Genomic DNA, 127,213 nt, shown 5'->3' with positions numbered 1-127,213 from the left:
CCTCATAAGCCACCAGCGTGCCTGTAGCAAATGTGGATAGAGCCTTCCCAAATCTTCGTTCGCGAAGCCTAGCCATGATGATGATGAATAAGTTTGGAGCTTCTAGTCACTTGTGAAAATAAAAGCCTGAAGAGCACCGAGTATGCTGCTTAAATTTACGTATGTGCCTGTTCTAAAATGTGAGGAATGGAAAGAGTAAGGACTGCTTTTCAGGCATATTCAGCATGAATTAGTGTGAAAAGTGATATATCACTATTCAGGTGTATCCAGTTTATTTGTAGTGCTGGAGCAATCTTAATAAGGTTGAGTGTTTTTAATGTATTAATTTAAATAGATGTCTATTAAATATGGCTTCTTGGGAAAGACAGCAACAGGACAGACCTTCAGTCACTGCTGTAATGAGAGAATAGTCTCAAACTGAGCAAGAAAAGAAAACCTAAGCAATCACTGTTTTGATGTATTGCTAAAATCTTTCTTGCTTGCTCTGGAGATGATTGAGGAGGCTCTACAGCCTTTCTAAAAAGTAAGTCATAAAGCAGCTGGCTCTACTATCCCATGAAATGCTTTCTCAGCTGATTCTTCTAACCCCAGTTTGCTCAGGCTTTGCAAGAGCAAGGTTTTTCAAGTTTTCCTTGGTGGTCACAGAGTCAGGTGCAACAGTTGACTTCTTTTGGCTCAGACATTTTAGAGAGAGGCTGAGTTGTAAGCTTTGATGTTGAATTTACAGTATTGGGTTGTGAGTGACTGGGTTTCTGCCCCTCACCTTTACCTTTCTACATTGTACTGCTGCTTGTTTGCACTGGTATTTGTGCTGTAACATGCTTGTGGGTAGTGCAGCTGTGGAGGTAGCATGAGGTGATCCTGTTGTGGTTTGCTGTGAAGCAGGAGGGAGCATGTGCATCTCACCACAAAGGTCGGTGGGTTTGTGTTTTGTTGTCTGTTGGGTTTGACCAGTGAATAGTGAAGAGAATATGTATAAATGGTTGCTAAAGAGTGTTTTCCCCAAAAATTACTAAATGTAACTGTTAGAAATGTATCTTTAATACTTGGTCAAAATCATTTTATACGGAACTAAAGAGACAAAATTGCGTAAGTATGTAGTATGTACATACACAGTTTACAATTAAATGCAAATGCTGTGAAGATATTTTTGATACCTTTCAACTTTTATTTGACAAGGTCTACCAGGGAATAGCTCTTTAGGGTATTTGTTAATGTCCTGTATCATCATCAAATCCTTTCTACTCAGAAACTGTTCTCCTGGACAGAGCCATCTTTTTTCACTCACTTCATCAAAATGAAGAATATTACTTCCTCTAATATTTTCTCCCTTAAATGTGATTTTTTGTTTTAATTCCCTCTCAGAAACATCCACTCTTACAGTTTTATTTAGGTAGTTTCTTTAACCTCCCTCTGTCAGTATTCATCAAGAAATATTTATGTTCATTTTCCTTTCACTATGTTGTTTACAACCAGAACAGTAAGGGCTCTTGAAAAGTTGGTTTGACCCTTTTCTTTCAGCCCTCTAAGCTGAGCATAATTGCCTGCAGTTCTGTCCCCCCTCTGTCCCCTGTCGCATCTGTGTGTCCCCATCCCAACCTCTTTCCTTGTTTTCAACACCTGTAGAATGTGCAGAAAAGGATAAAGAAAACATTTTAACTCACACAACCTATATACAAGTGAAATAAGGAACCAGGAAGCCATTGCATCTGTATAAAAAGAAAGATATCCTGTACAAATAATTACTTGTGACAGAGAATTTTCTGGATTTACTGATGTATGATAATATACATGGACTTTTCCCTCTGTGGGTTGTGCAATATGACACATTTTGTACGTTATTAGATGCCTACACGTGATGATGGAATCACCATATTTTTTGTAGACACACATTGCTAGCAAAATATAATTTTATCAATGTTAAATGCATGGTTCAGTGATTATGACTCTTATATACACCCCCCCCACGTATACAGTTTCTATATCATGTCCCATTTTGCTAACATAAGATTTTATTATGCTTACAAGAGACATCTTGTGTTACTTTTCCATACTTTAAAAAGCATGACTACATCTTATATCGTTATTTTAATCTATGTAGTTCACTAGTACTGGAGTATCTTCCTCCACATACCTTTACTTCTTGACAAGGTTTTGATACACGTTCATTTACAGCTGTCAAAGCTGTAGTCTCTATATGTTGTTATACCCATACCTTCCTCATTCTTTGAAGGTTATTGTGCAGTTGCTGTGTGTGTTATGTCGAGATATTCAGGTGCTCTGTGTGATGAGTCTGTGGAGCACAGACTGATGGTAAGGCTGTAAGAGAGAAAAAGCAGTATTTTCCCCAGCACCTCATGTAAGTAAATCAGTGGTCTGGCCTAAGTGTATACAGGGATTTTCTCCAAATTCTCTTATTTGCTTTGGACAGTGACAGCTTGAGTGATAGGTTGTCACTTCTCTGGTGCTTGACTCAAGCTTGTAGAAGAGCAGCCCAGAGTATCAGGGAATGAGCTGACTGGATTTTGAAAACACGTACATAGTAATGTTGTAAAAATATTTTTTCTGGGCTATATGATAGTTTTGGCACCTACTGGTACCTGCTTTTCATAACCATTTGCACAGTCTCAGCATTTAGACCTTTCTCTCCTCCAATGTGACCTGATTTTACAGCTCTGTAATCCCACATATAATACAGTTTCACAGACAAATTTAGCCTCTATTTTGTTTATTATGCTTGTATTGATGACATCTAATGCATTGTAAACCTCACAATGATTTGCCAGCAGCAAAGGAAAACTACTGAATTGTGTTCTTAATAACATCAAGAAATGCAGTGACTAAAAATAGCATGTATTTTTAATAAAATTTTGAGTAAATTGTTGTAACAGATCAGCATTTACAAATATATTTACCTGCTTTATATCCTTCCTGCTGTCATGCTTCATAATATATGCTAATAATTAGTTTAGCATAGGAACAGAAAACCAGAAGGATATAGGAAGCCTTATGGGAAGGAAAGACATTGAAGCTTTCTAGTAAAGTTCTTCAGTATGATGTGGTCGTGTGATTTGTCACTTAAATACTGAATTACCAGCTTGATTAATAGTTTTGTGATACTATGTTGAGTCTGACTTTTCACATAGACAGAAATTAACCTTCATTTCTTAAAACTGAATCCTCTCTGCAGCAGTAAACACAGGAAAGAGGAGTAAAGCTCATAATAAAACTAGTTCAATTAGATGGAATTGTCCTATCTCTTTGAATAGTAAAAAAATGCGTCAAAACTTAGGATGGACTTTTCTAATAAGTAGGTGTGCATCATAAAATAATGGCATGAGACTTGCATCTGTCTTTTAAAGAGTCAGTGACTCTGAAGGCTGTTTTCTCAAAAATGTCTAGCTACAGTGTATTTTTTTAATAAAGATAGATCAACATATGTTCATAGCTAAGTAAACATGCAATGCTACACTGGGACAGGGTTTCTAGGGGCTATTGCAACTTTGAATTGATTTAGTAATATCGAACTTTCTGCAAGATGAAACAAGGGAAGCAAATCTTGAGATAACCTGGAAAAAGCATTGCTGGTGGCTTGGAGAAATAAATTTCTATGAAGCTGAAGAAAACCCCTTCATTGTAGCTAAAGGTAGAGCCATGAAATGCACACTGCAAAATAAAAAAAATATGCAAATATTTTGTGATACTCCAGGGAGCTGCCAAATTATTAGGTGAAGTCAATAAGAAATGGAAAGAATGCTTTTGTGTAAACTCTGTCAAGAGTGGTTTTGGGTTAAAAAAACTTCTGCTGGATAATGCTAAGTTTTCTGCTATGAATTAATTACCCATTTATGTTACTTCTGCTGTAATTAGTTCTGCATTAGTGGAACTGTGAACCTCAATAAATCAAAAAGGTGAGAATTCTCCTTCATTCCACTCTGCTTTTCAGCTTCCTTCAGTTCAAATTTCTAGGAAAAAAAAGGCTTCTAATTGATTTTTCCTTCACCTGCAAAATTCTCAACACATCACTTGGATGAACATCTGTTTTGTTTTTTCTCTGTAGATAACACAAAGAAATGTCTAATCCTCATCGGCAATTCCTTCAGCTTCTCTGATGCTGGCTCTGACTTTTTTCTGCAGCTTACTTCAGTGGAGTGGGCAGGAAGAGCTCTGTCAGGACTCAGCGTGCTGTTAGTTGTTACCTGTTGATTTTGCTCAAACTCTCTTACCTTGGTGTGATTTGCAAAAATTTTTGAGAAGGCAACATATCGCATAATATTATTCATAAGTTTTTCTTCCCTCTGCAACAACACTATCTATGGTACTTACTCTTATTTACTTCTTTTATATTACCTGGTCTAATTATCTCCTCAGCTTGATGATGTGGGAACTGCAAGCTAAAGAAGCTTTCCTTACCACTTAAAATTGAATGTATAGTCAAAAGCTTTTTGTGAATCATGGCAGTAGCCTTATTGTGAATGACAGCAATAGCCTTTTCCCAGTTTCCAATATTTTGGTTTAATTACATCTACCTTTATTAAATGCATCATTTACTATCTCTAAATGTAGAAGTCATAAATCTCACGCATTCTTCTGTTTGTATATTCTGTGGTGTAAATAGGTCTAGAAATGCTGCAGTGTTACTGCAAGGTGCATCAATTCTACTGCCTAGTAACTATCATAACTAATTAAAAAAGACACAAACAATTTAGATGTGTCCTACTAGAGGAGCAGGGGAGGACATAAGGCTTCTTTATAAGATAATGAAAGATAATAATTTTTATTATAACTGTATTAATTTCTAGTATTATATGGTTATATAAGAAGTTTCTGAAATGCTCACAGAAACTTTACTGGGTCATTGTTGAGGTAAATAATCTTTACAGCTGCCTGAATATGGACCATGCAACCCCATTTGTGTAGCTTCTCTCTGGAAGGTTGTTTGGTATTTCTTAATTCATGGAAATGTCTTTAATACTAGCAATGAGATAAATGTGACTGTCTAAATAAATGGTGCTCAATATTGAGACAGATTTATCTTTGTAAACTATGTTTGGGAGAGATGCATAACTGTCAAATGACCTGCTAGACCATGTATATTGATGGGATTATGCAGATATGTCTCTGCTTGTTGCTGAAAGGTTCATGGGGCTCTCATGAGACTACAGTATAAAGAAAACCATTGATGTACCAGCACAAAAAAAAAATCAAAGAATATTCCAATAACAATGACAACAAGGAGCAGCAGTTACCATAAGCAGAGTAACTAAAGAGCAATTGTAAACCTTGTTACTGAACAGAGAGACTGAAGGAAGAGTGAAAATAATAGTTTCTAGGGAATATAGGCATATTGATGTGAGGAAGTAGCTCCTGCCAGGATTTGTTACCAATTAGTTTTCCCCATGCTGTATGAGAGAACCCTTTTGCTCTACTTGATTATTCAGCACTGTGATATTGCTCTTCCCAAGTTTCCTCAGAAAGAGCTTAGAAGAACAAACTCTTTCTAGAATATCTGTGTATACAGTAAATTAAACAACCTGTCAGCTCTTGGTCTGATTTGAGAGATGTTGCTAAATAAATTCTTTTTATTCAGGTTTTCATCTCCAATTAGGAACTAAAAAAACGGAAAAGATAATAAGCAGCTATTCTGACCATATACATGAGAAATATTGTACATCGATGACAGCAAATAAAAAGTTTTGTGTCCTCTCTAAGTCTGCTGTATCTTACATGCCAGATAGCATCATAAAGCCAAGTAAGCACATTCAAAGCATATTATCATTTAATCAACTTTTCAAAATTCTTGGTCATCTGGCCATCTTATGGATTTTATCATCTTTGATGTGAATAATTCAAGCACGCATACCTCAGAGTTGTCCCCTGAAAATGTTCTAGTAGTTCAAAGAATATAAATACTACAGAATCAATTAGATTGGAAAAGACCTCAGAGCTTGAGCCCAGTCTTTGACTGAACACCACCTGGTCAACTAGTCCGTGGTACTAAGTGTCATGTCCAGTCTTTTTTGAACACCTCCAGGGACAGCGACTCCAGCACCTCCCTGGGCAGTCCTTTCCAATGTTTAATCACCCTTTCTGAGATGAAATTCTTCCTAATGTCCAAAATTAACCTCCCCTACCACAGCTTGAAACTATAAAAGGAGATGTGAGAGAATTAATTTTTTTAATCAGGAAAAACATTTCCCATAGGATTTTTAGGCATTGAGAGATTGTTAGGACAGGTATAAACAGCAAAGGGAATGCTTAGCATCCAAGAAATCCAGAATTTAAACAAAAATAAAGTCATGGAAATATATGGACAAAAACAAATGTCAGAAGGATAAAAAAATTTCCATGAAATTGTTAATTGGAAAGTGCTAAAATAGTACATTTTTAAAATAAAAAGGCAAAGAAAGAGTAATCATTGTGAAACAATACTGTGTGAGAGGCTGTTATTTATGTGAAATAAAAAAGTATTCCAGCAATCACTTCTCTGATTTTTATTGGTGGTACCTGAGAGATGCTTTCTCTGAAGGTTAGCAGACTGCAGCTGTGTATTAAAAGCACCTTTCACCATTCCTCACATGAAAGCTACGTGAAATTGTCAAGTAACATTTTATAAAATATTTACAATGCAGTTCACTTGAAAGCAGGGCACTAAAAGACTGTCTGACAGTAATCAAGAAGGTGCAGTGAAAGCATATGTGAATGCTGAAATTCAGACGATCTGAACTGTGCTTTCCAGAAATTGTGTGTTCCTGCACTTTTCTTCCCAAAGAACCCCCTTTGAAGCTGGATCAGTACTCTGGCTTCAGGCTGAGGTACAAGACACTGTTTGAGGATGCTTGGGGATGCTGTTGTTGGCATCAACATCACAAGCGATGAAAGATGTCTACTTAAATGGCCATCAATATTTGTGTACATCTCATTCTTAATCTTTGCCTTTGATAGTGTGCAAAACTGATCTGCAGCAAGAACATGAAACTGTTCTGTATTCCTCTTGAGGGATGTGAAATACTCTGAACTCCAGGAGATTGTAATGAGATGGAAACATTTCTGCAAGTTTCTGTGGTTTTAGGCCACTAATCATATGTGGTGTCATGACTCAGACAAGAGGATACTTTTCCTTTGTCATAAATAAGAGAGATGCTTTTTCTCTGCTGTATTTGCTCTCTCCCTGATGCATATTCTGCTTTCTTTGGTATGTCAAAAATATTATAATGTAATGCAGGAGAGTAGGATATTCACTCACCTGGGATGTGGAAATCCTGTTAATTTTAGAAGGTACACTTAATAAAATTGCATCATTGGCAGAGACTTTTCCAGGATATTATACTGTGTTTATTAGAGAAAATCTCTTTGCAGTAGGTTCAAAGCCAGAAATTGATTTCCAAAGGAGCCGAGTGCCTAGGTTGCTTAGATATTTTGAAAATCCCACTAAGTCTCTGTTTGCAGCTTTTTGGCACCTAAATACTCTTGAAAATCTGATTTAAGACTTATAACAGTAATACAGAGGAATAATAACTTGTTATTCATGCCAGAAGGATTTTACTGGCACTGAGCATATTGATGTTACACGGGGGAAAATTATATTTACATGTTTTAGAGCACTGAATTAATTATAACATAAAATAAAACTTTGTTTAACATATGTAAAGAATCTGCTCCCAAATGCATTATTCCTTGTAGGGCTTGAGATAAAGTGTTTCACCGAGACTAGGAAAGCTCTAAACAGGGAAGTGACCAGTATTCAGTAGTCGATAAGAAGTCTGGAAAAAAGACGTGGAACAACCAAAACAGATTGCTCAGCCTTAATGCTAGATCCATCACTATTAATTTTTTTCTTCCTTGCTGCTATTTCTTTGCTTAAGCCTCTTAAAGTCTGCTTGTCCATTTTCCAGTTCCTATGAAAATATCTCATATAATTTCAAAATAACCTTGAAATGATTTATTTTGACAATTTTAATGTTATGAATTCGAAAGAGGAATAGATATATTGGCTTCTGGGTTATCCTTAGGCAAGGGAAGAAATGAATGGAGTCTAATCTATATACTGCACTGTGTATATATTTTCTTCATGCCCTCAGGAAGACCCCAGAACTGAAAGCTCTATATTAATTTTTGATGGTTAGTTTCTATTTTGATGAAACGTGTTTCTTTATATCTGCAATAATACAGTTGAAGCAGTAAGAGCTATAGGGTTTGGAAAATGTCGGTAATACTTTTATAATTTAATTTTAAACTCATGGCCATAATTGCAGGAAACAGGTTTTGACTCATTTTCCTGAAACTCAGGTTCTATATCCATCTGTGATAAAATGACTGAAAATAAAATTGATAGATCTGACTTAGGCAGGGATTTTTCCACCTTGCTTCCTGGACATGAGCAATGAGAATTGTAAGATATAACATTTCTGACGTGTTCTGAAGGACTGATAAAATCCAAATTCTCTGCTGCACTAAAAATAAAAATCAATCTTGACATGGGAAGGGGGATATTTACCACTGAAGTAGATTTGTGCTGAAATAGATGCACATGCTGTAAACCTGGTTGTTTTTGCTCACCTTGCTCTAACAGAAATTCGGGGACATACCTAACTGGATCCAACACAACGTTGGCAACAAACTTTAGTGTAGTTCTGTGGTGAGCAATACCCCATAACCTAGGCCAGGATGGTACATAGCCTCCATCATCTCCTCTGTAGCTGTTTTTAGGTCACTGGGTGCTTAAAAGCAAAAAGGTAGTTATGTTTCACTTTTGTAACTGCCACAGATAGCAATGCATTGCAGGGTAAAAGTAGAGAGCAATATTGGCAATGTGTGGTAAAGGTACATTTAAGCACATCTCTAATGATTTTTCTTTTGTTGCTTTAATAACAAAACAGAAGAGGGCTTGGTTTATTGTAAATTTAATTTCAAAAGCTATTTTTCCTTTGCTGTCATAAAATAAGATTCCTTTTTAATCCAGTTAATTACACAGAAGTAGCTAGTGTGTGGGCTATTCTACAACATATTTGTATACTGTTATTTGGTTGTATTCTAAAATATAGTTCCTGGCTAAAAATAGGCAGATTTTTTTTCCTAGTAAATGGAATGTAATTTAGTGAATTAATGTGCTCTGTGATATGGAAAAGGGAGATTTGGGAAAGATTTGAAAGTAGAAATTGATGGAACTGGACCATTAAAACAGCTGAAGACCTGGTTGATGTTTTGAGATAATTTTACTGTTATCAATAGTATTTGGATAAAGTCTTTATAGGCAATGACTGTTTAAAGGAATGAAAGCATTTTTTGCACCTGTCTGGAGTATTTCTATGCAAGTCCCAGCTGGTAGAGATCAAGTGATGTTTCTGCTTGTGTAGCACCTGTTTTTGATTTCAGAAGGAAAACAAGAAAATTACTTCAATGGGTGGTGACATTAAATACAGCTGCTGCCTGGCAGAAAGCATGTTATCTCCATTTAACCCAAGTGAAAGCACCTTTGCATCATGGATAAAATCAAAGCTTCGGGTGTAATCTCCCACAGGAAGAGACAGAAGGGGTTACATTCCCCAAAACTTTCTTGCAGTTATGAAATAAAATTTACTAAGTTTGTAATTTTTATTATGCAGAGAAAGATGGGGATAACCAGAAGGATGTTTTTGACAGAGCTGGCAAGAAGAAAAGGTTTCAGAGTAGAAAATGAGCTAAGGTAGGAAAATGTTTGTGTGTTTTGAAATAACGATGCTGTTTGGAGCATTCTAATTTAATAAATGCAGTCATACACGTCACTGTAATTGAAGTATTTGCCTATGTATTTGGTGGATATACTTTGCTCTTCCCACTATAAAGATGTTTTAGGATTTCAATGGCTGTTCCTAGTGTGTGGTTCATTTCTGTTGTCTTCTGAGCAGAGAGCAGGGAGAGCACAAACCTTAGCAAAATTTCTGAATTTTTGCTTTTAAAATCTGTGGTTCTAATTTCTCTTAAGTCTGTCAATTTTGATGCTTCTGCATATGAACCACATCTTAAGCTCATGTAAATCAGCCATTGTTTATGTCCCCCTTGATGTCAGGTTAAAATTAATCTAAACTTCGTGGTCAATTTCTAAAACAAAAAAAACCGCTAAATATACAGGAATGGAAAATGTGATGGGTTGAGGTGGGTATTTCTTTACGTCATTGACTGATATTATAGTATTTAATCTTTTTGTAGTACCCTGATGTGAGTCTCAATGTTACTGGCTTACGCTGTGGTACAATTTGGAAGAGCACGGGAGAAAAAAAGCTTAGGAGTAAAATATGACAGATGGAGCATTTTAGAGTGAAAATCTACTCCACCTGCAGATTTGTCTGGTGGTGTTTCAATAATCCAACTCATTCTGAAGGAAGCCTTCATCCAAACAGGGCTTTACATGAGTGCTAGTTATATCATTATACGGTTTTCCAAAAGCTACATTACTGTGTAGCTGAAGGAAAACCAAATATTGATCATGTATCTGTATCAAGATAGTATACAACTGGATCCTCCCTATAAAAGCTCATTTCCACTGATTTTTTCAATCTCATCAACTTTGAAAGCCTGAGAAAGAAGGGAGGATAAAATAATTTGTAAAGCAAGATTCAAGTAGGTATTGAACAGAAGCAGGCAATTAGCATCTGATACAAAACTAATTGGATTCTTGGGGAAAAAAATAAAGTGTGCTGTTCTGAATCCCACATTAACAATCTGCTGAGGACTGAACAGAGGCTTTATCTGGGCTGCTTTGACACAGAAGTATTTATTGTCAATATTTCAGACTTCTGTAAGTTGCATGAGCAGGTGTTATATTTAATTTCATCTTAGCTGCTACTGGATAAAACAGAACTATTTAACTGTTGATTTTTGGTTTTGAAAATGCCAGAGGAAATGTTAAATTTGTGATGTTCTGTGCCAAGAAAAAAGCACAGCTGTACAGGTACCAGAGGAAACTGGTGCACAGAAACTAAACTGCTGCTGTGAGGATAGTGATGGCAAAGTTCCCAGATCTGCAGCTTGCTACAAATACATTACATATGAATATTTTATATGAAGTGAAATAAACCACAGGAAGCAGAAGTTCTATGTCTCTAACTGTTTTTTTGTGTTTTTTTTTTTTTACTCAAGTAAAGATGTGACAGTTTAATTAAAGTAGGACTTAGCAGGGTTAAATAATAATAAACCAAGCAGTATTTAATGGAGATTCACTTTATTTACATTTGGAATCTTTTAGAATAAAATAAATTGGGATTTATTCTTTTCCAATGAACTCTGCTCTTCACGTTCCACTATGTGGAGAGAAAAAACCTGTGCTATATCATGACAATTTTCATGTTTCTGAAGTATAGTACATTCAGTACCTTTCTTATATTTCCAAAAAATAGTATGTTTATTGCATCAAAGAGTTATTTGATAACAGTTTTCTGTGGAGTGTTTCCAGTACTTTTCATTTTGCTTTCATGACTTGATGAATTCAGTGATTATTTGCTTGAACAAGGGTCTCAGGTGTTTTTTTTTTTTTATTATTGGTCTTCTGGAAAGTACTTTGCTTTGAAAGGTTGTGCAGTCTGCCTTTAACAGCACACATAATTTTTGAAGTCTTGCTAACCAGCTGTCTCTACCAGTGGTGCCCTGTCTGCTTGGACGGGTTGATGGCTTAACTTCTCCAGGTGTTACAGAGGGGTTGCAAAGCAATCTGTCAGCTCTGTTTACTGTATATGCACAAGGCTGTCACCAACATGGGCTAGCAGGAGGTCACAGAGGCTTGCAAATGGAGGTGGCTGCCATCAAAATAATTTATGTTACAATTATAACTTTACTTCTATAAAAATAGTGTCAAATAGTGACACTATCTGTCTGTGCCTTTCCCCCAAGAAGTTTAGGAATCTGTTGAATGATAGAAGTTAATATTGACATATACTTCAGAGATACTGAGGTCCTACAAATTCCTTGAAAATAAAGAATTTTCTACATTATCTCTGCTGGCTTTCTGTGTGACAGCACCCTCATGGGATGTGTGGGGAGAGGGAACATTCAGAATCATTTAAAATTTCCTGTCAAGTTAGCAGTTTTCTAAAATTGCTGAGAAATATCAGTAGGCCAGATAAAAGATTACAGATCGTGCCAAGTATGTATGTAATCTTTTTCTGAAACATAACTTTGTCCCTGTCCATTATTTTCCTGTGACAGGTACAGAAGTGTGTCTTTTAATCATGTGATCCTTTCCAGTGTTATTCTAGTACACCAACCCATATTTACTTCAATAACCTTTGTGCTACCATACTTTTAGGCAATGTACACCATATAGTCTATTGAACAACAACTGAAGTTGCAAATTTTATATTTACTAAACTATCAGTTTTGTAAGAGGCTTGGCAGCGAGGAAGTGGTGTTTAGATGGAGCATGTTATTCATAAGATTTAATTAATGAACATTTGACAGTGCCATATGTAAAGAGCTTTATGTAAGTACAGAAAACTTAAATATTCAAAAATATATTACTAGCTTTAAAGCTTTAAATAATTATCATTAACAAACTTAATATTGCAAAGCTTTCACTCATTAATGAGAAATATTGGGAAGGGGCTGTCAGGTATCATCAAGCAGCTTTTTCATTATGGTACTGCTTGTGCAAGCTAAATATTTTCAGAGTTGCAAAGAATGTGTATTAGGATAGTGCCTTATGGAAGGTAAATGATGCTGAAAGAAAGAAAATGTTGCACTTACAGAAGCTGTCAGACTATAGTCTTTCCTCAAAACAGAGTCAGTGACTGGAATAGATTTATGGTGATATGAAAACATAACTGCTTCCCACATCCTAACATACAATATATACTACAATTTTCAGGAAGTAGATGGTAAGTAAATATGGAAATAACAGCTCTGTATCTGTGTACCGTTGGATTCAGGAAAAAAAAGAAATATTTTTGTGTGCTTCCTGACAGTGACTCTGTCACTCATATTGTGGCTGAGAACAACTCTTACTTGGAGGTGCTGGACTGGCTGAAAGGACAGGCTGTGGGTGACAGCTCCAGGTTTGAACTACTGGATATCTCCTGGTTTACAGCCTGCATGGAAGCAGGAAGACCAGTTGATTCAGAAATGAAGTATCGTCTCATGGTAAGAGAGATCCTGCAGTGTGAATACAGTAACATTCAAAATGAGCTGCTGCAATTTTCTTTTTTAATTTAACCTAAACCATATATACTTGTGATATAATTTCTGAATTTTTTTGAATTTGAACTTTTTTCCCCTGAAGTTTACATGAGCAATTCACACAGTTTTAAGAGATTGAAAACACCTTCCATACCTTCTCTATCAGTGTCTGGTAATGTGAAGTTACTATGTCAGCATGTGTTACAAACTGCTAATACACAGTCACAGAGTGGTTTGGGCTGAAAGATCATCTAACTCCCACTATCTTGCCATGGGCAGGATCATCTTCCACTAGACCAGGTCACTTAAAGTCCCACCCAACCTGGCCTTGAACACTTCCAGGGATGGAGCATCCACAACTTCTCTGGAGAACTGTCTCGCCACTGTCGCATAAAGAATTCCTTCTTCATATCTAATTCAAATCTCTCCTCTGTCAGTTTAAAGCCATTACCCCTTGTCCTGTCACTACATGCCCTTGTCAAAATTCTCTGTCCAGCTCTCTTGTAACACCTTTTAGGTACTGGAAGGCTGCTGTTCAGTCTTTCCAGAGCCTGAAGAGGCTGAACAATCCCAACTTTCTCAACCTGTGAAAGTTATCATAAAACATGCACCATTCTTGTATTAAAAAAAAAAAAAACAACAAAAGAGTGCTATTAAAGGCAAAATATCCATCAATGAGTCTCTTGTTGCGGTTCTGGTACTTGTGGTATTTGTTCAAATACTCCAATATCATGGTACATATCCCACTGAGAGAAGTGTATTTTAATGGGCTTTTGATGGAATACTTTGCCTCCTCAAAACAATGCAAAAGTACTAAAACTTTTGCTGTTGTGAGGTGATCAGCTAACAGCTGGGTCCTTGAAGGACCTGTGAAATGAAGGCTGCTGTAGTCTGTGGACATGCATTTACAAACTTGGCACCATCAAATAAAATTGTGCTAAGAGAAAGGAAGTTTTATTATATTGATGATTTGATGAATGGTGTTTGACCTTGAAGCAATGGATGATTAAGTTTTCCTCTGATCTATATCTGACAAAATCATCTCTAATTTCTTGGATTGGTGCATGGTGAGAAACAGTGGTATTCAATACCCCCAGTACAAACAGTAAATGATGAGGGTTTGGTAGGGATGCCTGGGCATGCTGTGCCCAGCATGGTGACAGCACGTGCCACTGGGCCATGAAATAGGCTGTGTGTGGCAGCAGGATGAACCTGTGCCCTTGTTCTGCAAGCACTTGAGCCTCACAGTGATGGACTTGCAGTGGTGAAGAAATTAATTCACGTGGCGAGAGAGCTACAAGTCTGGTCTAAAACTCTGTGAGGTAAAATGAGGGATTCCCGCTGATTTCTGAGGGTCTGGATTAGGCTCTTTGTGAACGGTGACCCCACTGCTAAATGGTAACTGCAAATGCTGGAACTGTGGCAGGATCTGCAGCGTGTTCTTCCTGTGAGGCAGAGAATGCCTGAATATTCAACAGCAATATTGCACTGTTGACTGCTTCTTCATCCTGATGTTTAGATTAGGAAGGATGATTCCTAAATGCCACCCTTCCCCAAGAAAAACTGTAGCTCCTGATTATCTTTTTCAGTCATCTTTCATTTTTATTGCCAGAAATTTATTTTCCAGGTTTTTACATAAAAGAATTACTGTTTAATAATGCTGTGGGTTGGAGTGTGTGTGTGAGGGAGTGAATACACCAGATGCAGCTGTCGCTCTCAGACTCAGCATGATTCCATGACAGAATATGTGTTTATATTTGAAATCCTTCCAATGAAATATTTTTGCAGTATATTTATAATATTTTCAGTGAATGTGCTATAGGGAGAATAGACCAAAGAAATTAATATAAAAAGAAAAAAAAAAGGAATCCTTGTAACTACTGCATTATGTTATCTCACAGGCCATAAAAATATAAATTCAGGGAATGCAAAGAAGTTCTCTAAACAAGAAATAAATCAGAAACATGAGCGAAATCCTGTGAACTTTGCTGAGAGTTTCACATCAGCATTAAAAATAAGTTGAATTAATTTTTATGTACATTCTTAATTTCAGCGCTGCATGAAGATCTCTAAATTCAGATATCTCAGGAAATGTGTTTTCATAATTTTTTTTCTTTTCAAAGCAAGAAATGTCTTTGTCTTTCTCCAAAATTCCTCCATATGTTTTTTTTTTTGTTTGTTTTAGTCAATGAGAAGTTTGCTGCCTTAGTTTTCTTTTTTTTATATAAAAGTCCTTTTGGAGTACTCCTGAAGCATAAACTTCTGCAAAAGGTACCAGAACTGTCAGGAGATGATTATTAGACTTTGAGACTGGCTCTGCAAGTAAGAGCTTCTGTTTTTATTGCAACATAAAAATTTCATGCTAATAAATGTAGAGTACAATACAGAAGCCAGTGACAGCTATACCATTAACTTTAAAGCTTATAGTTAAGACCAGTCTTAATTATATATTTGCTTTAAAGTAACAAACATTTTTGTAAAGCAAACAAGGAAAAAAACCAGAAAGATTCTGGAAGTGCACCAAATTTAAAAATAATTTTATTGTTGCAGTGTCACCATGCTAATTTTTTTTTTCTTCCTTGAGAAACAAGGAAGGTGTGAACTAAAGGTTAATTTTCTTTTTAAGTACTAGACTGAACTCATACATAATGCAATTTAATTGGAGTTTCACTGAAGACAAATTTGGTCCATTATGTCAGACTTGTAAAATGTGAAATGAAAGTGAATTAACAAACCTTGAACTTGGGCTACATCATGAAGGTTTTGAGGTAAAAGAAATGGATTGCAGTGGGGGGATGTTTTGGGTGAAATCTCATCCATATGTAGTTAGCAGTAAAATTCCCATTAATATCAATAGCAGTAAGATTTCATCTTTCAGATCTTAAAGAAGCCTATTTGGAAGGTCATTCTTCATTCAGGACATTTGTTTTAATGCATTACTGGAAAGAAATGCCCTTCTCCATGCAAAACAAGGGGAATAAAGTCAGAGTTACAGACCATTAGCTAACATACTAATTACAATTGTCATTAAAGTACATCTTTCTGTGGTTGTGAATGATCCGAGAGATGCTCTGATGTTAATGATTTATAGAGTATAAAAGACTGGTTGACCAGATCTAAGATGGTCTGAATTATTATTGATTCATTTGGTAACAGTTGACTTTTATATTTAATAGCCATCATTTAATTTAATAGTTTTTGGAAATGCAGTAGCTGAACATCTTTAAAGGGAATTCAAAATATTTCTCTGGCAAATGTATGTCTTTGTCCAGAAGCACCTTTGCCACCACAAGCAGATGGGTCTTCTTGACAATAGCAGGACATGGACATTAAGATGTATGCAAGGGCATCCCCACGTGCTAGAAAGTACAGCTGTTTCCTGGGTAATGGAAAAGAAAGAGGCAAAGGGGAAGCTTTCAGAGGGACAAAAAGAAAGGAGGGGAACCATAATGGGCTTGGCATATTCAGCAGCCCTAAGAACTGTGCTGTGACTCCATCTTTTCTCTCTTTTCCTTAGTTAGAACCCAAAAGTTCATAGTTATTTAGTTTGTTTGTGTTTTTAGTTGTTTTTTTGTTTGTTGTTTTTCTTTTGTTGTTGTTTTGGTTGGGTTTGTTTTTTTTGTTTGGTTTGGTTTTTTTGTTTTGGTTTTTTTCTACTAATTTCTAAAGAAATTTCTACTTATTTCTAAAGAAATAAGAGACTTATTTCTTTGAACAAAGGATTTTCCTCCACATTAGGAAAAGGAAGTGCCATCTTTTGATCCCTTGCCTTATCGTGTGTCAGGCAACCCATATTTAACATTTTCTGAGGCCTTTCACTGTGTTTTCTTCTGAAAGAGAGAGGCTGCAACTAATGGAAGAGATTCTTCGTACTGTCAGTCAGAATTTCCCAGAAAATAAAACGAAACTTATAAACTGGCTGCCACCTCTTCGTAAAATGCTGGGTATCAGTGGACTTTATTATTTGATTAATGCTGTCTGGACTTTACAAAGCTGCTGGCTGGTTGTATCTGTGCACCTTATTCACTGCTGCTTCATTTTCTCTCTGTTATTTCCCTGTGTCATTATACTTCTTTGTGTGTTAAAAAAATAATTTGACAAAGGGCAAAGTAGTCCTCCACAAGATTAATTCTTAAATGAAGCCTCTCTTCTGTACAAACTGATGTTAGTGGTACAGACTGATTTTTCTGCTTATGCCATGTGTAAAATGTCACTGTGAAGGAGTAGCAAGTGACATTCACCGTTACTGCAGCCTGGATATGGGGTACAAACTTGGACTAGCTCTAGTGATTAAGTAGCCCACATTTGGAAATTTTTCAGTGGTTGCCCCTGTGCAGTGTACCATAATTTCATTTTCATGTAGTAATCTGAAAAAAAAAAAAAGAAGGAATTTTAATGCTTATATTTTTCTCATTGCTGTAGTTGTTTCTTCTCAGTACTAGAAATTGTTTTTGATGTAGTGAGTTTCCAGGATTCCCCACACTGTTCTACACTGTAACTGCTATTGATGGAACTTTAGGTTTGTCCCATAATCTGTACAAACAATTTTTTCCCATCTGGTTTTCTCACCAATAAGCAATATCAATCCTGCTCATGTTCTACTGCTGATAGATCATCTCTATAGTTCTCATGCAGGCATCATAATATTCCCTAAAATCAGACTATAGTACTTACTGTTTGATAGATGTTTTTGCTGTTTTCTCTCCAAAGTTTCTTCTGTTGTTATATATAATTGAGTCCCTCTAGTTAAACACAAAACTCTTACTGATTAAAAAAATGCTCAAATAACTTTGCCAAGGCAGGAGGATGTTTATGCTCAGTCTATCACCCTCTTAAATGCATAAATTTTCTGCATGAATTTTGCTTTCATCCACAATGTCAGGTAATGCTGTGTGTAGGGCTCTGTGCTTTTTGTGTCTGTGTCCTAATGAAGACAACAGCTTGTTATATATTCTATTCAGTAACATTCTGTTTGTTCACTGTCTTTGCAGCTGACACTATATTTTCAAGCAGTATATTAGCACTCATCAATCATAGTTTATGTGATTTAAAATCAATTGAAAAATATAATTCATGAATGCGTGCAAAAGTGGATGAGTTGTGTTGTTGATCCTGACTGAAACCCATTTTGGTTATTCCCAAGAGTGGTCTTTACACCTAAAATGGCTTTCTTTCTTTCATTGCATATTACGAAAACTACCATGGAATTCACTGCTCCTTCAGTTGTGCAATGCATTTTGTGTGTGTGTGAATGCTGATATTTAACTACTCTGTATCAAATACAAAGGCAATTTAGCATGAAATTATGTGGGGGGTTGTGTGGTTGTGAAGGCACATGTTTATAGGTTTGCTAGCCTTTTGTCTGTGTCTTTGAATACAGGGGAGAAATGGCTTATCATGCCATTATTGGGGCAAAAATTTTTTCTATGTGTCTTTGTGATTTCTTTCATTGTTGTTGTTGAACCCTTTCCCTGTGGCTTTGGATAATGCACTGCAATACATTTTTGACAGATCTGCCCAAAGTTTTCAGACAAAATGACAAATAGCAAAAAATATACAGAAATGCTGAGGGCATCGTGTGTTTCTGAAGTATTTCAGATTTGGCACATTTAATGAAAGCAAAGGAATTGGGTATATAAAGCAGCAGAAAAATCAGTGCAAAATTGTCTTTTTCCTGGTCCTCACTGGTCAGGACACTCACATATCGAGGACTCATGCTCAGGACTCTTTTGCCAGTGGGAATGTGTCTCTGTATCCTGTCTTTCAGGAGAATTCCCTTTCCATCCTTCAAAGGTGGGTTGCCTGGTGATTTAGGTAATGCCCATTAGAGATTTGGCATCTGGCTCCTTTTCCTTGATTCAGTGAACATCTGAAAATGATGTCTGAATTGGATCAGCATGTATGGGAATTGACTGAGTGAAAAACCACATTGCGAAGTGAACACTGTCTGTGGAATGAGAAAAGGATAGGCATTACTCTTCTGTAGCTGTTTGTAAATGTTTCCTTCGCTCTAAAATGACCCCAAAATAGAAAATTTATCTTAGTGAATTAAATCCAAATAAAAAAGTTTTCTATCGTTTTACCTGCAAGAGGGGAGAAAACCCTATTTTCAAGTCATACAAACATTTTTCCTCCACCACTGAATTTAGCTACAGATTGAAAAAGTCACTTATTTGAGAATTTATCTTTTTTAAATTTTTTTTCTCTTTGATCTAATATTCCTAATCTTATATTGAATAACCTAATGTTTTCTAGGAGAATTTTCTGTTCTTTTGAGCTTATCTGTTCCTAAAGCTTTGTAGTTTTTCAATCCTACTGCAATAGTAGGAGTAGTAGAGACATGCACCATTTAGATGGACTTTTTTTTTTTAAATGGCAGCGTGATTGAAAACTCTCTGTAAGAACTTACTGCAGAAAATCAAAAATCCTAATAACCACCAGATAAACTGGTACTGTCAGTGCAGGCAATGTGAAATCAAAGGTTTTTCCTAGGAGGATAGTAGGACCATTACTATTCTCTTGCATTCTCTTTAAAAGTACATATTTTGGGCCCATGAAATGTATTTTTTGTATTTTTAAGCTATTTGACAGGTGTGTCACCAATCCTTTTTTTTTTTTTTTTTTTTTTAGGAGCAATGTCAATCTCCTTTGAATACGCCGGAATCAGAAGTGCCATCATGTATTGCAAGAAAAGTATCTCAGTATTCATGCCAGAGGAAGACAACTTTAAATAACTACAACAAGAAATTCACGGTAATACTAATTCCATCCATGAAATAAAAACTAGTATAAGTAAAATAATTAATATAGTACTTGCATCAGTATTTTCTATGATGCCCTCAGCAAATTTGTTAGTAAACAGGCAGCACAATAACAATTAAAAAAAGTTATAAATCTGCCATTCTTAAATTAAAATTGAGTGCAAGCTTAATTGCATCCTCTAAGTATTGCTGAAAGCTTAACACAGTGGATCTTTAAATACACTAATAGCTTGTAAACACATGAATTTTTAAAATAAATGATAGAACAATAATCTGAAAATCTCTTTTAGCCTTTCATCACAGTCTTATTTGACAAGTTAAAAGTGATGATAAGCAAAAGCTTGGTTTAGGTCAGTCCAGTGTACTTCACAATTGTTATGCTGTCTTCCAGTTTACTCAGGTGTTTACTTCAAAGTATGATTCTAAATTTTAGATTTTCAGTTCTGTAGTTATGAAAACAGATTGCATATTAATTACTTTAACATGACAAACCTCCCCCCTTGAATTGTCTCGTTAAATAAAAATCTTAAAATTTGCCTTGTAGCGATGCTTTGAAATAATCATCAATTATATCAATTATATAGTACTGTTTATGGTACTCAAATATGTTAAACTGTTTAATTATTTAATAAAAGTCCCTTTTTGAGCAACATGATCGAGTTTTTGAGCCTGAGGTTGGACTAGAGACCTCTTGAGGTCCCTTCCAACCCCAGTGATTCTAGCATTCCCCAAACTGCTTCTTTTGAACAGCGGTTGTGCCCCACCCCCTGTTAGAAAAACAAGGTTGTGAATGTTACCATTTAACCTCTTCAAAGCAGTCATTCTTTTTCACTGTTTACAAAGATCAAATACAAGCTTCTCTAGGGGAAAATGTCAGACCAAACATTGTATGACTGAAAGATGATGTAAAATACTAGCCTTCTTGGAGAAAAAGGAATTAAGTGTCTTAGTCTACACTTCCTGAAAATGGTGGAATGTGGGAGTCTGGCTCTTTACTGAATTTTCTATATTATAACATTTTGTCAGACATTCTGAAGGTAAAAAAGTTAAAAGTAATTAGGATGGATAATGGCAAAGTAAAATGATTGCCCTAGAACGCACAAAGTTGTTGTTGATTTTTAATTATCATTAACATTTTGAGCACATGCATTATGAGTGGTTTCTGTTATACGTGTGTTTCACAGAGGCAATCCCTAAATTACTTCTAGGTTTATCATTGCAGCAGTCTTAATGTCAGAGTACAACTTGGATTTGATAAATTAATTTAGGTGAACACATTAGAAGCAGGGCTGTTTGATGATTGGAGCACTGAGACTCCCTTCTGTTGTCCTATATATCAAACATTTCTGGGTAGAAATTAGGTTTTGTAGCAATAAAGGTGTCAGTTTTTCATCTTTGTACTTTGACAGCATGCTGAGTTCGTGCTGTATTTTATTTCTAGAGGTGCAACTTGATAATGCCTGTGAGTCTGCCTAACATCTGCATCTTGAGAGTTGTAATGGAAATCCTTAGGGCTGTTGCTCTTGTCCCTCACAATCAAAGCTTGCAATGACAGCTAAAGGACTTGGGTGTTTATGGACTACCAGTGCTGGCCCATTCCCTGCAGGCCTGCCAGTTAGTCTGCCTAATGTCACAGGAGCCTGATTTTTAGATTTGCTGTTGTTTTTGTTGGTCTTATATTAAACTTGTAATTCACGTTCTCAAATAAAAGTGTTCCAACAGATTTTCAGTGCAAGCACTTAGCAAATGCACTGAAGCATTGGCATAATTCACTTGTGCATGCTGTGGGCAGCCAACCATTAAATGACAGATTTTCCCTGGCTCAATACCATACATCCTGAAAATTAGGTCCAAACTATCTTGAGTTATGCGTTGATGGTAGTATTTTATTATAACAACTTTATTTCATGAGCCAGGGTTGTTCCCTTTTCTTACGGATTTTCTGTTTTCTTTTGTTAGCTTGACAAAATTGCTTTCTGATCTTGACTGTAATAGAGGTACAAAGCTATTATTTGCTTATGCATTCTTGGATGAGCTCTTAGACTCTTCCTTTTGCTAGACTTTGCCCTGATATGCTGTATCAAATTCCTCTCTCTAATAAGTAGTAGTTGTGTTTGAGAAAGTTACATTGAGTTTGAGTTGTTACATTGGAACAGTCACTAATAGGCAATGACATGCATACAAGGATTTGGATAGGCTTATTTCTTGGAAGAGGCACTTCTGGGGACTTGATTTCTGTAGAAATTGATAATTAGTGATAATTTTAGTCTGGAGTCTTGCATATATTTCCCCATGAAAGACCACTTATTAAAACAAAATAGCAGAGATTTGGTGAGAGCTCGTGAGGAAAATGTGGTGGATTAATAGTCTCGATGCAATGTCTGTGTTCAACTGTCTCATGTTTCCTTTCTGTTGTAATAGCCAGAAAATAACTTGCAGAAAGTTGCAACAAACTGGTTTTATACCATGGAAGAAGTTACAGAAGGGGTGGCAAAACTGTGGAGATGTCAAGATTTTGTTATTATGTTCAGTATGGGGCAAATCCTAGCCAGATTATTTTTTATGAGCTGTTGAGTGGTAAGGCTTGTTGTGTGAGGAACAGAGTAAGTATGTCAAATTGTGTGCCAAGGAGGAGACAGCGGCATTGTGTGTCATTTCACAGAGTAGAAACCCAACTGCTTCAGACTCGGGCTTCGTGGTGTCTTTGGGTCACTGTGCATCAGGTACTGTGGCCTCGTGGTGTGTAGGATGAGAACCACTGCCACAGGCTTTATTGATTTGGGTGTTCCAGGAATGCACCTGAATGCATAAACCTGACTCCATAGGTGAATGTAGCTGTTCAGATGGGTAAAGCTGCAAAACAAAAGAGCAAATCCTTTCAGTGGAGTCTGTACCTTAGCATGTTTCCTTTATGTTTGTCTCAAACATTAATGTTATTATGGAATATAATATTACAATATTATTCTCTGGCTCGTTTGAAGCTAGCCTCTCTCTCCCACTGAAAATTTACACTTGGGGGCTGCATTGTGTTTTCTTGTGCTAAAATGAAAGGAGTCATTCTACTGTGCCTGAGAGGGGTTGCTGGATTTGAATATTAATACCAGACTGCAATAAAATTCAGAAAGACATTCTTTGTGAGGAAAATACAATTTAATTCTTACAGAAGAAACTAATTAAGTCAGAGGCAAATGGTTCTGTGATTCTGAGGCTTATTGCTAATGCTACTGAATGTTACTTTGCTTTGGCTGTTACTCACGGTAATGAGAATGTGGATGTTTAGCATGGGAAAGACGCCTGGCTTCTTTTCTACTCTGTCAGACAAAAAATATTCCTTTAAAATTTTTTTCTTTTCTATCTACAGAAACATGTATCAGTTATGCCAGTGGCTCAAGCAATTATTATTATTCCATTTTAAAATAGACCTCAGAAGAACCTCAACTTTAGTTTTATAATGAACTTGGGAGCTGTACAGTAGAAAACCACTAACTGACTGGATACTTTTAATAACATATAGTGTCCTACTGACGTAGCTTACTTCAGTAAAAATTCTCCAGACTGCACCTCAAAACTGCAAATTTTGTAAATGTATACAAAGTATATACCTATTCAAAATTAACTGATGGTTTGGTCTTAGGAGTAAATTTCTCTTCTGATTTTTGAGGTAAGTGGGAGTGTGCTCCCTAAAATACAGAGTATAAATACAGCTGTACACTTCAGCAACCCAAATTTTTATGTATATGTCAAGTCTATGCTGCTTTCTTGGATTTGTGTATATGTGTAATAGACATTTTGTATTTTATATTTCTTATCACACTGTTTTTCATCTAGGGCAGTTAGGTGATTAACTAACTGCATTTTCGAGCTGTGTCAGCAGACCTTTTTTCACAATTGTATTGCTTTCTTTTACATTATGTGGAAAAATATGGAAACTTCTCATGAGTTCCACTCTGTTTTAAGGAATGAACCTTATATTATTGGTTAATAGGAGGAACAGCTGAAGCTAACATAATTATTTCTGATAATGCAAGGACCCTGAGATCATGCACATCATGCTATTAGATTATTCTGTCAACTTCTTTGTTTCTCTGGTTGTGTAAGAAAACATGTTAAAATCTTTGCATCTGGGCAAGTATTGGGCTTTTCAGTTCAGATAAAAAAAAAATCAGACTGAACAAAAAATGAATAATTTCGTTTGGTTGGAGGTCACTTAAGTCAAGGCTGCAGGTTGGCTCAAATTGTTTAATTCTTCTTGAAATAAGCACCTGAAAGTATTTATTTTCTCTCTTGGTCTATCCAAAAAGTGTTCACATGGCATTTATATCTTCCCACTGAAACACAAGTAAGGATTTACACTGGGGAAAGAGAGAAGAAAATTATTTGAATGAAAGAGGCATTCTAAAACTTTGATCAGTTTTGAATGGGCATCAAACACTGGTGACACTGATGTTATGAGAACTGGGACCCATCCTTTGTATTTATAATTTACTAAATAAACTTCAAGTAGAAAACCGTTAGCGAGAGGGAAAGCAATTTAACTCAAATTGCTTTTCGGAGTATAATAGTTTTTTAAACAAGTGTCATGTAGGATTTTTAATTTTTTTAATCACACTTTGCTGTTTAGCTCTTTGGTGAATTAAATTTACCTGTACAATGGTATGTTCATATTTTTTTAATTTGTGCTGCAGTAGTGTTTACAGGCTCAAGTGAAATAGGAGCTTTTTTTCTAAGAGATGCTGTACAAGCACTTTGTAAAAGACAGTTCAAGCCCTGGAGTGTTCGCAGTTCTAATAGGCAGTGAATGAAAGATAACAGAAACAATGGCAGAGAGGTGTGAAACAGCTTTCCAAAGTTTCTACATCTATCATCTTCCTTATTTTTTACACTACTCAACAAAATCTTTGTGTGCTTTTGGATCTGACCCACCAGAATCTGGAGGTCCTTTTAACCCCCAGATTTTTCCATAGTCCAAGTTTCACAAACATACATTCCACAATTTCAGACACAGAAGTAAAATTTGCAATAACTGAAGAACTAAAATATAGCCCAACTATCACATTTAATTAGAGCAGACCCTGCAGAATACCCTGAAGATTATGAAAATCCCGTGTCCTGGAAATGTCTAGAAATTTAGTTTCCTTTTAACTGGTACTTTTAAACGGGAAATCTGAATGTTAATCTGATTGATAAAGTAATGGCAAGGTGCTTAATGTAAGAAATATGTAGGTTTAGAATAAAGGAGGGGTCAGTAATCTTTCCTTTTTATGTTGCCATATGTAGACTTCACCAGAGATCTACTAGATTGCAAAGATTTTTCTCAGCTAATATAAGAGTTTTATATGCTTTTCCCTCTGGAATATAGTTCATTGTGAACTATATCATTCTTTAAAAAAATAAAATAAAACTTTATCAAAAAGAATGTCAGAAGCAGTTTTATGTAAAAAGTCAGATCTGTAATTAGCTGCAGCATTTGCAGGCAATGGTTTTTTTTTGTACAGGGAATAATGAATATTCAATAATCTTTAATTGTTTATTTTAAGGAGCTTAATGAGCTTCACAAAGGCAGGAAAACACTGAAAAATGCAAACTAGAATCATAAAAAATGCTTTGATTGTATTTTCTCATTGACTGTCAACAACCTCTGAGTAAAATGCTACACGAGATTGTCTTTTTCAGTAGTGACGGTGACACAGCTTTTCTGAAAACTGCCCTCCTGCTAGTAGAAAGGGACTAATACCTCTCTACAGCAGTAGTGGTGCTGGTATATGCAGGCACATTTATCACGATGGCTGATTATTCAGTGTAGAATACAACTATTTAGATGTGCATGTGAGAGGCTGCCCGCAGGGAGTGAGAAAAAAACATCCCCAGACTTTTTGAGCATCCTAATCAAGAGCAGACTTTGCCAGTCTCTGTCATTAATACATACTGCTGAGCAGCTACTTTTGAGAACTATTTTCTGACAATGTTTATCAGTATAGACTATTTTAACAAGAAGGTAGCAATTCTGTCTTTTTAGTTCTGCCTCTGATTAGTGCTGTTAGTGCTAACAGGAGTAGGAAATCTCTTGCCAAACACTGCTTTCTTGCGTATTCATGTGCACAGATTATAAACAGAGAAAAAGAAAGCAAAAATAATCGTAATTTTGTGAGTGGAACAGTAAATCTCACTTGAAGCAAGAATTAGCATCTTCTATGCCATAGTAGGAAAGAATTTTTGAAGCTGGTAAAGAATAAAAATAGTAACAACTTGGGAGAAGATCCAAAAAACCCCATAGCAGAGGAAACATCTGACTCCTGTCACCCCACTTGTAAAAAATATTTTCCCATTTGCTTTGCAGTACTCTCAATGCTGTGTTTTTTCTTCCATGTACAAACTAGGATGAATCCTTATTGCTCATGACCTCAAATTGGTAGTTTCACCTTTTCCTGTATTAGTTCTCGTTCTAAATGGAAGCTATAATGTGCACCTGTCTTTTTCCAAAAAGTATGTAGTTGCATACAACATAAATAAAGATCTTAAATGTGGAAAAAAGAATAGCAGTTGAATAAATCCAACAATTAGCCACTGTAAGAGCTTAAACACAGCTGTTAGGAAGCTAAGGTTTGCACATTATTTTTCTAATAGATTGGTTTGGTGATTTTTTTGGTTTGTTGGGTTTTTTTGGTTTTTGGTTGTTTCCCCCCCCCCCAAGGAGCACTCTCTCCTCTCCCTTTGATACCCTGTACCCAAGGGCTAGTTGATTGTAAATGGTAGTCAAAACCTCCAGATCAAGCATGTTGCTAAACAACTGTCTTTCTCATGAAGTCTTTCATGAAATGTTATGAAAATGGAATTGCACAGCCCTTACTGATCAGGGTAGCTGATAAATAAATATGCAGCTAAAGGGAGGATTATTCCAGTGCGACAGACAACAGGTTTCTGATTCTTAGATCAAGGAGCGAAGTTATGCTGGTGATATAGAATAAAGCAAATTATCTGCAGCAAGCCCTGATTATTTTTATACACTTTAACACATTAGTGCAGATAAATACAAGGAAAGTGGTTTTGTTCAGCTAAGGTACCTATTTCTTCTAGAGAGATACTGTCAAACCCATTAAGATCTCATATTTTTTTTTTGTTGAGAGGGAAGTTTTGCAAATCCTAGGGTCAGTAAAGACAATGTTTTCTTGAAGATTTCGAGCAAAACTTTCATTTTGCTTCAACGAGACTATAATGTTTATAATCTAAACAACCCATCATGTCAGATGGTCTGTTTTTTCTAGAACTGACCAAACAATGAAATGTAATATGTGAAAGGTACATTTAATTTGAAGTTGTTGTGTTTTAACAATGTAAATGATGGTAGCTAAAGTAAAATCTTGTTGTTGTTTAAATCAGGCACGGTGATAGATGCCATTCTCTATTCCACATATGTAATAAAGAGTTGACTTCGCTGGATTTGCGAAGTCAAACAGTGGACTGGAGACAGACTCACCTGGAGATATTACACATGTAGCATTTAGGATATGCAAGGCCTGCTGGTTTTTACTTGGCTTTATCTTTGAATGTAAAGCAGAGTAATGCTAAGATAAAAATCAAAGCAAAATCTAAAATCATTTTGCTTTATACAAATTAAATGAAATTTGAGACTAAACGTGAACAGTGATCCCATAAACACTGAGGGCAGGAAAAAGAATTTTAATCTTACTCCTTCCTACTATCCACTGTAGTCATTGCTCTGGTAAGCCATTTGCTGTCTCTTGCTATCTGTATCACAGGGTGTTACTCATTCCAAAACATTTCTGAACAGGCACTTGGGCTACAGCTCCGTGAAGTGGTAATTGCAGGCAGATGCAAACTGACAGCCACTTCTTTGGGGTTTTTTTTTGTAATGCCTTGTGGGTCAAAGAGCAAACAAGAGTAAGGTGGAAAATAGGAAGGATATGCAGCCAACTGATGCAGTGGAACACAAGGCTGGGATTTCCCAGCTGCTCTTGAGAACCTGCCTGAAGAGTCTGGGGTCTCTGGCAGGAGGGCAGGACACAGTGCAGTGTGGGCACTTTGCAAGGCTGGCTGGTTCCTGGTCTGTACTTAGCCTGCCCTGGGCCATTTGAATCATGCACAAGGGCATCCTGAATGGCCAAGTGTGGGATACATTTTAGGTAAAGATTCTGAACAGTGAAAGTCTCCTCTGGAAACTATACATTTTTAAACATTTCTGAAGAAACTGCTTAATTTTGCAGTCTTGAAAATTTTTGATGTTTGTGAAAGGTTTCACTAAGAACTTGGATCAGCTACAAACCTTTGTAAGTTCTTAGGTTATTCACAAACTTATTTTGCAGCATTTGTTCTCTCTCAAAACCTCGTATCCTATAGGGGGAAACAACAACAAAAAAATGCCTCTACACCACTGTGCAGTCTGTTCCTTGCATTTCATTTCTAAAAATTGCTGCTATCAAGATAGATAGATGGAGATATATTTATATATATAAGGAGGGAGATAGACCTCAAAGCTGCATAAATTGCATATGGATAGTTTAAAATAAAAAATTTATATAGACATTCTCTAGGTATTTTTGAGAGCAATGTCAAATAAACAAAACTTTGGACAGCTGAAGAACCATAAAGAAAATGTGTTTCTATTTGCATGGGTTATACATGAGGAAGAAGTCTGTTTCCTAAATTACTAAATAGAAGCATGGCTACATGTTCAAAAAGAAGGTGGTGGTTTCCAGTGTTGCCACAGACTCCTATTTGGTTGTGTCTGAAAGTGCAGATGTCACATACTGGCCTGCTGGATTATTAATGGTTGAGCATAATTCTAAAAACTATGGCTCTATTTCACATTGATTTAATAAGATCTGCACAAAATAAAGGAAGCATATCTCACAAAATATTTTCAAATTTGTTACGGATCAAAATATTTTCATGCATTTGTTTCTAAAATGAAATTTTTATGATCCCTGGCAAACTTCAAGTGGTTAGAAAATTAGGCTGTTTTTTTATTTTTTTTAAATGAACTTTCTCTTTTCACGCTAGAGTAAAGAAGTAATTCTTGAATTAGAATACAAAGTAACCTTTCTAAGGAGTATACTGAACATTTTAAGCTTTTATCAAACTTTATTTTTATTTTCTCTACCTCCCTCCACCCCAGGATGCCTTTGAGATAATGGCTGAAAATTATGAGTTCAAAGAAAATGAAATATTCTGCCTGGAATTTCTGAGAGCAGCTTCTTTGCTGAAATATCTTCCATTTCCAGTAACCAGAATGAAAGATATACAAGGATTGCCCTGCATAGGAGACCAAGTCAGAGATGTCATTGAGGTAATGTACTTCTGAATTATCTGTCAATTGATTCTTTTACAGATCTACATTTAGAGGTCACAGAGAGCAGCATTGGTATCTGTGTGCATGTACACAGCCTTCTGTATTTCCTGTAATAAGGATATATTTTCCTTGTTACTAAGAATGGAATGATTTCTGGAAATCCTCTGTAGTAACATGACGTTCTGCCATGGAATCCCCACCCTTAGGAATAATGGTAACTAGTGAATAAATACAAAGTGTTAAATAGTGCGCTATCAACTTTGAATGTAATTTTTAAAGGCTCACACTGATTTGGATGCAACAGGTTAACTGTTAGTAGTTTTGCTCATGTGACTACTCCCCTTTGCTCACCTGAATGCTTTATTAGAAATACTATTTTTGCAAAACTGCTAAATATTTTAGTACTTTAATGTTAAATCCTACCTTGCTATAGCCAGTTATATATAGTTGTAGCAGAGCCTTTTATCCAAGTGATGGATGAACTTTGCATTCTTCTTGGAACTTTGAGTATTCCCTACATTTTTCTCTACTTCCTAGCCTTTTCAGGACCCTACATCTTAGGTACTGTTATTCCAGCAGGCAGCTGATGAGAGGGTCTCAGCTGTCTGGAGGGGTCATTGCTGAGTGTTATGCTCCTTGTTTGCCTCATTCCATCAGTTAAGAATGTAGCCTCTGAAGTGCTTTTTGTACCTCCTACCTGGGAGCTGGGAATTCAGTTATGATCCCACAGAAAATAGAGTGATTTATTGGGGTTATATTGATGGGGTTTTATGTTTGTTTTGGTTTTAGTTTTTATCAGAAAGACTAGAAGAACTGTACACTCAAGAAAAAATATGTTTGTTCTTACAATGCTTTTACTTTTAGGAGAAGTAAACTAAACCAAATAATGAAATCAAATTTTCAGGACAAGTCATTGATAGTTTATGATAAATAACTGCTTTCTGGCTGTGAATTTATGAGTAAATAAGTACTGTGAAATGTATTCCATGGTCTCAATTTCTACTTCATCCTTGAGTAAATTTATGAGTCAATAAGTACTGTGAAATTTATTCTGTGGTTCCAGTTTCTCCTTTATTCTTCAGTAATTTTCTGTCTTTAAAAAGATTCCAGAATTTGATCCTGATGCAGTAAAACGATATGTTTGCTAAGGATTCTTTTCATGTTTGTACAGATTGATAAAACTTTATTTTAGATTATTTGTCTAAATCTTATCACTGGGGTGAGATTTTACAATTGTTTTTTAAATTTATTTTTATAAGTAACATTTTTCTTGTTTAGGAGATTATTGAAGAAGGAGAGAGTTCTAGAGTTAAAGAAGTGTTAAATGATGAGCGATACAAGGCGTTTAAGGTAAATCCTTTGAATTTTGCTGCTGTAGTTTAAAATTTCCCTCCCTGTAGTAGAACTTAGACATAACCATTGATTTTATTATAAAGGAACAACTGATATCAAGTGCAGAGAAAGAATGGTCTTAAATAAAAAGGAGATTGAGAAACTGAAAAAGAATGATGGTGAAATCATTTTCTATTTTTAATTAATGTGATGCATATGTAGTTGCTCTTAAGCTTGAACTAAACAATCCCTTTTTCCTGAGAACTAATGTAATGCATACTCTTTGCTGTAAGTTTAATTGAATGTTGGGTTTATTTCTGCCTCAGTTGATTATCATTTTGATGCTACACCATCTTATTCTCGCATTAAGAAAAAAAACAGGTGAAAAAGATGATTCAAATCCATTATAATTCTCTTTGGTGTTAGGCAGAAGGAAGAGGACTGGAGATATTTCTTTGTTAGGCAGATTGTAGAGTCATAGTCATGCTACTTCATAGCTGCAGGGAATCTAAACTACATAAATATTACAGTTCCCATTTCTGAAATGTTCATTGAATTCTCCATTGGAAATACATAAACTATATGTATATATATATGAACAAATATATTTTTCAATTTTATCTGCAGTTTTAGTCTCTATAAATATACTGTTTCTGTCTTCAGAAAAAATTAAAACAGAGAGTAAATCAAGTGTGACTGTTTCATTCTCCCTTGCATTACTCACTTTTACTTCAGCTATCAAAAGGCTCTTCCATTCTCTCTGACCTGTGATACACGTATGAACTGATGTCCAGTGAAAGTTGCTAATGTATCTCTAGCAATATTCAGAAAAGAGGTGTAGATTCACATGGCAGGATTCACAAACCAGACTTGCTTATTCATTTATGATTGCACTATTGCATGATTGAGGATCAGCCATTAAATCTGATATTTTGGGGTTTAAGAAAGTTTCTTGGAGATTAGAATAAAACCTATCAAGGGAAAAATTGTCTCAAATACACTCTGTGTGTTGTTTCATATGCAAAATTGCAACAAACTTATTGGCCAAGCACATGTCTTGACATTTTGGTTAAATTGGTTGTAACCAGTTGTTTCTGCCAATTTTTATGAGTTTCTAAAAAAACCAAGAAGAATCCCATATTGGTGAATTCCTAGATTTTACTGTTTAGCATGGACGTGGTGACTGCTGCATCACTCATCAGGACTTAAAAGGTCACTGCTGGCCCCAGGACCATAGTTATCAAATGACTGAATTAAATTATAGTCTGTGTTTTAGATGTATGATCCTTGAATTGACATGGTCAGTTTGGCTCCTTATAGAAGTGGATGCTCCAGAAAATGAGTTCATGTAATTTATTTCACGAGCTGAAAAAAAGCAGTAGCTGCAAACACAATCAAAGAAACGGGCTACCGGCTACTTGTGCTGCACTGCTGGCAGCATCTCTCAATTGACATCTATAAATATACCAGATAATAATGGATCTTTGTATGGAAAGAAAAAAATGCAGTGTTTTTTATTTTTCCTAAAAATTTGAACAGTGGCGCAGAATCCATTTTCTTTAGTTCTCTGTCCCAACATTAATTAAGTCTCTTAGAATCATTTAAAACCCAGTAATAGACCCTTTTGAAAATCTTTAAGCACTAGCAAAAACATTAAAAGATAGCAATGTAAGTATTTAAAAAAAACACATTCTTTCATAAACACCCATGATTCAGACAAAGAAGAGGTAGTTTCATCCATTATATATCAATTGTAGAGTTATTCCTATTTAGTATTATCCATGATTTTAATTTTTTTCTTTGCTTTATCTTAATTATTTCCAATGAATTAATTTCTTTAGAAAAACACAAAATAAAGCTAGCATGGTTGGAATTCAGAGGTTATAGATTCAATGGAAAACAGCAGTTATTTGTGTCTTACACAGCAAATCATTGAATTCCATAAATGTACAAAGAAACTATGGAGAGCTTCAGTATTGACAAACTGAACATAAAAAATGTGCTTTCAGGCAAGCATGAAAGTTTTCCCTCTTGCTTTTATATCGCTATTTATTGTTCATCTGCGATATCGATCCACTGAATAATGCTTACAACTGTGACATTTTTGCTTTACATCCTTTTGTGGGGAATAATTTAGTGTACAAAATTACTTTGGAATAAATGGAATACAACCACACAGAAACTTCAGAGACTGGCAGATTTGGGCATTTTTGTTTTGTTTTGTTTTCCTTTTTCCCAATAGGCAAAATAGTAAAATAGGTACTCCAAATAAGATTATGAGATGTATAGGAATTTCGCTTGACTCATGTGAAGACTGAAAATCATAAGGCTGTTTGCAATATGCAAGAAAACAAAAGTTACAGTTTTTACTTGAAATGGAATCCCATTTTGGAAAACAATATTGTTAGTGACCTTCAGCATATGTCTTATAGAATTATAAGAATGGTTTGGGCTGGAAGGGACCTGAAAGATCATCTCATTCCAACCCCCCTCCATGGACGGGGACACCTTTTACTAGGCCAGGTAGTTCAGAGCCCCATTGAACCTGGCCTTGAACACTTCCAAGGATGGGGCAAGAATAGATTAGTTGTCTTTATGTTCTTATGATCTTTCTCCATGTCGCACTGAGACCCAATTGTCCTCAGTGCAGAATTTCAGGATCGCCAGGGTTCCCACTGACCCCATCTCTCAGTAGTGCTACAACACCATCTGTACAACTGAGAGCTGGTAGTGTATATAACACAAAATCATAATGCCAGTCAAATTATGAATGGTCTTGTGACGCCTCTTATTCTATGAAGGGACTGTAGGGGAATACAGCTACTTAATGTTACTGTTTGCATTTCTGTTAAGAAATGGAGAAAAAATAAATACTTCTCTTATTTCAAACCTTAGTTAAAAGTGTACATCTAGGTAAACTACATAAAGGTGCGGGACTACTACTATATGCTTGTTTAGATTTCACTTTAATGAGAATTGCCCATGTATAAAACCAGTTCTCCGTTCGATGTAGCTATGCAAAGAAGGGAAGCTGAATCCGTATGTTTGCATTACACTATTATGTATCTTCAATGTAGGATTAACTCTGCCCATTATTTTCCTTGTGCAACCTTGTTGTTACCTACTTATTATTAATTCACTGCCCCTCTAGAAAACAACACTGAAATGTGTGTTTTTCTACTGACCTTAGCAATTTACTTCAGTCTTTGGAGTGGGAGTGAAGACATCTGAGAAATGGTACAGAATGGGTCTGCGAACGGTGGAAGAGTTAAAAGCTGATAAGACCCTCAAGCTGTCAAAAATGCAGAAAGCAGGTAAGGTGAAAGTGTCACAAAAATTTCTATGTCAGTGCTCTAAGAACTTGATAACAGAATCACAGGAGGAGACAAAAGTCATTTATACATCTGTTTGCTTGCTGCAGGGTCTTGTGAATACTGAATTATTAGGTAGAAATAATATTTGGATTAACAGAGCTGCTAATTAAAAATGGTGTCATTCAAAACATAGAAATATGCATACTTTTAAATTGCTTGCATAGATACCAAATGAAATCTCTCATACACAAAACTATTAATGGTTCATTATTGCACAGGTTGTGCAAAATTGGGAAAGCCCAGAACTACTTTTCAGAGGAGACCTATCTCCGTCAAGGCATCTCTACCTTAGTGATAAATCAAGATTTGTAATAAAGTACTTATGAAATTCTTCCCATAATCCTAGCACACCTGAGCTTTAAAATGCTAAACATGATCACATGCAGTGTTACTTCCCCATAGATTTTTTGTGTGTGTGCTGTTTCCCTAAATAAAGGAACTCATTTAAACAAAGAAATTAGTTAAACTAAGAAAAAAATATTATATAACATGAAATTATAATAACGTAACTTTATTTTTGCATTACATTCATATGGTTTACATCACCTCAGAATCCCTTGGTTCAACTTTCCTACATTGAAGTTCCTTTGTCCTTTTTTCTTTTATGTGTCATATCCAAACGTGAAACAAGCAGCAGGGCTGGGCTATTTCAACACAAGCTCTGTGATCAAAAATAAGATAGGTGGGATATTTCACATACTTCTGAGCCCTGTACTTGGGTAGAACGCCTTAATTTTGGGAAGGCTGCCTTTTAAAGCAGTACATCCAAAAATGCCATTGATGGGAGCTGGTAGGGAAATCCAGAAAAACTTATAAATATTCAGGTTCTCAGAAAGTGGAGCAATTATTGCGACTGCTGTATTGACAAATGACCTGACAAATAATGACAAAAATATATATAAACTCTAAGGGAAAGATGAGGAAAGGAAGAGGCTGTCTCTGGCCTGTGATCCCTCACACCCAAGAGAGATCACAGAGACTGATTTCAGGAATGGTGGGGAGGAAGGAAAACCTGAAGAGTCTGGATCAAAATTTGTTTCTTTCCACAACATGTTCTAAAACAAACCTATAATTTCAGGTTCATGATGCAGCATTTCTTAGTTCTTGCCATTAGATAGGATTCCCTTGCCCATGGTTTGAGTTGTGTTGTTTAACTTCTTGATGAGAGGTGGCTATTCACATGGGCTTTGCATAATGCAGTGTAGATTTTCATAATTCCATGGAGTGATCAGCACTTTTTGCCTTTGATTTCCAGGGTTTCTTTACTATGAGGACCTTGTTAGCTGTGTATCTAAGGCAGAAGCAGATGCAGTAACCTTGATTGTCAAGAATACTGTATCTACCTTTCTACCAGATGCTTTAGTTACCATAACGGGTGGTTTCAGGAGGTGAGTGAAAACAAATGGAATCGCTTGGCTGTTTTATTCAGGTACATGAAAAAGAGATGTTGTGTATTGGAAAAATCAAAGAAGCTTGGTGGGAAGAGTTTGTTTTCAACTTTTTTTTTCCCCTGGGTTTGTTGTTTGCTTGTTTGTTTTTTCAAACCAGAGGGCAATTCTATGACATTCCCAGATTGCTGTGTTTTGTTACTGTGAATAGTTGGTTTGTTAGAGCAAAATCTAAGGATAGCTTGATGGAAAAATGATGTTTAGATCATGTACTGTACTTGGGCATCTTTTTTTCTCTTTCACTGGATCTGAATTCCCGAGGCTGAGACTATTGTAATGCTATACTTCAAGGAAAGATACAATAGGCTTAAGGCAGTCTTGGATTTTTTGTTTTGGTTGGGTTTTTTTGAGGGAGGAGAGGGTCGGTTTTGGGTTTCTTTTCAAAGAGATCGTAAGTCACATTAGTTGAAATGTGCTGAGGCAGTTTTTAGTGTTAGAAGCATACTTTACAGTAAACACTTACTTAAAATGACCATAAAGCAATGACTAAACCAAATATACACTAACCTCTGTATAGATGGAATGATCTCAGAATTTCTTTCCTGGCTGATTTTTGTTCCTAAAGCTTTTGGTCTTGCTCTCTAAAACCAAACCTGAAGCTGTTGCTCAGAACATCTATAATTTGTTCTTTCATCACTTACTTGAGAGCTCTCTTAAAGCCACACAGCAAAGTATTGAGACTGGGAATAGTCTTCAGAAATTCTGGTTTCCTTGCTCTATGCTCAGGCCCCCATTATGTCCTTCTTGTAGTACATGTCATGCTCATAAAGCAAAAAGCCCTACTCAGCACCTTAGATCTCTTGCTGCTTAGTTTGTTACTTTGTAAAACTTTGACTATATTTTAAAAATAAAAATATCTTTCAAAAATACTTAAAGTATTCTCTTAGAACTCAAAATACACAGTTCTGTAATTGTTATGCAACTAAAACTGGTATGAGTGCGAAAGAGAAGAATGCTAATAATTAATGTATCACCTGTGTGATTTAATATTGTGAGCCCAGATAGGTTTGCATAGACTCAGCCCAATCTAAACTAAGACCTTATGTAATTTGTAATTCCTATATACATGCACAAAGATTGTGCTGAATGTTTTTATAATCTTTGTGCTATCTTATGATATTTATAATTATTCCTTGTATATCCCATATTTATTGTAAGAACATTTGCAGCCTCCAGCTACGTGATTACTATGTAACAGTGTGGTCAATCAGAAGCATTAGGCTTAAGTATGAACCCTGACCAGAGTTATAAGAACAAGATCAGATTTTGTATTCAAAACCTCAAGTATCATCATTCTGTGAGCCTTTAAGAGGCATGTGATGACAATCTCTTCACACCAAAGTGAAGAGGGATTCACGGACCTTGTGTTGTTTGTAACTTGCATGTAACTGATTGACACATGTCTAGATGGGTCAGAGACTTGCAGGTTATTATACTGAAAACTCCTCATTTCTTCATTATTTAAGCATCTAATTATGCCTAGTAAGTAATTCTGTGTACTAATTGCATGTCTTTAAATATACAGGAATATGGTAAACTAAGTTTCAGTATCTCAGTCCTAAATGATATTTTACTAGCCCATGGAACATAAATGCTATGGTGTAGGATTTGTAGAAAACTATATAGGCACCTATATTTTAATTGCTGAGCTGCAACAGGGTTGATTACATCTGTTCTTTTTTGCCCGTCTCTTATAGTGGCAGTATTCTTCAGCAAGAAGTATGTGTAAGCTAAGTAGCTTACAGTTTTCAATTAACGAATTATTTTTTTGGTTCATTCATGATTATATAAATATTTTAGTAAAAGAAGTAGGCCAATTTGCTAAATCAAACAACTTGATTCCCTCCTAATACACCTTGTACACTACTAACATAAGAGATAAAAATAGCTCCTGATTGCTCTGAATAATATATTAATTCCCCAGGATCTAGTCTTGTCTTGCTTTGTATACCTGTTTCATAACTTGGAGAAAGTTTGGCAGTTGATTGTTTTCCTCCATATTTGACCACAGAGTTGAAAGTCAGGTGTCTCATAAACCTTACTTTACTATGTAGGAGAACTGGATGAATTGCAAGGAGCAGAACTTCCATGGTGATCTGCAGCCATGGACATTCAATAGGGTAGAGAACAGGGAAGTTACATTCTTTTTCCCAAACCTATTAAGCACACATGTGCTGGATATATTTAATGAAACTAGACCTTTTCCTTTAAATTCCTGAAATGTCATGAAATCAGATGATGTAGAAATTCTTTTAATCAAAATTAGAAAAAATAGTATAAAATTCAAGTAAATAATAGTTGTGTTTTTGTTTTTTTTTTTAAATTGAGCAAACTTGTTCATAGACTTTTCTTCGGTTTGATTTAGTTTTCACCTTTAGTCTTCTGTATGGCTTCTTTTATTAGTCTTGTAAAAAATAAAAGGGTCGTGATGGCAGCCATTCCATATCTTCCTAATTTGAAATCATTCAGGAGCAGGAATTAATAAATTATTGAAGTCTGCATGAGTTTATCCCTTGTTGCTTTCCTACAGGAACCCTTAGCTAACTGCCTGTAAAACAGACTCCTTGAGTTTCAGTTAGCATATTTTCATATGAGAGGTTGTGAGAATGTTTTCTTTTTCTTGTTTTTCCATCCTTTTTCAACACTTATCTGGGTAATTTTGAAACAGAAATTACAACACTGAAATGCATGGAAATACAGAAATAGAGCAATTGTAGTTATGAAATAGATAAATCACACCCACATGGTGTGGAATGTGTTTCATTGTCTATCTAGGGAGGGTGTCAGCTTGACTGCAGAGAAAGAAGTACTGAATATGCTGATAATGCAATATAAATCATACCATGGACAATGTTATCAGAAAAACTGAATTTGCCATGGAATCTGTTTGAATTGGCATGGCATTATTTTCAGTGCTCAGCCTTTCTTATTTTGAGATTTAAGTTAATAAAGCAAATTCCAAGATGGGGAATAGCACCTCATATTACAAGTTGCAAAAGCCACTAAGGGTGAAGTTTCCCTTCCAACATTGAGTTAAACAGAAGCCCAGGGATGGGGAGAAAAGAAACTTTATTCTGGCATGCAACATCCCTGATTACTGTGTTTGTCTCGGCTATATCCAAGGCAGGAGTGTAATTTAGGCTAAAGTGTGTTATCACTTTTCAATGAGTTAAACTGTGGACCTGACAATTTTTTTTCCTGGTTATTAAAAAAGTAATTTTATACTATGAAGAGAATTAAGGACCTTTCCATAGTAATATCATTATCTCATCTTCTGTATATCACTGCATGTTACTGAAAATTTGATTCCTGTTAGCAATGTGTTAATGCTATTAATAATATTAGCATTGTTGTAGGATTGTTAGTAATGACAAGTAGACAGAGAAGTTCACAGTAGGTTTCATGACAATGAAACAGGAGGAATTTTCCCATTTTTCCTGTAGTTTCCTATTAATATATGGCTTCAGAATAACTTCAAGAAAAGGTTGTTATGCACTGAAGCATTATCACCATGGTTTTTAAGACCCTGAGTTTTAGCTAACTTGATTTAGCTTCTGATATTTGGGTTTACCACAAGAGGTGATCTAGGCTGAGGGCTTCCTAAGAGCAAAAATGCTTGGAGGATTATATACTATATGTAGTTTATGACTTCAATCTCTTTACTGATTATTCATATGTCAATACGTTCACCCACAAAAACCAAATTTCACTGGAGAAATTCAGAAAAGGATCTGGAATAAGAATTACATACAGTTATGAGAGTATTTATATATATATATATAATATAAAGAAAAACTGCATTTTCAGAATGGTTTTCTGATAGCCTGTTCATATGATTCCCAAATTATTTACAAATTATGTTTCAATTTTCTTGTGTTGCGTGTAGCACACTGAAATAGTTGTGGTTAGCTCTGCAGCAGCAGCAGTGTATTGCTATGATGTGAGGACATAGTTACTGTATCATCAATAGACACTTAATTTTTAGAAAATTACCTAGCTGTCCTCTTGGTATTATGATTTCACTTCTGAGTTTCTCAAATTATATTTACCTAGACATGCTTTTGTTGACTTCTCCTATCTTTGCCTTAAGATAGAGTGAAGTAGACTAAGGAGACACTTTGCTTTAGGTAATTTTTGTTATTGCAGTTCCTAAGGAGTTGTCCAAGTATCTTGGGCAATGCATCATGCAGAATAACTAGTGCCTCTTGTCTATTATTTGTCTTGGTGGGAGGCTAATTCCTCCATGCAGCATCAGTCTTCAGGGAATGTTTTGTCTCAGACTCTCATTATTAATTCTGTTCTAACATGAGCCTAATTGATTGATAGATCACTATCTCCTTGCTTGAGTTTTATATTATCTTTTAGAATCAGGATTTGACACTCTGTAACATTTGTAGATAAGAATTGTTAATAAAAAAGCAGTGAAGAGAGCAAAGGACAGGGTCAGTGTGTTTGTCAGGCACCACTGCCGTGCTTCTGTATATTACGGTGCAAAAGCTTCTTGCCTGTGTGCAGTGACATTTCCTACAAGGCAAAGGAATGACATGGGACAGAACTCTGGTCTTTCCTGTTCTGTACCAAGATAATAATTTAAAGATATCCCTCCTTTCTGTCTTGGAGATAAAGTAAAATGAAATAGCTGGGATAAAGAAACACTTCGAGAGGTTATTTTACAGGTTCACGCACTGGTAAATAACCAGTGTTATTGTGGCACCTTTGTTTCAGAGATGCGACTTCTATATGGCACCTGGAATCAAATTTATCCAACTGTTGGCACATGCTCATAAATGAGAGAATGTAAGATTGAGTGTATGAGGAGTATTATACTTCCCAACCTTTTGGTATATACTCAAGACTTTGTGGTTTATTTAACCGAGCTCGTCTTGTGGTCTCTGACTGAACCTCTGGATAAATCATACAACACTTGAACAAAAGATTCCTTCATTAAGTTTTTAGGCAAACTCCTTATCAGAGGTTGCTTACTCTGCTTACACTTTGTTTTTACAGTGGGCCTTTGCATTTACGCTGTTCTTAGATATAGTTATTTCTGTGGGGTTTTTTTACTCCAACAAACAAACAGTAGTAAGGGAAGATATAAACTGTACCCAGCTATCAAGTCCAAATACTGTAATTTCTGCTCACTTTTTTCACTGCTGTTATGAGAAGTAAATTTTTTTCTCTGCTGCTATTTCATTTTGTCATGGAGAAATCTGCTATAACAGATATCTGTATAGGCAGGCTGCTCACTGTTGGAGCTGATATGGTAGTTTGCACACACACTAATTTAAACAGATCCTGGAATAATCTAGCAATTATTCCAGCAACAGACTGAAGAGACTTCTTGGCTCTCATTTGTGAGCATGGCTTTTCCTCTGACAAACTGTAGTCCATTTTGGATGAGGCTTTTAATCTGATCTGGTTGGTTTTAAAGCTTAGTAAAACAGCTTTGCCTTACCAAACTCCCTAAATTTAAAAATGTTTGACCTTGAGGTATTGGGATGCTGTGAGTAAAAATATTCTGTGACTGGAGTTAGAAGCACTGCAACTGGCAAAGAACAGAGATCATCACTAGTTTCTGTTTTTAATTTTCTGTAACCCATTAAAAATTAAGTTGGGAAAGGAGAAAATCAAATTAATAGCTAGGCAAGTCAATTTAGAAGATAATCTATTGGAGTAATTCAGATACTTCCTTTTGTCATTAGAGCTTTGATTATTTTTCCACTCATTTCATCTATTATTAGCCCTGATGAATCATGAAGTAGAAGCTGATGAATAAGGTATCTGGGAGCTGTGGACAAAAAGAACTTTGTAAGAATCCATGAAATAATTGAGTACTTTCTTTCAAAGCCTTTAGAAAACTTGCTGATGTGAGATTTTTTTACGTGCCCTACTCTGCTCAAAGTAATAGAGTAGAAGTACTCTACTCTACCTTTACCACTTCCACAGGTTTTTCAGCTCGTTTGAAGGATGCTGTTTAGCCATATACCTCTCTTATCTCTAAAACTAGTTCAAGTGATGGGTCCAGAGTGGAGGTGGCAATGCTGATGATTTTTTTGAAGCCAGAAGTTTTCCACTGTGTATGCAGAGCCAGAAAACTCCCTGGCTTAGCCTTACACTTTTCATGATAACCTACATGAACCCCCTACATCTCCTGGAAGGTATTTGTGAGAATCTCTACAGTGTTTAGTATTTTCTATTTCATATCAAGACTGATGATGACTACTAGGAAGTAAGCCAGAGCAATACAAGTGATGTTATAAAGCAAGATATGAAATCTCAGATTGTTTTATTTTGGGACTGGTAAAGTCTCCTGTATTAGCTTTTTTTTTTTTTATTTTCCCCTAACTGAATTGGAAAAAACGAGAATGAAAACAGAAAGTAGGGGTTTCTATTTCCTTGTCAGGCACTCAATCCAAAATTTTAGTTATGTACATGATCGGATTTGTTACCATTTTAATTCTAGCTTTTGTTTGAAACTGATGAAAAATTTTTAAATTACTGCACTGATGACTGCTTTGTGCTATTAACAATATTTGTCATTATACAGATTATAAGGGGTACTGGCATGAACATTTTCAAATTACAAAGGCAAACTTTTAGTGGCAAAGCAGCATATTGCAAGTACACTACTAGAAGTAAGATAGGGTATTGTCTTTAAAATGGGTTATTTCTTTACAGTTCTCATCTTGTTCATTTGATATCCAAATCTGATATTCAATGTTAAAATGAAAAACAAAGTGTGCAATTAATAGAAGATGCTGTATGTATGAAGAAAGAACAGAATGACAGCTAATAATGGTATTCAAAGTTTTCTTGTTTTGCTTTTTTTTCTGGTTTGCCCTTTAAGGTCACTTTCAATCATTTTTGGTTCATAAGGGTCAACTGTTTGACAGTTCTAGGTTTTGGAATTATATGGAAAACTTTTTAGAATGCTTGCCACTGCATAAAATCAAAATGTTAATGGCTTCACTAAGTCAAATTAAATTTTAATGGCCATGGTTTAATTTTTCCTTTAGCCCGTTCATATCCTTTAAGTAGCATTAACTGTGATTCAGTTGTCTTCTAATATCACAACTGACCTGAATAGCCTTTTCAATTAGCCTTTTAGATGAAGCAGATCTGATACATTCTAAATAAATAAAGATCTCTTTTTATTGGTTAAATGATGATATTCACAGCTCATTTAATCCATTTATAGAGATGCAATGTCAAAAGAACAACACTTTTTGGACAATGCTAGTGATAATGTGCAGATGAGACAAAAAAAAATCACAGCATCTTTGTTTTGTCAGTGAACGGAAATTAAGGAAGAGGAACTCAAAAAAATCTATTTAAGACTTTAGGAAAGATGTATGACTGAGAAATGATAAAAGTTATTTGACAGGATGTCACACACTGAAAACATTTTATGAAATGCTGTGAAAAATAGTGAGCTAACAATGCAGACTCCCCTAATAAATTTATTCTGACATATAATCTAATCCTTGAATAGTAGATGTCCAATGTTTTGTAAATGGATTCATTCTATATTAATGTAAAATTGTTGTAATTTAATTTTTTCATGGATTATTTTAGAGTTTACAACTGCTTTATACAGTAATAGAAATTGTTAGAAATCTACCATAGTTTGTTCAAAAGCATCTTTGATGTTTCCATAATTCTGTTTGATGTTTGTTCTCATTTTTGGATGACAGTTTCTCAAAACCTTCACTATATAACAGAGATGACCTACTGTGATAAAACCTTCACCATGTGTCGGGGCAGGCATGGGGAAAGAAGTTTCTGGGTTTACTGCTCAGCATGGGAGACAACAAAAGCCATCTGGGGTGTCTGATATGTAGAAGAGCTGGGCTGAGAGTGCTTTGGACTGTAGATGTATTTTTTCCAGTGGCTTTGGTCATCAAAATGCAAGAGAATGGTGTTGTCATTAGCTAGGGTGGATTTCAGCACTGACTTCACTTTTGCTACGTTAGTTGCTTGTATGAGTGCCAGATTATAGCTAACAACTAACTTGCTTTCTCCTGATGTGAAGTCTTAGCCCTGAAACAAATACCAATCTCTCATGACGGCTGGCTCATTAGACTCACCTAAGTGGAAAGAAGCAGTGACAGCTGTCAGTATGAATTACAGTACTCCCAGCTCCAAACTCCAGTGGTTTCTGCAGTGCCACTCTTTAAGATAATATACCATTAGAATTCCAAAATGTGAAAACAGATTTTGCATTATTTACATGATTTTCTAGACAAGTTTGCCAAAGCGAATGTCTTGAAAAGTTATAAAAGGGGGTTATCATGCAACTATTTATAATTATATAAATATAAATGTATTTATGTAACTATAACAACTACATCAATGAAATATACTTAATAACCTATATTCTACTGACTGTTCCCATTTTAAAAGGTTTGCAATAAAAATTTTTGTGATTTTTGTAATGCTAGGTTAACTGAAAAGTATTCATTTGGCATTTTAGAACAACCAGCATATGCAGTACTGGATATTATTTGCATTATGAAAATTAAACACGTTAATTACTATGTTCTGGTATGACCTTATACTGAAAATATTCCTCTGGTGTTTTGGAAGCGGAAATGCTTTGCCTTTCCTTGAACACAATTCTTCCAATGTACAAGTACATAATTTTTCAGTGAGCATAAAACATAAATAAGTTCACAAAAGGTCTCTTGCACAGGACATAGGCAGTGGTGCTGAGACAGTTTGAATAGGATACCATTTCACCAAAAATAAAAAAAAATCCAATTGCTCCAGGTATTATTATAACATACAAGCTGCCTCCCTGCCTCAGCCCCAGGTTATATGTTACATAGCATGTACTAAAATTGATTTATCAGTATAATTTAATAAGCTGGAAAACCTGCTTCCTATGGTAAAGATGAACTGTTGCTCTTTGAATGTTTTGGTAATTTGGGAGTAGATTAGTATGATATGTCATGGGGGAATAAAAGCTGTTCTGATTAAAAAGGAAGATGTGCAAATAATTGGTACCTAACATTAACATGAAAAGAGACGTATTCATAGACTGAAAGAGCTTCATTTTCAAACTCTAGAGAGAATGACAAGTAATTCTTTACATGGAAAACTCAGGCAAGATCAGTGATGGCAACCTTAGAACTATTCTGTAGTGGAGTCGGGTTATATGTGCTGCAATTAATTTGAAGGGTGGCTCATGCAATTTGCAGACTCTTTCTTTTTCGTGTTACTGATATTAGTCATATTAGGAATATGACAAGGGGAGAATATGAATAACTAATTTTCAGTAAATTTTGAATTTTAACATATGCTTCACTAGGCATAAGAGTCTAAATTCAGTGAATATTTGATTATTTATCTTTGGAATTTTATTTTAGTGGCTTTTCAGCAATGTTTTGTTTTTTTGTGGGTTTGTTGTTTTGTTTTTTTTTTAATAGTAGGCGATAAAAGAATTTGTATATTGCTGTTTGGGAAAGAGGTTTGATGGAAGTGGATGCTGCCAATTGGAATATTGCAGGCCAAAACTTATCAGTGGTGTTATAGAATAGCTCTATACACAGAAACAAAGTTATTGAATGAGGTAGATCATGCGTTTATATTTAGGGTTATCTGGAATATATATATGAAAATATTTATAAGTATTCTTTGTTTTCAATGAAAATTTTCAATTCTCAGTGAAGAACTGTTCAGAAATGTAATTCTCTTGTCTGGTAGGGGCTATAATTCAATGATTTTTATTTCCTTAGCAAAATGAGTTTTTTTAGTCAGAACTTCTCTTTTGTGACTAGCCTCAGCTATAGAAATTTCATACTTATATTGTGTCAGTTCACCTAAAGACAAGGGTATGTGCATCATGGAAGAGGTAGTCAGAGGCACAAAAACCTCTGTGAAGTGACACAATTCCTTTTCAAGATCACTGAAATATTTTGATACAGGTTTTAGCCAACAAATTGAAATGACAACTTGAATTAAAACATTTCTGTCTCCTTTATATTTAACTGTCCGCATAAATCCTTCTCCTTTCTCTCATTTTTTTGGCAAACTCTATTAAACCCTCAGTGTAAATAATAGATTGAGTGAGTAGAGAGAGAGGGAGAATAAAACTATCAGCTGTAATTATCACTCAGAATTTGTAGCAAAATCAAGCACTAGCAAATATTTTCCAGTCATTTGTGATATTTTAATGTTTGGGGGTTTTTGCCTTTTACACAGATATTGTGAGAAGGCATCATATTTTGAATTGCTGCTCTGAAGAGTCACAATAATTGGAGTGTCTCTCGTAAACATTTGACATGAATACAGCTAATCATTCATTGATTTATGAAATGCTCAGCCAGTGAATTTAAATGGATCAATTTTAATACTTAGCCAGGGAAGTATGTTCAAGTGTAATATTTAAAATATATGACTTGAAAAGTATTTGCTGTATATGGATGAGCACTAAGAGTCTTACAAGCTCTCTCACAAATAAATAGCTATAGAGGAAAATATATTCATGATACTACATAAAAGTGGTAAGTAAAAAATCTTCTACAAGTTATAGAGCATTAGGTACAAAGAAGACTATTAAGATAGTGGAATATATTCAGGGAATGATGAAGAAGCAAGATTAAAAAAAAAGAGATGAGAGACTTGAGATAAAATAATAAGATAAAAGAGAGACATAAAGAACAAGAGGTCAAATCAGACGTACATGGCCTTGATGAGATGGAGATGCCTAGTTCGATAGGTAGTTCTTTTCCTTATGTTTTATCTATAAAATAATTTCATTGCAGTTCACCTGCTAAAAAGAGGATGCCTTACAAAATCCAGGCCACTCAAGGTGGGAATGGAATGAAGAGACAGATAGTAACACTGTCTGTAACACTGAGAAACATGCAGAAGAAAGCGGCATTCTTTTTAAAGGAAAATTGAATCAAAACTCTGCATAAAGGGTAACTGAAACAAAAATTTGGCAGCAGTTTTAGACTGAGTTCCAAGCAGTAAAGTCAGATGTAAGGTACATTAATAGGCCAAGGATAGGGCCTGGCTGTGCTTAAGAGGCTTAATTAATGTGTTAAGACAGAGTAGTGCTAATGATGCTTAGCCAGCTTTCCACCAGACACTTCTAAGTGCACCAGAAAACAAGAGTCTCCTTTTTTGTTTCAGACAATGGTACTTAAGCATCTCTTTACCTATGAACTCTGATGCCTGTGCCTAAGTGAAATAGAAATAATACATTTTGTCTTGTGGGCAGTGTTTCTTGAATATATGTTGTTTCCTCTGAGTGGTTTCTGATGTATCAGTGTTTTTGATTATATTTCTTACTGTAATTTTGTTTTTTCATATGTTTTACTCATGAGTGTGTCAGGGCGTCTATTTTGCACTCTACTCAACAATTACTAAGATGAATGATAATATTCTGTGGTTCCAAAAAGGAACCAGGCTCAGACACCAGGTAGTTCAGGGTTTGCAAGATCAAATGCCTGTTGTTTAGAGTCAAGAGATCAAAAATCAGTTCTAATTATACTATGTAATATACTGCATAATTTTTTCCATGGCTTTATTTCTAGAAACCTGGCTTGAAAGCAGGACATTTATAGCACAGCTTACTTATTTCAATATATTCTTTAGGAGAAGTCAAAGTTTATTATAGACTAGTTAGTTGCTGTAAGAATGGTTGACAGTGCAAGCTAAGAATGATGTTTTCCTGGCAGATAATAATGAGAAAAGCTGCAAACATCAGTGACCTGGCAACCAGGGGATACGTTTTTCAGACCCCTGTGAGCAAGTGTAGCCATAACATTTTAATTAAGTGTGACATGATCATGCTAGTGGTGTGGGGACTTGATAACCAGGAGGTAACTGATGGTTGATTTTTTTTTTTTTTTTGTTATGAGTCAGGCAGGAAATTTTCTACACGTTGGATAACAAGGAAAAGACTAAAAACATTTACAATAAATCATACATGAAATGTCTGAATTAAAAGATATAGTTAGAAATAGTATTTGTAGTTTCTTTAAGTTTGGAAATGGTGGAATATATTATGTGTTGTTGCTATACTGTGGGAGAGCTGGATAGAAATGTTTTGAGCAATCTTTTTGAAGAATGGAAATTCAGCATTAAATAGCAAAACCTGATAAGATAGACTTGTTTATAACCATCAGCTATGATAACTGTTCTGTGATACTACTAGGGGCTATCTTGGACAACAAGAAAAACCCAGACCCATTAAAGCCTTATGGATGGATTGCTTTTTCTTTATAAACTCATGCTAAATCACAAACTAATAACCTTACACTCTGTATGTTATGCTAATGATCAATGAAGGCAGAATATTTTCCTTTTATCTTGGAATATCTTACACCTAGACACAGTTCTAGTGGGTAAACACAGCAAACATTCCTGATTATTTGATCCTGTTGCAGTGGTTTCTGTATCCAGTTGCACCTAATTTGTTTACATTAGTAATAATATCTTCATTGGATATAATATCCTCATTTCATTGTTGCTTATGAAATATCTTGATGTTGTTAGAGTACTCATTTGTATCACTACTATAAATAGTACTACATCCAGACTTAGTCAATGTAGGTCATACCTCCACCATTCTAATATCATAAATGAAAAGTGAACAGCGTATTGGTACGTTCTAACTAAAAGGTTAGTGAGAGCTTTGACAATTATTTCAGCTGAATCATGACAAAATAGGAGGATAATTTCAACTGATTATTTGAGAAATTGAACTGGCAAGAAATGGTGACCCAGGGAATGTATCTTCACAGTTTCACCTGAAAAAATTAAATGTGTACCCATATTGAAGATACCCTTCAAACATCCCATTACTTGAGGTCACAAAACAGTACAGGTTGAAAAAGTCAGGATTATAATCAGAAAGAAGTCAGAACAAGAGTTAAGAGAAACATAACATGACTGGTTCTTTGAGAGACTCTCTGAAAATATATGGCTAAATATTTTATATATATAGGAAAAAGAGCACAGAGAGAACTCTAAGAAGTTGCAATCTCAAACAGTATTTCCTTGCCATGGCTTGGGAATTATTAATAATAATCAGAGAAGTTTTCAATTTAGAATTAAGTAAACTAAATCAACTTCATGAGCTCCTTAGGCTGATGGAGGATCATATCTTGAAACCGAGCAAGGGAATTTTGTAAAGGAGGGTAACAAGATTTCACAATGGAGAGATTTACTTAATTTCGAAGTTAGATTTAATGACAGGCTTGTCCATACTTTAAAAGGCTTTCCTGGTGTGCTTATACTTGTAGAATATTTTGGAAGCCTTTCTCTGTGGAGATGCAGTGTTCCTTTGATAGCATAGTTTAAATTGTTTTCTCAGATGGAATAACCTGTTTTAGACCAAAGGATGTAACTATTTCAGCTTCAGGGAATTGCTGGCTAACAGCGTGTGTGTTCACACAATACAGCTATCTTGGCAAACCACTGATATAGACCAAGTAGCCAAGTTTAGAATTTCAGTTTGTGTTTGAAAACTGATCATAGTTGTTCTATGCCATAATTGTGGTGTAAAATCCGTTCGTTTTATTAGTAAATGTTATTTTCTCTGTAAAAGTCTAGTTTTCCCAGTGTATCCCATAGATTAAGAGTAAAGTCCTCTTCCCTTAGACAAAATTAGTATATTACAAAATCCAAATGAGGTATCAAAGGAGAGGAATCCCATTTTCTCTGGATTATACTTCTGTAAAATTCCCACCTACCTTACTTGCTGTAGGGGTATTCAAGTGTATGGAAAATCTGTATGCCAGCCCAGTCCTGGAAAGATTTAACAGTTCACTCTAAAAATTCAAGTGAGAGGGCAATGTTCTTATAACTAAACAGATTGTACACATGCTTGAAGTTTAAACTGTGCATATTTTTTTCAGAAGTGCTTGAGTAAAACTTTCACATCTCAGTAGAAAGGCTAGACTCAAACTTGCCATCCTGCAGCTGTATGCTAGCAACCACACAAATGTTTAAATTGAAATTAGTGTATTATATACCATTAGATAGAATAGATTGATAAAATAGCTTAAAGTAATCACAATTCTAGTAGAATTACATCTATTGCCACAAAATGCCAGGAAGTTCAACTTCATAAATTGGCTTCTCATGTGTTTGTCACTAACTGAAATGTGTGAACAATTACCTACACTCTTCAGCCATCACACCACCAGCTCAAACAGATGTGTTGATCCTATTTTATGTTAGAATTTCTGGGGGATGTCTTTTTTCGGTTTTCTTTTTTTTTTTTTTCCAGTGGATGCAAGCAATCTATTTCTCACTTCAAGGAATTTTAATAGAAAAACTGTCATGTTTATATAACTTCCAGTACAGCTGAGCAGGAAGCAAATAGAAACCTTTATTTTTATGGTAGGTTGATTCTACAGATTGTCCCATCACTGCCAAGTAAGTAAAACCCAGGCTGAACATTTAATATTGTGCAGACATTTTGAGAAAGCATGTTTCCTTCCTCACATGAACATTAATATCTTGTTTTAAATTGTTTAAAGTGAATGTTTTGATTTTTGGAAATGCCGAAGTAGACATGCATGAAAAAGAACTTTTTTATAGAAGTTTCTCTGACAAAGGGAATAATCCTTTTGAAACTCTCAAGAGAATTAGCTAGAGCAAATTAAAATGAACTGGGATTCAATGCACATTTTCAATCTACTGCCAGAAAGGTTCAATACATCAAAATTGGTTCCTATCTATTTGTTAATTTTTTTATAGTATCTGTATTGAAAAATACTTTTTCCCTTATTCTTTAAAATATCTTAAATATTAGCTTATATATACTTATAAGATTCTGAGTAAGTAAAATAGAAATGTGATTCTGAACCAAGAAATTTTCTCTTGGGAAGAAAGAAATCTAAACTAGTAAATGGAAACTGCCTTAGTGACAAAATCTTTTTTTTTTCTAGTTAAAAAAAAAGTATTACTAGTAGCATTTTTTTAATATACATCTTTCAAGATTAGAAATGCAGACTTTGGTCTCCTTATTTCAGTAAATAATTTGAATGCAGCTGACCTTTCTGTTTTCTCTGCTGCATTATTAATGATGTTGGAGAGTTCACTAAGTTATTGTTCTAGCAATATTTATCTCGCTTAGCTGAGGTTTTGATTTGCAACTACTGCTGTTTGAAATGTGGCACCTGAGCAGATTATGCACCAGCTGAGATGGAAACAAAAAACTGGAAAGCTTTCTGACTTATAAATCCCAGAATGTCAATGCATTTCAACCATTCTGTTGTACCTTTAGGCATTTGGAATACATGTTTAATCTACAGCCAACTGTGGCCAACTTCCTTACCTGGCAGAACACCAGCGGAATGTGGACACTGCACCTGAATTGGTCTTGAAACAAAGCAATATCTATATATAATGAATAATCCAGATCCAGAAGGGTCCAGCTCTTTCCCAGTTTGTGGTAGTCTGTCCTGAAAAGTGCCAGTCACCAATTATCTCCAAAGAAGTCAGATAGCAGTCCTAAAAATCTTAATCTTCTCTTTCATCGTTTCATATTGATTGTTTGATAGAGGGAGAGGTAGTTTTCCTTACCTTAATTTCTTTGTGGTTTTGTTTGTTTGTTTGGGTTTCTTTATTTGTTCTTCCAAAATACATAATACTCTCCGAATGTTCACTAAAACATCCGGCATCTTTGAGTACACTGATCTCTTAGTCTCTCATAATTAGAGGTAGTTGATTTTCCTTGTCTCCCAGTTTGCATAGTTCTAAAATCTTCATTAAGGCTTTTAATTAGGCCAAAAGAGACTAGGTATTTCGGGATGCCTGAGCAGGTCTAGTCTGAGATGCCTGCTTTTATAAATAATAAAAATGTACCTTCTATCCAGTCAAGCCTGATTTTTCAGTACTTTCTACACATTGGAATATGTTCTTTTTTCCTGCAGGTTTCAGAATAATTAAAATTTTACAATTTCTAGTAACCAAAAATGCTGTACTACTGTCTTACAGACTGTTTTTTGAGAGTGAGAAAGCTTGTTCCGTGCTATCATAGAATATGCTGACAGTAGAGTTTGCATATGCAAAACTAGATAGATGTTTTAAGACTAAATTAATCTGCATACCTCTAATTTCAGCTGAATATATGAGATCCCAAATCCATATCAATACTTATTGGAGTGTATATCTTTTCAAACAGTGTTGAAAGAGGTTTTGTTTTGTCATTGATTGGCACTCTGCAAAATTTGTGTATGCAGGAAGTTTAGATGATGTCATTTGAAATGTTTGATTGAAATGAAGTGTAATTTAAAGGATTTGCCAAGACAGCAAAAGCAAAACTTCAGCAATGTATTTCATGACTTTAAATAAAACTGCGACAGATTGGTGTGGTACATTTCATAAGCTTTAAAGGCTTGAAATTATATGGAGAGCTTCCAGGTACAATTGCGTTATTTATATGAAATTGAGACAGCACTTGCAGTGATTCAGAGCTTAAGCATAGTTTTGTTTTGGTTGGTGAATAGTGAATTTACTTCAGCTGGAGGATTCAGAGAGGCTAGAACTATTAACAGCAAAAAGTCATCTTCTGTGCAAGCCAAAAAGGGATAAATTATCAACATCAGGGTATAATTGGTGACAGCCACATTCAGGCATCTATGTCATGGAAAGAAGACAAATATGTTCTTCTCATAGTGAAATAACTTATTTACTGTGCGGGTATATTGAGTCTGGCTGAGCTGGAGTTCGTTTCCCCCTAGTAGCCCTCACAGTGCTGTGCTTTGCCTTGGCAGCTAGAAGGGTTTGATAACACACCGGTGTTTTGGCTACTGCTGAGCACAGCATCAGCACTGTAACATTCCTTCCTCAGTGGAGGGCAAGGTCCTGGGAGGGGACCCAAGTGGGCCGGCTGACCCAAACTGACCAAAGCGATATTCCATACCATATGATGTCAGCTCCAATATAAAAGTGGTCCTCCTCGAGATAATATGTACAAAAGTAGTGAACCAGTTTGTTTTTAATGTTTTTGTTTGTGATCAATTTTTTCCATCTGTTCTTCAAATTTTGACTTCTCTTAAAATTACCATAAAGTTCCACAATATAATGTTTTCTTACATGTCTGTGTATAAAAGAATCCTCACACAGATCTATTTTAAACCAAATATGCTTTGAAATAACCATTTGGCTGAAGGTACACAGAAGCCAATATATAAACACACCATTCACCGTTCATTGCTTTTACAAGGCAGGGAAATATTTTCAAGGTTTTCCATTATAGTATTTTTAACCCATTAAATAATTCTAATGCAGATAATCTAATAGAGCTTTCTAAGATCAGTGAATAAGTGTAAGTTTAGCTATACTGCTGGTCGTTTTAAGTTCTTCAGTTGAATAACTTTTTCTCATTTATGTCTTCTTATTGCATTAAATTCAATATCTGTTAAAGCAAAGCTTAAAGAAACCCCATTATCATGACAAGAAGAGGAGTGCTCAGGTGTCTTGTACTCTGAGAAACTGTCTGGGTTCCTTTTGAGTCATAAAAGACACACACAGTCAAGCGTAACATGACATACTTGGTCTTTGAAGGTGCATTTAATGAGACTAGATGAGTACCATGCATTACTATACTTTTTTGAGGCAATGTAGTCACTGAGGGTGAAATTACGTTTCAAGTAAATGTGAGTGGTATTGCACAGGTTTTGCACTGGTTCTCTTCACTTCAGTGATTTTCACCCTCACAACAAAACTTGTAGAAATAACCAGATATGTGGTCCCTTCTGCTTCTTTATCCTGACTTGATACAAGATCTTTTAAGTAATTCATTCTCTGCATTGTTAGGTGTTTCCCTCAAAGTCTCCTTGAACAGCAGCTGCTGACATGCAATAGCAGTGGTGTCCTGCTGAATAAATGAAAAACCAAAAGTGCTTGTTTTGTGTACCTAGTATTAAACTTACATTCCCTTATGCCGTCTAAACAAAGTTTCTGCTCCTAAAGGGAAAGGGATTTTTCCCGATGCTGCTTCATTGCAGACTTGGATTAACTTCAAAAATAAAATAAATAGCTTCCACAGCCATAGAAAATGGGTTCTGCCTCCAGTGAATTAGAATTACTGTTACACTGGGCAAGAAAAATAGCATTTTAATGAAGTATCCACCCTTAAGCACCTTTTCCAGAGAAGACACCAGTGAATCTTTGCCAAATACTTACATAGTTAAGCTGGGTTTATGTTGAATTACTTGGTTGGGTGAAGAAGCTGCTCTATGCTATCTTAGGCAATTCAGACCTTTGTAGAAGCCTGATTTATAGCTGCCCAAGGGAACACTGGCTTAGTTTTCACTATGTTTTCATTTCAGAGACTGTAACCTAAATTATTTTATTCTTAAATTCTGCAGACAAATCTACAATGGCAATTTTTTACCCAAAAATTGCCTCGAAATAAGTCAGAATATCTCTCATAACTGAATGGTATCTGGTCTGTTAAATATATCGTTATTTCAGTTTTAATTTTAATTGTCTTTGCTGGTGGCAGAATTTATTTCAGTTAATTTAATTAGATTATTGCTATTTCAGACATTAATCAGCATCCTATTAAACCATCTCACAGATATTAAAGAAGAGCACTATAATGTACTATCAGGGAAGCATTAGTCTTCAAGGGACAGGAATTCTAGAATTTCCTTTGGTATGGAATGCAGGCTCTTAGTCAGTCTGGGTTTAGATTTCCAGAAATATTCAACTCTCAATTTTTATCAGGTGGTGCAAACCAAATGCAGTAGGGTGACTTAATAAGAGTCCAGTTACAAAATATTTGTATAAATATCTTCCCACACTGACATTTTCATCTTGGAAGGGATTTTATCATACATTACCAGTTATGTGGCATTAGAAAGAAAGGAGAATTAATTTTGACACTGACTGGAAACTAGTAGTGTCAAACTGCCTTCAAAGGCAATTATGATCTAATCCAAGTAACAATCAGGAGAGCAGAAATTATCCCAAGAAGCCAGCTATTCCCATACCTGTATCTATCTTCTACAGACCGCTGATCAGATCTGAGTTTATTGTTTTCCTCATGACTTCAGACGTGTTACTTTATCTTGAAACATGGGGACTGACTGTTGGCATTCACTCATTCTGGGCAATACCACAAACAACAACTGTCATAGATACTTGCAATGTTAAGATGGGAGGATCCTTCTTGGTTGTTATTTTTTAATAACCGCGGTCAAAATTATCAAAATTATCATCTAGTCCTTGCATAAGGACTGATAATCTCTACAGCTCTGTCTTCCTATTACCACCCCAGTCCTGCAATTGAAGGCTTTCCTGAGTTTCAGTTCTGGAATCAGCGTGATCTTTGGGAAGCTTAGTATGTCTTGTGACAAATTGTATAGATGAGCCTTCTATCTAATTTGATGAAGTATAAAATGGCAGCTTGCCTCTGGCATCCTCATCAATCTTATGTCTTTGTCATGTTTGAGGTGGAGGTATAAAGATCACGCACAGAGAGAACAAATGAAGCTGATGATAGAGTTTGGCAAGCTTGAGAGCCTCTAGTTTATTCTGACTGAATGTTCCCTATCCCCTCTCCCTTTGCTGACAAAGTAGTCGCTGCACAGTGCAAGTCAGGCTTGTGAACAATTGCATTTTGCATTCTACTGTCTCTGCTTTCTCCGTGTCAGTGTTTTTGGATTGTTAACTTTGGTTGAGCTGCTTTTGCACTTCAGTGAGCATTTATTTTTTGCTACCTGCTCTATATGTATGTGAACCACCATTGCACTGACATTGTTGAATCTGAATGTTGTTTTGAAAATGTGGAGCTGACTTGAATATTAAGAAAAACTCCTGAGCTTAAGCTAAAAGTGATTTGAAGACCAGCTTATGTGTGATGCACAGGGTTTAGCTGGTCATTTATGATAGCAGTGGGTTGGTACAGTATTATGCTACTACTTAGGCTGTTAATACTCTTTACAGTATTTGTCACAATATGTAATTGAGAGTTTCTGAGGAAATAACTTAAAATAAATGTTATAACATTTTATTGTAATTTGAAAGACACTTTCTGTCACTATATAATTTTCTTTTTTTTAGCTATTACTCCGTTCCTATTGCAAATGAAACAACCATGTTGCAAACATTATAAATTCTTTCATTCAACGAAGTCCTTCAACATGAAATAACTGTTGCAGGAACTCTAGCACAGATATGACTCTGCTCATTTCCTGTCAGTGTACTAATTATATAACTAACAAAGGTCAATGTCCTTCAGAGTCAATAAAGCCACTTACTCTAGCTCCAGATTTCAGACCTGAGAAAAGGTCAGGAAAAAAAAATGTGCTGGAATAATTAATTTCTGACAAAATTCTGAATTCAGTAAATTCTCTTTAGGCAAATTATTCTGAGAATTGTACTTATTAGTCTATTTTACATTTCTATTTTATTAAACCACTAATAACTTATACCCGAAGATGGAACATTATGGAATATTATGGAACTCACCCTGGGGAACTGATCCATGCTGAGTTTTTTGTATTTTAGTATCCATGATGCTCCCAGAGAAACAAGTTTTTATTTTTTTGGTCTCTTTTCCCGGGCAACTATCAGCAAGACAAGAGGGCATGGTCTCAAGTTGTGCCAGGGGAGGTTTAGGTTAGATATTAGAAAGATTTTCTTTACAGAGAGGGTGGTCAGACATTGGAATGGGCTGCCCAGGGAAGTAGTGGATTCTCTGTCCCTGGAGATTTTTAAAAAGAGACTGGATGTGGCACTTAGTGCCATGGTCTAGTAACCGCAGCGGTAGTGGATCAAGGGTTGGACTTGATGATCTTGAAGGTCCCTTCCAACCCAGCTGATTTTATGATTCTATGATTCTAATGTTTTGAAAGTCTGTAGTATCACAGCCAAGAATTATTCTTGGCTGAATGAAATCTGTGACTACTTTGCAATTCGTAGACTTTTTCTTCTTAGTCTGTTAAAACAGTCCTGGATTTTACCTTCAGTGTAATAGTTGTAGCACTGTCACACTCCAGTACTTTAAGCTTAAAGATTTTTTTTCTCTTTGTCTGGGGTTAATAATAATAAAAAAAAGTGTAGTTCTTCATAGTTTGAGTGACAGTAACTCGGAATTGCTTTAATATCTGGCTGCAAGAAATGGTCTATCCCTTGTTTGAGGTCTCAGCAAAGACTGCTTAATAAAGAAATCCACAAGCATGAAGAATACCTGGAATTTGGAATAAAAGTTTATATTCCTTTTCCTCTCAGAAAACACATGCTGATTGGGGGCAGGTAGTAGAAGTAACTTAATCAGGACTGCAGTTATTAGAGACAGAATCACCATGCTGAACTGATGTCAAATAATAGTTCTACATTGCTGGTACAGTGGGAGTTAAATCAGACCCAGCACAGGGTATACCTCCCTAGAGTAAAAATGTGGCATTGATATCAGAACAGACAGAAGTGTTTGCACTGTATATGCATGTGTGTGCATGTTCCATTAGAGCTGTAATTGCATGTTTGACTATGAATGCACACTGAGGCCACTATGGTTTTCCCTCAGGAACATGCATTTATGGTACTTATAAATTATTTGTTTGCTGTGTCTGAAAGGAGTGATTCTGCTACTTATCCAAGCTTTCTCTTTGCTGCTGAAACAAAAGATCTTTATGCTATATCACAATTTTTCCATTTCTTCAGCTATGTGTAATCTTCTGCAACATTTAATTCCTTTTCCATAGCCACACAATCGTCACTTCAGCAATTGCATTTGTTCTTCTTAGATGTTTATGCATATTGCTCATCTATATTCAAGGAATATTCAAATAGCCTCACATATTTTCAGATCACTTGGGGATGTCTGTCTAGAAGCTGTCCTCCCTGCATTTCCCAAAAGAAGGATGCAGAGATGATGATGCTTAATTTAATATATAATGAATTCCCATATTTCTTTCAACAAATAAAGGACTTTTCTTTTTTTTTTTTATGTCAGGTTCCATCATCTTAGCTAGTATCCACCTTGCTATACAAATGAATTTCAGCTGCAATGCTTTTAATCTGAGCTCTTTGGAAGGAAAGGAGTTATATCCTCTGATATTTTGTGCAGACTCTCCACATGCTAAGGCCAACTCCATGTAGTACTGGTGTGAGATTACTTTTACTGATTTTCCTAACTTTCTGTATCAAAATGCAGATATAGAATAAAATGGTCAGGGATGTGATAGTTAAAAAATCTTTCCAGTTTTATGGAAATATTGGTTGCATTGCAATTCCTGATGGACTGATTTTTTTCGCTGTCTTTCCTCATAGCAATCATTCTCAGGAAGCTATCTGAGTTACGGTTTTTGTTATTCAGTGTAAAGGCTGCAAATGTTATGGGTAAGACATTGATTAACATCTGAATATTATCGTAAATGTACTGTTTCAGCAAATACAATCCAGTTTCATCAAACAGACTAATTCAGAACATTAGCCAGTGTTTAATGCTTGAGAATTCATATGCCTTCCTCCACAATTAATATTTTTCCACAATTTTAACAGGAATAAAAGGTTCAGTCACATAAAAGAAGCTTGGAATATCTGTGCCAGATCTGTTTCTGTTAACTATTATTTGCCCCTACTTCACTGTGCTTTATTCTATGTAGTCAAATGAATGATTTAAAGATTTATTATGTAATTAATTATATGCAATAATTTACTTAATTCCAGGAACCCCACATAAATTTATGTTTCTTTATTATTTATTATGGTTGATCAGACATTGGAAATGAGCACCTGTTAGTTGTCATTCTTCCAGGTTCTTAAATATATATGCTTGACTTCATGCAAGTGATTAATGGCTCTGATGTCAGTGGCAGTGTTCTCATGTGTAAAGTTCAGAATGCATGTGTAAACACCAAAGGGTTTAACACACATGGAACCTCATTCAACACTTTTAATGCTTTTATGCCAACAAGAATTTTCTCTGAATACGGAATAGTTAGTATTTGCTGAATAAATGTAGTCATGGCTATGCTGCAATGGTTACAACACAAAAAACCCCAAACCCAAACAACTTCCCCCTCCCCAAAGTATTTGGAAATTTTCTATCTGTGTTTTTTGAGAGACAGAAATACAGGTTGTCCAGCTTGTCCAGTCCAAACTCTGAGACTGCAGGACCAGTGGGCCACTGTCATCTCTGATGATCTTAGAGCAACTATTAAAAATATTTTTCTTCTTCTAAATATTAAGTGCCATCTTCCACAAAAAGAATGTTCAAGTGCTCTTCCTAAGGTGATTTTGAGAATCAGTTGAACTGCACAGTATGGCAGCTGTGAAGAAACATTATTTTAGACTGCCCTGGAAAGTGTGGTACTAAATTGGATCCCTGGTCCAAAATTTCTAGCCAACAGCAAAGTTCCCTTTACATTTTTAATCAGAAGTCAGGCAAATCATTTGTTATTTAGCCAACAAGGAGGGATCTGAGATAAATCATATAACCTGAAAACTGTTTTCACGCAGAAGTGAATTTGTAAAAACTATTATAATCTCACTTTGAATGAAGTGTGAACCTCTGAAAACAGGAAAATACAGTCTGTAAAGCAAAACATCACAGTGACCCATTACCAAATAGCCTAAGTAAACTAAAGACAAATCTAGTACAGTGTTTAAGGTTTTAAAGTCAAAAGTCATTTTTCTGATCATCTAGTACTGCAGGTAGGTCCTTCAGTTAATCACTTCAATGGTTTGAGGGACTTCACCGAGGAATTTTATCCAGGAAATGTCCTATTCATTCTGGTTTATTCCGCAGCAGGGTAACAGTTGGATTGTCTAATAAGAGAAGGTTTTTATGTGCATTGGAATATAATTCTAGGACTTGAAAACTAGCAGGTACATTTTAAAGAGCTGTCAATGAAAAAGAATAAGTGAGGTGCGCACAAGAAGAAAAAAATGTCTAATACAGAGCGTGTAAAATCAAGCTAGGAAAGAATGCCAGGGAAACAAAAAAAATATTGAAATCTGTGCTTTCCTTCTTACTATTCCCATGGTCTCTGAATGCTAAGCAGACAAGACTGACAATGTCACTGCAGTAGAGCATAAAATATTTTAAAAAATAAGTTATCCATATTGTGAAGAAAGGGAGGGATCATGCTGTAGGGCAAAATTATAAAGACCTGGAAGAAAACTGGAAATAGAGGAAGCCAGTGAAGGAAAACTACAGTACAGCAAGCTTAGCTGGAAAACACTCAGGACTGAGTGTATGTACTGTGAAGAGTGGCAGACTTGGATACATCTGGCTATAGCTGCAGAAAGGGGCTGCTCCTGGAGACAGGCCCTCACAATTGAAGGGAGCTAGTAGGGAAGATGGTGCTGAACAAATCTAGGACTTAGACTGCAACCTTTCAAAGGAGAAACACCTTTCATTGGTTAGCGGGCAAAGTCCAGCATGTTTTGGCAACACTGAGGGGTGGGTAATATTTCTACGTACAATACAATGTTAATAGTAAAGGTAATAACAAATCATTTTTGACAGAGCCATCCAAAGCTATTGTGCTGTCTGTGGCTTTACTTTGATGACTATATTTCCTAGAAATATGCCTGAGCAGGAGATGCAGTTACTCTTATAAGCCGTCGATGTTTACTTTGTATTTTACGCACTTCAAGGATTTGTAAGGTTAAGAACAGCTTACAGTTTTACCTGATGCAAACACATGTGGAAATACAGTATCATCTTCTATATCCACTTGAACTCTGTGTAAGCAAAAAGATTAGTAAGTGGTTTTTCAGGGTTTTGACACATAACTCATTGCTGCAAAAATTGGTTTAAGCTCCTCCATTAGTGAAGTTTTGTGAGTAGTTGAGAAATGTCAGTCCATCTTTCCTTAGCTAAAGTCAGTTTATCAGAATTGTCATTGGTATGGCTTAACCATTATGTACTATCTTGGTATTTCAAAATACTCTGCACACATACTACTCTTAAATGTTTATAGGCAATAAAAAGATGAGGAATCACTGCACCAGTCACTGGGCTGCAAATGTCTTAAATCTCTAATCATGCAGATGCTGCCGTTGTAGATTCAGACAATATGATTATTCTTTGCCACACATTCATATGTTTAGGTTTTAATTGTAATGTTTGATGACTTGGAATCTAATAACAACAACAAAAAAAAGAAAATTCTGACAACCCTAAAGATAATTAATTGACTACTGAGAAGCATATACCAGCTTTATGCAAGTCTAGTCAGCCAAGACTTGAACACAGTTAATTAACAGTGCACTGTCTTTTATAGTCTTCAAGCTTGAATAAATGATTAGGACAAAAGCTAAGCTGCAATTTCAGTTCTGCAAGGTGCTGGTTTTCTTATAGCTCTAGCAAGGATTTAGGTTTGGATTTAAAGAAAAGAAAAAGATGATGTAAGTGGATCTGAATAGAAAATCCAAAACTTGATTGTGTCTTTTCTGGTTCAGAGCCTAAGAAACCTGAAATCCGCAGTCCTGTCCCTAATTGCTCTGCTCCTGGGGGCCTCTATGCTCCTGTTTCACCAGAACCCCAGCATTTCCAGGAATAAGCAAGTAATTTCTCAGATCCTGCTTATAACCAGGTAGAATGTAGCAACTGAACAGATGATCACTGTCATCTCATAGGAGGCCTAGAAAGTAGACATGGTCTGAGCAATTCTCATGCACATTAAGAGGGTGTGTATTATTTTTACTAAAATGCCATTGCAGCTCTTTTTATTTTTAAAATACTACTCAAATTTTATATAAAATCCTTGTGATTAGAGTATGTAAAAAGTGGTGTGCCAGAATCAAATCCCTGCATCTCCCACAATTCATTAATGGATTTATGCCACCCTGAAGTGAAAAATGGGAGCTTTGTAGATCCAGAAAGAGAGTGTGCAATGTCATGTACTTACTGGGATGCCTATTTAGAGAGGAAAACTCTTAAGACTCTGCTTCCTGTACCAAGCACTGGCTCTGTGTTTTGTGTTTAACAGCCAGTGAATGACAAATAACTTGGCTGTGTAAACATCAAATGGTGTTCTCCTTCCTGGCTGAGTGAGTTTAATTCGATAGCTAATAACAGGTAAATAACCTGTGGACACTGGCATGGACCCAAAGGCTATCTCTGAACTCTGGTCCTGGAACTGTACCCCAGAAGAAGGCAGAAGGAGAGGAGACTGAGGGAGATACCTCCTGTGAAGTAGGACCAATGCCAATATTCCTAACTGAGAAAAATAAGGCAATAAAAAGATGAGGAATCTCTGCACTAAATACTGGGCTACCAAATGCAAGACAAAACCAGGCAGTGATAGCATCAATTTGGTGTTTGTTTTTCAGAGAAAGTGTTTGGTTTTGTTTTAAATAAATGATGCTTACTTAAGTCTCTTCAGTTGCTAGATCATGGTAGAGCCTGTCTGTAGCCCTGTGCAAGGAACTTGCTCTTTTGAATGTGGTGGGGATTTGAAAAAGACTGCAGCCTGCAGAGTGGTCTTGGTGAGCTTCAGGAAGGAACAAAAGATTGAGGTTTCATCTCTGAGACAGTCCATTAGATCCATTCTGGGATTTCATAACCCATTTGAAGACCATATATCTGGGACCATGGTGTTTAACTTGTATATGATCAAGTCCTGTGTCATATCTAATCTTTAGGTATATAGTTAGCTAGAAATACATGTGTTTACATACTTTCTGAGCTGGGAACAGAGCACCTTGGTACTATCCCTTTCTATGTGCCCTTTATGTATTTATATAAATACTCATGTTTGTATGGTTGTATGTGGACACACAAAAATGCATACATACATATATGTGTGTGTAAAACCCTACTCTGCTGAAATTTATGGCCACCTTCCCTTCAGCTTCAATAGAAGGATGGTCTGAATCTATGTGCACTTTACTGCACCTTTTAGCATGATTTACAAACTGTGAGCAACATATATTATACATGTTTTTAATTTACTACATTATTTTTTCTATTTTAGGGAAAGTAATACCTTCTTCTAGGACGAAATTTTCTTCTAGGACGAAACAACTTATTTGTTAAAGAGTAATAGTGGAAATTAGACTAAATGTTCCAGTAACAACCTTACAGATTCAGTCAGAAATTAATCCAATCTGTATTAGTTCAACAAGAACCTGAAATATAACTCTGACAATAACAAATATTTTATATTGTGTGCTTTTATATGAGATTTAAACTCTCTTCACAAAAAAACAACAATTTAAATAAATGCTCTCTGTCTTGGAAAATAGATGGCCAGTGAAATACCTTGGGTTTCCTGAGATTTTATGGCTGGATTGATGCAGGATTTTTTAGATGTGGTTAACCTAAAATTTGTATATGTTGAGGAAGCATTGGGAATCAGCTCTCAATTCTACCATCTTCTAATTTCTTTGGGGTTTTTTGTTGTTTTTCTTTTTAATAATTTTAGGCAAATTTTCCTATGCCACTCCGCATCTCTAAGATAAGAATAGGAAATTCCTTCCTTTTGAAAAAAAACCATTTTGAGACATCTAAGTAAAAAGTGCTTTGTAAGAGCTTTGCATTATTATTGTAATTTGAGAGATAATGAATGGCATCCTACAAAACAACTTAGAAAGTGTTACAGGAAATGCTTAATGTTTTCTGATTCCTTGACTTTGAATTGCTGTTCAGTTTCTAAGCCTAGACTGATGTTTTGTTTGAAACTTCTTTTGAAATAATTTTCACCTGTTTAAGCAATTTTGACTTTGCTGCAAACATGGCACAATAGTTGCATTATAGTGAGTTAGACTGCTTGTCAAATGCAAAACCTAGACTTTCATCTCCTTACATCTTTCTGGTGATGCCGTTCAACTGTCCATCAGTTCGAAGATTTCCTGTCACACAAATGGCAGCTGACAAGTTTGCCTATCAGTTCTGTTCCTACAAATTTCCGAGTTTAGGAAATCAGGTTTAGTTTCAGGCACTATTTTAAGAGAATAAGTTATTTCATGAAAAAAAGAAAAGCAAACCTTTTATTTTGCAGAGTTTTTGTTTTCATTGCTTGTATAGCAGTTCAGAAATTCTCTGAATACTTGACACGGTGTTGACTGAAACACACTTGAGCTATAACATCATGTACCCTTGTGAACATCAGCAAGAGCAGATTTTCCTGTAAACACATGAAAAACATTTGGAAATGTGCTACACTTAGATGCTACTACTCCAGATTTTGTGTGCTTACTCCACCACCTCCATAATGCACCTAGTTGCAGAAATACTTCCTTTGCTCCTTTCTCATGAGACTGGCCTGATTACAGTCAATAAATCGATGTGTATGCAGTTCTTGTTGTACTATTTAGACCAAAATGAAAACCTTCTACAATCCTCAGACGAACTGCACTGTAAGATAAATTTTCATGTGTTCTTAATCATTTTATAATTCTGAAGGGTAGCATTCCAATAATATGCTTTTTGCCTGTTTTCAAATGATAGCTACATCTTAACCTAATTTAGTTTAAAACATTTGGTAAGTGGATGAAAGGCAATCTGAATGCTTAGACTTCAGTGGAGAAAAACAAAAGGTCATGACATAATTTTTCATTAAGACATTTGCAATTAAACTTTGTGCACATGGATTTAATTGTATAATAAACAAGCTTTACTCATATTAAGGATGAACTTTCCTCAAAAAACCCCCCACCAGTCTCAATCTCTGCAAAAAGCATTGTTATATTTTGAAAGAGAAAAAATGCAAAATGCTCAAAGGATTTATATCTGCTGTTAAAAGAAACAATAAAATTATTCATAATCACAGTTTTGTACATTAAAGTGTCCATCAAAAGCAAAGAAGAATGTTTAAGCCTGTGGTAGTCAGACTAGCAAGTTTAGCTGCTGTTACTGTACTGGATTCATAATATGTAACATGGTATTTTGATTATGCTTTTTTTTTTATCCAGAGATGACTAAAACCTTCTTTTCTGGGACTTAAGGGGAAGATGGAGAGAGATTTAACATCTGCAAATGAATCTGTAGTATCTAGTCGAAAAAGAGAGGAAATACATCAAAAAGCTTAAATTATTATTTAAAAAAGAACACTGATGGACCCCATAATAGAAATAGAAGATTCCATTTTGATTATGTTTCAAGTAGCACTGCTATCACTTTTTTCTGCAAACTTTTTTTATAATACAGCAAAAATATTCTCTTTGAAAGCAGTGTGAAATTTAACAGGAACTTAACTCTTTTAGTCTCTTGTTATTTATTGCTTCTAGGGGTAAGAAGATGGGACATGACATTGATTTTTTGATCACCAATCCAGGACCAAGAGAAGATGATGAACTTCTGCATAAAGTTGTTGACTTATGGAAAAAGCAGGTATGAACTAAAGAATATTTGGCCAAAGAGAGATGTTTTAAACTCCACTGAATTAAGCCTACACACTGCTTAAAGAATGTTATAGTCCTTTTTACAGCCGACTGCAATGTTTTGAAATTAGTTATTCTATTAATCATGATGATCTAGGTGCATCCTCCAGCTCTGTATGCTAGAGTTAAAGGTTATATCAGAAGAGCCCTACACACATTTTACTATATCTTACCCTAAGAATAAGCAATTAGTCAGAGGTGAGAAGTCAAGCTAGGTAGAATTTTGAGTGACACAGAAAAACTGTTCTTATACTTTTAAACAAAACTGTATTTGTTTAATTTCTCCTTGTGATGGGAGCAGGCTCTCCCAAGAGAAGCTGCTTCGGAGAGATCCAGCTTTAAGTGTAATGGATTTGTGTGACCTAGTGGTGTGAAGTGAGTAAGTCTGAAAGCTTGGGTACCAAGCCCTGGAATTCTGGCTTCCTTTCAAACCATAAATTAGCAATTTTCCTGGCCTCCATGGAAATACTGGAAAATTGACATAGTTTCCCTTGATGTCTGTGTTTGGAAGAGTGCACATATCTTCAAGGTCCCTTCCAACCCAAATGATTTTATGATTCTATGATTTCATAGAGGAATTGTTCATCTAAGGCTGTGGGGCTTTTTTGTTTTGTTGTTGTTGGTTGGTTAGTTGATTGTTGTTGGGTTTATTTATTTATTTTTTCTATTCAGCTTTCTTCAGTTTCAAGCAACTTTAAAGTTGGAAGTGTCTGAATTATAATAGGTGAAGGTAGCTAAAAATATTCCCGGGTCAGAAAAATATATTATGTTGGGAATAATAAATTTTTGTTTTTTCTTCTACCTTTCTAGCCAGCTAAGATATTTTTCAACATTAGCTGCTGGTCCTTTTCAAAGGAATGGAGTACACTGCAACAAGTAAAAGGCCACCACTTTGAGGTGAATCATCAAATGCCTCACTGTTAAGTCAAGTCAGTTTTCAGTGCAGATAGCCTGGAGAGAATGCTTTTGAATTGATTTTGAGCTGTGTACTTTAATTAATGTATAATAGGTTAACACATGAAAGACATTAAAAACATCTGACTAGACAAAGGCTTATCTGACTTTATAAAGTTTTCTGTTTCAAGGTGGTCAAAATCTTTCAGCTGGCTTTAATGGAAGGGCTTCAAACTTGTTTTTTCCTGATAAAATACATTATCTGAATTCCTATTCCTTCAGTTGATTTTTGGTCTTTGAAGTGTTAACAGACTATTATTGATTTTTTATATTTCTCTCATTTCTATCCTAAGTCTGTATGGAAAGTGTTTGTGTTGGAGTAGATTGCTAGCAGGTACAGTGTAGAGTACTCCAAATAAAAGCAATGAAGCTACAGCAATTAATGAGTTCTGAGGAGATACTCCATTTTTATCATTTTTATCATTTTAGTATTTATGTACAAGTTCTTTTGCAGTCATTCTACTCTCTTTACTCTGAGAAAAGTTGCCTTTCTTCTTGGAAGGGGTCTTTTTACCTTCTTAAGCACACTTGAATCTCTAGGAAACCATATGTGCATCCTCCAGAAATCATGTTTATTATAATACAGCAGACAGGAACATGACGACAGACCAAGGCCTGCCCTGAGTGTAGTCTTTCATACTTTCTTCTCCACCTACATTACTGAGAAAAATGGCTGATCTGAGAAGTCTGACCACGGAGCTGCTTTCATTAAATGGAATTGAAAGGAAAAAAATAGAAAATGAATCGTTCTTTCTGATTTTCTTGTTAAGGATACAATTTGGCAGAAGGGAGGGCAGGCAGATTATGGGATGTCAAGGGTGGCCAAGAGTTTGATAAAAATATTAGGATTCCTCTAGAAATCCCAGGATGAAGAACATGTCAGAAGCAGAGATGCACAATGGCCATAGAAACAAAACCCAAACAAGCTGGGAATAGTTTAAAGCTGTGGACAAATACTTCCTGTGTTCTGTTTGTCCTCCAGACTTTTTATGGTTTATACTGCTAGCTCTACTGCCTCTGCACTGTGGCACTTGTAATATACAGGCTTTTACTGCCTCTACTAAAAAATAACCTTCCAGCAAAATCAAAATGCAAAAAAAAGAAAAGGGAATTATACACCTCTTGCCTTTTTTATTACCTTTGATTTCTAAGGGGGAGAGGAAGACACAGAAAAAACCCCAAAACTAAAGTACTTTTATACTTTTTGCAGTTGTCTGCTTCACAGCTTTCTACTTTTGTACTACTTCTTCAAAGCCCAAATTCATCAAAGTACATCACCGAGGTCACGATGTTGACTTGCTTTTGGCAGCTCTTAGTGAAGGATTCCACAATGTTTAACTTCTAAATTATGGACCTCAGCCTATTTAAATAGTTTAAAGGGCCTTTTTCTTAGCTGAAAAATTTAATGTAACAGGATCCTTCCATTGAAAGCTGCTGAAAACAAAGTGGCTAAATCAACACCATCATGCTCTTTGATGCAGCATCACCACAAATAAATGGGCTGATGAACAGAGAGGACAAAGTCTTCAAAGCAGAGTGGCAAAATGGAAAAGCTGTGATGCAGTACACAGGCTATGGTTTTAATGGTTCCAAAAAGTGTCATAAAGAAAGTAGGAAATTACCTCTGAGGGTTAGAGCTTGAAAGTCTGTGGGCAAATAGGCTGAGCCATCTGTGTCGATGTAGCTTCATTCACATACTGTGAAAAAATATTTTAATTTTTTGCTGAAAATATATAGCTATATTTAGCACTGTTCCTCTTGTTATATACATACTTTCAACATAGGAAGAGATACTGTTACTACGGGCATTCGTACTCTCAGTTTTCCCCCTTATATTCATGTAAGTATAATGTTGCATTCTTCTTTTGGCTTTTAGGAAAATGAGGAATGTAAATGCCTGCCTATGCTTACTTATTTTAGTATATTAGTGGTCTAACTTAAACTCTAGAATTGACCTCTAGAATAGATGTGATCAGGAAGGGGAAGGCTTGATGTCCCTTTAAAGAAGATGGTCAGGAGCAAGTAATGAGTCTCATTTTTTTCTATTGCTGGAAAGAGATTTTTGGAAACAGTCTTCACAGAACAGCAGCACATTCATTATTGAGTGACAACTGGATTTGAGCAGCAGCAAAACCTGTTTCTAAGGCAAGACACAGAAATGGTTAAGAAGATGGAGCAAAGAACTTTTTGTTTCAGTTAAAAGGATGCAAAAGGATGCAGAGATTCTATGTGAATGCATATTGTCTCACCTTCCTTCTTGATGTATTAGGAATTTTTTTTATTTTGTTCTGGCTCAGCTTCAGTAGAAGCTGAGGAAATTCTTACCTAAAATAGACTATTGCAAGGTGGTTAGAGCCCTGGACATGAGAGAACTTGGCTTAAACTGCTATAGGTGGAGTATAGGGCTGAATCTGAATATCCTGCTTCTGAGGTTATTGCATGAAGTAGTCAGAAGCGTTCCATTTCCTGCTGTGTTTTAAGTGAAGATCTGGATAATAGTGGTGTTCTTAAGAAATGTGATCTTTCTAGGGTGTATTGTATAGCTGTATATGGGTGAGTATGTATAAGTCCCCGTCTGTCTGTCTGTCTCTTTCCTGCTCACCAGTGCAAATGCTTATGGCATAGAGAGGTGAACACCTTCACTCATGGACTCCAGTGCTGATCTGTCCATTGCTCTCATAACCAGGCTGCTCTGGACATGTTCAGAAATAGACCACTCTGATGCACAGAGAACTTCAAGATGAAAAAGGGACCAAGGCAGCTGCGTGGTTATGCAGCAACTGCAAAATTTTGTATTGCTGATCAAGCCTTTCATGCATTTTCTAGTGAATCCTCACCCTAACAGGCCAGATTGCTCCCAGGCATCAGTTCTTGAGCTGTTCCACTTTATAGAATTCCATCTGTCTCACCTAGGTAGAGATTTTTCTGAATTAACATGCTACATCCTATTTTGGATTAGATATAGGTATTTTACTGAAAAAAAAGAAACCCAGTTTCACTTTATTAAATCATCTCAGAAAGAAATTTAGAGCAAGAACATATATACATTTCAGAAGAACATACTGGATTACATTTTCAGATGATGTAAAATGATCCCACTTACCAACAATTATGAGCAATGACAGCATGTAACTTTAAAAGTGGAAGAGGATTTCATTTAACTAAAAATTACAGAGAATTCTAGTGACTTTATGCGGATTGATTTTTCAGCAATTGATTTAATATTTCTCTAAAAAGTCATACTTTTCCTCAGCTTGATCATGGATTTACTCCAATATCAATGCTATTGATGTGCCAGCACTCAGCATATTTAAGTAAAAGTGCATAGTCATTCTAAAAATGGAAAATTGTTGTGAGTATTAACATAATTGTCCCCCCAAAAAAACAATTTGGTTTTTATGGTGTCATAAATTTGAGAAATTAAGATGCCCGCATTTTAAAACTAGATTGTGTAAACAAGGTCTACAGAACTTTATGGTGTATAGATCAAGCCAATATTTGCAAAGAACTGCAGATTCCCAGACACAGAATAATGAGAAGGCTCCCTTTCTGCAGCTCGCAGTGGCCAGAACTTCACGCAGTCTTCATAGCTGACTGCCCCTTCAGGCAACGCTTTTTCAAAACGTACAGAACTGCCATTTCAGCATAATTTGGAGTGATGGTGACGTTTGGAGCCTAATCAAATTAGGTTAATTGATAACAGTATCCCAATGGATATGACCTAGGCTTTGGCTCCTATTTAAAGGTGATACCCTGACTTTGAATCAGGTTTCAATTGCCTGTTGAATTCAGCACTTGTGTAATTGTTGCCTCATAGCATTTGTTTTAAGTCGAGGTAGATATTTACAGAGAGATATTACTCTCTTGCTCTTCCTATCAGCTTTAGAAATTGCCCAGAAAACAAACTATGAAAAAACAGTACAGAATAATCCAGAGAGAGGTAGTCATAAAATATGTTTATAGTCACACATGTCAACCATGACCACCTGCAAATACTTGAAATGTGTTCAAGTAGAAAACATGGTCAGCAAGGGGAAACAGAATTAGGAAGGTTCTGATTCTGAATTGTTGTAATTTCTTCATGATTGCTTGATGTAAAATCTCATGGACCACAAGGACCGTTACCTTGAAATTCCTAAATATGAAAAGAGGATGAGAAACAAACAAAAAAATATATAGAAGACACCCATCTTTAAACACTGGTTTAACAAGGAGAATTTGTACTCTTCAAGCAGGTGAGAGATCTCAAAGGAAGGATCTTTAGTGAGTGTGCTATCGAGGATGGCTTTAGGTAAAGGGAATTCCTTCATTTTTGGTGTGGGCAAAGACTAACATGTCAAATTTACCCTGTTTTCATTTACAACTACATATTCCTGTAATTAGTAGAAAGCTGGAAAAAATTACTCTGAAAAAGCTTAGAAGACATCATCTATAACATGATAACACAGCTAAGTGATAGAATTAAGATACTGATGAAGCAGAGGATATAATATATAAGTAAAAGTTAAACCTGAGTGTCTTAAAAAGCCTGATTGTTTTATGCCAAGGTAATACACAATACTATTTCCTCAGGAGTTTGCAGGCTAAAAGTCCAAGTATGGGGTACTGGTGGCCATGTGTGACTGTCCCCAGATCTCACTGAGACAAAAAACTCCCTAGGTGCTTTTGTGCTTATCCATGAAGAGAGATACCACTGCGTGCAGTAATATCTTGGTGGATTTCCCAAGTGATCAGAAACAAAAATCCTACTAAGGCTTCCCACCTACAGTAGGAATTCCATTCCTTTTGTAGTCCATCTAAAGATGGGCTTTAATTCCTAATTTCTTGCACCAGAATTGAGGAGATTTCAACTTCATGTAAACAAAGAGTACACAAAGGTTGATACGGGCTGTGGCAAGTGTATAAAACTGGTATAAATCTGAGCACACAGTCTACAAACACCATACAGGTGCTTGAAATGTAGGTATTTGGAGCTACAAAATAAGACTTTGCCAAAACTCAATCTAGTTAAGCTTCTGTCTAGGGAAATAAATTATTTGGATTCATTCTGGGATATATTAGGTAATGCCCCAAATCTCAAAGAGCAAAAAGAAGAATGAAGTGAAAGTCAAGAAAGTACTGGTTAAGTAGCTAAAAGATTTTTATAGAGAATGGAAGAATGTCAGTGCTTAACCAAAGCTTGAAGTCATCAATTAATGGCTGGTGATCAATGAGATTGAAATAATTTTTGTTAGTATTAAAAGCAACAAAATTAATCTGAAGGCAGGCATAGTTTCATCAAAAAAAGAGTGAGATAATAAGCATTAACATTCAACAGCTGTTTTGAGCCTATATTCGGAAATTGCAAGCATCAGTGCCTTGTGACATTGGGGTAAAATTAAGAAAAAATTGCTGTTTTAAAGATAGATGTGAGCAAGCACCTGCTAAAATTAAGCATTTTCAACTCAGCAGACTTGGAAACTAGTAATCCAAGAGAAGGAGCTACATAAAGAGTTTTCTCATATTGGTTTATAATAAATCTTCATAATCAGGAAAAATCCAAAAGTGAAAGAATGTCAATTCAAATCAAATAGTCATCATTAAAAAGGTAGCCCAGTGACCCACAAAACAGCCTGTAACAGTTTTCCAGTAAAATAATGGGATCGTTAATTTGAAACTATCATCAACAAAAACCTGGAGGCTGAAAATGTAATAATACCTATCAGTGTCTCTTCATGGAAATCATATCTTGTTAAGTGTTTTTGTTATGCTTTTTTTTTGGTCAGAATTATAGCTCTGAGCGATTAAAGTAATTTTATTGCTGTAAAGTATTCTCTAAGGCATTTAACATATTATCCTGTAAAGTTACCACACTTGCACTATATAAAAGAAATAATCAAAATCTGGTGTTTAATATGGAGGTATTTTTCCAAAAAATCAGTTCATTGTTACTTCTGATCATAAAAGGTCTGATCTGGAGACCACTGTAATTAACCACCGACAGCCATGAAATATAATTGCTTCTATACAATCTCAGTTCAATATTGCAATTAAAAAAAAAAACCACACAAAACTAATATGATTCTTTACTACATATTAAGGGATGTGTTAATTAACGGTCAGGAGGCATTCTTGACCATGTTTTTTGATGGTGAGACTAATATAAGAATTTCTAGTCTGGAGGAAGGAGAATGTGTAAACATTTGAGGAATTTTAAAGCAGAAGCAAAAAAACTGATCTAAAGACCCAAAGAGATGTGTGCTCCCTTCAAGGAACAGACATGGTCAGGACCCTTGCATCTCTCTAGAGACTCCAGACCTTGTCACAAGGAAACCTCATACAGTCCAAATGCTCAGTTTGGAATCTGTCAAAAAGACTGTGCTCTGGACTAATTGGCCTTTCCGGATGTCTGCCATGTGGGAATACATTGATCCTTACTCAGAAATTTCTGTTGACATAACTACAAAAGGCATAGGACAAAAGGGTGGGGGGGAAGAATTGCAAATACTGTCTCCTTAGTACAGGGTAAGGTATCACTACTGTCAGATGTCTCTCAGTGCAGATTTCCCTCAAATGATCTGCTAATATTTTTTCAGAAGCTGCTGCTATTTCATGCCTCTGCTCAGCCCAGATTTGGCATGGCACAGTTCTGTGTTTACTGAAATTACATTTTACATGAATTTTTGAGGCAACTGTCTAGAAACCCTGGAATGACAGTAAAACCAGTCCAGCAATTCAATGTGAGCAATGTCTTCTCTTTAGGGCTTACTCCTGTATTGTGATATCATTGAATCAACATTTGTAGAAGAACAACTACCAAGCAGAAAAGTTGATGCCATGGATAATTTTCAGAAGTGTTTTACAATTTTAAAATTATATCAACCAGGAGTAGACAACAGCAGTTACAACACGTCAAAAAAATCGGATATGGCAGAAATCAAAGACTGGAAAGCAATTCGTGTGGATCTGGTCATAACCCCCTTTGAGCAATATGCATATGCTCTGTTAGGTTGGACAGGCTCCAGGGTAAGTAACCACAACAGCTTAAGTTGTCCTAGCATTGATAACCTATTTTTGTTGTTGCAGGACCATTCAGAGTTCATGGATTTTTAAAAAATGTTCCTGATCTCCAAACATCACATTTCATGTTGTCATCAACCCCCGGTCATAGGTTGGGAGCTGATGAATTCATCACTGACATTTATGGATGTCTCTCTAAGGGAGTTAACATCTATTTTCCTTGAAGCTTAGTGTTTAGGTTCATGGACTGGAGGGCTAGATTTTTAGTCAGTCGTGTTGTCTTTTTGCATCATACTTCTGTTAACAAGCAATTTAAATGGTTACCGAGTAGAGAGATGATTCGGAAAGTGTCATAGAGTTTTACAGGAAATTAAACATTTGAGGAATAGATGTTCTGAGTTGGAACTTAATTTGGTTTGTAGGAAATTGAAAGCAATTTGATATCCTTCTTTTCAGATTAGATAAAATGTTTTGTTTCAGTTGCATTTTAATTGACTGTTTTAAATTGTAAACACTGGAAAAATTTTAAATTTACACATTAGTTTTGAACTAGAATATTTTGATTTATGTTTTAATAAGTTAAGAAAACTTGAAATGACAGCTGTTTTCACAATAAGCACTGTAGTCAGTTGACATAATATAAAATAGTACACTATTTTCAAAATAAAAAATTCTATCTAAATGCAAACTCAAACCTCAAATGATTAATCTCTCTCCACACAGAATTATTTTTTTAATCTGTTATACATGCTTGCCTTCTGATGTTCATTTTCTTAGGGAGTGATTACATGGTACAGTGGAGAGCTCGTGAGCCTGCTCTGAATGATCTTTTTGATGTGCTGGAAGCAGTACAGGTGCATTGCCACTCTGTTCTACCCAGGTTAATTGGAAGCAGGAGGGTTTAGACCAAGCAAAATGTTGAAATTGATGTGTTCTCCTGCTGGGCTTATGAGTTACTTCAGTCACGTTTCTTTCTGAGATAACAAAATGTGTTTATTTGGACCTTGGATTAAGTTCTGCAAACTTTGGGGTCCTTTCTTATCCTGGAAGTGTCTGGCTACTTAACAGCCCTTTTCTCAACTCTCTAGATGGGTGTCTATACTAAAAATGCACAGTGTGAGGCCCTTTGGTTGAGTGGGCAATGAATTCATCTTTCTCTGCCTCACTGAACTTCTACTTCCTGTTGAGCTAATTCACCTACAGTCTGTGGGAGCCCACTGTAGGCTTACTTTCTCATAGTGTGCCCAACTAACCAACTGAAGTGATGGACCCTATCAAAATATTGTCCTTTCAGATGATTAGTTTTATCAGTCTGCAGTCCTTTAATAGAGGTAATTTTTACATGTTCGTTTATTGTACGGTTTGGTGTTAGGACTCTTACACAAAGGATAATGATTTTGGTTTGTCAGAATGGCTGATAGTTGCTGTATCTTTCCCAGGAATTTGGACGTGATTTGCGGAGATATGCTAGTCACGAAAGGAAGATGATATTGGATAACCACGGGTTATATGACAGGAGAAAGGTACTGTTTATTCTCAGAAGTAAAGCTGTTGTGTTTTTATTTCTGAGCCGGCATTTCCTGTTTATTTTTGATATTCAAGTATATAGAATATTTTAGCTTGATTATCTATTTTGTGGTAAAACAGTCCCACCTTCACAAGATTTAGTTGCACTGACAGAACCTGATTAAATCTGAACAAGTAAGTCTGGAAGCTTTTTCTTGGCATTGATGAGGTAATTTCTGAAATTTAACAAGAAACGTACATTAGACAATGGTGATTGGAAAGAACTATGAAGCCTTCACAAAATGGAGGATAATTAATCTATAAGTATTTTAAAAAATACTTTACTGTCCCATTTCAGAAGGAAACTACTGTATCTCAGGAACAATTTCAACCAGTATTGTGCTAATATTTCAAAGGAAGAGGGGATATTGATGGCTACAGGCTGAGCTGGAAGTCTTGAGGAAGTTTTTGCGGGGTATAACACTAAGCAGAGATCAGGGATCATCCTGCTTTTAAAGCCCTGCATCCAGAAGTCTCTGTAGAATTCTGTTTAGTCAGGCTTGCCAGTCTGGGTAGTATTTGATATAATTTCTGGTATTAATGCTCTTGGCTGCAGTAATACTGGTCTGGCTTTTATCTGGCTTAATGTCTGTACTTGTATTAGTGTCTGTGTCAGGCCATTTAAATAATAAGCAAAAATCAATCTTGAAGATGTTTATTGATGTCATTATAGGGGAAGGCAAAAGTACCATGTCAAGATTTTACATTAATCTTTCCTATATATTCCTTATAGAATGGAGACTGCTTTTAGCATCCCTACTTACATGCAGTATTGTCTCATTGCTTGTTTGTGGTGATCTAAACCATCACTCCATTTCAGTTGTCTCCATATGTGCCTTCAGGTTCAAATGCTATAGCATCCTCATTTCATGTAGAAATCTGGGGAAATTATCAGGCTAATTATCCTTTTAGTCAGGTATCCTGTCTCCAACAATTGTCAATACTAGATGCTTAAGATGAAAACATAAAATCGCATAATTGATAAATATGCTATCAAATGTCCTGATGTCAGTTTATTTCCACCTGTCTTATATATTTTGAAAACATTCAAAACATAAACTCTGTCTTGACATTATGGCAGATTTATTATCTGCAAGTTATGATGTGCTCTCTTAAGTAGCTTTTGGGGTGTAACTGATAACTGCACTAGGGAAAACCAGAGAATTTAAGAAATGTCAGTGTTATTTTTTTGTGTGCAGTAAAATTTTCCTGCTTGGTGTATGAGTATGTATCATATCTACTGCTTTTACCTGGAACCCTGAGGCATTCATAGATGCAAAATGGGCACCATTCATTCATTAGCAACATCAATCAGTATTGGGGTTTTTTTATTGTCTTTAGGCTTTATATCTGTGTACCATTCAAGTCCTTCTGGGAAAGAAAATGTGAATTTCCATATGTATTTCACTGGACTAGCCAAGATGTTTCACAGATAAATGATGAGTTTATCTTCACAATGTCCTCTGGGAAGAAAGATGCTCTTGTCTTCCCAAATTTTCTTGTAAAGAGCTGAGGCAGAGAAAGATTTAAGGCCCAAAAAATTCACTGGTTTCAAGGGCCCCCTGTTTGCAGTGCCTGACCTGAAATTTCTCTTGTGTAGTATCTGTCTTGTGACTTTGAAAAATACGAAGAAATATGTGTATCCATGTCATGTTTCCCAAAACCATCAGCTCTAGTTGTAACTCAGTCTCCACACCTTCTACATGTTTGAGTCTCAACTTACACTTCTTCAATTCCTCAGTGAACTGCAACTTAAAAGATTTTCCTTATTCCTTATTATAACACAGGAGTTCTTGACAAGGGCAAAGAAAAAAAAACACAAACAAAACCCCAAAACTCAAACTAAATCAAACCCACAAAAAGCAGACCAAACCTTCAGGGCAAATTTCAAGTATCCTGACCATAAAATCCTTAATCTAGGATTTCCATATATCAAATGAAGTACTTGAATAGCTCAGTTGTCCCTTTCTGGGAGGGACTCTGCTTTCGAATGTCCATCTGTCATCATGGACACACACACACAATATCTAAGTCTACCATTTCTCATTTAATCCCATATGCAGCCAGTTTACTTCCACATTTTATTTTTTTGCTGTAAACCACAGATGTACTACAGATTTCAAAACAAGAAGTCATGTTAATCTGTTGACACAGCAGAATGCTGTTCTTCTTTCTGCTGCAGTCTCAAAAATAGCTAAATTACATTATCTGAAATTTTCCACAAAGAAAGTCCACATATGCTGTATGCAAAATTTCAGACCATGCAGGACTTGAAGTTATAATCTCCTTAACATGGGATCTTTTATCAAGTAGTGTCATTCTAACAAGAAGCAGGGAGAAATTTCCCAGCAAGTATTCTAATATTTATAATCTAATGCATTAAATTAAAATAATTTTAAAAATTATTTTAAACTTTCCAATTTTGTATTACGTTATTCCCAGAAATGACATTTTTAATAAAAAAGCCTTCCCCACTGCTATTCAGTGTGTAATGTAGTCAGAAATGTGCAGAATACAGCTATGATGTCTGTAACTGTGAAATTTGAGATGATGATGCGTAGTGGAAGAGGAAAACTTTGCAGTAAGTTGTGTGGCTGCCAAGGTTGATTCATTTTTAGCATCAGCAGGTTAGTAAGCTTAAATTAAGGGATAAAAATAATTAGCAATTCTACACAAGGGAACATATGACCAAATCATGAAATGTTTAGGGTTGGTTTTGGGTTTTTTTCAATCATGAAGAGTAGAGAATCTACTTTATGGTAATTCTAGTGTTTTTCTTTAAAAATTAAAATACTAAAACAGTGGATGTTTTATCTGTACCATCTTTTAAAATTTGATTGGAACATGAGCATATGTCTTTCATAAGGACATTTCTCCTTGTGGCAGGAAATCTTCTTTTCTCGAAGCTAAAAACAATCAGGAAGCAGATATCCCTTGTGCAAGCTGCTCAAGATCCCTCAACACAATCTTAATTAAGGTTAATTAGACACCATAGGTAAAAACTGAATTACATCTTTTCCATATTTCTCTCCTTGTTTGCTGAAGAGAGGTTACCTTATGTCACCTGCTCTGTCCAGGCAGACAAACTTTCGCACACAATTCTCTAACTGTCACTGGGCTATTGACTGGGATATAATTTGGGAGCTGGGCCAAATCCTTTCTGCTTCATTCTTCTTTTATTAGTCTGTGTGTGTGTGCGGCAAAAGGGATAGAAAGGTCAGGGAGAGTCAAACTAATTCTTGATCCTGATGAAGACCAAATCCTTTCCTTGAAAATACTTGCCTGTCATCGTTTAAAATTTCGCAAGCTGGTATAAGAAGATAATAAACCATGCTATAGCAAATGCACTTTGTTGGGTTTTTTTCGGATGGAATGTAACAGTGCTTGTAAGAGAATGTCATTCGTTATAAAAGAAAACAGTTTCCTGATTTGTTCTACATTGCAATATATAATTCAGTATACTTTATGCTTCTATATTAATATTTATCAGCCCTTTGGCACTGAAGCTTGCACTGGCCCACTGCCTGAAATGTGATGTGTGTCAGAGAATCCCAGATTCCAGCGTTCAAAGGGACCTGCATCAGGAGAGAGTCCTGGTTACTTTAATGTATTTCCAAAGGGATTCTGACAGGAATAGGGAGCATTAACACAACAGTTAGGAATCAATTAAGTAGCTTTGCAGAGGGGAACAAAAGGAACAGATATTTTCTCCTGGGACTCATTACAAAGTTACACTGTGAAATTATTCCTCAGCCTTGATTTATTTTTTTCTTTCTAGTGTGACTCTTTTTATATATTTGTTAGTTTTGGAAGACAGTGTGCAATTATCAAACTAATGATTTTTTCAGTTCTGTGGTAAAAAGGGCATTTTGTAGATCTTCCTTTGGTAGGAAAATTATGGCAAAAAAATTGAAAATTTACTACCAATTATCTGTCAGCCTCTCTTACATAAACAGATGAGTGGATGTCCAAATCTGTGTCTCTTTAGAAGTGTGTACTAAAGCTGTGGAAATCAGCACTGGTATATACCAACCTGAAGTATGTAGTTTCTGTGATTTACATCAACTGGGGGTCAAACCTTACTATGATCCCCACTCTTATAGAATGGAGTTTGTTGATCAGTCATGAGGAAGAAAGAGAAATTGTGTGTTCCCAATGTCTTATAATATTATTGCTGTTACAATTGGCATGACACTTTTATGAACAGGACAATAAAATTCTCATTGTAAAACTTTCCTGGTTCATGAATGAACAATATGCTCTCTAAGTCAAGTAGAAGTGCTTTTGGAAAAAAGAATTTAATTTTTCTATGCAAACCATAATTCGTCAGCTGAACTATAGCTTCTTCCTCAGAAAAATTAAGGTCCTTAACCTGGAAACTGTGGGATCACTGATTGTTTTGACAATCCTCCGTGTTGGCTTGAGGGTCAATTATCCCTTAACACACTATAAAGAATTTTTTTTTACAACATGCACTGTGTCTAGACCTAATCAGGAGCTCATAAGAGTGCAAATGCTGATCTCATTTTTTTATGTAATGTGTTCATCAGTACCCTGTCTGAACTGCAGTTTTCAGTGTGTGTGCATATATACAGTTGAAGAAGCAGGCTGGAAACAATGTGATGTTTTATCCATCAGATTCTTCAGGGTTGTGCGCTGTCCAGGCTCTGAACCTGGAAATGTCTCAAGGGCACAGTGAAATCACTCTGATGCTTCTGTGTAAATTTTGCACATACTGCTGGTGTTTTGGATCCACAGAGAAAACAACCAAGAACAGCTGCTAATATGTGTGGAAGGCATGTTAACATGTGCAGCCTGGAAGTAATGTCTGGAGGCCACCTACCCCACTCATGCCTTTTTGTGCTCTGCAGTAGGTCCCCCCTTGCCTGGTACACTTGTCTTTTCTTGAACCACGTTGTAACTGGGTGCTGTGTCAGGCTGGTAAACTGACAAGATTACAGTCAATCAAAGGATCACGAACCAGTTCAGATGTGTGACATCAGAGGGCATATTCAAACAACTTTCAGGCTTTCATGTTCTCTGTTCTCTGAATGATTTCTGATCCCTCTTTTAATCCTAATTTGGCTTGTCAGAAGGCAACATGAGAAAGGATTTTGACATTTGGCATGAAGTGATGACTGTGTGAGCTTAAGAGAGCGTACATCTTGTTGTGATATGGCCTAAGGAAGAAGGATGGTCCAGAAGTTTGACTACTAGCTTGCAACTTTGTCACAGTGTAGCCAAGTTTTCTCTGTAGTTTCAAGCAGATCATTTAGCCTTCCTTGATCTCATTTCCTGACAGTAAAACTTAATTCCCATGATGGAAAGAGGCAGTAAGAATAAGTAGTTGACCATTGCAGCATAAACTAGTTCAGTCTGATAAAAGATTTTGATCACTCAACATTTTACCTTTCCCTATAACTTGGAGAAAGAACAAATGTTTAATGAAGAATTTCAATTATGAAAATTTGCTTGTTCTCTTAATCAGAAGGAAAGTCAAAATGTTGATGCTTTTTGCAAAAGGATTTGCTTTCTGAATCTCAGCTTTGGAAACAATCCACAGATCAGACTGTTGCAAACATCCAAAGATCAGACAGCTCTTGGGGCTGCAAGCTCTGAGGTGCTCACTTGGCTGGCTGCTCCAGGCTCATGGAGCCAATAAACTCTGGGGATCCTGGCTCTGAAGTATTTAAAATGACTTATTTGAACTCAGGCTCCCAGTAGCCTGTCAAGTAACTTATTGAGAAGATATGCAAGCTGGCAGGAGTTCAAATACGCTTAGATTTTTTCAAGTGCTTGGTAAACTATATGCTATTGGATTGTGGGTTTCTTTCAGGGCAATAGTTTTATAATTACATCATTTTTATGGCACACCCAGGTTTAGGTGAGTAGGAAAATTCCAACAAACTGAAATTCATTAGTGTTTTCCTGATTACATCTGTTCAAAAGGTAATGGGATATTATGCTTGTGTGACTATACATGTTTTAAGTAGAAATACTGTTCCCTACAACTGTTTTTCTCTGGGAATCCTGGGAAGTTGCATTCTAGTGGTTCTCAGTGAGCAAAATCTATATATCGTGTTTCTCAGTACAACTTGCTGTGAGGATGCTCCAAACTTAACTACAGAAGATGCTTCTGAAAGATCTACTGTTCTATGCAAAGCCCAGCCCTACCACTTATACTGTGGATAAATCTGACTTTTTAAAATGCAGGATTTATCAACCTTTTTTACTACTGCTTCCTAACTAAACTCTCTATCTGAATTAATTAAAAATTAGTACCATTTCCAAATACTTCAGAACCTCTATGAAAATAAACTTTTTTTTTTTGTTGTTTTCACATTTTGGTAACTATTCGGAAACTATTCCTCAGAGTAAAGGAAGTGGTTTAAAACTTCCTCACTTCATAGGGTTTCAGGTGCAGTGGGATTCCCTATTGCTCTTTCCTTTCATTCAGAGTATATTTATTTTTCTTGATGCCATTTACTATTCAGCAGTTACTGAGAGCCAGCTTTGCATAAATCAGGAACTATTTCAATTTTTCCAGAAGTTCTGAGTGATATATTTCCTTAAATTGTTATCTTTTGAGCATGCAAGTTAAGCTGAATGAGCCATGGGGGGGTGGGGGGGTGGGCTGGATGCATTAAATTGCTTCAGGTATTTTTCTCAATTTCTCTTTTGTGGCAGGAGATTTCTAGGGTTGGCACACGGGACACCTTCATGGCTAGATCATGGCCATGTAGAAAGTGTCTTTCTCCCTCACCTTGGAGATCCTCAAACTTGTTGTGGGTTCTGAGGATTGTGTTTGTCTTGTAAATTCTGATTTTTATCTTATATAAACCCATATATTTCCACGATATTCCAGAAAATCACTTTTAAGTCCAATTATTATTTTATGCAGTTCGTGGCAGCAAAATGAAATGATGTAAATAATTAACATTGCTTTTTTGCAAAAGAATAGGTAGGTTTCCTAGAGTATAATAGATTAATTGAATTATTAGCATATGAATGTTCTTGCACTGACACTGTAGGTTGATTTTTTTTGTAAGAGAAGGGTCATGAGCTCAGAGTTATTTTGAAGAGTCATTGGAGCAGAAAGCAGTTATTAATTTTATGTCCTATGTAAATTTAAGATGGAAAATAGCTCCCTTAATGTTTTCTACTAGAGAAATATTGGAAAAAATATGACATTATACAGATGAGTGATTGATGATTGATGACAATTTTGCATTTAAAAAACCTTGTGTGAATTTGAATGTCATTAAATGTTATTTAGTTGTTGAATAACAAGAGAGGTGGTTTATATAACTGCTCTGAATAACAAACTCACAAGGGGCACCAAAAACTTTGTAATGGGACCCAGCTTTGCAAGCTATTAACTGCTGTGCAATTACACTGAATATAGTAAGATTCTGTGATCCCAACTTTTTCAAGAGAATATTTACGTTTTTCTTGAGAATATTTACTTTTCTTCCTGAAACCATTATAAGCATGAAAGGGGGAATTTATCTTTGGATTTCTTCCACACTGTGAAGCTCACGTACATTCAATAGTCATCATCACTATTGCACAGTTTTTGCCACTTGCCTGAAGAATGAATTCCCATTTAGGAAAAACCTAACTAACTTTCCAGACAGGGCTTACCCTGTCTGCCTTTGCATTTATCTCTAAAGCCAAATTACAGTGGTGATTACAGTCTCAGTAAATTACTATTTTATGACTGTAATGCTCTGATGAGCTGGCTTCAGAGTGTCTGTAAGCATGCTGAGTTCTGCTACTGCCCATCTTTTGCCAGAGTAGCTGCTTCACAGACACCACAGTGTTTGCAGGAGGTAGCCCATCCAGTCATGCCTGGCAACATACTCGATCTTCTAGCATCCCTCATGATATTCAATTTTTTCTCTGGCTGAGTCTAAGTCTGTGTTGTGGCTTTTACAGTTACAAGCCAGTGGCTTTTATTGTGAAACATGGCTTACCTGACAGTGACCATGTTGGTGCAAAAAGTTATGTTCATATGTCCATGTGGTGGCTTGGCTTAGAGGACGGAAACAGCTCTGAGGAAGCCAAATTGATTGCAGATGGCTGAGCAGTTATCTGGACTTTCCAGAACTTTCCAGATAAAAAGCCAGCATTGTTTTCCAAGCAGGGATTCTTTTCTTTCACTACCCAATACGATAATCCTCAAAAACATGTATCACCAGGAAGAAGAGCTGTCTATTGTTCTATAACCTCATTTTATTACATAAAGTTGTGTAATATTCATGTGTTTAACCATGTATTCAATAGTTACTCTTTTCAAGTTGGTTTGTGTCATCCAAGAACATGTACTCCACACTATCTTTCATTGAAAAAAGATGCTTGCAAAAGTACTTGCACAGTTAAAGACACGTTTTTTATGATTCTTTAAAAGTTGGATGTTATAGTCTTATTTTGTCAGATGCTGCTCTAAAATTATAAAGTTATAATGGTGATATAATCAGCCTTGGGAACATCTTGATGTATTAAACATTCTGCAGCTGCAGAGTTTGCTTTAGATGTCTGCAACAATGACTGGATTAAAGGTACAGTAAACATAAAGATCCAAAGTTTATAATATTGATTTCCAATGTGCCCTCTACAAGTACCTGAGAGTGTGTTATAGCAAGGTGAGGGTTGGCCTCTTCTCCCAGGCAAATAGCAATAGATTGAGAAGACACAGTCTTAAACTGCTTCTGGGGAAGTTTAGGTTGGACATTAGGAAGAAATTCTTCACCAAAAGTGCGATTAGATATTGGACTGGGCTACCCAAGGTGATGGTGGAGTTACTGCCCCTGGAGGTGTTTAAGAAAAGACTGAACATGGCACTTGCTGCCGTGGTCTAGTCGACATGGTTATGTTCGGTCATCGTTTGGACTCAGTGATCTCATAGGTGTTTTCCAACCTAATTGGTTCTGTGATTACTATAATTAAACACTGAGTCACTGTAAACAGTTGGACATACCTTCATTTATGTCCCAATTCTTCTCTCTCTCAGGAAAGTGGAAATTGTGTATGTGATTTGGGTAATTTGTTCTTTTTAGCACCTGGTCTCTTTTTAAAAATTAAGAATCAAAATAATCTACTTTCTTCCTTAAATTAAAAAATAATAAAATTATTAAATTAAATAAAAAAATTATTATGCATTTTCTTCAAAACTGTGCTTCTCCTCAGTGTTCTCTTAGCATTTTAAATGTTTCACATACAGCATGATTGTTTGCTTTTACAAAATGTGCACGTAATTCATATATATATATATATATATATATATATGTAGCTACCTTTAATGTCTTTGTAATAGCAAGCTGTACATCTAACACAAAGATAAATGTACCTAATTGTTGTTTCCTCTGCTTGGTGTGTTTTTTGAGCAGTTCAATGAAACCTTTATTGCTAATGAAAAGAGCTCTCTCAAAATGCATAAGTAGATGCAGATCCTGAATATTTTGACTATACTTTTCTATTAATTTTAATTTCTAGAGCAGTACAGAGCCAACGATTTTCAATTGTTTTAGTTCAATTATTCAACGAGTGTGCCGGGGTAAGTTATCAAATGCGGGGCAGGTAACATAATCTCATATTTTCTGTTAAAAGAAAAATGAAGTTAATTGAGAAGAAGCTAGGTGGGGAGGAAGCTGGAAAAGGAAAGAACCAAGGGCCAGAGAGGAAAAAGGCACATGGAGTGGGAGTCAGAATGGGAAGTCTGTGGTGGATGTACAGATTCGATAAGGAAGTGCAGAGTGGCTGGAAAAAGCTATGAGGAATGGAAAGGATATATTTAATTAGCAGCTGCGTTGTGGAAAGGCATCTGGGTTGGTTGAGGAGACTGAAAAGGGGCGTGAAAAAAAAATTTCAGGAAAGAGATATGAATGGAAGTTTGATGGACTGAAAAATAAATTAAATTCATCAGGCTAATGCTATAAGCTGGCAAGAAGAAATGGGTAAACTTTCAATTGCCCCAAATAACTGAGTTAACTCTGAATATGACATGAGTAGAGCTTGAAGTTAACATTAGAAATCAGAGGGGAGAGATCAACAGCTTCGTATAGGGAAGTAGTGAAGACAGGGAGCTAGAACAGATAGAGGTTATAAAAGCTCATTTTCCTAAGACCGATTGATCCCATATTGGCCTGCAACTCAGGATTGTGTCAGTGCTGTCAGCAAATATTTGTTAGCCATGTAGCACAATACATTTCCTGCCTAGTGAACAAAACTTAAGAGTATTACAGGATTTGAAATAAGCAGTATTTCTTTGAAGAAAAAAAAGTCTCTATGCATATACATAGGAAAATTGAATTAAGGTTAAAATTCAATCAACCACATTCTGGGATTTCTTAAATTGCATGTCTTTGATTTTGCAATCTCAATAATGTTCTTCTGGAGTGGTTTGTTTATAATAATCCTATATGAATTATTCTCAACTAAGTTTCATAAAAAATAGGATTCTGCATTTTTCTTGTTTCCTTCAGTCATGTGAAGCTATATAAGGCAAAATACAACAAACCAACTTAACAGTATTTGATGAGCTAAAGATACTGTAAATAACATAGAGTAAAACATGAGTATAGCTACAGTGAAAAAGGAAATAATCCCCGTGAATATTTTTGAGGACTTTGTGATAGTGCAGAGATTGTCAGAGAACTGCAGGGGGCAATAAGTTTTTGTTCTGGTTTTGTTTACAACAGTGTGCTATTTAATATGTTAAAATTTTTACCTGGGTTATCAGATAGGAAGTTCCAAGTTTCTTTTCACTTTATGTGCCCCAAACTGAAAACGTATTATTGTAGTCTGGATGGGAATGTATTATACTCTTTATTTACTGTGGAATGTTTTTAATTATTAAAATAGTAATTGGAACTTGGATGCATAACAATGTAGTGTTTTGTAAAAAAAGTAACCATACGTCTGTCATTTTAAACAGGAAATGGTTCCTTTTTATGTACAGCACGGTCTTGTTTACAAACTAAATTTTAACAAGTAGAAAAAGTGCTTGTAACGTTAAGTCAACAGATAATGTCTTTTAATATTTAATTTTTTTAAGTGCTAGTGCTTCAGCACTGGTCTTTTTCTTTCTCCTTCATCAAAACTACTTGGAATAAGTAGATTTCATGAAGAAAACACGAAGATATTTTGTTATGAAATAGTTAATAGGATATGTGCCTAGAATATCCTAGTATTAGCCTGATTTTTTTATTTTTACTTTATTAATTTATTATTTACTGTTCAGAAATTTAATATCAATAAACCTATAACTAGAGTTAGAGAAACATTCCAGTCTGGTATTTCTGATTAAAAGCACAGGACATGTCCAGTGGTAAAATGAAATGAGAATTTATGATTCTGGCTTCTATTACCTTCAAAAATTATTCATGCCCAGAATTATTAGAATAAATTCCACTGCATTATTTTGCATCAGTACCATTACACATGATTTTGCCTGAGGGTATCGAGTCAATGGATAATGCTTGTAATACTGCTTTTTCAATCATGGTTTGTTATAATGTCATTTCAAAGAGTAATTTTTTCTCTCTTGATTTATTTATCATCTTATTTGTAGCTGGATTAGGAACAGATTAGTTTTTATTTTAAAGCAGTCTTGGTGATGTGAATATTACTACAGAAAACACCAGTTAAAGAGAAAAATTTGGAGATAATATATTGTCAGAGGGACTTCAGGTTATTTGCTACTGAAAACTGTTATGATACTATCAAATGGAAAATGCACAGCATCTACATAGTGTTGTGGAATATTATTATTGAACTTGATGACATACTTCACATTTCTAGCTCAATTAGTACTTCAGCATTCATGTTCTATAATTATTCCTATAATAAAATTGTTTGTGCTGTTGATAGTCTCATTCATAAACATAGCATAAATATTTAGTAAAATGTCTAATTACAAGCAAAACAAAAATCACCATCAGCCAGTCTTAAAACCAAACCTCTCCAAAAAACCCAAATGAAAAAGATTGGGAAAAACAAGGAAGGAAAAACACCTGAAAGTTGTTAGTGATATTGTTTTAGGAAAGTACTAGAAGACAGATGCTCAGTTATTATAGCAATCCACAAAATGTAAAAAATGTGTATTGACCATAATGAAATTAAATACTGATGGGTAATTACTACACAGTTCCTTAGGGCTTGTTTCTATCATGGTTTTTTTCATCAAGCAATGTCTCGTGCTGAGAATGTATCTGACTGACTAGTGATAACAATGAGGTGCTGTCCCTCTCAGGCTGGATAGCAGTATGAATATGGAGGACCATCAAGAAGTTTCATTTTTCTGGCAGCATTCATACTACCCAAGAAAATAACTGAATACAGTTATTTGAAAGGTCTTATATAATTATCTGGAAATTGCTTTAATTAGCCTTTTTTATCACCTCACTTCCTTCCCCTCCTTCTCCATAAAACAATTTTTGCTCACTGTGAAAGTTACTGATTACAGTGATTCTTGTTATCACTTTGTCGACCCTAATGAGTTCAGCTAGAGATTTCAGAGAAGTAGCCACTATTTTATGGATTGGTGTTATGTTGTATTCCCACACTTTCATTGGAGATTGAAGGCACTCAACCTCGTATCACTCAGTGCACTGCAGGAATTTATGGGTCTTCCATAAGGCTTTCTCTACAGCTGCTTTACAAAATTCTGGTTCTGTAATGGGTATAAAATTGCAAAGCTATTTGATACACTGAAGCTCAGAGGCAGATTTATGTTTTCCACCAAAGATGTACAACATTCATTCTTGTGAAGTTAACAGCAGCATAGAGGAGGAGGAGGAGGAGAAAGTAGATGGCTTCCTGATCAGTGTTTGCAAAACATATTTTCAATCTTGGTCATTACAAGTCAATAAAGAAGGAATGGAGCTGGTTGCAATGTTGAATGTAGGCTGTAAGGCACAGCATGACAGACCTGAATGACAGATGGAAATCCTGGTGCATGGGCTGCACCCATTTATAGATGGATGGAGGTGCAAATCCATCTGTTGAAAAGAAAGAGATACATGGTCTCTGTGGCTTAACATTGATGTCACCAAATTCTGTTACTAATGTTGGTAATTTTTAAGTCTTGATGGCAGCACGGGGCTCCTCTTAGTTATTTTAGTAAAAATCTCTGTGTATTACCGTGCATATTCCTTTTTGACATGCAGCATATAAATCACAGCCCACTCCTATTTAGGGTGATGCTTAGTGACTGAAGTTCTACATGGTAAGCATAGAAAATAGCATGGAGCTAGGTGTTTAGGGAAGATTTTAAAGAAATATGTGTGGCAGAGGCTAGCCTTTCACTCACACCTCTTGTATTATTATGAATCATACTAACCAAGTAATGATGCTTGTCTTTAGGTTAGTAAACTCAAATATAGACAAAATGACATAAAAATGATCTCGGAAAGATGCTACTTTTCTTTGAAATCAGTTCCTCACTACTGTTATGGGGAGTTATGCGTTTTTCTCACAGGTTTCTTCAGACCTTGTGGCTTATACTGTTTAGAGCTAGTAGCTGCACCAGTTAATCCATAAGATCTTTCTGCAAGAAATTACTCCAGAAAGTGATTTCATTTGATAACGAGGAAGGTGGGAATATTTTGCAAATAAACAATTTTTGAACAGGAAGTGATTGAAACACTTTAAGTTTGCAACATTCTTCTTCACCCTCCCTTGTAGCTGTTCTTTTTGCTGCATCACTTTTCAGGCTAAACAAAAGCTAAAAAACAGTTTAATGCTTTTCACTCAATCTGCTGCAGGTCTTTATTAAGACCCAGATAAATTTGTCTAGGCTACTGCTTTTCCCCCACCTTCTCTTTTCACTGCTTTCTATTCTAGGTGCCCTTCCTTTTTTGCTTTTTGGTTGGCTGGTGGTTGGAGTAAATTTGTGTGGTTCTGTAAATTTTCTCTAAAATATTCTGACTCATTATATTAGAGATTTGAGTCTGAATTTACATCTACCTGAAAAAAAAAATCAATTCAGAAATCTCTGAACTAAAATTCCACTGAAAATTTCTCTTCACTGTATTTTCTTCAGCTTTCCCTCCCTGTCTTGTCATATATGCTGCATTCATTCTCCATGTGAAAGTGCTGAACTGCAGAAGCTCATCAGCATATTCAGTATTGTAAGAAGTGTTAGCATAGGAGGCACCATTAGAAGGTCATGTCAAGTTAATCATTCAGTAACTCCTCCATGCTGGTTTGGTTTTAGTTTTTTTCTAGCTGTTACTGCCATTCTCCATTTTGTCCTCTCTCCTTTTTTTTTTTTTTACTTATTTTTAGCAAACATTACTAGCATATCCATATGTATGAGTCCAAGATAGACCTAATTGAATTTGGTGGGCATCAAGGATATATACAACTCAAAGTGTTTATTTTAGAGCTTGTAATAACTTAATTGTCAATAAATAGAATCTTCAATTAGTTGTGCCATGGAGTGAATTTGGGTAATTTTTCATCCATCAGTCTGCATAATCTGATTGCTTCTCTTATGATTGACCTTTCTGAGAGAAGATGTAAGATTTCTGAAACAGAACATATGTTCCCCTGTCTGTATTGTCTTCTCTTGGGCTTTCCTGACTCAGTTGCTTTGACAATGGTCCTTGTACTTGTCACATCCAAGGATTCCTAGACATCTGCATTCAGTGCATTCCGTGGTTGGCCGTGGAACTCCAGTTTTTGTTTGAAAACTATGCTTTCCTTGCCAGAGGTTGACTTTTTTTGTGACCTCAGTGTTTTGATTGTGAGCTAATGGAGATATTCAGGCTAGTGAGGCAGAACAGTCTTCCCAGGTGGAAAGCAGCAGTGAATTTGCATGATATCATAAGGCTTGTTTGCTAAGGTTCACCAGAAATTCAGGCAGCTCAAAATAGTCAAATGAAAAAGCCTATAGCATTGGGATATCTTTAATTTTGCACTGAGACCTTACTTTTCTCCTCACTGAATTTGTGTACTGTCAGTCACAGGAACTTTTAACACTCAAAAATAGGAAGCAACTAAAATTGTATAGGTATAAACCATTGGTGGGTGCCTGCACACTTTTAGCTTTTCAAAATTTGAACAGTTGATGTAACAACGTATTTTTTTTCTTTCTGATCTCTTTGTTCTTTCTTTCTTTTCTTACCTTTCAGGCAGCTCACTTTTCTGTTTTTAAAGAATTTCGTAGTACAAGCCCCAAATTTTCAATTTTCCTTGCAAATTTGATCATACAATAAATGAAAATGTGACTACTTTAAGCTTTCAAATGTCTATTTATTTAGTTTCGCCTCAGTATTTTGTGGGTTAGAAGAAGTTGCTTAGGGCTATTGTCACATATTACATTTAATAACCATATATTATGAAACAATTTTATGTACTACAGCTACTTGTTTAGAAAAATTTCAACGATGGTTGTTATAGCATTCATAGAAATTCTCCCAGAAAAGTGGTGGTTGTTTGCACCTATTCTAACTCATTGGTTTTATTTCTGTATATGGTTATTTCTAACATTTTCACAGATGAGAATTAATTTAATGCACTACCCATTTATTGTCAGAATCTTGCACTGGACTCAATTAAATGTGACCATTGAGTACAGAAGATAGCTGCAGTCAATTTAAGGATTGCAGGAAATGTTACAACAAAAAGACTTCAGTGTATTGTTTTGTGGACGTGTGATTATGCAGACATTTTTGATGCAATGATCAGACAGTCTCAAGAGTTGAATACTTTTGGCATGTTATGCAGGAGTTTAGGTCAATATAAACTGAAAGTCACAAAATAATGAAACACATACCTACATTGCAAGGTATACATTATGAAAGGTTGATTTAGTAAACATAGCAGCTTCCTAAAAGTTTCTGCAGTACTGATGTGACCTGTGTGCTGTGGTGGTGTATCAACACTTGTTATAGCGAAAATGGCCCAGGGACAGAGACCAGAGAGGATAACACTCGGATCAGGTAAACATAGAGGAACATTCCCATTGCTAATCGTATGGAAAATACTTGTTTTTTCATGGATTACTTATGTTTCTGCCTTCACAATTCTTGCTGTAAACTCATTTTATTAATTTAATTAACAGATATTTTTTCAAGGATACAAATGCTATTTGGGTGAGTGGGATTAGAGAAAAAGGGAGTGTGGGCAATTTAATAGCTTTGTACTATTAATCCAATAAACCATCATGGTACTTTCAATCTAATAAGCCATCACAGTATATTCTATCAATTGTGGGTCTGGTGTTATGGTGCACTGCTTCACTGAATGCCATGGCCTTTCATATCTAAAGAAGGGCTTTCACATCTTGTAAGCTATTGCAAGGAATCTAAGCAGCAGCATCTCTTCATTAGTCCCAATTACCTTTAATTAAAAATCTTCAATTGACTTGGCGTAAGTGATGACTGGTGAATATGTCACTAAAGTGACAAATACATGTGTAAGAAATTTAAGGTGCATTGTAGTATTTTTTACCATGGCTGATTAAGTAAGTCCTGTAATTATCATCACTCATCTACAACTGACTTTATCCACAAAACTTATTTTTAGAATGGACTCTGTCCAAGCACAATGAACAGTTAAGTTCCAAGCTTACAAATGACAGTCTGTCCTCTTCTTTTCTGTTGCTCATTTATCATTGTCGTGCTTACAGCCTCTGTAATAATTTCAGACGTGTAAAGTAATGGGGGTTTAGACTGCTTGGTATTTGTCATTCGGTGTACTGGAAGAACTACAAAGTTAAATATGATCACATTGCCATTATATCTTCATTTTAATGATTTTAAAAAGAAGAGGAAATATTAAGGTAATTAAACTGATGTGAATAGGTGTCACATGTGAAACAACATGAAAATCAGTAAGAGAAGGCAAAAAAATTAAATTATGACATCCCTAAACACCCTGTGTAAGAATTTGCCATTTTAAAGTATGCAACATAATCCTGGAAACAAAGAAAATGTTAGAATAAATGTGTATGTTAATGACATCCCAGATGCTTGTCTAGAAGCAAAGTTGTATCAAAGGTTTTTGTAAATTGTTAACAAGATACTGTTGGCAATATTCTTCGTGCCCTCCCCACCTCCCTCCCCCAATTTATTTGATGTAATAGTATGTCAGAAGGAGTCCAGACAGTCCTTAATGATTATGGCCCTTCAGGGTCTTTTGCAAAAGGAGGGGGTGTGACTCCTACACAATGTCATAGTTTTCCAGAGGATAATGAAATCCACTAAAGTATGACTGCATTCTTTCTGAATTACAGCTGTAAAGCTAGTAAAAATCAGAACTAAGAAAAGAGTAGGAAAAATGGGGTATGAAAAGAAATTATTTGTCTTTAAAAGGGCACAATTTGGCTATGACTTATTCAAGAACAAATGTTCAAATAGTGTATAAAGCAGAACTTTGTCAGTAATCAGTTAGGAAACTTCATACTTAATTATTGTTTCTCAGCTAATACCAAGGATTATAAGGATTTAGAGAAAGAACTTCATCAAATTTCCACCACATATCTCATCTTCAGAACAATGGATTGCACATCTGCACACATTGTACATACCAACCTGGAGTACTTCACTCTTCAGCAGATTCTGCTCGTTCAGAACCATCAAATCCCATTTCATCAAGGATACTGTACAGTACTAGCTTTTATTTTGAGGTATTTGTATTCAAACAAATTTTTTAAGTTCATCTCAAGGTGGGACAAATAGTAATGAAATGCTACAGTGACAGGCTGGAAGATATTTATAGTATTATTCAAGTAAAATAGATTACTTAGTTTGGCATTTGCAACATACTGTTATTACCAAGTCATTTGGTAATAAACAGTAGGATATCAGTCTACTTGGAATCCAGTTAAATGTGCGCTTTTCAAGAGGGCTGTGCTGTTGGCCATTGCTGATTTATATAACTAAAACTAGAATTCTACTTTATTAAGTAATGGTTTAGTTTTGTTGGCTTCATCATATTAAAATGACATACGAAACCAAGTGACAATAGCAGTATAATAGCTGTTTGAACTTTGGCCATGAGAGTTAGTACATCATAAAGTGGTGTCTTCTGTGTCTCACTCTCTGCTTCCCTTTCATCGAAAGTATTATTGATCATTAATGCCAAAATGAAAAATAAGAGGTAGCAAATTAATGTAAGAAAACATTTAGATGGCAGCTGTTCTACATTAGGTGTAGTTAATGGTCATGTTTGCAACCACAAATGTAATATTTACATCCATTGAAATAACAGAATTGATTAAATGGGATAAGAGTGATACCAGCTTCTCCAGAGCATTGTTTTTTGTAAATTTGATTGATGTTGATGGGGCATGTTTTGGATCTGCAGAATATTAGTAAGAAGATGAAAAAGAGTCACAACTAGACAAGCAGTTCATTACTTTTCTTGAGCAAAAAGAAAAGAAAAATCAAGAAAGAACAGTAGTGAACGCAATAATCGTATTTGCAAACACTGTATAAGCTCTGCATAGATTGACATAGAAGGAAAATCATAGGTTTTGATTAACGTTAATAACACATCACTAAAGCAGTTTGCAGATATCAGCTAGAGATTCACTTAGAAACATGGCTTGTAGCTACTGAGAATGGTATTGAGCATCAGATTCTTTGTATTAAAAATTTTCCCTGTCAAGCAAATGAAATGAGTTTAGCTTGGAGGAAAACATAAAGGGACAGAACAAAAGAAATGGGGTCCCACAGATATGAGGACTTTTATTAAAGAGTGTCTATATCATCTATCTATGAGTGTAAGATTTTTTTTGTTGTTTTACTTTTTTTTTTTTCAGTACTGTAGCTGTATGATTGTCCTCTTGTTCTTAGTAGTAACAAAAGAGAAAGAAAAAAATCCCTAAAATCTTGTCCTCCCTAGGAGATATTTGAGGAACAAAATATCCCCAGTACTGTTATCCAACTGGCAGTTATCAATGTCTTCTCTCCTTTTATTTTATTTCTGCTCTTTACTATATGGAAAATGGATCAGTTTTACCATGGTCAGTGCTATTTGTAGGTTCCTTTTATTCCAGAATCTGACATATGAAAAACTTCCTAGGAAAAATGAATATCATTTGTCTATGATTTATAAGCAATCTTTGCTATTGCAGACACAACATTGATCTGTCAGTTCACAGTTGTGAATCTCTGGTGCCAGAAGTTGTTCCACCATACCATGGGCCTGCTCTGATCTAGTTATTGACTCCTTTTCCTGACCCATTCCCATGGGTATGCTGGACAGCATAGCCCTCCTGGAGGCACTGCTTGGCAGCAGAGAAAGCAGAGGTGCTGGAACATGTGTTCCTATACTTTACAGCAGTCAGAGGTTTTCCTGACTCAAAAGGTTTTTTTAGTGGGTTCTCTAGACAGCATATACTCTTTCACAGTAGAAAGCAAATCTAGAATGTTATGAAGCTTAACCCTGAAGTTTTTATGACGCTGGAGTTTGAGATTGTTCAGAGCTGAACACTGATTGAGACTTAATATTAAGTATTCTGTTTCAATAGAAATGAATTCTTTCTTACTTCCAAACTCCTCTAAATTGTGAGGTTACAGTGTTTTAATATTCACCTATCTTAGCAATGTTTTTATTATTATTTTACTTTAGTGATGAAAGGAATGCGTAAGACTGTGTGATTTACTATACCAGTCATTGTAGGGAAGGTAGGCTTGTGATTGTTCCCGTGTAAAAATACTATCCTGTGTTATCAGAAGTACAGATACAAAAAAACCAAAACTAGGTTTTCCTGTAAAACATTCATTAGGAGTTCTTTGTAAAAAAAAAAAATTACGCTTTTAGTGCTTGGCTATACGTATTTAGTGTAACCATCAAATCAGCTTGAATGCACTTATAGAGAACATTACTGTATTAATTTAAAAAAAAATTAATGATTTTATGAAGAAGGTCAATCTATTTACTCTCATGGAAGGGAAATGAAGGTTGGATTTGAGTTCTAGTCCTGATAGTTGTGCATGGAGTCTTGAAAAACTAAATCAAAACAAAGTTCTAAACTAGTCATTATAACTGAAAACGTCAAGCAGCATTAACATTCTTTTTTAACTTGCTTTCACATTTCAGGGTTGGCACACTGATGAAGACTGTATTCTGTAGAGAATACAATGGGTAGAGCTGTCAAAAATTAACTCCTTTTCAACAGCAAAAAACATCAGTTGAAATTTCTGTCTAACACCCTTATTGACTTCCTTTTTAATTTTTTTCACAGCGGATCTTTCTCAAAGCTGGAAGTGAGGAAGAAATCTTTGCACATCTTGGCTTGGATTATGTTGAACCATGGGAAAGGAATGCTTAAAATGATTTGCCACAGTACATTTGTCGATTGACAGCCAATGGTCTTTCTGCCCATATCTCAGTGTAATTTAGATATATAATACAATATGTGTTTCTGTGACAACTAAAAAATTTAAATATATTAGAAGTCATTTGCACATGCTGATGTTCCTAGAAGAGCTCAAGCTTTTCAGAATCTTTTCCAGTCTTTTCTGTGTTAGTTTTGAAGTTACGATGTGGAAGTGATAAGATAGAGCTTGTTTTGGGGGAAAATTTGAAACTGGTGAGATTTTTGCTTCTAAATAGGAATTTAACATTCCTGTGAACAATACTTGCTTTTTAAATAGTCAGCTGTGACAATACCTAAATAATTCAAAACATTTGAGCTGAGTCAAGAAATTACTGAAAGGTATGCTTGTCGTTAACTGAATTTCTTAAGTATTTTACTGAATCCATATATAAGATTGCTACTGTATATAAGGCTTAATGACCTAGGCAGGACCTACTTTGCAGTCTCAGCAACTTGAGGCTTCAGCTGTAATATTTTTCTACATAAGGCTGTAAAGAAGTTGATAATTCAGTGACAGTTAAAAAAACATTACACAGAAGGGGATTTTGAAAAGAAAAGTACTCAGTACTAGAGCTTCAATTGTGCAGAAAAATACTATAAATTTGGAGTACTGATGTGGACTAAAGATGATTGAGGTTATGTGGTGTGATGGTCCTCAATCAGGAATTTGAATTATAACCTGCATGAAAACAACTGTTTCAACTGTCAGGCTGGTGACCCTCGAAGATGAAAGCTTTTCATTGTCTGTACTCAATTTAGATAGCAGGAAATTTATTTATTAGTAGATATATATGCATTGGAATGGAAGTTTAACTGAGCTATTGGCTATTGGCTACTCTAGAAAGGTATACCCTCTTTTTAGTCAGAAGTTCACCTGGGATGTGAAATAAAAATAATCCTATAAGGTATTTTGGTTTCAGAAAATGTCCAGGTAGCTTTTGTCACTGTAATGATAATGAAGAATTTGTAATACAGTTATCCTTTGATGAACAAGGACATTTACTGCTTTAGGACATGAAGCTGTTCACTGACCAGTCATTGTAATTTGTAGAATAAAGGTGATTAAAAACACCAAGAATGGTCAAATAATTTTCTTTCTTAAAAGTCTGAAAGTTTTTTTTCTCAGTTGAGGCTGACTACACCTCTTGAAATGATGGGGAAAGAATGACAGTGACAGGGCTATGCACAACAGTTATTACTTACAGTAAAGGCTTCCCATATTCAAACAATATTTGATACTTAGAAAAAATGTACTGAATTTGTTTACTCATTTTAGAAGACTGCATCATAAACTATTCTAAAACCTCAGGCAGGGATGTAGAAAAATGTGATAATGGCAGGAATTTTCTTTTTGCCTGTGTCAAACTATCCTATTTAAGTGCAGTTTTGCTAACTGAGCAGAAAATACAATGCTACTTTCTAAATTGCTCTAACTATAAAGCACTGGCATTGCTTCCTGCATTATGGTGCTGAAGTGTGAAGTATCTTCTCTGTGTTTTGCATCAGGGTGCTGACACTTACGTGCCAGTGGCCTTTTTTAGTCCTAGTGCAAGAGAACAAAAGCCTTGTCTGAATATTCTTTCTATTTGGCCAACATTCATCAGAAATTATGCATTCCAGTTGTGCTGTTTTCTCATACTTCAAGCCACAGAGGAAATATGAAACATTCTGAATTCCACATAAATAAATAACTTCCATCTTGTCTGCCTATACATGACTTATAATTATGCCACCTATAAAGGAGAAGATACCAACACAACTTCTGGTGGCTCCTTCAAGATTGAAAGAAAACAGCATATCCCTTTATTCTTTTATTTCCCTCAGTTTTTCTGAGCTTTAGTTAGAATACATCTTACAGCTTACTCACTGAATCAACTATTGAAGAATACTGTGGAACTGTTAAATGAGGGGTTGGGTTAAGCAGAAGAACAAAGTTCTTCTATCTTCATCCTGGTTTGACTATGAAGAAGATAGTTTCTGTTATGAATACCTTCATTGAAGAAGCTGGTACCCCAGTCAGTATTATAGGCACCATATGCAGGATCATCCTTGATAGCACCAGCCAAACTCATCGTGCATGGACTGGCAGAACCAGAAAAGCAGAAGCTCCATTTTTAGTAAATTAACTCTGAATCATAACATGATGCTTCTTGCATCAATTAAATCTAGTCTTTCAGTTCTGAACAGTCTCAGCCCTGTAATCATTTCAGTGGTTCTTGATGGTGCTAGTCAGCTGAGACTGTAATTAAAAAAAGATAAAAGTCATATAGGAGAGCTGGGATGAAACAGGTTAAAGGAAATAAAACCTTTATCAGCTGAGCATGTCTGAATCCATCAGCTAGTGAAAACTCCCTACAGTGTAGTGGAACTGTTGGAGTCAATGGTAACAATACTTCTGAACTCATGAAGGACAGGTGAGGCCTCAGGGCCTGAAAAAGGGCAAACACTTGTAACAAGAACAAACTAGTATTTGTAATAGGAGGAAAGGAAGAGAGAACTTTAGATCAGTGCACTTAATATTTCCTAAATTGCTAGGATGATTAATAGACTATATTTTTAAAGCACCTAGGGGAAAATAAAGTGATAGGTTATTGGTAACTTGTTAATCAGAAACAAATCATATCAAACTAATTCAGTTATAAAGTCCCTGGAGGCTGTTTTTTAAAATGTCTGTCCCTCCTCCCCTGCTTTATGCCAAGACAATTTGGCAAGTAGTGAGTGGAGAAGGATCATTGGTTTTATAGGCATCTACAGACTAACTCTCTAAAAATTTTCAGTAACTGTATCTCTGGGAAAAAATGTAAAAGTTAAAAAGAAAGCCACCGTTATTTTTTTTGTTCATGGTTTATGATAATTTATAATTTGTCAAATAATCTCTTAAGGCAAAAGCAATGAGATATATTTAGATTGGTGGGTAGTAATATAGTTAATGTCTAAAGGACTAATATACTGAAGGAAGAGCTAATTCTATCTACACAGCTTTACAAAATTGCAAATCCAAGCAACCTAAATACTCAATACAGCTGAAGCCACATGGACTTTCTGCAAAGTACTGGAAATCTGAGAACTGTTGCTACCATATATAAACAAGCTGCAGAATGTTAAAAAAAAACCACCAAGCCCAAAGATCTGCATGCCTTATAATCCCTAAATGAAATGTGTTTTCTATAGTTTATGGGCAGAATTGTTTGGCTTTCTTAGGTGAGACCATTTTATTCCTTAATATGAAATGCATTCTTTTCCTTTTTGAACAGCTATTTCTTTCTATTATACAGTTCTCTTTGGAAACTGCAGTTAAAATAATCAAGTCCTGGGTCTGAAAGGTTAATTGAAACCACATAAACAAATGAAGACACAGAGCTCTGAAAACCTTCCTCCTTAAGAGGAGGACCAAGCAGTCCTTATCCCTGCTGTGTGGGTGCACTAAGTGACTTTTATTTTAATCAGGATGCATCAGATGTAACTTCGTTTAGCTGATGAGGCTCCTTAGGAAAAACGGTCTGTTGACAGACATGGTTGGAGTTCCCTTTTTAGTGATTAATTTATTTAGGATGAATAGTCTGATGTTTGTTTAAAGCTTCTTTTGTATGATTTGTGTTATTAGGTCTGTCAAATTCTAACTGTGGATTTGGTCCATTTTTTTTAACTAAAAATTTGGATCTTTGAATGAGGAAATGAAGTATCTTCAGGTGTACTGTATCTCTGCCATAATTTTATTGTGCATGTTTTACCTCACATCATGCTTAGGTGTCTACAAGGGGATTGCTCTAAAAGTGCCTGCTCTTGATATTTAGATTCCCAAATCAGTCTACATCTATAATTTATTCCACATTTTCATTTCACTCCACCATTTCAACTCTTCTTTCCTGTATTTGACATCACAGAGATTTTCAGCTAGAATGTCAGCCTAAACATTAAACATTAAAAACATGAACCTCACAAACTATTTGTCAACTTCTGTTTGACCCTCATCTCCCTGGTCTTTGCATTTTTTGGTTTGCATGATGTGCTGGTTTGGGCTGGGGTGGAGTAAATTTTCTTCACAGTGGCTGGTATGGGGCTGTGTTTTGGATTTGTGCTGAACGTAGCATTGATAATATGGAGGTTTTGCTATTGTTGAGCAGGGTGTACACAGAGCTGAGGCCTTTTCATGCTGCCACATCGATGAGGAGGCTGCAGGTGCATGGGAGGTTGAGAGGAGACACAGGTGAGACAGGTGACCCCAACTGACAAAAAGGATATTCTAGATTATATGGCATCATGCTCAGTATATAAAGTGGGGGGAAGAAGGAGGAAGGGGTGACATTTGGAGTGATAATGTTTGTGTTCCCAAGTCACCATTACATGTGGTGGGGCCCTGCTCTCCTGGAGATGGTTGAATGCCTTTCTGCCCATGGGAAGCAATGAAATTAACCCCGTGTTTTGCTTTGCCTGTGTGTGTGGCTTTTGCTTTCCTATTAAACTCTCTTTATCTTAAACCAGGAGTTTTTCAGCTTTTACCCTTCCGATTCTCTCCCTGCTCCTGCTGGTGGGGAGATGAGTGAGTGGCCGTGTGGGGCTTGGCTCTGGCTGGGGTTAAACCACAACGTTTCCTTGTTTGAAGGTTACGTGGAATACAGTGGAATTGTATGTTGTGCCACCCTAACCTAAGATCCTCTGCTAAAGCCAATCAGAAGTATCACTTCACACAATGTCAAATGATAACTGGAAAAGGCTCCATGAATGCTGTTCAGACCCCTTCAGAATACTTAATTAAAAATATGTATTTAATGACTTCTTCAATAAATGTGTATTATAGGCAACCTATAAAATCTAACACTATTTTTCAGCTAATGCCTCCAAACAAATAGCATTCTCAAATACTATTGATAATACAGACAATCCATATGAGTTGCATTGGTGGGGGATACCGAACCACATATCCCACAAGCCCACGTGCCTTGGGGAAATGTTATATCACTTGGCTGATGACTGACTGCAGCTGGTGACTGACCATGGGGTGAAAGATCAAGTGTAGGGTAAGTACAAAGGCTCCTAGTTTGCTGTGTTTTCGTAAGTAAACACACTTGTTTAAAAAACAAGCTACTTTTTTTATTATTATTATTATTGTTAAAGGCATTTGATTCTAGTTCCTTTGTGACTGTGCAGCGGAAAATAATGCTACACGGTATATTTCTTTTTGTGTTTCATTCTCTCCAAAATCAAAATGCTAATTCACAGGGATTTTTGGAAATGACAAAACTTCCCAGATCCTTTGCCACAATTTGAAGTTATAAGGTAGCAACATTTACATTGAAACCAACTCAGAAACATTTTTATTAAATAAAGAAATCTTTTCTAGCATTGTTTCATGTATTTGTTTATATACATGAACACAGTATGTCCAAATTATCCTAAGTTTTCTGTTAGCTTCAGTGTCTTTTTCTCCTCAGAAAGCTGTCCATTAAGATATAATAGAAAATAGAAAGGAAGGTCTCAATTTTTAAAGAATAAGTGATTTTTCTGCTGGGGTTATGTAGTTTACATTCCAGAAGTTGGTGGTTGCAACACTGGGGGGAAAAAAAGAGTAAATAATAAAAACCTTGTCCCAGCACTTTGAAAATAAAATAGTAATCTTTGTATATTTCTAAACATTAAAAGAGAGATGATTTGAAATTGTCTTCATAGCTGGGTACATATAACTTCAAATATGGAGCTTGATGAGGTTATTTAATTGTGTGACTATGTGGGAGTGTTTCTGCAGTTGGAAATTATTGCTGCTGATACAAGTCTGAGAGTGTTCAATTTTTAGTAGCCTAAGGAAGGGTTGAAAGACCATTTGGGCCTGTGGCTTTCATAACTGTACTCTATGAATCCCATACTTCAACATACAGTGGCTAAGAAATTTTGCTTTTGCACTCCCCTGACACTCAAAAGATCAAAGAGACAATGTTGAGAGGATAGATAGGATCTACTGCTTCCAGTGATCCTGAAGTCCTTTGGTTCTGCTTTAAATTATTTTATGATATATGAATTTGGGTTCTATGTTTTAAACTAAGGTATCAGAGACATAATTTTCTACCTTTTGGCCTTTTACAATATGCTTTTAAATGTGTTAAAGTCTACTAGAAAGTATATTTTGTGTTGGCGTTATGTGAGTGGGAGGTGGTTGTTTTGGAAACCCTTACAGACAAGTTGCAGGGCTGTAGCTGTTGCAGGGCTCTTGACAAATGATGGATGATTTAATTTGAATCCTTCATGATACTAGCACTAAAAAAGATGCCAAATACCACAAGTATCAGTATCTTTTTGGGCAAGACATCATAATTACAGAAGGAATATGTATATTTTTCTCCCATTAGGTCTCACCTCTTGCCCCCCATTAGATCTGACTTTATGAGGGGAAGAGGACATATATCTGAAAAACTCCACTGTAAATCACAGAACAAGTGCTCTCCTCCTTCCTGTTGAAGGACTCACAACCCTTTCTTTGCCTATTCACCAGTGGTTCCCTTTGGCTACATATGACCAGAAGCAGGGATATTGAACATCTTTAAGCAAATTTCTGTCAGATGAAACTAAAGTAATAGTAAATATTTTAAAAAATGTGCTGCAAGCCTCACTGGTACCTGTGTGTATACAGGGAAAGGTTTTCAAAAGCACCCAAGTGAGAAAGAAACTGTGGATCAGTGGGACCCTCCACTATGAAATTTAGTGACAGATGGCTTCTAAGACAATCTGCACTGGATGACAAATGACTTTTCATTAAAGCTTGCAAACCACACAAAAAATGCCTCCAAGAAACATTTGAACTGAAGTTTAATGGTCATACAAAATTACTAGCAAATCAAGAATTGCAGGTTTTTAAAAAGGAGAAAGGCTGAACAGAGAATAAACATTATTCTAATGCGAGGGAGAGATGAACAGGTATGAAGATTATTAGAGCCATCAATGAGGAATTTAATATTACAATTATTCCAGTCCCTGAGAAATCAAAATAAGAACCTCAATGAGGTGTAGTAAATCCCCCTAGAAGCAAACATTTTTCATGCCAAATAAGGTGAGTACAGACTAAATCCCTGAAAAACAAACTTCAAGGTAGGACAAATTAACCACAGACAAATGGGAAAGAATAACAAAAATTAGTAATAATGAGCTCTTATGAGTTACAAATTTTAAGATAAGGTTGTAATATTTGTAAAACAATAATGGAGGCTCACCTGAGTGCTGAAGTATATTACTGTGAATGAATAGAATTCAAGAAAAACAAATGACTTGCAGTATGAAAAACATCATATGGGCTAGTTGTGAAAGCCCACTATTACGAGTAACGATTTCTTGCTGTTAGGAAAGGGGAATAATATCTTCAAAAGTATCCAACTTCCAGAATCTATAATCTCAGCAATTCTTTTTAAAAGCAACAAATAGGATTGACAGTTATTTTTATTGCAATAGGACAACTGTTCATTTTCCCTTTTTAGCTCTTCAAAAAGATCACACAAACAGCCATATGATGTTGAGTACTAGTTGAATTTCACTGCAGATAATTTATCTAAAAGCAGAAAGAGACAGCAATCTCAAATAATTATGCTGATATATCAATCATAGTATGCCACCGGGTTCTGTAAGGGAACAGAATTTTAAGCCTAAAATTCTTAGCTTTTTGTATGTGTGATTCATATTCCTGCTGTTGTATGGATTTCTGATTGTAAAAAAGTTATTTTTAGGAATTGCCATGCCACATCCAACCAGTGGTCTTTTCACTGCTGTGTCCTTTCTTTAATCTGTGGGGTTTTTTTCACAATTTGTATAACACTGATGACATATTAGTCATTTCTGTACAAAACCAAGCAAACTGTGTAAACCTGAATATAAGATACCTAACAGCATCACAGTATTGGGCAACGTTTGACTTACATTTCTAAGAGATATTTGCTCTCACCCAGCACAAGCCGGACTTTAGACTTCTGGATCAGGAGACCCGTTTCAGCTTACATTGTGCTGATTTTAAACTGATGAAAAGTTATTGCCTTTAAAGGAGACTGGGCTCGTTTATGGCAGTAAAAGAACTGCTTTATGCTTGCAATGACTATGTGGGATGAAAAAGTAATCTGACAATAGGAAGTCTGTTTGACTCAAGGAAAATCTGCAATCATAGAAAGTAACCAAAGAGAGAGTTCATTTATGTAAGTCCGAGATACCTTGGATACTGTAAAAACAGAATACTGTTGGGACCTGCACATATTATTTGATCAATCCCTTTCAGGAAGTTACTTAACAGGGTATTCCAGATACTTCTTAGTGACATTCTAGATTCCAGAATCCTAAAATAATGGGAAAAATAATTTATGTTGAGAATAAAATTCAAAACAATTTGGATTTTTTTAAATTTAGCAGAATACTAAATTGAAAAAAACCCACCATGCCTAAGAACAGTGAAGTTACTAATATTATCTGGCAAGATATTGTTCGACTTGCAATTATTCCACTTTATTAATGCCTGTGAGGACTCCATAAAGTAAGTTTATCTGGTTTTCTTGCTGAGAATGTATTACTCAAAATTAGCTCATATCTTAGAAAATTAGGAATTCTTACAAAAGTAGTTCCATCTTTGAAGTTGAATATTTAGCCACCAAACCCAGAGTAAGCATGCACAGACCAAACAAGGATAATAACAAATGGTTATTCTCTCTTGCAACTTTCTTTTTATTTGTGGGGTTTTTTTAAGAAATCTTACCTCTGTATAAGAAAAATCTTACTTTTCTGTGCAACTGAGAGAAGAAATTTGCCTCCCTGATTGTATTATCAAACTAACTGATTTTTACAAAGATGGTTCGGTTATTAAAAATATCAAACCACAAAACTCAATTTATGGAATGCATTAGCATTCATCACTGATAATGCAAATGTGAATTATATCACAGTATACTCAATATACCATCTGCTCCAGAAAGAAAAACATCTGTTGGTAAATGTAAACTGTGGAGCTTATGTGGTATGCAATATGTTCAGATACTGTCTGGAATAAATAAATTGGTCATTGACAATATATTATGTTAGAAGCATTCAACTATTTTCTTGTCTTGAAAAGAGGAAGAGCTCAGCTGCAAGTATGTTTTGAAATGGAGGAAATTATTGTGCCATGTCCTATCCAGATGGCTTTTGCTGAAGCCAGTCACTGACAGGCTGCTGCAATCATCATCAACAGTTATGAGATGCTTTAAAACAGCATGGACATAGATGAATATACTTCTCTACAGTAGAAGTTTCTGTGCTTGAACTTTCATGATGGTGATGACACTTCAATTTGTGACATTGTTGGAACTGGCTGTATTTTCTGGCTTCTATGATGAAAATCATGAACATGAAAAATGTATATTCACATGTATGAATGATAAAAAAGATTGTTGCATCTTTGAAAATATAGTTACATTCTTGTGTTGATGCTATTTATAATTTTTAATGTGCTGCACTGATATAAAAATGGAAAATTGGCACTATTTTTATAATTCTAAGGGCCATGCTAGCCCTTATAAAATCTAATCTAATCTTATAAAATCTAGCCTGTGTAAAAGCTAATGTATTTTGTTTTTTTCCCTGATTAATTTTTTCAATACATTTTAAGCAATTAGACAAAGAAATTCTTTTTCTGTTCACAACTGAATGCAATAGCTGAGGCAGAGGTAAAAGTCTGAGAATGGCACTGTTCTGCATCCATATGCTGTCATAGAAAAGGATAGCACCAAGAGTACTGTGGAAATTTCCTGGACAACTCTATTCATTTCTTGTCAGGTCATGGAAAGCACGAAGAGCTTTTCACGTATTTAACAAACTGTTAAGTATGCAGAAATGCATATTTGAACATATATCTAAAAAGGCAGAAAACCTACCAAAATGCCAGGATTTTTATTTCAGTTTAAACCTTTTTCCTCCCCTCCACATTGTGAGAAGGATTTTATCACCATCTGTTGTTAAACAAGTCAAACTAATGTTTGTGCTAGTGATAGTTGGCAGGTTCTGTTTATTAAAGCATCTTAAAATGCAATGTTTATTCACAACAGAAATAAGCTCTTTTGTGGTATTCACAATGCTGGTGTTTCTCCATTTTGGAGTAATCCAGAAGAATAGGAACCCTTGCTCAAGAAGACTTGGGCTTCTGTAATTCTATTCTGCAAGAACATTGATTGCTGGTCTCCACGTTGCTTTCAAACAGCTCTTTAGCTTTTTGCTCCAGTGCTGTCCTTGCATCTCTTTGTTTCTTTTCTTCAGTTTTCCAGCACAGTCTCATTCATTTTCAGGCCACAGATAGCAATGGAAGAACGCTGTAGACAAAACATGTTTTAAGTCTTTGTTTGGATCAAACTCATCAGTCTTTGTGGTACTGCTAATACCTGTGGTACTCTTCACTCCGTGTATTCATAATCAGAGAGCTTTTTATCCTGAAGAAGGGTAACTGAAGTGAGCCTCACAAATCTTTTTATTAGTGTTAGGTATCACATTTAGTCACCTGCAACAGAAACAACTGACCCAACACTTAGTGAAAAATCTTTCCAAAAATAAGCACTAAAAAAGGGGAGATGTAGCAGTTCTTATTGCTACATTGCAAGAAAAATATCGTATGTATTTATAGTCAAAACACTAAAAGGGATCAGTGTGAACTAAACTCTTTGCTGCATATGGTTTCCCCAGCTGTACAACCAGTGCTTTAGCAAGAGTACCTGATTTTAACCCATCATATGTGATAAAAGTGAGCCATATGTTTTCTCTTAGTAGACCTAGTTTCAAGTTTTCCTTCTGTCACTCTCTCCTGGAACTTGTGGTCTGTTCTGTTTTAAAAGATAGCGGTGCAGATATGTTTTTCAGGTTTCCTCTGTACAACTAGAGATAAACTATAATGTTGAATACAAATAGTTTTAAAAGTTCCAGAGAAGACACAGGCAACATTTTTTTTTAATAAGCTCCGATTTGTCAAAAAGCAGATTTGGAAATATTGACAGGTTCACAGATATCATGCTGTAACAAATAAAAGCATAGCCCAAGATATCAATATCAAGATAATTAAAGTGCAGTCTATCTTTCTTGGCTGAAATAAAGATTAGTTAACAGACTGGACATAAGCTTTAAATATCAATCGCCAGACTAGCAGCTCTCTTCCCTTTTTCGTATTTGGTCTGAATGTTCAATACAGGATTAGTTATGTACTAAAGAGAAAAATAACATCTTACCAACCTTTGCCAGTAAGAATAATCTGCTTTTATTTTTTTGGTTGAATTTAGATGTAAAATGTTACAACATATCTGGTAGTGGAGATCAGACAAATTATCTAAGAACAATAAAAATGCCTGAGGGAAAAAGGTGTTAAAGAAAGATAAGTGGAGTATGAGCATCCATGCAGGGGCACATAAATATTGCCAACTACTTTGTCCTTTAAGTACCAGCATGTAGATTAGGAGCAGTACTGGGCCAAAAATGGAATGCTCTGAGAGGCATCAGAGCTGATCTTATGGTCTGTAGGAAATTTAAAATCCCACAATAGCTTAGGGTCAGCAACTGACCACTGATCTCCATATTACAGACAAGGCTAATATAGGCAGTAGGAAAAAAACTACTTTAAATCTCCTCATTAGAGTCCCATGGTACAGCGATGACTGAAAGAACACAAAGAAATGCATAAAGTACTGGAAGTATTTTGAAATGTTTATATTTGCTCAGTCACATAATTCTGAAATAATAATTCTAGACAGATATAAAGGAAATACAGTTTTGGAGGCAAAAGACATTTGGTTGAAATCTTACACAGATTGAAATTTTGCGGAGTGATTGTCCTAACAGCAACCAACCAAAACAAAACAATTTGGTTTGAAAATGGCAGTCAGAAACATCTGACAAAAATTTAAAAGATATATAAAATTATCAGCAATAAAGTTTATACATTTTTAAGGCAGTACTTCATCTCAAGGAAACAAAAATAAAACTGTAGCTATATGATCAGGTTTTTTTAAAACTGTTTAATGCAAATTGCACTCCATAAATCTGGGACCTTTTTAGGCAGTTTTTTACACTTGGCAGGAAACAGAGCCATGTTGAATCATAGGTGTTGGTGGCTGCTGTGGAGATGCAAAATACAACTTGATCACTGGGAATCTGAAGAAGTCAGAAATCTTGTTTGACGGTCTTTAGAATGAAGGAGGAAAGTCTGAGAAAACAGACGAGGGAGTGAATTTCAAGAAGCAAAGGGGATGTGAGGAGGGAAGCAATAATAGAATTTGTAAGAAGCTGCTCTTTCCTAGGAGAGATTGGAGGTGCTGGCAGTTGACAGGCCAAGTTGAAGGGCTGTCTATATGTTTGACAACAGTGGAAAGTGGATATAGAAGAGCTGGAGAAATAAAAGTTTCTTAAATAATGCTTTAGTAAATAAGGCCTGAAGATAGGAAGTTGCTATAAAGCTAGTTGCTATAAATAAAAGTGTGAAGTTAGACTTGTAAGGGATCAAAAGCAATGGCTATGACTTTCTAGATCTCAGTTCACTGAGCAGTCAACCTGTCTTTTTTGCAAGGCTTCAACAAGCAGGACAGTGTAGGAATTCTCTTCCAGTGTAGGGTGAGATGCAAATTGCCATGTTTTTGTGATCACAAAAGTCCTTCTCTTCTCTCAATCTGTTTCAAGATAAAAATGTCACATTGCAATGTCAAAGTAGATCTGAGGCTCTCAAGAACCCTCCATTTAAGAAGAGGTGGCAACAAGTTGTTTCTTGGTATCACACTAACAGCAAACAGTAAAGTCATGAGTACTGCTACCTCCCTTGATTTCTGTGTTTAAAATTTATTTTTATTTTTTAAAATTTAAAATTGTATGTTTAAAATTTACATTTTTTTTCAGAGCATCATGGTTCTAATAAACTGTTGGATATTTAAAATGTGAAAGATGACAGGTCGATTATTTTTTGGTTTTACAATTTTTAAAGCTAAGAATGTAACATAAATAATAAAGTATATAATTTTCAACTGGTGAAGAAACAGAACAGCAGTTACCTAAGAACATCAATTGCTATTTACCAAGATACTTTGGAGAAACTGTGATACCGTGGTGAGAATATTACATATGTATTCAAAATGTGTGTTTATTATACCCAGCAGTTAAATTTAAATTATTATAAGCTGTTTGGCATTCTAGTTGTCACAGGAAATACCATGATTTCTGGTTTTAACAGTGGACTGTATTTCTGACAGAGATCTTGCACTGTGGTAAACTATTATTTTCAGTTGGTGTCCACAAGATATAGTTTTAGCTTTTCTTTAACTTACATGTCTGCTCTTGTTTCGTCTCTGTTTATGTTCTGATTTTTCTACTGCTCTATTAATTATAGACATTTTCAGGTCACTCTAATTTAATTTTTGTAAACATTATCACTCTCAAACCAGGAAGTGTGAATACAATATGAATTTATAATGTGTAATAAGAAACATTTGTTTGGTTTCAATAGAATTCAATGGAAACCAGCTCATGGATTAGATGCTGGGTATAGTTTCCAGCTTTGCCTTGGAAATCCCAGATTTTCCTCAGAAATCTGCTATTTTCTAGTTCCATATGCACCAATGGTCCTAGGGTGGGTCTAATGTGAGGAGGAGAGTTGGAAGCTGTGATGGGAAACCAAGGCAGTTCCAACGAGATGAAAGAGGCTGCCTGGAAACAACTGAAACATAGGTCTGGAAAGAGGAATGAGAGATCTTAAAAAGAAGAAAGAATGGTACAAAAGGTCTGCAAAAAGCATCTATTTTCTCTGTACGTTTTGGTGGCTGTTCTGTTAGTGTGCCTTTCATCTTAGGAAAAGAGACTCTTGGTCACGGATAGTAGAACTACAAATTAAAACTTAAAGAATACAGACCCAGTTTTTCTGTTAAGTAGACTCTGTTAAGGTCAGTAGTAGAAAATTTTGTCCCAAGAGGAACCTCTGTTGTGCATTTTAAAATCTATCATATTTGCTTTTTCAAGGAATTCTCTAACAGTGCTCTTTAACAACTGTTGCAGGAACAAAAAGCCAAGGATTGCCCTTGTAAAAAATTCCAAGATCACTGATCCTTTTACTGTAAGGTTAAACAATTTGTTCCCTAATATTTTAATTGGGTTAAAAGATCAAAGATTTGACATCTAGTTGCCTTTTTTTCTTTTTTTTTAATCCTGCAATATCTGTCTTGTGCTTGTAGAAAGACCTCCAGAGACGTAACTAGCCTCCGCTTATAGAAGGCAGGATGGAAATCCACCATGAATTTATTGTGACCATCGCATGTGGAGAATGCTAACAAATTATTCTAGAAGCCTGACAGGTCTCAGAGTTTCATAACCCAGACACCTCAATTACCATGAATTAAAACCTACACTGGAGTTTTTTTAAGACAGATATTCTATTTTTCACCCTTAAAAATTCTTCCATTCGTGTACAGCTTTCTTAGCATGATATTTAGGTAATACAATATTGAACAGCTGAATGAGTGCCTTGAATATACAACATGCTCAATTAGACAATAACTGGTGATAAGAATTCCTTTACTTAATAACTGTTAGTGTTAAAAACCTTTATGAAAATAACTTCATTTTTCAAAAATATCTGGTATGTCTGTAATTTCAACAGTCCTATGAAATAAGAAATATGACTGAGAAGGATATTGGAGGCATGGCATCAAGATATATGCTAGTCTTTGTTCACTAGGTAGGTGAACTGTATAAGAGGTACAGGAAAAGCTATGTACTGGAAAGATCCTGGTTTATTATAGGCTATGAAGCTTCTGGGCTGTTAATGAACAACCACTACACTGAATTTTCAGTGAAATTAATAAACAGTAGGAGTATTTATTTATTGGTCTTTTCATAAACAGTGCTTACATATATTGAGAACCATTTAAATGAACGTGTCATCAGTATAATCCTAAAAATAACAAAATGACAGAATCAGCATCTGCTGGTTTTTACTTGGATTGTTTTGTTGTTTGTTTTTTCTTTGCTAGCATACAAAACAGAGCAAAAGGTAAATCACTGCCAACTGTATAAATATATGCAACATATCTTTGTAAATATTTAAATAACTATTAAAATAACCTTCCCAGCTTTTGTACAATAGGTTGTGAAAACTGGCAAGTGTAATTCCAAATGTTCTGCTTTCACAGTTCTATAATCGGTGCAAAGATATAATGGGCTTTATTTTAAAAGAGGATTCACCCAAGTGTATTGTGTTTGTTTTCGTGGTTTTGTAAGACTTTAAAAAAGATTTGAAAGGAAAAGTAGCGTATTTTGCAGATGTACCACAGGGATTTAAGTAAGCTTAAAACTTAAACTTTTGTACACTTTTTGGATTGGTAGCTAATAATTCTTCCTGAAAATCAACACATTTCATTTCTCCACCCAGAGCCACCTTTCTGTTGAACCAGCACATTGATCAAGTGCTCAGCATCTGCAATGGTGGCTGAACCTTCCAAGATGCAGTTGCATCTTTGCTAAGGTCACATACCACAATGACTAAATCACCATTTGCTACTTTTTTTTCCCTGCTCCAGATGTGTGTCCATCAATGTTGCAGTGCTATGGGAATAGAAAAGCTGTGCAGAGACTGTGCCTCTTCTGTGATGCTGCTAGACTGTGTAAAGCAGTCAGGAGTTGACCTGTACAGGCATTCTGTACATGAGGAAATACCTATTTTACAGCTATTTTACATGGGTTCTTTGTTAGACCTACTTATTCCTTAGGAAGAATTTATCTTTCTTGAACCTGCTTTGGAAGTGAACTACACGCAAACATGAAAAGACAAGCGTACAGAAGCACAGGTTTGCTTTCAAATGAAGCCAGTGAGAAAGAGGCTGTTATATTTTAAACAGCCACCAGACCTCTTTTAGGAATGCTTTCTGATACAAGCAAGTACGAAAACTAAAGCCTTCAGGGAGCATAAATGTAATATAAACTGGTGAAGAACAGCTGATAAGAGGAAACAAATTAAATGAATCAATTTGATAATTCTGTTTAACCAAAAATGTACAAAACAGAAAAAAAAATCCACATAAAGAGGTGCTCGGATATTGTTTTGCTTTAAGAATGTATTTTATATTTTGAGATTCATGTTTCAAACTAGATGAAGGTTATGCTGTATGGTGATGAGAGAAGAAAATATGCACAGGGTTATAGTAAGATGAACTGACACTGTGCTCTACCCTTAGTTATTCTAGTCTCTAATGAGTTGGGCATAATTCTTCCATTTTTTGGTATTTTCCTTTACTCCATTCTGATAAACATCCGTATGTGATCATGGAACATGCCTAAAACATTAATATATTTACATATTAGGATATAATTTTCCATTCTCTGAAAGTGGTGCTGGCTTCTCAGAGATGATACTCTTGATTGTTCAGTCATCATTCCTTAGACTTACACGTAAAGAGATATGTCAGTGTACCTTAAAGCCACCCCCAATCTTCCCCTCCATGTTCACATTCCATTACAATGAACTCTGGTAGAATAAGATCCCAGAAAGCAATGTTTTTACAGCCTCATTACCATCTAGTGTATTAGACCATGGCAAAGACATAGCTTAACAAAAAATATATCCTGTTACATCACTTGGCAGCAATGGTTATTTTAAAACTTTATCTAAGGCCTTTAAACTAAGCTTTCACCATCTGTTCTGCCTTCTAATTATACATGCAAAAAGAACACAATTCACAAATGTATCATAAAAGTGGATAATGTAATTGATTAAATGATATTGCTGCATGTGTCTGTGTTTGGTTATTAGTGCCTTTATTTTGTTTGTACCTCATAAATCACTCTGGATACATTGTATAGTGACTTTTTTTTTTGGCAAACAGACAAGAGATGTACTCTCTCACATTTGAAGGGAGGCAATGAACTGATGATAATGGTGGATGGAAAGAGAATACCAGAGAGGTACAAATACTGTCAGACATCAAGTATGCATGCTCCAGTGCTTTGAAGGAGTTGGACCAACCTGCTCTCTCGCACTACTTCAGAACATGAGGACCTACTTGGTAACTGTCTTACATTAAATAAAGTGCAGGCAAGAAATCGCTTGCTTAAATGGCTCCTGACATCCTGCATATAACCTTTTGCATGACATTCCCAGATTGGTGCATTGTTATAAATGGAAATCTTGGAGCTTTGTTTTGCTAAGTCATTCAGGTGCTTATATTACTTTAAAAAATGCTACAATGAATTCTGTTTCTATTACATGCTAAGTTTAACTTCAGCATGTGTAGGGCTTTAGGGGGTAAAACAATGCCTGTATTTTAAAGCACAAGGAGAAAAGGAAGAGCCACAAGTGGAAAGAAACATTACTTGTAATTTGTTACCACAAATAGGAAATTTATGAGTACATGGATTTCAAGTAGTAGTAAAGCCTAAAAATTAGTGTAGCCTTTACAATACTTAATTTACTTAATACTTTAAAATCCTTAAAACTAGCAGATTTTAGTGAATCCACAGAAAACTCCGGTTGGGAACTGACATCCCAGTTTAAGATCTATTTTAATGAAAGTTTGCTTAGGCAAGATGAAGGAAAAATTTGAAGCACCTTCTACAAAGACACTAGAAAAACTATAGATTCCCTTCAGATTTGACTATGTGAAGATGTACTTAGTACTGTCTGCACTTCCATTTCATTTTCAGTGTTTCTGCACTAACTTTTCTACGGTAACATACTTCATGTACCTTTTGCTACCCATGGTGTTGCCTAAGTGTGTACATAAAATACATTGCACAAGAATGAATTTGTCTGGATGAAAGAAAATACTAATGATGAAATCTGTTTTGCAAGATGCCTAAAAATAAACATGAGAACATTTAATTCTTACATTTTTTAACATTCAATCCACAATCCATTTAGCACTCTTTCTGTTTATGCTGTAGATTCTGTGATTCCCAATAGGTTTTAGCTGACATTCTCCCAAAAAGCTCCTATCTATTGTTATCATCATCTCCTGATTTAAGCAAATAAGGAGAGCAAGTTCTTCATGACAATACTGGATGTTTAATCCAGGTCATTACTTCAGTAGTTTGCCCTCGGTCTTCTTCCAAGGACTATAGTACACACCTCAGTCATGTCCTGTCTGCTGCTCTTTCTCTAATGCCTTCTTCCCTCATTCTGACAGGTAACTTAGAAAGCCTGCCACATCTTCCTTACATCTGATTCAACTGGACGTGAATGGATTGAAAGATGGAATGCAGTGGAACAAAACGGTCTGTAGCATGTGTAAGTATTTTAACAAACATTTTAAAATATTTGTATTGACTTCACAAGTATTTCCTAAGTATTAACAATGTAGTCCAGCATTGTTAATCCAGAGCATTTACCATGATTTTGCCAGGAAATAATATGTGGTTATTTCCTTAAGAGTAAATAAATCATGCTTTTCTCTTGTACTACTACATAAAATAGAAATGTATGCTTAACATAAATTGGAGGCAAAATAAATGTTTGATGGAGTGTTAAAAAACAACCATGAAAAGTTAGGGAAGCTTAAAACCCCTGCTAAATTTCTAGATGGGTAATAACACTGTTACTCATAATCTGCAATGGTGTATTCCTCAGAAGACAGACAAAACAGGCTGGTATCCAACTTGACACCTATATAAATCAATAAACCCCATAAACTAGGTGTGATATTTCATCTTAAAATGCATGAACATATGCAAAGTCTTATTTCTTTCACAGGCCTGAGCTAGAACACACATAAGGAGATTGGAGGTCCAAACACAGATTGTAAATGGTAGGATTAAAGCCTTAGGACTAGAGCCAAAGCCACCCCAATCAGTGGAATTTCTTACGCTAAATTACAATGGACTGTTAACCATCCCCTGAATTATTTATTCTGAAACCTGAATAGATATTCCTTAGTTCATCCAACCTGTTGCTTATGGATGTAACTTCTGCAACTAGCCAGTCCTCTGCCATTAGTATAATGGCACATTTTCACATATTCAGTGTCACAAAGGAAACTACTGTCTGAAACCAGAAAAATAACTAACTAATCTGAGTTCAGAGCAGGTTACTAGTTTCGGGGTCCATTATACCACCTAAATCAAATGGTTGAACCATTTAAAATCTTTGTATTCTTCTGGAAGTCATCAACAAGTGAGAAGTCTTCTAGGGAGAAAAAAAAAAAAGGAAAAGAAATTACTCCAAATGCAAATACCTCCAAACTACAGCTGTATTAGGTTGAAGCAAGACCTAATTTTATCTTCTTTTTCCAGTTTTCCAAACCACTATTCTCCTTTCATATGTTCTGTACTCTGCTGATCTACTATGCTTCTCTCCATTTTTTAAAAGATTTATTTTATATTAGATTTTCATTCCTTTATATTGTCTTTTTGTTAATTTGGTTTTTGAACTTTAGTGGAATGTAATTCTTATATTAGATTCAGAGTTTAACTTTCAAAATCACATTTTCCTCTTAAGTTTGAAACTGGGAAAAGTACAAAAAAAATCCTTATTATACTTAATCTTTAAAAACTCAGGAGAGTCAGAAAGGAAATCTCCAAGGGTTTACTACTTTTAAAAAGAGATTAATTCTTTCTCTAAAGCAATGATTTAATATGGCAGATCTTTTGAGTTTTTCCTGTAACTGGGGATCAGTCTTTTTTTATTTTCAAGTAATGAAGAACCACAGAGATACTGACTCAGCTTGACAATGTTTATAGTAGGCATTATTTAAGCTGTAATATAAATGGTTTTGAGATATGAAGTGAGTTGCAAAAAGAGTCTAGGAGGCTCTCTAATCAGCAATGAGAAATTTTCCACAAGATGACTGTACATCATCTGCAGAGCAGAGCTCTTTTGACCAGCTACCCAAATTCACTTCATCACATGCTGAAGTTTAACTGAACTTTGCAGACTGATGGATCATAAAACCAAAAGTGGCTGTCGGGATCATTCCTGCTGACCTCCAGCATGGGCTGAAGACCTTTGCTGAATAAATCACTATTCCAAGAACAAAAGTCTTTTCACCATTTCTATAAAACTCTGGTGATGACTTGTACCTTTGAGTACCATTGACCCAGTGTTTCCTAGCTACCCTGTTCAAATGCCTTCCTTACCTAAAGCTTTATACCACCTAAAACGAGCCCCTGAGCTTATTCTGCTCACAGGCTCTGGGACAGACCTCTGCTTAATGGCCCATGGCCTCCCACTGCTGAGGCTTATGGTGTGGCCAGGTCTCCATGGGCTGTGCCAGGACCAATGGCAATGGCAGGCGCTGCTGGCTGAGGGTGAGGGAGGCCAACCCTGGCCTCTGGTGTTTGGCACCATGAAGAAATGGCTCACTGTGCTCCAGTGGCTGCCTCACAGTCTACTGCCACACACATCTATGTGCCAGGACAGGAGCAGTCTATGCAGAAGATGCTTTTCTTCTTTTTTCCCCCTCCTGCCCTTAGAAACAAGGATTTCAGTATTGTCCTGTCTGCCCCACAGTGCCAGGGCAGAGCTGGCACCTTTACAGCATTCACAGCATGGGTGTAGGTGACATGGCCATGACTGAATCCCTGTCAGGACCTGGCCCGGCTGTGGCTCTTCTTTGGAGACCAGCTGCTGTCTCAATCCTCCCAGCAAAATTGTACCCATGTGTGGGAGCAAACAGAACAGATCTCCTTTTAAACAGGGAGATCTCCCCCTCCTGGGGACATTGTGGTCTGGATGGAGCCCAGGAAGGTGGTTGGCCATTGTAGCCGTATTTCTGAGTGGCCTTTAATTAGTCATTAACTTACACAAGTATGTCCCCAAAAGGGTAATATAAGTCTACTTTGTAAGTGAGATTGTCTGTTGAATTTAAATGAGTACATAAGGCATGCAATGGTAGAAAGGGATACCATATAATACAGTGAATGCTGATAGTCATGCTTGCAATAGGTACCAAAAGGACGTGTGGATACATTGCTAGCTTTCCATGGCAAGCAGTACAGATATTTGGAGATGGAATAGTGTGCACTCCAGGTGGTGTAATAAGCACGCTGAGAGCTCCCTTTCTGGCGCACCAAACTTAAAATTGAGACTGTGTTCTCCATACCTTGATTCTGCCTTTGGAAATAATCATGCTCGTAATTAATTCTAAAGGGTATTTATTTTTAGGCAGAAAGAATCTGTAAGAACTGAATGGACTGATCTTTAAAAAAGAGGACAAGAAAAAAGTTAAAATAAAAGAATAGTACTTCTGGTTTTGGTTGAGTAGTTGTTTGGAGTTTGGTTTTTTCTGTGTAAGAAGAGAGTAATAACATAGAGTTATTTACTTTACATGCTTGTATTTCATACCTGTACTTTGAGAAGTTTGGACATTCAGACTTAAAATGGCCATGGTTACAAGACCTGTGTCTATACTTGAGCCTGATTACCATTTATACTCTGCAGCTGATGATGAGAAAACTCAGCTGTAGCTTAAATTTCCATGAGGGTCATGATGACCACTTTCTTGGTTTGATAATATATGAATAACCTTCTTAGACTAATACTAATTAACTTTGTACAGTTTCTGCTGTAAATTATTTTCTGAGCCACTTAGGAGTGCTCTCAGCCAATTGCATACATGGCAAAAGGTTAATTGTTTGTGAAAGACAAAGAAAAGGGCACCTCTGTGACTCCCAGTAGAAATTAAGAAAATAATGAAGTCTTTCGGTGGGAATTCATCTACTTCAAATGTGATGTACTGACTGCAAAACTTGCACAATATTCAAATATATATTTTCAAGAGCAGTGTTTGACAGAGTGTACATTTATATAAAATTTACATGGATTTCTGCTTTGTTCAGATGCCTGGCTAGCAACAGATGTGATAATTTAAATTTGTAAGTTTTGAGAGGAATTATATCACAGATACATGCAAAATACATGTATTTCCTATGCTGGTCAAGGCACGCTGGGTTGTTCAAATTAGCCTACAGAGAGCAGGAAATTGTACTTATATACATGGCAACCACTATCAGACAAATAGAGATTGCATAATTATTCTGGCATGAAATATTTATGCAGCATATAATTACCAGAAGAGATGTGAATTACCAATTGCAACCAACAAATGACAAAAGGAACTGCATGTGATGCCACAAAATGATGTAGTTTTTTAGAACTTAGATCTGATTTGCAATGCAGACTTTATAGAATCATCTTCATTTATTTTTAAGATATTTATAATATGTTGTCTCTTTTGTTTCTGTTTTGTTTCTGACTTCCTTTATGAAGAAATTAATTTGCAGAGGTAATGGGTGAAGAATTCTGAAAATAAAATGAAAATTATTTAAAAAATTGTGTAAAAACCCTTTTCAAATTAGAGAGATAATTGTGATCTTGTCAGGAAATTATTTCTTCATCCTTCAGCCAGGTTACTTTTGTTCTGCTCAAGTAACATATTTTCTTCTCCCTCATGCTACTGTTTGGCCTTGTACTTCCTCCTCTGTTCAGGCATGTAGAGTTAATTGTGTAAGCAGAGCTGAGATCAGTTAGCTTTGATGAGTCTTATATGTGTAAAGAGTTCACAGGTGAGGAGAAAGGCAAGTTTTTACAAACCAGAATTGTAGGAAATTGTGTGGGTTTGTTTCTTGTCTATACTTACACATACTGTTCAGTAAAAATTCTGTAAAAAAAAAAGCTCTGATAGATAATAAAGACCAGAAAAAAAAAAATCTTTTGGAAATTGGGTGTCATCATGTGGGAAATCTGATGGTGGAAATAAGGTAGAAGTAAAAACAAATGCTTTTGGTGGTAAAGTTATTCTGATGATTTCACTGTGCATAGATGAAATGATTGGGTAGGTTAAAACCTGGGCCTTGGGTGGATTTTAAGGTGCATTTTACATTTATCTTGCATAATTTAACACCGCTTTGATTTCTTGGTCATCAGTGTATTATCGTGTCCTGGGCGAAATGACGACTTCAATGAATTCAGTGGGTCAATATAGAAAACTCTCCTTGTGTTAGAGATGGGCCAGACTTCATGCTTATATGTATTTACTTATTTACTAATGCTGATTGACCATGAGAAGGAAACAGTTTGTAATGGAAAACCCTTCTTGCTTTCTCCATAATTACTATTTCCAGCTGCTGCAGGTTCTCTAAATTGGCAGACATGGCATTTCCTTGTAGGATAGGTCAGCAGCTCCTCCCCTTACCAACAGCAGTAGAATCAGCAACACCAATGACCAGCAGAGCTTCCATTGCCTCTAAAACGTCTTAATAAGTGAGTAACAGTTGAGTAGATGTTGTTATCACTGCTGTGTAGATAAATAAAATGAAGTATAGAGCAATGCATTCTATTTGGAAAAAAAAGTCACACTGACATTTTAAACGGTTCTTCCATGATTGGAAAGGAAAAATGAATCATTGCTAGATTAGAGGCAGCAGAGAGAGGCTGTAAAACCAGTTATATTTACTGAAAATTTAACAAGGAGTCATGTCATACCAGTTTGAAGCAACAAAGGTATTATCTTCTGGAGAAAGTTGCATTTGAAAAAAAGAATTAAGATGATTTTGGATAATCAAATGGAGAGAACCTTTAGGCTAGATTATGGGCTGTCTGATTATCTGGCTGTAATCTATACAAGCATAACCTGAAAGAAGTTTTACACCTGTAGGTTACTGACATTTTTTCTTCTTTATGGAGCTCAATAAATGAAAGTTTTAGTACTAGAGGTTCTGAAACATGTTTCTGACCATATGGGAAAGCATAATCATTGTAGGAGAGATAAATATTGAACATTTAGAACTAGCAGAATAAACTAGGAAATATTCTCTTCTTATGGCAATGATACTTACCACATTCCTGGAGATGAAGGTTGGAGTCTTTTCAGTTGGGATCTCTGGAGTCACGCTGTAAAGAAGACAGTTTTTAAAGGGTTGGTTTTGTTCCCATGTAAATAGAAAGCAAATGAAATAGTTGTTACAGTGAATAGTTATGATTGCTTTACAGTTCTTCTGTAGATAAAGTTGTATGCAAGAGGCAAATAGCAAAATAGATGCTGACTTCTTTTTACACTTGAGACTGGATTCAGATTTTTACAGAGCCTTCTGTTGAAGTGTTCAGGTTGCACAAACACAAATACTTGACCTTTATTGGCAAATGCTTTCAGTCACACAGTTGTTTTCCTGTCTTCTGCAGTCAGATCTGACTGAAGAAGTACAACACTGGCTCACGTACCACTGTTTGAAATTTGGTGTGTGAAAAATACTAAGCTTTAGGGTAGAATACAAACTATGTGATAAGTGGTTTGATTTTTTTGGCATGTAAATAGACACATTTTGGCAATGTCTGTAACTGAAATAAAGGAAGAAGGTTCAGATAAACACTTGAGCAGAAAAAGGTCTATGGAAATCTGCAAATATATTATTAAGAATACTTGTTTCATTTAGGGTTTTTTTATTTTTTTCTTGATAAATTGCTAACATATTAAAGCTTTCAGCACTTTTCTTCACAAAACTCCAAATAGACCAGAAACATGAATCTAAAAGATCTGTTTTCTTTTAAAATTTTAAAAATGTTCTGGCTTGAGCTATTAGGATGCTTGGAGAGGGTGATTTTTCTACACCCATTTAGATACTACTTTGTTTTGTGTTTTTTACAGTTACTATTATTAAGTCATTGTTGCTTTTTTTCAAAGAAAGAATTAGACTTAGAGAAATCTTTGTGTATGTTTAGTCTGAAGCTTTTCCTTTTCTATATTTTCACAGGTTAATTTCCATTGTATGATTGTAATTCTTCTATAACAAAGAATAATAACTATTTATTATCATGACAATGTAAAACTATTAGTCAAATAATACCAATTAAAAAATTTTAACACTAATTTATAAATGCAGATTCAATAAAACATCAATGAAAATGTCATAAAGAAGAACAAAGAGGACATAATAATATTCTTCATTGCATTTGATTTGTCAGCTTTTAACAAAATTTGTATTTTAGACTTAGTTTGTATTTAGACATATTATTTTAAGCTAGAAATTTTATATTTTTGTGTATTATGCTTTTTTTAGATATGCAGGGTTATTAGGACCACTGCTTCTTTTCTGTGTTGTTTTTTTTTTTTACGATTCTTTAACACAAATAAGGTCATTTTGTAAAAACACACCCGTGTTAAGATACATTTCAGATTAGCTTTTGCAACTCAAAAAATTTGGAGGCTCTGTTTTCATCTATTCCTCAGTTTAAGACTAGCAATATTTACAGAATGTCTCTGTTTTAGGTGCTGATGAGTCCTTCTGAGAGATAATTTGAATTTTCTGTTTGTTTTAGAATACAATTTTCTTTATTCATAAGAGAATTCATTATTTAATCTGTATTTTGCTTAACAAACCGAAGGTGGTAGGGTGTTTAGGTTTTCAACTTAACGAAGCAATTTACAATTACAAATGAGTACAGCTGGGCCACATAGTAGTGCCATTATGTTCTTACAAAGACCACAAGTCTTATGCAATTCTGGTGGGTTGAAGGCTTGTAAACACTAGTAATTTAAAAAGTGATTTATGTTGGTGTGGCAATGATGTTTGTATTCATACTTGAAAATAATATGCACAACATGAGAGGCCACAGCTATTAGTGCTGAAAGAATTCTACTAAGGGCAGAATAGGGGAAAGAAAAAGAACATTATCTGAGATTACCAGTGTGCTGAGATAAACAGGTTCAATATACCACGGAGTGCTTCCTGAAGAGCTGACACTCTGCAAGGTTCTCAGCAAGGTGGTCTTGGAGATGAGAGGAAGGTAAGTGGTAACAGTGGCAAACTGCAGCTATTTGGCTAAAAATGAGTAACTCCATTGGAAGCTTCCAGTCATAACAGAGCTGTGATCACTTCAGATGGATAAGGGGATGAACTTTCCAATTAAACCTCTGAGAGAATTTTGTTCAGTGCCTCTACTATATAGGAAGCTTCTCATCAGCTCACTCAGCCACTTCTATGGAGTTGGCTAAAATGTTCTATCTTTAAGCAATCAAAAAAGTATTTGAGGAAATAGTTCTGTAGGTGTCTATACAGAAACTGAACAAAGGTTTCAAGAAAGTTTTATGGTCTGATCGATCGATTTGTTTAGTTACTTTCACCCACTGTAAATGTGATATTAGAATTAAAATACTATTAGAATTAAAATTGAGTGTTAGACCACTATATTTGGAAGTATTATAAAGTTGGTTATCAGCTTGAAGGAAATGAGATAGGCAATTTTGCACAAAACACATTCATTTAAGTGATAGTTTGTTAACTTCTGGAAATGTTTGAACGTTTTTTTGTAAATGTTGTAGTCCAACTGTCTTTCATGTTTGGAGATTAATTTGGACTTTATAGATGTTGGATGAATTAGTGAATAAGTGTATTGTTACAACTTGAATGTCCTGGTATTAGTAAAAAGTACTGTTTTATAGAGGAGGAGAAATCCATTGTTGTTGTAAAAAGAATATTTAATATGGCTTACACACTCTATTTTTCCTTTGAAGAGGATCTAGGAGAGACTTGCTGCTTCTTAGAAGTTGTACAACATGACTTATGCATGCATTCTTTTGAAATGCTTGGGCAGTACTAAATATTATAATGTATTTTTCTGTGCCTTTGAATACTCAACCATAATGTTTAATTTAAAACAGAAATTTTTCTCTAGAAGTAAAAGCACCCAAAAATTATATCAGCAGGTACTAGAGATATTTAGAAATATTGTATGTGAAAAGTAGTTTAAAATAATCTCCTTTGCAGTTAGAAGTATGGCTAGAAATTGGTTTGTGGTACAGTGGAGGATACTAATTTTCTTAAGACATGACAAATTCTCTATCCTTGGTAAATATTTCATATTACAAACCTGTAAATACTTCCTCTGTTGGCTGAAGCAAATGGGAGAATTGCTAACCATCTATTTAATTAGACATTTTATTTTTTGAAATTTACAGACATGAAATCTACCTTGTTCAAAACTTCTAAACCTTCTCACTAGAAATGTCAAATATGACGGCAGAAATCACTTGGACAGATAAGTCTGAGTTTACTTATTATTAGTATTTTTAGTATTCTTCCTGTAATACCAGAGATAGCAGTGTCACTAACTTTATTAGTTTCAAAACAGTGCAATTTGCTACTGGACATGCTGAGAAAATCACAGCTTTAATAATGAAAGCTGGAAAGACAAACGTTGCAATTTTCAGTAACGCGATTATGGTTTGTATGTGGCTAGAGATTTTCACACATCACAGTTTTTATAGTACTTCATATGTGCCTCTGACATATTATTGTTAATGTTTTATATTTTAAGCATAACATAAGCAGGATAATCCTAAATAGTCATGGTTGTGTGTCTCTACATATAAGAACACAGCTACTCATTTCACGTTCTACATATCATTGATTACCCTGTATATATATTGTATATCATTCTGTACCACAGTATATTAAATTACATGCAAAATATTATTCTTGACTATTTTCTTTATAACCCTATGGCTCTTATAAAAAAGTTAAAACAGTTAAGTTTGGCAATGTAGGTGTTATAAATATTTCACAGTCCCACATCAGCTTCATATCAAATGGTTTAAGACAAATTTGAGTTTAGAACCATATTTGAGCATCCTAACTCCTTGGATACCTCTTGCTTTCATGAGGTTCTATTTCCAATGGTAGAAATCAGTTGTCATCTAATTTTAGATTATGCTCAAAATAGAGCTGAATGCTAGATTCTTAGTTCTGACTTGTGTACAACAGATGATAAGAATTAAGCTTTGATCTGCAGAATTGAATTCTTACATGGCTCTGTCTTTATGATCTCTGCAATTCACAATGCATTTCTCTGACCTACACTTTTTAAATTAATCTGTTTCTAGAGGCTGCTATGAAGAAAGCAAGCAAGAACAGTTCTGACATATGCTCTAGGGCCTTTGCTACACTGATGTATTAGGGAAACTGCTTATGTACTGCAAGACTAGGTTATTAGTTAATTGGTAGAAGGCCTTAACAGGTATGGTTTCTATAACATATCTACAGGAGAAAGTTCACAGCACTAAATAGACCTGGAAAATTCAAAAGGCTGGGGAAAATAGACTATTTTTGTACCCAGATAAAGAGACTGAGCCAAAAATGAAGTGTTAGCCAAAACCCATCTCTTTCTGGCTGACCAAAGGCAGGAAAAAAGCATTTGAAACAGTTTTCAGACCATTTGCTTCTTAGGACAATCTCTGTCTTTGCTTCTTGATCGCCAGTTACCACTACTACTGCCATCTCTAGTTTGTTTTTTTAACTAATGATGTAAGCAGTCGATAGTATAAGTCTGTAATGTATATAAATATATTTGACTTCTTAAAACTACTTTTAAACACATATATTTATAATTTACATGTAAGATAAATTTATATTTTTGTTCATTTACTCAATGATCCCTTTTCTCTGTATCATTCACTGAGAGCAGTTATTATAATGAAATCCACTATGGATAGAAAAATTTATGCTGCTTCTGAAATAATAGTAAAATGGGTGTTGGGGTTTTTTATGGTAGTTTTGTGGGGTTTTTCTTGTGGTTTATTTATTTTTTTTACAAATAATTAATAATATATTCACTGACAATATCAACTATGATTTGTAAACAAACCTGATCTTTCAAAGAATTATTCTTACTGTCTCATTTAAAATTTTTCACATAAAAACAAACAATTTATGCAGGCCACTGAGGAAATATTTGGTTCCCCCAAGCTGGGATCAGGATCTACTGGTGTGTGGCATTGTTTAACAAAAGAATTCAGGAACACGAGCAATTGGGAGATTTTATTTTCAAGTTCAAGATATTTGAAGCAATCCTCTTTGTGCACTTTGAATCATTTTATGCTGGAGAACACATTTTCCCTGCATAAAAGTAGAAACTGCTTATCTCAGTGGTGAGCAAAGTCTGTGCCTCAAATACAAATGAGTGAGTAAACCGACATCTGAGGAATGCTTCCCTGTGCTTGTAGGGAAGCTGAGTTCTTGGAGGAATACTGCCAGTCAGTCAAGGCTTATGAAGGCTGGTCTAAAATAATTTTTTTTTCCCCTTCATTTACAGTGCAGATGGTACAAGCATTTATTCTAAACAGAATGTATTGTTAGGATAGTCCAGAAGGACTATGATCAAGAGACCACAAATGGGAACAATTTGGTTTTGAAAACTTTTTATCTGATTACAGGGATAATGACTTGAAAATCAACCTGGTAATTTTGCATGATTAGAAAAGTGATGTTCGTGTTGATTTCTCATCATGTTTCCAAATAGAAACAGATTTCTGCCACATATTACATATCATTTATCTCATAGATGATTCTGCATCTGAGTTTCAATCAACAGTTTCAGCTTCTCCATGAGTGGAGCTGTTCTGTTGTTTTGACAGGCAAAGACATGTCAAAATCATGTGTTAGTTAACTTTTTCACATCACTGAGTCTATGTGAAAAGCTTAGGAAAATGAAACCAGAGCATAATATTTAGTTTTTAAGTTTTTGCATTACATCAAGTCTAACATTTATGCAAACATAGACTCCTTAGAGAGGACCTTCATATTGAAATAAACATATTTATTTGACCCAACTGAATGACTATCTAATTTCAAATCCTTCATTTCCAAATTGTCCAAGTGCATTTAAGGTTATGGGACTGCTTCTGGTCTTAGACACTTTTACTGAAAGGAAATAGGTTGAGACAGTGCAATTGATCTATTTTTATATCTTTGGATGTCTTTCTTACAGAGCACTGTCATGACTTCTAGACAATTCACAAAGTTTAATGTGGTATGCTATAAATAAAAACTTTCCCTGTTTTTTTTCTTTTTTTCTGCAGCTTCAGTTTGTAATCCATTTTATGCAGTTCTCAACACATTTGATTAAAACATTATAATGTAGAGTAGATGAGATTTATAGGCTTCTAGGCCTGTTCTGTAAATGAATTTTAGTCAAGGACTTGTGTCAGTAACACTTTCTCTGTTGTAGTCTGAAGATGCCAAGTCAGTACAGGATTGTGCCTTTTCCCCTGTTCTATAAGCTGTGTATTCATATACATTTTACTGAGCTTGTCTGTGTTTTCCGTTGAAAATAAGAATGAAATCATTAGTGAGAATCATCATTTGATGACAAAACTGACTCAAGTTACAGAAACATGGTGACTCCGAAATTTTTTTTTTCCACTCAAGTTTTTGCTTAGGCTTCAATCAGTATCCATCTGAAAATTCACTTGCATTGTAGAAATTACTCATTATTTCACTTGAGATGTTTTAACAGTAGAGGCAGAACACCAGCAGAATCCTTCAGAAGTTTGTGCTTGCACCAGTGCTCTTCAAAAGTATTCACAAATTCCTTTATGAAAAAGCATAAACAACGAGGTGAAAATATTTTGAAGGCTTTATTGGTTTACTGATTATTCAGGGTGTTAAAGAGAAAGGTGAATTATTAAGCAGTTTCAGAAGGATACAGCAAGACGCAAGACACGAGACTGAAGAGTGAAACGATAAAATCCAATCCAGATAAATGCAAAATCGTGCAGGAGAGTGAAAAGTCCAAATATCATATTCAAAATAATGGTCTCTGAGCTGGCCATTACTACACAGGAGTGAGAACTGGGGATTATGGTAGGTCCATGAATATGTCAAGCCAATATGGACCATAAAGTGTTATGAATTAAATGGAAAGAAGTAGGGAACAAAGAACATAGAAGTACTAGGCTCTACATTCATGCTTTATCTCTGTAACTATGGGACTATAGCTCTGCTCCAATTTCAAAAACAATGTAGTAGAGCTGGAAAAGATTCTGAGAGAGATAGGTAGAACGATCAAAATGTTGCAATAGCTTCCATACAAGGAAATGCAGAGAATTTAGAAAAGGGTACACTTAGAAATCTGGAACCAGGAAATCCTCTACTTGCTCTCCCTTACACTTTGATTGTTCTCCTCAGTATAAACTGAATGTATTTCCTATGGTGTTGATCAGTAGCATCACAAGAGGTTATCAGAATTTCCACAGGAATACTATTTCTCCCACTGTTGGATTTCGTTGTTAGGTGTGCACAACCTTTAAGTGTTTAAGGAAGAATATAATTAATTCTTGCTCTTATTTAGTTAAGACTTTATTGTTTTACTTTCATTCTCTGTTTCTGCTGCTTATCGTTTTCCTCATTGCCTTACTTTGCTCTGTAGAAATGAAAGGAAAAAAACCTCTTCTAAGAGAGCCTGGGGCTGCTGGAGTTGGCAACCTCTCGTAACACTGCTTAAGAAGAGATAACATTTCGGAACTGAAGGATGTTGAATCAGTGTACAGAACTCCCATAAATTAGGAGGAAAATTGAGTTCAAGCAAATAGCATTTATCAAATCGAGATGGAGGAGAATTCAAGGGAACAAAAACAATAAACAGACTCATTCAGGTTGTTTTTTGGTTCTGAATTTTCCCTGGTACTGAATCCTCCTGCTTCTGTTCCTTGTGCCTGTAAATTTGTTGATCATCAGTATGTAACACTGCCCACCTTAGCCAGTGCCTGAACTTGTCCTTTAAATGAATAAATAACTCGTGTCCTTCTCTTGTTTCAGTTATCTTTGCATCCAAAGCTTGTTACTCTCATCTTCTTGATCTTGCTCTTCTTATAGAAGGAACCTGTCCAATTTTGTGTGTGTGTGTAAATCTATGATGTTCCAGCCCCTGCCTAAACACTGTTGTTTGTTTTCTGCTTAGGGTCATTTTATCTCCAATCTTGTCATAATGCCATAGAAGCCAGAAGGACTAATTCGATAATTTAGTGCCATATAGCACAAACCTATTTAATTTTATCCACTTATTCTTATTTTAAACCTCGTAATCTGAACTAATCAATTTTTGTATTTTGAAAACTTAATTGTTCTATGTCCATGGTTCAAAAAAGCATTAATTGCAGGAATGATATTGGATCTGAATTACACATCACCAAGAATGAGACTGCCATTTTAGCTTTTGTATGCTAATTCCAGTAATTCAAAATCCATTTGATTTCCTACATGCTGACAAAGGATTGTAGAAAATAGATGACATATATAGTAATGGGAAAAATTTATCACCAAAATTAAGTTGTAAAGAATGGGGCTGATTTTTAGATAGTGCTGACAATCTTTAGAAAATCATAATTACAGCATTATTAGTCATTCATATTATCTAATACATCTCCATTGTCTAATCATAGTTCATCAGGGACAACAAAGATGTTGAAGGGTCCAGAACCGAAGTCTTATGAGGAGTGGCTGAAGGAGCTGGGGGTGTTTAGCCTGGTGAAAAGGAGGCTCAGGAGAGACCTTATTGATCTCTACAGCTATCTGTAAGAAAGTTGTTTTGAGGTGGGAATCAGTCTCTCATCCCAAGTAACCAGCAACAGGACAAGAGGAAATGGCATGAAGTTGTGCCTCAATGGCCTCAAGGGGAGGTTTGGATTGGATCTGAGGAAAAATTTCTTCACCAAAAGGGTTGTCAAACATTGGAACAGGCTGCACAAGGAATGATTGAGTCACCATCCCTGGAAGGGATTAAATTTAAAATACATGCAGATGTGGCACTTAGGACATGGTTAGTGTTGGCACTGCTAGGTTAACAGTTGGACACATGATCTTAGAGGTCTTTTCCAACCGAAATGATTGTGTGCCTTTGCGATTCTCTATATTTGGAGCTAGCTAGCTCAATTTTGGACTCTTATGTCCGTCTTACTCAGAACTAGTGGCAT

At 35.6% G+C, this 127,213-nt stretch overlaps 1 protein-coding gene across 2 annotated transcripts; it reads left to right on the top strand.

The window, feature by feature from the left end:
* Positions 1-9,482: 9,482 nt before the first annotated feature.
* On the top strand, positions 9,483-95,564 carry DNTT (DNA nucleotidylexotransferase). Of its 2 annotated transcripts, XM_017803963.1 has the most exons (11): positions 9,483-9,685; positions 12,936-13,110; positions 19,777-19,899; positions 29,041-29,211; positions 30,493-30,564; positions 33,737-33,860; positions 35,176-35,308; positions 64,529-64,631; positions 72,377-72,640; positions 74,074-74,157; positions 94,401-95,564. In XM_017803963.1, the coding sequence occupies exons 1-11, from the start codon at positions 9,483-9,485 to the stop codon at positions 94,485-94,487; spliced, it is 1,539 nt and encodes a 512-aa protein (XP_017659452.1). In that variant the 3' UTR covers positions 94,488-95,564. The 2 variants fall into 2 exon arrangements, with proteins under 2 accessions (XP_017659452.1, XP_017659453.1); XM_017803964.1 differs by lacking the exon at positions 72,377-72,640.
* The last annotated feature ends 31,649 nt before the right edge of the window (positions 95,565-127,213 follow it).

Source organism: Lepidothrix coronata, unplaced genomic scaffold, assembly GCF_001604755.1.
Source record: "Lepidothrix coronata isolate B3197 unplaced genomic scaffold, Lepidothrix_coronata-1.0 Scaffold8, whole genome shotgun sequence".
Taxonomy (NCBI): Eukaryota; Metazoa; Chordata; class Aves; order Passeriformes; family Pipridae; genus Lepidothrix; species Lepidothrix coronata.
Note: the sequence above shows the minus strand (reverse complement) of the source record. Positions and strands in the feature narration are given on the sequence as shown.

Coding starts and splice junctions, on each gene's coding strand:
- DNTT (XM_017803963.1), top strand. CDS start 9,483: ATGGATAAAATCAAAGCTTCGGGTGTAATCTCCCACAGGAAGAGACAG. Junction 30,565..33,736: donor AGCGATACAAGGCGTTTAAG/GTAAATCCTTTG, acceptor TACTGACCTTAG/CAATTTACTTCAGTCTTTGG. Junction 72,641..74,073: donor TAGGTTGGACAGGCTCCAGG/GTAAGTAACCAC, acceptor TATCTTTCCCAG/GAATTTGGACGTGATTTGCG.